The sequence below is a fragment of the Cricetulus griseus genome, chromosome 7, assembly GCF_003668045.3.
Source record: "Cricetulus griseus strain 17A/GY chromosome 7, alternate assembly CriGri-PICRH-1.0, whole genome shotgun sequence".
Taxonomy (NCBI): domain Eukaryota; kingdom Metazoa; phylum Chordata; class Mammalia; order Rodentia; family Cricetidae; genus Cricetulus; species Cricetulus griseus.
This window is the reverse complement of record NC_048600.1, coordinates 3,408,840-3,553,018: the sequence shown is the minus strand read 5'-3', so window position 1 is coordinate 3,553,018 and position 144,179 is coordinate 3,408,840. Positions and strand designations below refer to the sequence as shown.

The following is a 144,179-nucleotide window of genomic DNA, read 5'->3' as shown; positions in this document are numbered from 1 at the left end:
TTATCACCATTGGGTAGCTAGGAGTTCCCCAGTCCAGCACCCCCTGCCTCAGGGATGTCCCCAGGGCCATTCAGCTGGCTCTAATCTTGGCCCCAAAGACATCGGTCTGGAATAGACAGCCTCTGTAGCGTGGGAGTGACACAAGCCAGGGGCACTGGCAAAATGACACTCAACGTAGGGCTTGAGAATGGGAGAAGAAGTGGTGGACACTGCAGAGAAATGGACACTGCAAAGGAGTGGACACTGCAGAGAAATAGGCACCACAGGCGTACCAGTCTGAGAAGACACACTGGAAGAAAAAAGAAGTCAGGTGGTGGTGAGTGAACAGCATTAAGTCGGGAGTAAAACTGTGTATAATTGTAGAAATAGGAAACAGATAATTGTAATGTAAAACAGGAAGATATTAGTCAATTGACAAAGAAGTAAAGTAGGTTAGTTAACACTAAAAGAGAAAAGGTGCACAAGTGTAAATATGAGACAGAGAAATGTCAGTCAGATGACAGAAAAGTGAAAAGTAATGAGTTAGACTCTGGAATAAAATATGCAGATAATTGTAGATATGAAACAGAGGAATATTATCCAGATGATAAAAAGAAGTAAGTTAGCCTTGAGAGTAAAAATGTACATGGTTAGGGATATGAGACAGAGAATTAGTCGGATGATTGTATATTTACTAGGGTATACTTTAGAAGTCAGGAGAGCTGAAGCAAAGCAGAGCAAGTACAGAAGATTTTAGAGTTAAAGAGTTTTGAAAAGATCATTCCCTCTCACAGAAGCCACCGCCGTAACTGCATCAGAGTTGTGCTGGGGCTTGGTGAAACGAAGGTGCGACCTCATATATGTGCAGGACTGTGGGAAATTTCTACCCCTAAACTGGTTAGGAATGTAATGGAGAGCAGAAAGCTCTGCACCTGCTAAGGAGCAGCTGGATGAGAAAGAATATACAGGGCAGAACGATTGGAATGAATATAAAGAGAGACATACTAAGTATCAGGATGGAAAGTCTTCACTTCTCTCATTTTTGACTAGGAATGCGGAGACGCAAAAACCTAGTGGTAAAATTCAGCAAGAACCAAGAGGCTTAAAAAATTTAGCAAAATTGCTCTCATGGGAGATAAGAAATTTTCAGGTTTCCTCAGATCAGAGAAATGTTCCTTTGTCTATGATAGCAGCAATCATGGATCAGCCAAAGGTACAGTCGTGATAGACAGCCACAGCAGGTCAGCTGTCTCCAATGCAAGCTAGTATTAGAGAAGCATCAGATAGAAAAAGATGATCAGGGATTTCAGACATTTCCTATATTGGAACATAGGAATACTCAGAGAAACATAATCAGGATGCATGCACCGATACCATTAAAGCAGCTCAAGGAACTAAAAGTGGCTTATGTTGGTATAGACCAACAGCGGTTTTTACCCAGACACTGGTAGAGAATATTGCTATAGAAGCCTTACCCCTAGGAAATTGGAAGCAGGTAACCAAGGCCTGCCTGTCAGGGGGAGATTATTTGTTATAGAGAGCAGCCAGGGACCTAGGGTGTTATTTCGGAATTTTGTCTCTAGGCCAATGCGGACATTATCCAGAAAAGTTAGAGACCCAGGTGTTGAACTTTTGATTATGAAGCAACTAGCTTATGAGAATGCTAGTACAGCATGCTAGGCTGCGCTAAGACCTTATATAATCTGTTTGCAGCTCATAGGCTGCTACAGTTTGTGCTAGTACATCCTTTCACAATCCCCAAAACAGTAAGGAACAGTCCTGTGAAAAAAAAATGCTATGTTAGTTTTTACTGATGGTTCTTCTAAGGGAAGAGCAGCTTATGTTACAAATAATAAGACATATATGGAACAAATGGCTCCAACTACAGCTCAGATAATCAAGTTACGAGCTGTTACAATGGTTTTTCAGCTTCTAGTAAATTATTCATTTAATTTGTATACTGATAATCATTGTGTTGTTTAAGCTCTTAAAGTAATAGTGACAGTTCAGTACATAGGAACTAATAATGATCAGATAAAAATGTTACTTGAGCAAATTCAAACTGCTATTCACCTGAGAAAATTGCCATGTTGCGTGGGTCACATTGGGAGCTCATTCAGCCTTTTCCCTGCCTACTGGCTAAAGGGAACAAGTCAACAGATTGATTAACAAAACTGGGTGATTTGTCTCAGATAGAGAGAACTCTACAGTCTCATAACTTTCATCACCAACATAGCAAAAGTTTAAGAAAGCAATTTGGCTTAACTAGAGAAACTGCTCACCAAATTGTCAAACAATGTGAGGTGTACCCACAATATTTACCTGTGGCTAATTTAGGAGTGAACCCTCAAGGTTCACTTCCTAATCATCCATGGCAAATGGATGTTACTCATATTGCAAATTTGGCAAGTTAAAATATATGCACATGGCAGTTGATAGATATTCAGGTTGCTAAGCATGTGATAAGTCATTGTTTAAAATGTTTTGCTTACATGAGAGTTCCAAAAGTAATAAAAACAGACAACAGATCTGGATATTATAGTAAGGCATTTCAATTATTTTGTACTCAATGGAAAAGTGATTGAAAAACATATTCCTTATGATCCTCCAGGACAAGGAAATGTGGAGCATGCTCATAGCTCCTTGAAAACGCAGCTTCAAAGAGCTAAGAAGGGGGAGAAATGTTCCTAGTCTCTGTATGATGCATTAAATCATGCACTCTTCATTTTAAAATTTTTAAATGTGTATGCCAGTGAGCAATCTGCTGCAGACAGATTCTGGCACAATGGAAGTTGAGCGAATTTTGCTCAGGTCAAATGGAGAGATCAATGCACCAGACAATGGCAGGGACCAGACTCCGTAAAAATCTGGGGTGGAGGGCATGTTTGTGTTTTCTCAAAGGAGGAGAACGAGGCACGTTGGCTGCTGGAATAGTTGGTGAGATATGTGAAGCAGAGAAAAACCATACCTGAGTCTTCGGGAGACCGTTCAAACCAGCTCGAGTGAAACCTGCTGAACCGGTGTCCCTGATCCTTGATGTCATCGAATCTACAGTCTGTGGAAGAAAGGAAGTGGTGGGTTCCAGAGTTCCAGTTTCTCAACAGGCCAGCTACATGGATTTCCCAGACCCGTGAGTTCTCATCCCGGAACCAACAAAGAGCTGGAGGACTAACAGCTTATATTTTGCCACAACTTGAAACACAGAACTGTTTTTCCAGTTTTTCCCATTGGGGAAAAAGGACCATTTAGAACAATTGGGCACTAGCATAGTCCATGATGAGTGACAAAAGCCACTCCTCAGTGTTTGCATGAGACATGGACAAAAAGTTTTGCAGTTAACATTCAAGGATTGTGATATTGCAAACCTGATTTCAGAATTTTACAGCCAACAGAGCATTGGACTTTAGACAAGAGAAAAGAAAGATTCACAGAACCTTGGACTCTAGATAGGGAAAAGAAAAAGATTCATAGGGCATTGTACTCTAGATAGGGAAAAAAGTTTAGAATTGTGGAATTGTTTGCACTCCACACATCGTGAGAACATTTTATTGTCTTTTGGCAAGAGCATGGCTTGCCTTCTGTTGCCTTTTATTGCCTTGTGCATGCATGTCTTGCCTTGCTATATGCATTGTTACCTTGTGTAGCCTTGCTTTGCATCAGCATTGTTATGCATTGCCTTGCCTGGCCAGCTGGATGCCTTGAATAGCTTTCCTTGCCATGCATGTGTCTTGCACTGTTTGCTTTGCCTTGCCTTTTTTCATGTGCATGCCATGCCTTGCCTTACTTTTCTTTGCCATGACAATTCCATGTCTTGCCTTTCCATGCAGTGTGCTTTTCTTGTATTGCCTTGTCTTGCCATGTGGTTGGAGGCCTTACATGGCTTTCCTTACATATCACCCATCTTACCTTGCCATGCCATGTGCATGCCTTGCCTTACTTGACATTGCCTTGGAATGTCAAATCTTGCAAACGCTGTGCATAGATTGACTTGCCTTTCTTTGCCTTGCCTTGCCTTGCCTTGCTATGTGCATTCCTTGCACTGGTATGCCTAGCCTTCCCTTTTCTTGCTTTTTCATGCACATGCATTACCTTGTCTCACCTTTCATTGGCATTCTTTGTCATGTGCATGTCTTGCATTGCATTGCTTTCCCATGGGGATGCATTCCCTTGCCCTGCCTTTACTTTCCTTGGCATATGCATGCCTTGCCATGCCTTGTATCCTTTCCTTATCATGTGTATGACTTCCCTTACCATTCCTTTTTGCCCCCATGGGCATGCAATGCCTTGCCCAGCCTTGCCTTGCCCAGCCATGCACGTACTTTTCCTTCTCATATACATATATTGCCTTGCTGTTCCCTGCCTTCTCATGCGCATGTATTGCATTGCCTTGCCTTGCCCTGCCAGGCAAATGCCTTGCCTTGCCAAATCCATTCCTTGTCATGTGCATGCCTTGCCATGCCTTGCTTTGCCATACACATGCCTTTCCTTGCCATGCACATGCCTTCCCTTGGATACCCTTGCCATTTGCATTCCTTGCTTTGCCTTGCCTTGTCTTGCTATGGCATGTGTATGTATTGCCTTGCCTTGCCTTGCCTATACCTGCATTGCCTTGCCATATGCATGCCTTCTCTTGCCTTGCCTTGACATGTACATGCAATGCCTTGATTTTGCAATCCTTGTCATGCCATGCCTTGACTTGTCTTACCATTTGCATGTTTGACCTTTCCTTCCATTGCCTTTCCTTGCCATGTGCATGCTTTGCCTTTCCTTGCTATGTGTATGTCCTGCCTTGTCATGCCTTGCCCTGTTTTGCCTTGCAATGTGCCTCTTGTCCCTTGTCTTGCATTTCCTTTCCTCTTTTTTCATGCATATGGCCTGCCTTGCCATGCTTTGCATTGCCATGTGCATGCCTGGCCTTGTCATTCCTTGTCATGTGCATGCCTTACTTGCTTTGTCTTGCCTTGCTGATGCCTTTCCTTGCCATTCATATGCATTGCATTGCATTGCCCTGCCATGCCTAGCCATGCACATGCATTGCCCTGCCACATGGATTCTTTGCCATGCACTTGCCTTGCCATGAACATGGCTTGCCTTGATATGTACATGCTTTGCCTTGCCTTGCCTTGCTTTTACAAGTGAGTACCTTGACTTTCCTTACCTGTCTATGTGCATGTCTTGTCTTGCCTTTTCTTGCAATGCCCATGCCTTGCCTAGCCTTGCCTTGTCATTCACATGACTTGCTGTGACTTGTCTTGACTTGACTTGCCATATAGATGCCTTTTGTGGCTTGCCTTTCTTTGCCATGCACATGTTTTTCCTTGCCTTTGTTCACCATTTGCATGCCTTACCTTGCCATGCCTCGCCTCTTCTGCATTGCTATGCACATGCTTTCATTTGCCTTTATTTTTTTTCATTTCATTACCCTGCATGTGCCTTGCCTGGTACATACATGCCTTATTTTACCTTGCTTAGTGTGCCATGCACATGGCTTGCCTTTTTGCCTTGTTTTTCCTTGCAATGTGCACAGATTGACTTGCTTTGACTTACTGCCTTGCCTTCCGTCACTTAGCCTACCTTCCCTTGCCTTCCCTCGCTATGTGCACACTCTACCTTGCCTTGCTGTGCCAATCACGTGCCTCTCCCTGACTTGCCTCACTATTCACATGCATTGCCTTGCCATGCCTTGTCTTGCCCTCCCTTGCCATGTGCATGAATTGTGTTGACTTGTTTTACCTTGTTTTTTCATGCAGATGCCTAGTCTTGCCTTGCCATGAGCATGCATTGCTCTGACTCGCCTTGCTCTGGCAGGTACATTTGTTGGAGTGCCTTGCCATGCACACATTTGCCTTGCCTTGCCTTATGTTACCATGCTGATGCCTTCCATTGCCTTGTGTTGCCTCAGCATGGTGATGCCTTACATGGCTTCTCTTTCCTTTGCTTCCCTTGCCTAGCCACTCGCATCTTTTGACTTGTTTTGCCTTGCATTGATATGTGCATGCCTTGCCATGCCTCATTTGCCTTAACTTGCCTTGGCATGTGGATACCTTTCATGGGTTGCCTTGCCTTGTCATGCCTTGCCAAGCATATTCCTTGTATTGCCTAGCCTTATCATGCAATGTTTTGCTTTGCAATTCCTTGCTATGTGCATGCCTTGCCTTTTCATGTACTTGCCTTTCCTTGATTGCCTTGCCTTGCCTTGCCTTGCATTTTTATGCCAAGCACATGCCTTACCTTGCCTTGCCATCCCTTGCTATGCACAAGCCTTCCCTTGCCTTGTGATGCCATGTGAATGCATTGCCTTGCCATGCCTTCTTTGACTTGAGTTGCCACTCCACATGCACAAGTTGCATTGCCTTGCATTTCTTTGATATATCCATGCTGTCCCTTACCTTGCAGCACATTCACATGGGAATGCATTGTCTTGCTTTGTCTTCACATGGCATTCACACGACCTACCTTCCTTGGCTACATGCATGCCTTGCTTTCCCTGCTCTTTCCTTTCCATTTCCAATCCTTGCCTTACATTGCATAGCCATGCCATGCCTTGAATTGTCTTGCCTTGCAATACACATATCTCCCATTGCCTTGCCATGCCAAGCCTTGCATTGTCTTGACTTGTCTTGCCTTGCCACACACGTCTTGCCTTGCTTTATCTTGCCTTGTGAATGCCTTGACTCTCATTTCCTTTCTTTGCCTTGCCTTGCCTTTCTTTGTCATGTACATGTCTTGCAATGTGCATGCCATGCATTGACTTGCCTTGCCTTGCTTTGCCATGCACATTCCTTGTCTTGCCTTGCCTTGATATGGCATGTACATGCTTTCCCTTGCCTTGCCTTGTATTGCAATGTGCATGCCTTGCCTTGTTTTCCTTTTCCATACATATGCCTTGCCTTGCCATACCTTGCCTTGCTATGCATATTCTCTGCCTTTCATGTCTTGCCATGTGCATGCCTAGCCTCGCCATGCCTTCCTTTGCCAAGTTCATATCTTGCCTAGCTTTCCTTGCCTTGCCAAACCCACTTTTGCCTTCTTTCCTTGCCTTTTATTGCCTTCCTCTGGCATTGCCTCATCTTGCCTTGTGTGCACATACTTGCCTTGTCTTGCCATGCTCATACCATGCCATGCCTTCTCATGTGTGTGCATTGCCACCCCAAGCACATGCCTTGCCTTTCTGTCTCAAGCTTTCCCTTTCCCTGTCATGTGCATACTTGCCTTGCCTTCCCTTACCATGTGCGTGCCTTCCCTTGAATCACCTTGCATTGCATGGGGATGCTTTGTATCCCTTGGCTTCCCTTGCCTGCCCACATGCCTGTTTTTGCCTTGCCTTACTCTGTGCATGCCTTGCCTTACTCTGTGCATTCCTTGCCTTACTATGTGCATGCTTTGCCTTGCCTTGCCTTACCATGAGCCCCTTGCCTCGCTATGAATCTGCCTTTCATGGCTTGCCTTTCCTTTCCTTGCCCTTCCTTGCCAAGCACATGCCTTGACTTGCACTGCCTTCCAATGCACATGCATTGCCTTGACTTGCCTTGCCTTGCCTTGTCATGCCATTTTTTACCTTGCCTTGCCATGCACGTGCCATGCCTTATCATGCCTTGCCATGCACATTTCTTACCTTGCATTTCCTTTCCTTTCCTTGCCTTGTTATATGCATGCAATGCCTTGACATGCCAGGCCTTGAATTGTCTTGTATTTTCAAGTGCATGTCTTGCCTTGTCTTGAAATTCTTTGTCTTGTGCATGTCTTCCCTTTCCTCCCCTTGACTTGCTTTGCATTCCCATGGGAATCCATTGCCTTGCTTTGCTTTGCCCTGACATACACATGCCTTGCCTTCCATTCCTTTTCCTCTCTGTGCACGTGCCTTGCCTTTCTTTCTCATGTGCATGCCTTGCCTTGCATTGCTTTGCCATGTGCATGCCTTGCCTTGCCCTCCCTTTTCTCACCAATAACTGCCTTGAATTACCTCTCTTGACATGCCTTCCCATTCACATGCCTTAGCTTCCCTTGCTATGTGCGTGGCTTATTGTACCTTTCTTTTATTGTATTGCCATGCACAGCTTTGTGTTGCATTGCTTGCCGTCCCCTGCAACTACCCAAATACCTTGTCTTGCCTTATCTTGCCTTCCCATGTACGTGCCTTTTCTTGACTTTCCCTGAGCTGTGCATACTTGCCTAGCTTTTTCCTGTCATGCTCATGCATTGATGTGACTTTGCTTGCCTTGTCATGCTTGCCTTGCCATACACATATCTTTCCTTGCCATGCTTTGCCTTCCCTTGCTTTGCTTTGTGAATGATGTGGTTGACTTTCCTTTCCTTCCCTTTTCTGCCCTGCCATGTCTAGCCTTGCCTTTCTTTTTCATGCACTGCCTTATCTTTCTTTGCAATGTGCATGCCTTGCTTTGTTTTGTCTTGCCTTTCTTTGCGCATGCCTTACCTTCCTTATGTGTGCCTTACCTTCCTTGTGCATGCCTTACCTTCCTTGTGCATGCCTTACCTTCCTGGCTTTTCTTTGTCATGCACAAGCTTCCCTTGTACTTCCTTGCTATGCTCATTGCTTGCCTTTGCCTTGCCTTGCATATGCATGCCTTGCCTTCCTTGCCAACTGCATTACTTGCTTTGCTTTGTTTGCTTTGCCTTGCCTTCCCAAATCCATGGCTTGAATTGCCTCACCTTTCCCTCCCATGCCCTGCCTCTCCTTTTGGTGTCTTTCCTTGCCATATGCTGGGTCCTCTGGCAGGTAGGGCTGTGGAAGGGCTGAGCAGGATGGAGCATATGGAAGACCCAGACCCCCCTCCTAGTCCCTGGAAAGAGCCACACTGAGTCTTGTGGCAGCAGGATCTCGTTTTATTGCATCAGGCAGGTACTTATTTATATAGGGCTGAGGGAGGGGCGGGAGACTAAGGATGGGACGAGGTGGTGTGAGGTGTAGGGGCCACTGGTATTTCACCACACAGCCATAGCTAGGCAGAGGCAGTTCTGGGTCAGGTTGTGCTGAGTCACTCATATGCGAAAGTTACAGGCCAAAGACAGGTGGTCAAACTCATCAGGCTCAGGAAGTTACACTGAGCCTCACATCTGGGCCTCTTTAGGCTCAACATCTCCCCATTTTGTTTTTGTCAGCATGGTGGAATCCACGGTCCCTGTCTTAGGGTGTCTTCCATTGGGGATTTTTACCTGTCACTGGGTACCATGTGTCTATCATGTCGAGAATCCACTCCATGATCTGTCTTAGGTTGTCTCAACCTGTCTGAGATCTTACCATCACTGGTCAGATGGAGGGTGGGGAAGGGATGCTCATAGGAGGACAGCCAATCATAAGAGGAGCTAGACTCCTGGGTGGCAAGCCTGTGATAGTGAACTTGGACCTGATAGAGTTTTACTGCCTCTAACTGTTGGTGGATGAATTGTATGATCTTATTGAAAACACAGGGCCCAACAGTAAGGAGAAGGAGAAGGAGAAGGTCCAAGAGTGGGAAGGAGGTAAGGCAGGAAGCCATGTAGGCCCATCCACAGTGGGTTGTTCTGGAGGTCCCGCCATCTCCTCTCCAAGCCCTTCCGAAGCCTTTTGATTTTGTTCTACCCTGGCAGTTGCAGGGTTTCCCCATCTGATGGGCCAGGATATCGCTGACATCCTGTGGGTTTCCAAACCCTCCATCACTGGGCAAGATGAGCATCACCGGTTCCAGCAAAGGCAGTATCACCCTCATCTCCAATCGTTCCTGGGGGAGAAACAGAGACACAGTCCTCAGGGGTGGAACACTCCCTGGAGAAGTGATTGTCATTGTCCCCTTGTTGGGGTAAATATTCTAGGTTTCTTGCTGGTACCCAGATGGGTCTTTTTTCATTTTGAGGAAAGACAGATACAAATTCTCTCCCCTCTGTGAGGAGTGGGTCTCCAGGACCCAGTTAATGGGTCCCACCCCCTGACCCAGATGGAGCTGTAGGGGACAGGCGAGGACCAATGTTTCTGAAAGGGGACAAATGCATAGCTTTAGAAAAATTTAAAATATTTAAAGTAAATAATGCCTCTTTTTAGTTGGTCATCTGGGGGTAGGGATTCCCCCTTTTGTTTTTGTAATTGACTTGAGGGTTTGATTGTATCTTTCAATGATTGCTCGGTCTCTGGGGTTATACAGGATGCCTGTAGAATGTGAGATTTTCCAGGTCTGGAGAAAATCTGTAAAGGCCCTGCTTACAAAGCAGGGGCCATTATCAGTTTTAACTTGATGAGACAATCCAAGAGTGGCAAAGCATTGAAGCATATGGCTAATAGCATGTTTAGATTTCTCCCCGGCATGTGCCAATGCCTAGCAGGCATGGGAAAAGGTATCATCAGAAAGAAAAATGTATTTAAGTTTTCCAAATGGAGAATAGTGTGTAACTCAGTTTGCCAAAGATGATTGGAATGGAGTCATTGGGGATTGCTTCCAGTAGTTTGAAGGGGAGGTACCTGGAGGAAAGGCTGGCAGGACTTGCAAGTCCAGACGGTCTTTTAATATCTTTAATAGGCACATGTGTTATAGCTATGTTTAAGTCCCCTCCAGTTGACATGGGTTAGCAGGTGGAAGCGTGTAGCTTCTGAAACAGTATTACATTGAGGCAGTTGATTGGCCAGGGCATTTCCCTTAGAGAAGAATCCTGGCAGATTTTGATGACCTCAGATGTTGAAGAAAAATGGTCCTTTGTTTGAGTAACAATTGAGCTTGAATCATCAGAGGAGATATAGGGTTGGAATCTAGCCTAATGCAGGCTTTAACTAAATTAGGTAACAGATTAACAACATAAAGCCTGTCAGAAAACAAGTTAAGTGATTCTTGCATGGCATCTAATGCCATAACAACAGCAAATAGTTCCTTGAATTGAGCTGATCCCTTGACCTTTTGGGAGACTGATTTTATGGGCACTGGCTCTTCACCCTGTCTTAAGTGACCAAGGGCATAAGTGACCAAGGAAGCCCCCCAGGCACCCTCAATCAGTGAATACCCTTAGGGACTCAGGGTTGGGTGGAGATAGAAAAAGTCTGGGGGCATCCACTCTAACCTGGAAAAAGAGCTCATCCATTTGTGAGGGACATAGTGACAATCATTTTACCTAGAAACCCCTCCAGAGCCATAGCAACCCTGTTATTGTTTCTCTGAAGCCAAGTGAAGTCTGTCATTTTAAAGAGGACAACAAGAAGATGAGGTTCCATACGAAACAGAAGTATCTCTGCCCTTGATAAGTCTGCAATCTGGATGGTCATTGAATAGACCCTGGGCACCCCACCTATTGAATGTGCTCAGCTTCTTGAGCCAGCAGGGCTGTACACAATGTTTCCCCAGGGAAGATGTAGAGGGAGATACGGAGATTAGGATGGAACCTCTTTAGGATTGTGGTGTCTATGGACCACTGTACCTGTGTAATATTTGTTGATGACAAGAAGGCACAGCTACTTGAGAGGAAAGGTCGAGACCCTTTAAAGTGTCGAACAAAAGAGATAGTTCCTCAGTGGTAATTGATATCCATGGCCTCATCCCATTTGTCTCCCCCAACACCTTTTGGAGCTGGGGTAAAGTATAAGAATCTTGGATTTGTAATTGGGGTTTAACAGGAGAAACGGCATCAAGGGATAATATGAAACCCAAAGTCTTAAAGGGAGGAATAGTTTGTTTGAATCTTTTCGAGATCCACCTTAAATTACTTGTATATAGGCAATGAGGCCTTGAAGATCCGATGGGCTAGAGTAACCCAAAATTATGACATCCATATAAATATAGAACAAGATATCAGAACTATTAGTCAAAGTATAATACTGGTAGATGGGATGGCTATTGGCCATGCCCTGGGGTAGGACAGTTCACTTGAATCTTAAGTCTGGCCTGTGAAAATTTGTGGAGGGTATGGAAAATGCAAATTTCTCTATATTATCTGGATATAATGGAATGAAGAAAAAGCAGTCCTTAACATCAATAATAGGTAATAAGTGTTAGGGGTGGCCGGGATCCAGGGGAGCCCCCTTTGGGGGGAGGGGAGGTCCCGGAGCATATCATCCTCCTACTTATCTTTCTTAGATCATGTAAAAACCTCCAGGAACCATTAGACTTTTTTATCACAAAGATGGGGGAATTCCACAGGTTTGTTGAGGGCTGTACATACCCCAGAGTTAATTGTTGTGTAACCTAGATGTGAAGTTCTTGTAGTTTAAGGATAGGTAGAGGCCACTGCTTGACCCATACGAGGTCCCTAGGTACCCATCAAATCTTTGGTATGAGTGGGGAGCAGTGGTCCTTAGAATTGGGGGTTGACCAGGGAGTGTTTTTGTCTAATTTTGTCAAAGTGAGGATCATCCCTATAGTTAGGGTGACTGGCCCATCCTTCCTCAAACTGTTGTTCATACTCTTCCTGTTCTAATATGTCATCATAAAATGCCTCATGGTCAGTTGGCCATTAGGCCAGAAACCACCAGAGGGCGCATCTCCCCATCAGGATCAGTTGCCATCAGGATCAGTCCTGGGCTGCCAGTTGGCAGTCTCCTATGAAGTGGACTGTCCGCCCACACACCAAGTAGGGCAGACCCGGGACAACTGCCAAGAGGAAGAAACTTCCTCTTTCCTTATTACAGTGCGGTCTGCCCCAGCGACAATCAGAAACTTTTTTCCTCCAACTGTTAGAGTCATTATTGGCACGGTCCAGTGTACCCTGACCACCTTCTTCCCCTTATTTTACAGGGCTGGGGGTAGCCCCTGAGGGAGTTTAAAAGCTCTACTTGGAGGTTGAACTTAGATCCCTCCCCTCCCTTTTTTTGTTTTGTTTTTGTTTTTGTTTTTTTGAGACAGGGTTTCTCTGTGGCTTTGGAGGCTGTCCTGGAACTAGCTCTTGGAGACCAGGCTGGTCTCAAACTCACAGAGATCGGCCTGCCTCTGCCTCTGCCTCCCGAGTGCTGGGATTAAAGGCATGTGCCACTACTGCCTGGCTGAAACCCTTTCTTACACTGTGGCCACACTGGAAGCCATAGGGACTATTGGGGGATTCCTGGTCTTGTTAGGGCACTCTCTTTTAAAATGGCTCTCCATTCCATGCCTGAAACAAGATCGCCCTTTTCCTCCTGAGGCCTGTGGAAGGGCACAGACAGAGCAGCTGTGTCCTCCCAGCCAGCAGTCTGTAAGGCTGATGCCATGAACCCTAGCCTGATGAGAGGTGGACCCCACGTCCTTACTGGCTCTAATCCATCTACTCATGGAGTGGTCCCTCAGCCCAGTGCAAGCCAACTTGTGATCATGCTTCATGCCATCTCAGATCAACATTTTAATAAGTTGGTCCCTTAGGGCACCAGGAGGGAACTTTCTCTGTAGACTTTTTTCAACTCTCTCTATGAAGAAGGCCAGGTCCTCATCAGTCTTTTGTGTGATCCCTGTAAGGGGGGTTCGGAGGGGCCCTCCTCTAGCTTCCTCCATGAGGTCAGCCCTATTCCTCGCATCTCATCCCAATATGGATCAAGAATGGCAGCCTTTGAAGGCCTGTAGAGAATTGGTCAGTGGTGCCCGAGAGCGAAAGAGATGGGAACCGGTGGATTTGTGGCCTGGTTGCATTTGTCCTGGGTACGGCACAAAATGTGAAATATGGATTATAGATAATGAATTATGAAACATGAAATGAGATGAATTATGAAATATGGACAAAGATATATGACATGAAAATGAAATATGATATCTGAAATATGAAATGTGAATTTTGAATTGCAAATGATGAAATATTAAATATGAAATATTTGTTGTGAAATATCAAGTATTGTAGTGTCCAGCACTACTACTTTTTACGGGTTCAAGCGAGGGATCTGTGGATTAATAAAGACAAAACAGTTCGTCACTCTTGAAAGAAGAATGCCAATTTTATTTAGAGGGGAGTTGACTTATATACCATCAGCAGCGCCTAGGAAGTAACTCAGATCAAAGTCCAAGCTCTTGAGCCCCTGGCAATATGCAGATAATCTGCATATTTGTAAACAGGCCTTGTCCACAGGAGGGAAAATGAGGAAATAGCACCTAGCCATGAGGCAGCCGGTAGCTCCCCAAGGGTACTGTGGATCAACCCTAGATAAGAGAAGAAAAGCAGACTCCCAGGGGGTCCCCACAAAATATGAATAATAAATTATGACATATGAATTATGATTTATGAATCATGAAATATGAATTATGAAGTATGACATGTGAAGTATGGATCATGAAATATGAATTATGAAATGTAACATGAATGAGGAATTATGAATAACAAAGTTTGAAAATAAGATGAAATATGAATCATGAAATATGAAATATTAAATATGATATATGAAGTAAGAAATGAAATTCGGAATGTGGAATATTAAATATGTTTTATGGATTATGAATTATGGAATATGAAATATTAAGTATGATATATGAAGTAAGAAATGAAATTTGGAATGTGGAATATTAAATATGTTTTATGGATTATGAATTATGAAATATGAATAATGGATTGAGAATCATGAATCATTAAAAATGAAATATGAAAAAAGAAATGAGTCATGAATGATGAAATATAAACCGTGAAAAATGATGTACAAAATAGTAAATATGGAATGAGAATTATGAATTGTTAATTATGAGTTATGGAAAATGAAATATGAATTAGGAATTATGAAATATGAAATGAATTATAAATTTGGAATACTAAATGCAAATCATGAAATATGAATTATGAAATATTAGTAGTAAAGTATGAAATGTGAATTATGGATCATTAAATATGAAACAGGAGATATGAAAACAAAATATGAAATATGAAACATGAAGAAGGAACTATGAATTATGATCTCTGAATTATTAAATATGAAACATGAATCATGAAATAAGAATTGCTAAATATGAAACATGAAATATGAATCATGAAATATAAATCACATAATATGAAAGATGGATTATGGATTATGAATTATGAATCACAAAATATGAAATACAAAACATGAATTATGAAGTATAAGATATAAATTTATAATGAAGCATCATAAATGTGAAATATGAATCAAGAATCATGAAATCTGAAATATTTATCATAAAATGTGAATGATGAAACATGAATTATGAAATGTGAAATACAAAATGTGAATCATTAATTATGAAATATGAAATATGGATTGTGAAAAATTGATTACTAATTATGTAACATGAATTATTAAATATGGATCATTAAATAAGAATTATGAAACATGAAATGTGAATTATGAATTATGAAACATTATGAGTTATGGACCATCAAACATGAATTATGACCCCTGAAACATGAAACTGAAATATGTATCACAATATGTGAAATAAGAAATGTAATTATGAAGTATGTAATATGAAATATGAATCACGAAATACAAAAAATGAAATATGAATCACAAAGTATGAAATATGGATATTGATTATGAATTAATGAAATATGAGATATAAATTTTGAAATATGAGTTATGAAATATGAATTATGAGTCGTTAATATGAAATATGAGTTATATATTATGAAACATTTATGAAATATAAAATATGACATGAATTATGGATTATGAATCATCAAATATGAAATAAGAAATATAAAATATGAATCTTGAATGATGAAATATTAAATATGAATCACGAATTATGAAATATGAAATGTGAATGAGGAAATATGAATAACAAAATTTGAAATTTGGACTATGAATTATGAAGTATGAACTATGAAATATAAATTGTGAAATAAGAATTATGTAATATGAAATATGAATCATGATTTATGAGTCATAGTATGGGTTATGACAGAAATATGAAATATGGATCTTGAAATATAAACTAAGGAATGTGAAATATGAATTACAAATAATGAAATATGAATTATGAAACATTAATTATGAAATGTGAATTAAGGCATATGAAATATGAGTGATCATAGAATATGAATCACGAATCATGAGTTATGAAACAGGAAATATTTATCATGAAATATGAATGATGAAGCATGAATTATGAAATACAAAGCATGAATATTAAATTATGAAATATCTAACATATGAATTATGAAATATAAATTATTATTTATGAAATGTGATTCACATTATGATACATGAGTCATGAAATATTGATTATGAGATGAACCATTGGGGACAGTGGGAATGGACACTGTGGATGGAGGTGTGAACACTGGGAGCAGTGGGGTGGACACCGGTGACACTGGTGTGGACCCTGGGGTAGACATTGTGGACAGTGGGGTGGACACAGGGTGCAGTGGCGTGGACCCTGTGGGCAGTGGAGGGACACCGTGGACACTGGGGTGGAATCTGGAGCCAATGTGATGAGACTCTGAGCAACAGTGTGGTCAACAGTAATGATAGTGTGGAGGACACTGTGGACAGTGGGCTGGTCACTGGGGACAGTAAGGTGGACACGGGGGCAGTGGGTGAACACTGCAGACACTGTGGTGGACACTGCAAGCAGTGAGATGGACCTTTGGGCACAGCGGGAATGGACATTTGGACAGAAGGGTAGACACTGGGAGCAGTGGGTGGACACTGGAGAAAGTGGGGTGGATATTGGGGCAGTGGGCTGGACCCTGTGTGCAGTGGGTTTGACACTGCTGACACTGTGGTGGACAGTAGAAAGTGGGATGGACCATGGGTACAGTGAGGTGGACACTGTACTGTGGAGTGGGTGAGTGTGGTTGACACTGGACAGTGGGGTAGACACTGGGGATACTGGTGTGGACACTGGGGACAGAAGGCTGGACACTGGGGATATTGGGATGGGACACTGAGGGACAGTGTGGTTGACACTACAGACAGAGGGTAGACACTGGGGGTAGTGTGGTGGACACTGGGGACTCTGGGATAAACAGTGGGGTGACACTGAGGGCAGTGGTGTGGACACTGGTGACAGTGTTGTGGGCATTGGTAAGACAGGGGTAGACACTAGGGACAGTGGGGTAGACACTTGGGGCAGTGGGGTGGACATGGGGGGAAGAGGAGTGGACATTTGGGCAGTGGGGTGGACAATGGGGGCAGTGGACTGGACATGGCAGACACTTTGGACACTGAGAACAGTGTGTTGGATACTAGGGACAAATGGACATTCACTGGGACATTGAGAGACAGTGTGCTGACACTAAAAGCAGTGGGGTGGACACTAGCAACAGTGGGGAGGACGTTGCGGGCAGTGGGTGGATGGTGTGGACACTATGCAAGACACTGGGGACAGTGGTGTGAACACTGCACACTGGGGGGACACTGGGGACACTGGGGTAGATACTATGAAAGGTGGGGTGTACACTGGGGGCAGTAGGGTGGACCCTAGGAGCAGTGGGGTGGACACTGCAGACACTGTGGTGGACACTGGGGAGAGTGGGGAGGTCACTGGAGACACTGGGGTGGACAGTGGTGACAATGGGGTGGGAAACTGAGGGACAGTGGGGTCGACACTAATGACATTACAGAGGACTCTGGGAACAGTAGGGTGGACACTATGGACTGGGTGAACACTGGTGGCTGTGGGGTGGACACTGCAGAAACTGTAGTGGACACAGATGGCAGTAGTTTGGACACTGGGAAGAGTAGGGTGGACACTGGGAAGAGTAGGGTGGACATTGGGGGCAGTGGGCTGGACACTGGGGGCAATGGAATTGAAAAAGCAGACACTGTGTTGGACACAACAGTGGGATGGACCCTGGGTACAGTGGGTTGGACACTTTGGACAGTGAGGTGGGACACTGAGGGACAATAAGGTTGACACTAAGGACAGTGAGGTGGACACTGGGGGCAGTGGGGTGGACACTTCAGGTACTGTGATGGACTATGGGCACAGTGGGGTAGACACTTCAGATACTGTGATGGACAGTGGGCACAGTGGGGTGGACACTGGGGACACAATGGTGGACCCTGAGGGACAGTGTGGTTGATACTAAGGACAGTGGGGTGGAAACTGGGGCAGTGGGATGGACAGTAGTGACACTGAGTTGGATACTGTGGTGGACACTTTGGACAGTGCAATGGACCCTGGGTACAGTGGGGTGGCCAATGTGGACAGTGAAGTGGACATGGAGCACAGTGGGGTAGACACTGGGGACACTGGAGTGGACACTGGAGACAGTGAGCTGGACACTGGGGGCTGTGAATTGCACATTCAGTGCAGTGAGGTGGACACTGCAGACACTATCGTGGACCCTGGGAAAACTGGGGTGGACATTGTGGATACTGGAGTAGACACTGGAGACAATGGGGTGGACACTGGAGGCATTGCTGTAGACACTGGGGGCAGTGGGTTGACACTGCTTATACTTTTGTGGACACTGGGGACACTGGTGTGGACACCGGGGACAGTGGGTTGAGCACTAGGGGCAGTGGGGTGAACACTGGGGCAGTGTGGTGGACACTGCATACATTGGGCTGGACACTGAAGACAGATGGTTGGACCATGGAGACAGTGGGGTGGACACTGGGGACAGTGGGGTGGGACACTGAGAAACTGTGTTCAACACTAAGGACAGATGAGTGGGCACTGGGGACAGTGGGGTAGACATTGCAGGCAGTGGGTGGTGGACATTGCAGACACTGTGGTGGCCACTGGGGACAGTAGGCACTGGGGGCAGTGGGGTGGACACTGGCACACATAGGGGTAGTGGGGACACTGTGGTGGACACTGGGGACAGAGGGGTGTACAATGGGGGCATTGAGGTAGACACCGGGGTCGACATTATGCACATTGGGGAGGACACACGGGACAGTGGAGTGGGACAGAGTGTTCAGCAATAAAGACAGTGGAGTGGACACGGGGCAGTGGGGTGAACACTGGGGGCAATGGGGTGGACACTGGGGGTAGTGGGGTGGATACTGGGGGCAGTGGGGTGGACACTGGGGACATTGGTTTGGACACTGGGAACACTGTGGTGGAAAATCTGGATCACTGGGATAGACACTGGGACAGTGGGTGGACACTGTGTACACTGTGGAGGACACTAACAACAGTAGATTTGACACTTAGGACACTGGTGTGTATATTGGGGACATTGGGGTGGACACTGGGGGAGTGTGTTGGACACTGCAGACACTATGGTTGACACTGTGGACAGTGGGATGGACCCTGGGGACAGTAGTGTGGACACAGAACACAGTGGGATAGACAATTGGGACATTGGAGTGGACACTGGGGATACTGTGGTGGACACTGAGGACAGTGGGGTGGGCACTAGGGGCAGTGAGGTGCACACTGGTGGCAGTGGGGTGACACTGCGTGCACTGTGGTAGAAAGAGTAGAGAGTGGGATGGACTCTGGAGACAGTTATTTGGACACTGGGGACAGTGGATTGGGACACTGAAGGACTATGTTCCACACTAAGTACAGTGTGTTGGATACTGGGGACTGTGGAGTATACACTGGGTACAGTGGGGTGGACACTGGGGACAGTGATGTGGACACTGGGGACACTTGGGTGGACACTAATGGCAGTGGGGTGGACAATGGCGTCAGTGGGGTGGACACTGGTAGACACTGGTGACACTGGGGTGGACAATTGGGGACATTGACTTGGAAACTGTAGACCACTGGGATGGACACTGGGGCAGTTGGGTAGACAGTGGGTGAAGTGGCATGCACTGTGGATACTGTGGTGGACACTGGGACAGTGGAGTGGACACTGGTGACACCTGTGTGGACACTGGCGACAGTGGGATGGACCCTGGGGATTATCATGTGGACACTGAGGACAGTGTGGTAGATACTCTGGGCAGCATGGTGGACTCTGCAGACACTGTGGTGAACACTCTGGACCGTGGCATGGATCCAAGGGACAGTGTGGAGGATGCTGGAGACAGTGACATGGACGGAGAGCACAGTGGTGTAGACACTGTAGACATTTGGGTGGACAATGGGAACACTTGGGTAGACACTGGGGAGAGTAGGTGCACACTGGGGGCAGTGAGGAGTCCTCTGCAGACACTGTGGTGCACACTGGGGACAGTCGAGTAGACAATGGGGACACTGGAGTGGACAGTGTATACAGTGGGGTGGACATTGGGGGCAGTGCGTTTGAACACTGCAAACACTGTGGTGGACACTGTGAACAGTGGAATGGACCCTGGGGCTAGTCATGTGGACACTGAGGACAATGTGGTGGACACTGCCCAGTGGCATGGACCAAGGGGACAGAGGGGTAGACACAGCATAGTAGGGTGGACACTGGAGACAGTGGGGTGGACACTGCGTACACTGTGGTGGAAACAGTGGACAGTGGGTTGGACACTATGGACAGTGGGTTGGGACACTGAGGGACAGTATGTTAGACACTAAGGACAGTGGGTTGGACTCTAGGGAAAGTGGAGCATACACTGGGGAAAGTGGGGTGGACACTGTGATTGGACACTGGGGAACTGGGTGAATTATGGATCATGAATTATGGATCATGAAATGTGAATTATGAAATATAAATTATGAAATATGAATTATGAAGAGGCAATATAAATAGCAAAATATGAAATATGAATCATGAATTATGAAATGTCAATTATGATACAAATCATGAAATATGAATTATGGATCATGAAATATGAATTACGGAATATGAATTAACAATGAACTATGAATGACAAAATATGAAATATCAAATATGAAATATGAATCATGAATTATGAATCATGTAAAATGAATTATGGAATGAAAAATATGAAATATTAAGTATGACATATGAAGTATGAAATATGAAATATGTGTTATGGAATATGATGAGATATGAAATATGACATGTTAAATATGAAATATGCTATACTAAATATGAATCATGAAATAGGAAATATTAAGTATGATATATGAAGTATGAAATATGTAATATGGATTATGAAATACATTTTATGGATTATGAATTATGAAATATGCAATGATTCATGAAAAATGAAATTTAAAATGAGTCATGAATCATAAAATATGAATCAGGAATTATGAAATATGAACCATGCAATATGAACTATGAAATAGTAAATATGGAATGAGAATTATGAATTAATAATTATGAAATATAGAAAATAGAGTAAAATTATGAATTATGAATTATGAAATATGGCATAAAAATTATGAAATATGAATAATGAAGTATGAAGTATGAATTATGGATCAAGACATGAATTATGAAACATGAATGAGAAAATATGGATAATATGTAATATGCAATATGTAATGTTTCTAGTGAAATATGAAATATGAATTATAGATTATGATATATGAATCACTAAATATGAAATGTGGATTATGGATCATGAAATATGAATTATGAATGAATAAGAAAATTTGAAATATCAAATATGAAATATATATTATGGATCATGAAATATAAATTCTGAATAGTGAAATATGAAACATGAAATATGAAATGAGAATTATGAAATATGGAAAATGATATATGAAAATGAAATATGAAATGAGAATTTTGAATTACAAATTATGAAATATGAATAAGGAAATATGACCCGGGTGGTGGTGGCACACACCTTTAATCCCAGCACTCGGGAGAAAGAGAAAGGTGGATCTCTGAGTTCGAGACCAGCATGGTTACTAAGAGCTAGTTCCAGGACAGCCTCCAAAGCCACAGAGAAACCCTGTCTCAATAAACAAAAACAAAAAAAGAAAATATGAAATATGAAATATTTCTTATGAAATATGAAATATGTATCATGATAATGAAGTATGAAATGTGAATTGTGGGTCATGAAATATGAATAACAAATATGTAATATGCAACATTCAATATGCAATATGGAATATTTCTTATGAAATATGAAGTATGAATCATAAGTTATGAACTAAGAATTATGATATATGAATCACAAAATATTAATCATGAAATATGGATTGTGAATTATGGATCAAGAAATATGAACTATTAAATATGAATTCTGAATGAGGCATTATGAATAACAAAATACAAAATATCAAATGTGAAATATGTATTATGGAACATGAAACATGAATTCTGAATAATGAAAGGTGAATCTTGAAATATAAATCACAAAACGTGAAATATGGATTATGGATAATGAATTATGAAACATGAAATATTAAATATGAATTATGAAATATCAAAAATTATATATGAAATATCAAATACTATATGTGAAATATGAAATGAAAATTATGAGTCTCAAATGATGAAGCATGAATATGAATCATGAATAATGAAATATCAATTACAAAATATGAATCCTGAAATATGAAATATGAAATAGATATGAAATATGAAATGTGTATTATGGATCATGAAATATGAATTAAGAAATATGAGATGTGTTTGAGGAAATATGAATAACATAATATGAAATAAATATGAAATATTTCTAATATGACAAGTGAATCTTGAATTATGCAATATGAATTATGATATATTGATCATGAAATATGAATTATGAAATATGAAATGTGAATTACAGATCATGAAATATGAATGGCAAAATTTGAAATATCAAATATGAAATATGAATCATGTATTATGAATTATGTAAAATGAATTCTGGAATGTGAAGTATGAATCATTTATATTCAAAATATGAATCAAAATATGAAAGATCAAATATGAATTATGAATTGCAAAAAATGAATTATGAAGTATGAGTCACAAATAACTATTATTAAATATGAAATATGAATAATGAAACATGAAATATTACATATGATATATAAAGTATGAAATATAGAATATGAAATATGAAATATGTGTTATGGATTATGAAATATGAAATGTGAAATATGACATATTAAATATGGAATATCATAAAAGAAATATGAAATATGAATCATGAAATATGAAATATGAATCATGAAATATGAAATATGAACCATGAAATATCAATTGCAATATAGTAAATATGGAATGAGAAATATGAATTATTAATTATGAATTATGGAAAATGAATTATGAATTTTGAAATATGAAAGGAAAATTATGAAATATGAAACATGAATCATGAATTACAAAATATGACATACAAATTATGAAATATTAGTAATGAAGTATGAAATATAAAAAGTGGATCGTGAAATATGAATTATGAAATAAGAATAACAAAATATGAAATATATCTCATGTAATATGAAGTAGGACACATGAATTATATATGAATCATGAAATATGAATTATGAAAAATAAAATTAGAAATATTAATAATAAAGTATGACATGTAAATTATTGATGATGAAATATGAGTTATGAATGAGGAAATATGAATGACAAAATGTGAAATATGAAATATTTCTTATGAAATCGGAATAATGAATCATGAAATATGAATCATGGAATATGAATCATGAAATATGAATTATGAAATTGAATTGTGAATAATGAATCATAAAATTTGAATTATGGAATATGAATTATGAATGGGGATGCATGAATAACAAAATTTGAAAAGGGCATATGAAACATGAAATATGAATTATGAACTATGAAAAATGAATTATGAAATTATGACTCATAAATAAGAAATATGAAATATGAATCAGGAAATATGGAATAGATGAACTATGGAATACAAAAGATGTGTTATGTATTATGATCTATAAAATATTCAATATATGTTAATTATTGAATATGCTATATTGAATATGAATCATGAAACATGAAATATGAATCATGAATTATGAAATGTGACCCATGAAATATGAATTACAAAATAGTAAATATGGAATGAAAGCTATGAACTATGGAAAATGAAATATGAATAATGAGTTATGAATTATGAAATGTGAAATATGAAATGCAAAACAGATTATGAAATATGAAACACAAATTATGAAATATTAAATATAAAGTATAGTATATGAATCATGAATTATGAAATATTAATAATGAAGTATGAAATGTGAATAATAGATCATGAAATATGAATTCTGAAATATGAAATATAAATGAGGAAATATGAAAAACAAAATATGAAATATGTTATATGGATCCCATGAAATATATATTCTGAAAAATTATATATGAATCATGAAATATGAATAACAAAATGTGAAATATGGGTTATGGATAATGAATTATGAAACTTGAGATTGTGATATTAATTATGAAATATGAAAAATGCTTTATAAGAAAAGTGAAATATGATACTTGAAATATGATTTGTGAATGATGAAATGTGAAATATGAATAATGAAATATCAATTATGATATATGAATAATGAAGTATGAGATGTGAATTATGGATCATGAAATATTAATTATGGAATATGCAGCATGAATTCTAAATTATGAATTATGAAATATGAGTTATAAAGTATGAAGTATGAAACAAGAATTGTGAATTATGACATATGTAACATAAATAATGAAATAAGAATTTTGAAACATGAATTACAAAATGTGAATTATGAATCATAAAATATGAATTATGGCATGAAAAATATGAATTATGGATTTGGAAATATGAAATATGAATAATGTAAAAATGGATTGTAAGTCATGAATTGTGAAATCTTCATTATGAAATTTGAAATATTCATTATAAAATAATATTGAATTATAAATAATATTGAAATATGAAATGTGAATTATGATTATTGAACTATGAATCCTGATTTATTAAATATGGATCATGAATTATGAATCATGTGAAATGAATTATGAATCATGAAATATTCAATATGCAATATGAATTACTTATGAAATATGAATTATAAAATATGAAATATGAAATGTGAATAACGAATTAGGACATGAAAATCATGATATATGAAATAAGAAATATATAATATGAATTGTGAATTATGTATTATGAAATATGATTTAGGACATATGAATTATGGATTATGAAATATTAATTATGACTAAACATATGAATTATGAATCTAATTATGAAATGTGAATTATAAATTATAAAATATGAATCACAAATTATTAAATATGAAATATTAAATGTGAATTAAGAAATATGAATTATGAAATAGGAAATTTGAATTATGGATCAATGAAGAATAGATTATGAAATAAATATGAATTATGTTATAGGAACTATGACATATGAAATATAAATTATGTATTATGAAATATGAGTTATGGCTTGTGAGATGAATAATGAAATAAAAATATGAATGAGGAAATATGAGTAGCCAAATATGAAATATGAAACAGGAAATAGCAAATAGGAAATATGAAGCAAAAATTATGAAATATTTAATATGAAAATGAAATATGAATCAGGAATTACTAATTATGAAACATGGATTATGAAGTATTAAATATGAATCATAAAATCATAATTATTAATATAAAAAATGTAAACGGAAATATAAATTATGAATTATGAAAATAAATCATGAAATATGAATGATAGAATATGAAATATGAAGAATGAAATAAGAATCATGAAATGTGAATCATGAAATATAACTGATAAATTATAAAGCATGAGACATGTAATATGAATTATGAAACATGAAATATGAATCACAACTTTGAAATATGAAATATGAATTATGAAATGTGAATTATGAAACATGAAATATGAATTGTGCATAATTAATAATGAAATATGAAATATGAATAAGGAAATATAAAACTTGAATCATGAAATATGAAAAACTATATAATATAAAATATGAATAATAAACTATGAAATGTGAAATATGAAATAAGAAATATGCATAATGAAGTATGGAATATGAAATACTAAATATGAATGATGAACTATGACCTATGAATAGTGAGATATAAAATATGAAATATGGATGATGTATGGAATATGAAATATGGATAATGAAATATCAAATATGAATCATGAGTCATGAAATATGAATTTTAAAATATGAATTATGATTTGCATCATGAAACTTCAAATATGAAATGTGACTTATGAATCATGAATAATGAAATGAAATGTGAATCATGAATAATGAAATATGAATTAAGGTATATGAATCATGAAATATGAATTATGAAATATGAATGTGAATTATGGAACATAAATTATGAATTAAGAAATATGAATTAAAATATGAAATATGGAATATGAATTATGGACTATGAAACATGAAATATGAATTGTGCAATGTATATTATGAAATATGAATCATAAGTATGAATTATTAAATCAGAAATATGAATTCTGGATCATGAATCATTTCTGAATTTAGTGCATATGAGTGCCACAGAACACTGCCCCAGAGTGAGTTTTCTAAAATTCCTGCAGCTGAGTGCAGGGACACTACCCAAGAATGATTTTTCTGAAATTCTTGCATGTGAGTGCCCGGATATTGCTGGGGAATGAGTTTTCTGAAATTGGTTCATGTGAGTGTCCAGACACTGCCTGGGAGTGAGTTTCCTTAAATATGAGCGTGTGAGTGCTGGGACACTAACCAGGGGTCAGTCTTGTTAAAATGAGGCATGTGAGTGCTGGGACACTGCCTAAGAGTGAGTTTTCTGAAATTCATACCTGTGAATGTTGGGACACTGCCCAGGGGTGAGTATTCTGAAAATCATGTATTTGAGTGTCCAGACACTGCCCTGGAGTGACTCTTCTGAAATTCGTGCATGTAAGTGCTAGGACACTGCCCAGGAGTAAGTTTTGTGAAATTCCTGCATGTGAGTTCTGGGGAATTGCTAGGGAGTTACTTTGTACATATGAGTGCTGGGACACTGATCTTGAGTGACTTTTTTGAAATTCATGCCTGTGAGTGCTGGGACACTAACCTTGAGTGACTTTTCTGAAATTCCAGCATGTGAGGGCTGGAACACTGCCTGGGATTGAGTTTTCTGAAATTTGTGCACGTGAGTGCCTGGGATTGACATTTCTGAAATTGGATCATGTGAGTTCCCAGGATACTGCCTGGTAGTGACTTTTCTGAAATTCGTACATGTGAGTGCCAGCACACTGCCCAGGAGTGAGTATTTTGAAATTCTGGCATGTGAGGTGACAGGACACTGCCCCTGAGTGACTTTTCTGAAATTTGTTCATGGGAGTTCTGGGACACTGCCTAGGAGTGGGTTTTCTGTAAGTGTGGGAGCACTGATGGAAGTGAGTTTCTGAAATTCGGTCATATGAGTGCAGAAACACTGCTAGGGGGTGAGTTTTCTAAAATTCATGCAAGTGAGTGCATGGTCACTGCCCAGGAGTGAGTTTTCTGAAATTCGTGCGAGTGAGTGCCAGGACACTTCCCTGGAGTGAGTATTCTGAAATTTGGGCATCGGAGTTTCAGGACACTAAGCAGGAAAGAGTATTCTGAAATCTGGCATGTGTGTGACAGGACACTGCCCTGGCGTGACTTTTCTAAAATTCGTGCATATGAATAGGGAGACATTCCCTGGGGATGAGTTTTCTGAAATTTGTGCAGGTGAGTTCTCCACAATGCCTGGGAGTGAGTTTTCAAAACTTCATGGATGTGATTTCTGAGACAAAGCATGGGAGTGGCTTTGCTGAAATTAGTACATTTGAGTGCTGTGACAATGCCAGGGAGTGAGTTTTGTAAATTTTGGCCATCAGAGTTCTGATACACTGCCCAGGAGTGACTTTTCTGATATTCTTGCTTGTGAGTGCCAGGACTCTGCCTTGGATTTTCTGAAATTCTTGCAAGTGAGTGCAGGGACACTTCCTGGGCGTGATGTTTCTTAAATTCGGTCATGGGAGTGCCAGGACACTGCCTAGGAGTGACTTTTCTGAAATTCGGTCATGTGAGTGCCTGGATACTGCCCGGGAGTGAGATTTCTGAAATTCATGCATGTGATTGCCAGGAATCTGCCCTGAAGTGAGTTTTCTTAAATTCGGCCATATGAGTACCCGCACACTGACTGGGAGTGAGTTTTCTGATATTCTCACCTGTGAGTGTCAGGACACTGCCCTGGAGTGAGTATTCTGATATTTGGGAGGGCTGGCAGTGGTGACTCTGGATGAGTCACCATGGGGAGGGGGCGTCGCAGCCGCACCCAGGGAGCCTGGTGGGCACCGGCGTGTCCAGTCCTCCTCCCCTTCCAGTTCGAGAAGGCCTCTTCCCCAGTTCGAGAAGGCCTGCAGTGGGTGTTGACTCTGTGATTTCTGCCCAGTGCTCTGAATGTCAGAGTGAAGAAATTCAATGAAGCAAGGGTAAACGTCAGGACGAACTAGATTCCCACTGTCCCTACCTGTTATCCAGCGAAACCACACCCAAGGGAATCCCCAAGAGAAATCGGGGCGGGTACCAGACTCGCTGGTGAAATACCACTACTCTCATCACTTTTTCACTGACCTGGTGAGGCGCGGGCAGTGGGTCTACCAAATGTCCGGACCTTCCCCGCTTTGGTCATCCTGAGAGCGGGTCGACCAGAAGTCCCATTGGACTCTTTATATGGAGGTAGACCAGTTGGCCTTTGGAATTTTATTGATTGAATGGGCGCGACCATGGGGAAGTATCCCCTCCTCTCTCTCTCTCTCTCTCTCTCTCTCTCTCTATCTATCTATCTATCTATATATATATATATATATATATTCTACCAGTTTTTTTTTTTTTTTTGGAGATCGACTAGTTGGCCTTTTCAACTTTATTGATTGAATGTTAGCAATCATGGGAAATACAGATAGATCAGGGTTTTTGGGTTTTTAGGCTTTTTTTTGGAGGGGGGGTCTTTCATTGGTTGTCCTGAACCCCACACTTTATTTATTTATTAGTCATTCATTCTTTCATTTCATATATATATATATATATATATATATAATATATATATAATATAGAGAGAGAGAGAGAGAGAGAGAGAGGTCGACCGGTTGTGTCTGTGGATTTTTTTAAAATGGAGATCGGCCAGTTGGCCTTTGGAACTTGATTGATCATTCAGAATGGTGGAATCACGGGAAGTATGGACACCTCACCTTTTTTGAGGGGGGTGTTCTTTCATTGGTTGTCCTGAACCCCACACTTATTTATTTATTTATTTATTTATTTATAATGTAGATTGACCAGTTGGCCTTTGGAACTTTATTGATTGAATGGGTGCAACACGGGGAAGTACCTTGCGTTTTTTTTGGTTTATTTTTTGTGGGCGGAGTGTGGTCTTGAACCCCGCACCCATCTATCTACTATCTATCTATCTATCTATCTATCTATCTATCTATCCATTGCGTTCATCTATTTCTTTTCCTGTCTTGTCTATCTGCCTGTCCGTTCATTTTGTTCATCCATCTGTCTTTATGGGTTGGTTGATTTTTTTTATTTGATGTGCATGTACACCTTTATAACAGAAGAGGGCAGAAGATCCTAGGGAATTGAAGTCAGGAAAGGAACTGAACTGCCTTTTCTCTCCATTTCCTCAGTTTCTCATTCTTTGTTTCTTTCTCTCTCTCCTTCCTTCCTTCTGTTAATTTTTATTTTATTATTTTTTGTTCACTTCTTCCAGACAGGTTTCCTCTAACACTAACACCGTGGTTTTGTTTTGTTTCTTTGTTTTTCTATAAGAATTGTTTTTGAATATTAGGATCAATTTTCTTGTTTCCTGTGATGTGGTCAGATGAATTATGAGGTGAGATAAGACCATACCAGCTCTGTTTCTGAATCTTTCTATTTATCTATCTATCCATCTATCTATCTATCTATCCATCCTCCGGTGGTGGATTTCTTTCTTTCTTTCTTTCTTTCTTTCTTTCTTTCTTTCTTTCTTTCTGTTATTGTTGTTTTAATTTTGGTTTCTTGAAGACAGGGCTTTTCTAGTCCTGAACCTGTGCATAGCTTATTTATAAATTTATTTATTTGTAATATGGGTTGATTATTTTCATTTTTCCTATCTGTCTAGCCCTGCCTGGCTATCCTGGAAACATGTCTGGCTGTGAACCCTGAGAGAGTGCCTAGCACCTTTAAAAGTCAGAAGGAGGGGGTGAGTGGGTCTGATGAAATTAGAATTATGGATGGCTGTCAGCTGCTTGTTGGTTGCCTTGTGGGTGGTGGACCGTGAACCAACAAAAGACCAGAGACACAACAGACAGGAGGGACCGAAAACAGGCCATATTCCATGTTAAGTGTTTCAGAGTTATGTCTGAGGAGCCTCCTACTTACATGAAACAAAAACAAATCCTTCCAAATGTTCAGATATCCTCTCAGGGGAAAGGGAAAACAAAGAGGCAGGAGCCCCCTCTCCAGGAGTGGAAAGGGACAAGATCTCCTGAGTAAATTAGGAGTATGTCAGGGAGTGGAGGGGGAGGACATGAGGGATCAGGAAGGTTGAGTTGGGAGAAGAACAGAGAAGGAGAGAAAGGAAACAGATACCTTAATAGAGGGAGCCATTATGGGTTTAAGGAGAAAATCGGCACTAGGGAAATCTCCAGGGATCCACAAGGATGACCCCAACTAAGAATCCAAGTGGCAGTGGAGAGGCTACCTTAAATGCCCTTCCCCTATCATGAGATTGATAACTACCTTAAATGCCATTGCCATCATAGATAGAGCTGTAGCTGATGGAAGCAGAAGCAAGCATAGATTCACAGCTAAGCACTGAGTCAAACTCCTGGAGTCCAGTTGTAGAGAGGGAAGGAAGAGTGATGAGCAAAGGGGTCAGTCAGGACCATTCTGGGGAAACCCACAGAAACAGCTGACCTACATGGAAGGGAGCTCACAGACCACCCCAGTCTGATAGCTGGGGAACCAGTATAAGACTGAACCAGATCCCCTGAACATGGGCGCCATTTGGGGGACACGAGCAATCTATGTGGCCTCTGGCAGTGGAACCAGTATTTATCACCAGTACATGAATGGGCATCAGGAGTCTATTCCAAATGGAGGGATACTCTCTCACCCTAGATACACTGGGGTGGGTGTGGGGGTTGAGTGTTGAGAGAAAGAAGCCTAGGCTCCTGCCACAAGTGATGTGACAGAATTTGATGATTCCCCCTCCATGGGAGGCCTCACCCTCCCTGAGGAGTGATTGGCAAGGGGGGTGGGCTGGGGGGATTTGGTGGGAGTAATGGGAGGACATCAGGAAGAGGAACCTGGGATCCATATGTAAAATAAGATTGTTTTTAATAAAAAATAATTAAAAATAAAAAAAACACCTGTCCTCAGGGACAGACAAAATTTACCCTTAGATGGGGCTGGAGAAAAGGGAGGGTACACTGGGAAGCTGTCCATCTGCTGCTTAATTGCTTCAAGCTTTTCTCAATGTTAATGCTGGCTGTAAGATTCTCATCTTTTATGATGATTTGGGATTCTAGCTTTTATTCAATAGACTCTTGTTCCCTCTAGTCCTAATAACTGTACAACTTTCATCACAAAGGCATGTTGGATTTCATCAAAGAATTTCTCTGCTATTTGTATTTCAGCTTCGATAATTATTAAGTGCCATCTAGTTGGTTTGGGTTTGGCTTCTTTATATTTTTCCTCATTCTTCCCCAAACCCCATCCCTCCCTCCCTCTCCCCAGGCAGGGTTTCTCTGGCTGTCCTGGAATTCTCTTGATAGATAGATCAGGCTGGCCTCAAACTTGCTGGCTGAGATAGATCCTCCTGCTTGCTAGGATTAAAGGAGTACACTGAAGATGGCAGTTGGTTTCTGTTCCACCGCCTGTATTAGCAGTTTGTCAGTCATTTTTCTCTGGGCCATGCACAATGTCTGGCAGACTCTTCCACGAAGCAGGAACCCTGCTGCAGGACCATTCCATCTTGTTTTGACAGTTTTGGCAATCGCTTTCCTGTGGGTCCTTCCTGCGTGTCCAGGAGCGGTTTTGTCTTGATGTCCTGAAAACCTAATAAACCATTTTAAATGCCATATTCTGTAGGTTTTTGGAAAGGCTTGAAGAATATCTGTCTGTCTCAAATGTATATCTCTGTATATCCAGGAAACCTCACTAACATCACTCTAAGTTTTTACTATTATAGGTGACGATCTATAATCTGTATTTAATTATGAAAGGGGTAAACTAAACTTAACGGCTTCACTTCTAGGAATAAAGGGACCAGACCCTCACTCACCTCCTGCTTTAGCAGCCATGAGAGGATACAGAAAAGACACAGTAGGCCTGTGACACAAGGAAACTCCAGATCCTCTGGCCTCCCGGAGCCTAGGGCCAAAACTGAACACAAAGAAACTCCAGACCCCCTCCCCTCCCCCAGCCTCCTAGATACTTGGTTCCTGGGAACTGTTTGGCCACAAAAGAAACTCCAGGGGAGACCAAAACCTCCCCTATAGTCTCCAGGATACAGTTCTGAAAACTATTGGTATCTATGAACAACAGGCCACCTGCAAGTAACAAGACAAAGCCATAGAAACCACAGAATGTTCCCTCTCAGCACTGACCAATGAGAATACCTGGTACAGAGGTATTTCATGCCAAAATATGACTTTGAGAAATTTTCCCAAATGTCAACCAATCAGAAACCAACCTGTACCTACTGATGTAATCCTGTAACTTTTGTCTTTAAAACCTAGCAGTAGACAGGGAACTTCACCCCCTCTGGAGGCTGCTGTGTCAGCTTGCTAGACAGGGTCCCTCCTGTGGTAGGATAGACAATTTAATAAACATCGTACATTTGCATCAGTGGTCTGGCTCCCTGGTCTCTTTGGGGATCCTTGTGACTCAGGCACAACAAATTATACATTACATTTTTAAAAGAGCTTTATAAACACAATACCTGAACAAGAGGAGAAATATACCCATAACAAAATGAGATTGACCTTACGTTTGTATTGATAAATCAAAATTCACACCAATGCAAAGTATTCATTTCTGTATCAGTGCACCACCATCTCTACTACGCTTTTCCTAATTCTTGAATGGTGGCAGGAATGCATTTCTACTGTGTTTGTGTTTAATTTATTTATATTTTTATTTTTTATTTTATTTGAGCTCTTAGACTTTTTTTAAAGGTGGGCAATCAGAGTTATAAATTTCCTTATACGACTGATTTTACTGTGTGCCAGGGGTTGTGTAGTGTTTTCATTTTCTTGAGGGAATCTCTCTCTCTCTCTCTCTCTCTCTCTCTCTCTCTCTCTCTCTCTCTCTTGTTCTTTTTTTCTTCCACCCCTCCACTGTCTCTCTCTCTCTGAAACACACTGTTTGTTTGTTTGTTTGTTTGTTTGTTTAGCCCTGCCTGCCTGTCCTGGAAACATAACTTGCTAAGAACAGGCTGGCCTCCAACTCACTTGTGCTGGGATTAAAGGTTAAGTGTCACCACTCCCAGCTCCTGGCATTCTATTTGAAGATGAAGATGTTTGTTCATATCCTTCAGTGGACAGACAAATGGAGGGATGGGATTCAGACCCACCCCCCCACACACACACACACGAAGAGAGAGAGAGAGAGAGAGAGAGAGAGAGAGAGAGAGAGAGAGAGAGATGGCTAGGGGGAGCATTATAGTGTGGAAAGTGTTGGCAATAGGGATGGAAATGAGTGACTATTAAACTGTTGTATTCCCTAAAACTGTTCAAAACAAAGAAATTCATTTAATGTATTTCCTTCTGTTTGCTCTGTAGACCAGTATGGACTAGAACTCAGAGATCCCAGGTCCTAAAAAGGATGTGTGGACTCTCTGGATGGACATGATCTGAGGGTGAATCCGGCAGGTTGCCCGCCAGCAGCATTTTATGGAGAAAAGATGATACCTTTTAAGACTGGCTGGGGGTTGGTGGTGCATGCCTTTAATCCGAGCACTTGGGAGGCAAGGACAGGTAGATCCCTGTGAGATCGAGGCCAACCTGGTCTAAGCAGTAAGTGAAAAAAAAAAGACCCAATACTTTTTAAGACTGTACAGTTGCAATAGGATTCAACGGGAGATGCTAAACCTCATCCTAACCCCAACCCTAAACCTAAACCAAACCCAAAGCCTAACCCTAACCCTAACTATGAACTTAACCCTAACACTAAAAATAACACTACCCCAAATGCTAACCATATCCCTTACCCTAACCCACACTATAAACTTAAATCTAATACTAAAAATAACATTATGCCAAGCCCTTACCCTAAACCTAACCCTAATATAAAACTCAACACTTACCCTAGCACTAACAATAACACTGAGGCCTCCCCAAACCCTAACTCTAACTCTAACACTAACCCAAACTCTAACCCTAAAGCCAACCCTAACCCTAACCCCTAACCCTAACCCTAACCCTAAGACAACACTAACCCTAACCCTAATCCTAACCCTAACCCAAACCCTAGCCCTAACATTAACCCTAAACCTAACTCTAATCCTAATCCTATCCCTAACCCTAACCCTAACTCTAACCCTCACCCTAACCCCAACCCTAAATCTAACCCTAAACCTAACCCTAACCTTAACCTAACATTAACCCTAGCACTAATCCCTAACCCTAACACTGATGCCTCCAATAAGCCTCACCATAACACTAACCTTACCCTAAGCCTAACCATACCCATAATCCTAACCCTAAACCTAACCCAAATCCTAAACCTAAACCAAACCCAAACCCTAACCCTGATTCTAAACTTAACCCCAACACTAAAAATAACACTACCCCAAAAGCTAACCATAACCCTAACTATAAACTTTAATCTACCACTAAAAATAATGCTACACCAAACCCTTAGCTTAACCCTAACCCTAACCCTACTACAAACTCTAACACTTACCCTAACCCTAACAATGACATTAATGCCTCCCCTAACCCTAACCCTAACACTAAGACTAAACCTAAGCCTAACCCTAGCCAAAACCCTAACCCTAAACCTAACTTTAAACCATACCCTAACCTTAACAATAACTATTATCCCTAACCCTAACTTTAATTCCTCCCATAACCTTAACCCTAACCCTAACACTAAACCTAACCCTAACGTTAACCCTATCCATAACCCTAACCCTAATCCTAACCCAAACCCTAATCATAAACCTAACCCTAGCACTAATCCAAACCCTAACCCAACCCTAGCTCTAAACCATAACCTAACCCTAACAATAAATACTATGCCTAAGTCTAACACTAATGCCTCCTCTACCCTAACCCTAACCCCTAACCCTGACCCTAGCCCTAACTCTAACCCTAACCCTAACCTTAAAACTAACTCTAAACCTTGACCCTACACTTAACCCTAACTGGAACCATACTCTAATCCTAACAATAACTACTATGCCTAAACCTAACACTAAGCCTATCCCAAACACTAAGCCTAAATCTATCCCTAATGCAAACCCTATCCCTAACCCTAACATTAATGCCTCCCCTAACCCTAACCCTAACAATTACACAAACCCAAACCATAACCCTAACCCTAACCTATACACTAACCATAACCCTAACAATAATGCCTCCCCTAATCATAACCCTAACTCTAACCCAAACATTCACCTATAACACTAACATATACCCTAACTCTAACCCTAATCCTAACCCTAACTTGATCCCCAACCCTATACCCTAACCCTAAACCTAATCTTAATCCTGACCCTCACCCTAACTCTAACAGTAACAAAAATCCTTAACCTAAACTAACCTACCTCAAAACCATCCTAAGCCTAACAATAACTACTATCACTAACCCTAACACTAATTCCTCCTCTAACCCAAACACTAAGCCTAACACTAGTGCCTCCCCTAACCCTAAACCTAACCCTAAGGATAACCCTATCCCTAACACTAACACTGATGCCTCCCCTAACCATAACCATAACCCTAACCCTAATCCTAAACCTAAACCTAACCTTAACACTAATCCTAATACTAACCAAACCCTAACTTAAAACCACACCCTAACCCTAACGATAACTGCTATCCCTAACCCTAACATTAATACCTCCTCTAACCCTACCCCTAACCATAACCATAACCCTAAAACTAATCCTAAACCTAACCCCTAACTCTAACCCTAACTTATACCCTAACCCTAAAACTAATCCTAAACCCTAACACTAAACCTAATCAAATCCCTGAACCTAACCCTGACCCTAACTCGAAGCCATACCCTAACCTTAACAATAACTACTAACACTAACCCTAACTCAAAGCCTAAGCCTAACCCTAAACATAACACAAATGCTTACCCTAAATCTATCCCTAACAATAACCATATCTCTAACCCTAACACTAATGCTTCTCCTAACCCTAACCATAAGGCAAAACCTAATCCTAAACCTAACCCTAATCCTAGCCCTACCCTAACACTAATGCCTCAACTAACCCTAACCCTAACCCTAACCCTGTAGCCTAACCCTAAACCTAATCATAATCTTAACCCTAACCCTAAATCTGACATTAACACAAACCCTAACCCTAACTCGAAACCATAACCTAATGCTTAAAATAACTACTATCCCTAACCCTAACATTAATGCCTCCACTAACCCTAATGCTAACCCTAAATCCTAAAAATAACCCTGACCCTAACACTAACACTAACCCTAAAGTTAACCAGAACCCTAACTCCAACCAATACTCTAACACTAACAATAACCCTAACACTTTTGGCTACACTAACCTGTACCCTATCCCTAACCCAAATCTTATCCCTATTCTGATTCCTATACACTAAGCCTAACCCTATCACTCACCCTAACCCAAACTCAAAACCATACCATTACCCTAACAATAACTACTATCCCTAACCCTAACACTAATGCCTCCCCTCACCCTGACCCTAACCCTAACCCTAAGCCTAAGCTTAAGCCTAACCTTAACAGTAACACAAACCTAACCCAAACCCTGACCCTAAACCTAACAGTAAATTGAAAACATGCCCTAACCCTAACAGTAACTAGTATACCTAACCCTAACACTAATGCCTCCGCTAAACCTAAACTTAACCCAAACCCTAAATTTAACCCTAACCCTAACCCCAACCATAACCCTAACACTAAATTGAAACCATACCCTAACACTAACAATAATTACTAACCCTAACCCTAACACTAATGCCTCCCTGAACCAAACCTTAACCTTAACCCTAAGCCTAACCCTAAACCTAAGCCAAATGCTAACCCTAAATCTAATCCTAATGCTAACCCTATGCCTAACCCTAACATTAATGCCTCCCTTAACCCTAAACCTAACCCTAACCCTAAACCTAACCCTGATACCCTAAACTTAAGTCTAACCATAACCATAATCCTATCCCTAACCCAAAAACCTAACCCTAATCCTAACACTAACATTAACTTTACCCCTAAACCTAACCCTAACTCAAAACCATACCCTAACATTAAAAATAACTACTATCCCTAAACCTAAAAGTAATGTCCCCCTTACCTTAACCCTAACTTAATGCCTCCCCTAACCATAACCATAACCATAACCCTACCTCTAACCCTAACCCAAATACTCACCCTAAGCCTAACCCTAACCTCTAAGCAACCCTAACCCTAACCTTAACCCTAACTCTAACCCTAACATATATCCTAACCCTAAACCTTTATGTTAACAAAACCCTAACTCTAACCCTAACTATAACCATAACATTACCCTAATCTCTAACCTAACCATAAAGTTAACCCTAATCTTACCCTAGCCTATATCCTAACCCTAACTCTAACCCTAAACCCTTAAACTAACAAACCCTAACCCTAACCCTAACCCTAACCCTAACCCTAACCCTAATGCCTCCCTAAACTTATCCCTAACCCTTTACCCAAACCCTAACACTAAACCTATAGTCTAACACTAAACCTAACCCTAATTCTAACCCTAATCCCAAACCTAACCCTAAAACTTACCCTAACTCTAACTCAAAACCATACCCTAACCCTAACAATAACTACTATCCCTAAGCCTAACCCTAAACGTAACCTTAACCCTAACCCTAATCTATACCCTAATCCTAACACAAACCCTAACTTGCAACCATACCGTAACACTCACAATAACTGCTATACCTAACCCTAACACTAATGCCTCTCCTAACACTAACCCTAACCCTAAACTTAACACTAATGCCTCCCCTAAACCTAACCCTAACCAAACCCTAAACCTAACCCTAATCTTAAACCTAAACCTAACCCTGACCCTAAACCTAACCCTAACCCTAACACTAACTGAAACCCAAACCCTAACACTAACCCTAACCCTAAACCTAACTCTAAACATAACCTAACCCTAATCCCTAACCCTGAAACTAATGCCTCTCCTAACCCTAAACCTAACCATAAACCTAAATCTAAACCTAACATTAACACTAACCCTAACCCTAACCCTAATGCCCCCACTAACCCTAAACTTAACCCTAACCCAACCCTATATACTAACCCTAACCCTACCATTAATTCTAACTCTAACCCTAACCCTAACCCTAACAATAACTACTATCCCTAACCCTAACATTAATACATCCCCTAACCCTAACACTAACCCTAACCCTAACCCTAATGGTAAACCTAACTGTAAACCTAACCTTAACTCAACACCATACCCTAAACCTAGCAATAGCTACTATCCCTAACGCTAACCCTAACCCTAATACTAACCCTAAACCTTATCCTTACCCTAACCTGAACACTAATATCATACCCTACCACTACCCCTTACCCTAAACATAACACTTCCCCTACCCAAGCCCTAATCCCTATCCCTAAACACTAATGCCTCCCCTAACCCTAACCTTAACCCTAACCATAACACTAACCCTATACTTAATCCTATCTCTAACTCTAACTCCAAACCTAACCCTGACCCTAACACTAATGCCTTCTGTAACAATAGCCATAACTCTAACCCTAACCCAAACACTCACCCCAACCCTAATCTTAACCCTAACTCTAACCCTAACATAAAAACCTAACCCTAACCCAAACACTAACCCTACCCTTAACCTTACCCTATACCCAACTCTAAAAGTAACCATAATCTAACTCTAAACATAATCCAAACCCTAACCCTAACCCCAATTTATATCCTACCCCTAACCCTCACATATACCCTAACCCTAAACTTAACCCTAATCCTAACCCAAAACCTAACCCTAACACCCTATCCCAAACTCCAAACCCTAACCCTAACATTAAATACTATCCCCAACCTTAACACTAATTCCTCCCCTAACTTGACACTAACACTAACCCTAACCCTAACACTAACACTAATGCCTCCTCTAACCCTAACCCTAATCCTAGCCCTAACCCAAATGCTAACCCTAAAACTAGCCCTAACTCTAACCCTATCCCTAACCATAACACTAATGCCTCCCCTAACCATAACGCTAACCCTAAACTTAACCCAAACCCTAACCCTAAACCTACCCATAACAGTCACCCAAACTATATGCCTAACCATAACACTTAGGCCTCCCCTAACCCTAAGCTTAACCCTAAGCTAAAACCAAACCCTAAACCTAACCCTATACACTAACCCTAACCCTAACCCAAATGCTAACCCTAAACCTAACCTTAACCCTAACGTTAACACTCACACTAACACTATCCCTAAACATAACACTAATGCCTCCTTTAACCCTAACCTTAACCCTAACTGAGATACAAACCATAACCCTACACTAGTGCTATACCCTAACCCTAATCCTAACCATAATCTTAACCCTAATCCTAAACCTAACACTAACCACAACCCTACTAGAAACCATACTCTAACTCTAACAATAACTACTAACCCTAAACCAAACATCAATACCTCCCCTAACAATAATCCTAACCCTAACCCTAACCCTAACCCTAACCCTAACCCACACCATTTGTGTAACCTTGTCTTTTTGGCTTCACTTCTCTTCATGGCTGAGGTCTTTGAAGAGGTCACTGCAGGTGAAGGTTCAGGGTACTCTCCCTGTCTTGCAATCATTTTTCCTGGTTTGGACTTCTAGTTGCTCTCAAAAGTCAGCTATTTCCATCCTTCACTGCATGGGCAAGTTTTCTATGAAGAAAAACAAATTCAAATTACATAACTGAACAAAATTGAAATGCACAGGCAGCAGCCCAATCCCTTCTTTGAAGTCCGGAGCCTGACTTTATTTGGGGTGTCAGGTGGGACAAGTCGTACACTGGCTGCTGGTGCACTGGCATGCACATTTTTGGGGAAGACAACACAGGTAAAGATCTGAGCTCTGTGTTACCTGATCAAATGCTCCTGAGCAGAGGACTGAGAAGGGAGGGGCATGAGGAAGGGGAGGAGGCAAGGGAACAGAGGGAGGAGAGGAGTCAGGGGAAGCCTAGGAGGAAGGAAGAGACAGGGGAAGGGAGTAGGGGAGGAGGCGGGGGGAGAGGAGACAGGAGGAGTGAAGAGTTAGTGCCAGTTACAGATGGGGGAGGGGCAGGAAGTTGAAAATAGGAAAAGGCAAATTATCCACAAAAAGGCATCAGTACATATTAGTCCAACATACCAATGTCAAATGCCAGTCAGCCAGCCAATTAAGAGTTAGCTGGCACAGCCAACTTCGTCTTTCAAATTAACTTAATGATACAACTTACAAAAAAAGTACTGCTGAACCCCTTAGGAACAAGAGCGGTCTGGGGGTGGGTAGAGGACCTCTCAGCCCCCTTTACTCCTAGGATGCACCTGTGGTAAAGTACAAACAGCCTTGGTTCAGCCCAGAGTACTCGCCATCCCAGGAAGGGCAAGGGACAAAAAGCTGACTCCTATCCCTTCTGACCACAGGGATCAGGTCTGGTCAGCCTCTAGGAAAGTAAGTGCAGCCAAGGCCTTTCCCACATCCCCAAAGAGGTGGCAGGCACCAGCCATCTGCCTCCCTTGCTGCTGGGGCCTTGTCTTCAGTGAAGACCCTCTCTGTCACTCCATCAGCATTCCAGTGGAGAAAGGTGCAAACCTGCCACCAACCTCCTGTCACAAAAGACTTCAGAGGTGGACTGAGAGTGTGGTCCTTAGAGACCCCCCTCCAACAACAGTGACCAAGAAAACAGGTAATCCTTTCAGGCACTACCCACCTACAGCAGATGTGGTGGCTCGTCAATCATCCCTTGACTTGGCATTTCATCTCCCCATCTCCTGGGGACATCAGTGCTATTTAACACTCAGAATAAACTAACGAAATGCAAAATAAGATGGCAGTATAAACATATACCGTGTTTCTCTTTTCTTAAATGAGACTTACAATTTGAAGAGAAGACAATATTTTACCGATGTCATGTTTCTAAGCTTATTTGAGCTGCCTCAGAAGGAAAAATGTCTATGGTGTACAAGGCTGGCAACCTGACCTCGATCACCACATGAATAGAGATTAAAAAAAAAAAAAAACACAAAGTTTTCTTCCAGAAACAACACATCTGTTACCCATTCTAACCCATAATCACATTACACACATACACCAGATATGTTTTTAAAAAATAAATCTGTCTTTACATTACCTGACATCTCTAGATAATTCCTTTAGGAGGCAATACTTAAAGATGAGTGCCAAATGGATAAAAACTGCATCATGAAGAAGCAGGAATGTTAATAACTATGTACATATCCATAGTACATATATTATATCTCTATCAGAGAGATATAAATGGATAGACACATGAAGTACTTTCTTATTTTCTCTTCTATTAAGCATTTTAATATTAACATTGTTAAAACATGTCGACAAAGGAGCACACATCAGGCTACATCATCTATTCTTGGTCTGGAACTCAGGAGGATGAAACATGAGACTTACGAGTTCAAAGGTAGCCCTGACTAATTGCAGACAACCAAGCCAGGATTTATAACAAACAACAACATCTGAAGGGAATCTATGGAAATATAAAAAAATAAAACTAGGAATAAGAAGCACCCTTTCACAGACACTTTTATATGAAAAGTATAACACTGCCTAATATTAATTATACAATTAACTACTTAGAATGGGTCAACCCATTCTATACATTTCAGCAAAACAAATGCCTATCACTAAGTAAAAGCACAACAGAAGATGGACAGAGTCAAACAAGGAATATATGAATCAGCAAATAAACTTCAGTAAGTGGATTTGCCACATTTACAGGACACGTCAATACCTACTACAAAACGTTCAAAATACAAACCACTATATGGTGATCTCAGCCACCATACTTGAATGAATATGTTAAACAATTTACTTGCTTCAAGGCTATCATGAAAGAGATGTAACAGATTTTTTTCATGAAAACTGCATTCATTTGTGATTTGTAAAATCTTTAACATATTGTTTACATGAACAGGATTTTTCTCATTCCTCTCTATTTCCTAATGTCAAGATGACATATACAGGTTTAAAATATCGTAGGGAGCCGGGAGTTGGTGGTGCACACCTTTAATCCCAGCACTCGGGAGGCAGAGGCAGGCAGATCTCTGTGAGTTCGAGATCAGCCTGGTCTACAAGAGCTAGTTCCAGGATAGCCTCCAAAGCCACAGAGAAACTTGTCTCAAAAAACCAAATATATATATCTCGTAGGGCTAGAGATATGGCCAAGCAGTTAAAAGTTCATTCCTAGAACCAAGGTCAGGTTTTTGACCTCCTAGTACAGAGGAACCAATGGTCTAAAATATTGAGAGGGATAAAGACAGGGCCAAGCAGTTAACAGAAGTCCCTGCCCAGAATCCAGGTGAGGTTTTTGACAACATTCTGTAATTCCTGTTAGAAACAAATACAGGAAGACTAAAAGATTTACTGTTCTAAGCACATGCAGATATCTAAAGACACACTGACATAACAAAATAAAAATTAACAAAAATCATTAAACCTTTTCAATCATGACTATTTTTCTTTTGTAAACATTCATTCTCATAACCCAGATGTTGAGGCATATAAAGGCTTACCTACAGTTTTTTTCTGTATCATGAACTGCTTCATATAACAGAAAGCAAGCATGTAGGCTTGAAGTCCAAGAAATCAATACTTCTCAGTTGGTGGTATCATTTGGGACGATTTAGGAAATGATCCCTACTGGAGGAAATATGTCACTGGGTGTATGCTTTCATAATTTACATCGGCACACCATTTCCAGCTCCCAATTCTGGTTCATGATGCAGGTTAAGGATGTGAGATCTTAACATCCTGCTAAAACTGCCATGTCTGACACCTGTTGCCATGTCACTTTCATGGAGATCCTGTATCCCTCTGGAACCAAGAGTCATATTAAACTCTTTCAAGAGTTGATGTAGACATTATGTTTTATCACAACAGAAAAGGCACGAATAAACATCCATAAAGTTCTATACCTGAATTAGTTATTTATGTCATTGAAGAAGAAATCTAAAAGGGTTACTTTATCATTTAAATTTGTAGGGCTTTGTCCATATGAGTTTGCAAGTGCAAACAAAATAAAGACGGGCATTATACTGCTTGAACAGATTGTTGACATTGTCAGATTATTTTCTCTGGAATACTCTTGTGTACCTAAAATGTGTGGGCTAAAGATCTTATAAAATCCTTTATAGCCAGACTTTCTTCTGTATGAGGTTTTTCAGGTCCTCAAAGACTATTGTGATATGAATTGGTTTTAACAGAATGACCGAACACTAAAAGTTTTAATCTTATATAAAGACACCACAAAGTGTAAAACCTTACCACACCAACTACATTTATAGTTTCTATGCAGTATGATTTTTTCTCATAATTTCAAAGACTACAATGATGTACTGAAGGGACCAGCTTCCCTTTTGGCAGCCATAACGGCCAAACACGTGCTTCTATGATCTTGTCCCAGACACTAGAAAGTCAGATGCCTGCCTCGTGACAAGGAAACAATCCGAAGTTAGTCACTAGAAAGTCAGATGCCTGTCTCGTGACAAGGAACCAATCGGAAGTTAGCTGGTAGAAGTTAGCTGGTGGCGCTATGCTTTATGACTCTGGGTGTGCTTTACGGACAAGCACACAGCAATGACGTAGAGAGCATAGCAACCACCCTGGGAGGGCCTATGGGCCATAACAACCAGTTGACCAATCAACACAGGGCAAGCCCTCCAAGCCTGGAGGCACACCAATCATGAGCCTGTGCGTACCCCTAGACACTCCCCTTAGGCTGCCCTATAAAGATATGTGCGCAGCGGCTTCAAACTGTCTTTTCTAGCCATCCGCCATGGTGGGTGGGTGAAAGACCCGAGCTAACATGGGGTTAGCTCGTTAAATTACAATAAAGCCTCGTGCAGTTTGCAGCAAGCTCTCGAATCCGCCTGGTGATTGGGGTGACCGCGAACGTGGCCTGGGACCCCGGATACTTGAGTTTTCAGGGGTCTAACAGTACAAAGGCTTTACCACATTACTTTCATAGAGTTTCTCTCCAATATGTGTTGTTTTCTGCGTTAAAAGATTACTGTGACAATGATGTACAAGGCTTTACTGTCAGGAGCCAGCTCTGGTCAGATATAAAAAGTCCTTCTTTACAGAGGCTGGCGACCTCCATGCTAAACCGCCAATTAGTCAAGCACCCCACCCCTTAGGTTAGTGTTTGAGATAACCACAGGAGGTTCTGGACACCTGTCCTGGCCTGAGAGCAATTAACATTCATTCCTCCCCCCACTTCCTCTTTCTCTGCTTCCTCCTTTCTCTTTAAAAACCCCTTGTTATCAATAAAATTGAGACCTTGACAAGAAAACTGCTTGGTCTGGCTTCTCTTTCTCACCCATTATTTTCAGGCTTAAGTCCACCTTGAACCCACGAGCCCTGCTGGCCAGGGCAGGTGGTGCCCAAATGTGTGGCTCGAGGTACGGATTCTTAGCTGAACGGAGACCCCCCCCCCCCAGGGAAACCTTGGCAGTGCACGCTGTTAAGGAAGACTCTCTTGCCGGATTGCGACAGACGTTGGTCTGGGAAAAGTTCTCACCGCTCATGGGTGACTGATTCCCTGGTAAGTCCCCCCTCATTCTATTCCATAATAATGGGCCAAATTGTCTAAGGAAGTCAAACACTTCCTTTCAGGAAAGAGGAGTTTGAGTAAAATGTAAGGACTTGATTCAGTCTTTTGCCTTTTTGTCAAGAACATGTCCTGGGTCATTTTAGAAAGCCCAGACATTCATCCCCTAACTTGGAAAAAAGACCTTAATAGATTGCTCATAGAAAAGGGACCTGAGGCAGTTCCCTTACAGACTTTTAGTTACCAGGCCTTGAGCCTCATTCCCCTAAAAACCTTAAAAATTACCCCGTCTTTAGTTCAAACTCCAAACCAGAAACCGATCACCTAAGTCCCTCAGATGAGGAGGACCAAGAAACGGCGGCTGTTTATCACACTGACTGGCCTCCCTTCGAGGGCTTTACTGCCCCTACAGGTCTCCGCCCTATCCCTCGGCCTCCTCTGCCCAGATAGTAGAAGCCTAGACTGCTCCCTATATCTGCCCATCTACAGGTGTGGCTCCATTCTTTTCCACGCTTCAGCGCCTGATTTTAACCCGAACCTCTCCTTTGTTGGTCACATTCGCGCACATTCCGGGTTGCTGGAGATGACATGGCCTGGCCACGTCCCTGCCTGGCTTGCCTCCTGAGACCCGTGCTACCTGAACAGCCCGTGGTCTAGTCCCGCCCAGCGCGTGCGTGGACCTGCCTGCTGAGCCAGGGCTAGTGGTGGGACGGCTGCTGACTTGGGGGAGTGAAGTGCAGCTGGGCTCTTGAGCAGGCATAGAGAAGTATGGCGGGGACGCGCGGGCCGGGCGGTGGCGCACGCCTGTAGTCCCAGCTACTCGGGAGGCTGAGACAGGAGGATCCCTTGAGTCCAGGAGTTCTGGGCTGTAGTGCGCTATGCCGATCAGGTGTCCACACTAAGTTCGGCATCAATATGGTGACCTCCCGGGAGGTGGGGGCACCAGGTTGCCTAAGGAGGCAGAGTTCTATACCCCACTAAAGGCAATCATAAGAACCTACTCAATCATGCATTGTTTGTGCTAAATTTTCTCACATAAGATGCTACAGGAAAATCAGCCTCGGATCGCCTCTGGCATCCATCAACGACTCAAAATTGTGCTCAGGCCTTATGGAAAGATCCCCTAACTCACAAATGGTACGGACCAGATCCGGTCCTCATTTGGGGAAAAGGACATGCATGTATTTTTGATACTCAGGCCAATAATGCTAGATGGTTGCCTGAATGTTTTTAAAAACTATATAATCCACCCAGGGAAGCCCCTGAGACGCCTTCTAATTCTGCTTAATTTTAGATAAAAGATGCTGTCTTTTTGGCTACTTGTGTATTCTCATCTTCAATTGCTGTTGCAGCTGCAAGCCCTTATCAGATCTACAACTACACCTGGATGATCGTCAACCAAGCCGGTGATGCTGCCAACGCCTCCACAACTATTGCGACCACCCCCTTCTATTCTCCCCTGATAGTTGACTTATATGCTTAGCCTTAGGGGCCATTCCAGACTGGGGAACCACTGACCATTTTCCCCCCAGGACCTCCCTCCCTCTGCTAACCTCATTCTCTGCTTAATTAACCCTACTGTTCAGGCCCTTCATCAAGCCAACCACTCCCTCATAGAGGACTGTTGGGTATGCTATTCTTCCACCCCTCCCTTTTATCAGGGAATTGCAGGCACTTACTAATTCCTACCTTGCCTGTTCTACTGGATTGACTACTTATTGTGTTTCAGTTCAGCTGCTACCCCGACAATCCTCCCAAAGGACTAGATTTTTCGGGCCTTGAACATCGAACCTCTCGGTTCCCTTGGCCTTGGAGACGTCGATGACGGGATGATCGTGATGCCGCAGGTCAGATGCTGACCCATCTCACCGGCTGTAGCACCCTCCATGACGGGATTAGTGTGAGGCTGACCCCAGATGCCCAGTCCAAAGCACTCTTGAGCTGCTAGCCTCATGAAAGGTCCCCTGAGTGCTGGGGGCTGATTCACCTCATGTAGCCTAAGACAGAGGCTCTACCCCTCACTGTCATATAAATGACAATATCATAGACGTAGGGTCCTGGCTGCGGGTGCCCATCACGTAGCCTAAGGCAAACGCTCCATTCTATTATGCTTAGAAGGGGGAGATGTCAGGAGCCAGCTCTGGTTAGATATAAAAAGTCCTTTACAGAGGCTGGCGACCTCCATGCTAAACCGCCAATTAGTCAAGCACCCCACCCCTTAGGTTAGTGTTTGAGATAACCACAGGAGGTTCTGGACACCTGCCCTGGCCTGAGAGCAATTAACATTCATTCCTCCCCCAACTTCCTCTTTCTCTGCTTCCTCCTTTCTCTTTAAAAATCCCTTGTTATCAATAAAATTGAGACCTTGACAAGAAAACTGCTTGGTCTGGCTTCTCTTTCTCACCCATTATTTTCAGGCCTGGTCCACCTCTGATCCACGAATTACTGGAGCCCCGCTGGCCGGGGCACTTTACCACATTGACTACATTCATGGGGTTTCTTTCTATCCTGTATGTGTTCTTTTATGTGTTTGGAGACTACTGTCCTGTCAAAAGGCTTCTCTCTAGTATGGGTCCTATTATGAATTTGGAGGACTCTTGTGAAAAGGCTTTCACACTGATTACATTCATAGGGTTTCTCTCCAGTATGGGTTATTATAGGCATTACAAGATTTATTTTATGCATAGGCTTTACCACATTGATTACATTCATAGGGTTTCTCTATGGTGTGGGTTATTTTATGACTTAGAAGATGACTCTGATATGCAAAGGCTTTCCCACATTGATTGCAATCATAGGGTTTCCCTCCAGTATGTGTGAAAGGTTCAGGCATTATGCTGGCCTGCCCCTGTTACCTGGTGGAATCCACTCAGGCAATACCCTGATCAGCCCAAGGTTCCATGGGAAAGAAGTCTGCACGCAGGTGCAGAGGACCCCTTAAAAAGATAGGCCCCTGCCCCTTTACGCTCTCTCTCCATCTCTCTCTCCCCTGTCTCTCTCTCTCTCTCTCTCTCTCTCTCTGTGTGCTCTCTGTTTCCCCGCTCTGTCTCTCTATGGCGACCGGCCATGGCGGTCAGCCATTACCCTGTTCCTCTTCTTAGTCTACCCATTCTGCTGGGCCTTATAATAAACTTATAGTCAATATATATGTCTCAGCAATTTCTCTTTTCTTCTTTTTAAACAAAACAATAACAATGTGTTCTTTTATGTGTTAAGAGGCTGAAGGCCTGTGCAAAGGCTTTACCATATTGATACATTTATAGGGTTTCTCTACAGTGTGGGTTCTTTTATGAATTTGGAGATGACTTGTGAAATGCCTTACCACACTGATTGCATTCATAGTGTTTCTCTGCAGTATGGGTTATAATATGCATTAGAAGACATATTTTGCATAGGCTTTCCCATATTGATTACATTCATAGGGTTTCTCTCAAGTATGTGTTCGTTTATGCCTTAGAAGATGACTATGATATGGAAAGGCTTTCTCAGATTGATTACATTCATAGAGTTTCTCTCCAGTATAGATTCTTTCATGCCTGAAATGATAATTGGCACAGTTAAAACTTTTAACAGATACATTACACTGTTGAATATATCTGTATGAGGTAATTTTACAATTTGATCTAATTGTAAAGAGGAATCAGATCTTAAGGTTTTATCATAGTTTATACACATGTTGTTTCCCTTCATTAAGGGTGGTGTTGGATCTTTGAATATACCTGTGATGGTTCACATTTATAGCATCTTTTTTCTATGTCAGATTTCTCACATATTTGAAGAAAACTGATAAAAACTCATAAATTTTCCTATAGTGTGAGTCATACTATATTTGTCAAGCAAACCAAGACAAACACACACACACACACACACACACACACACACACACACACACACACACACACACACAGGGTTTTTCTGAAGTGTGAATTTGTTGATATTTCTGTTGAAGTTGGAAAAGCAGCTACTTGCAAACTTGCATCACCACATTCAACAAATCTATTCAAAGTGAGGGCTGCTACATATCTTACAGTTGTTTTGATGGGGGTATGCTGCTTCTTTCGATATCCCATGTCCATATGGCTTGTATCAAGAGTGACATATGATATACCTAATAAAGGAAGAATAACAAATAAGAGGTGTCCACATTGCATACACACCATGTAACTTTCTGTTCCTCATAGACATATGGTATGGAGAATAAGGTTTCTCCACAACAGTTGCCCTTGACTCTTGACTCAAACAACACAATCTTTACTATGAACTATTTTATTTGCTTATTAGAAGGTTTTGGACATTTATTTATCATGTATGCAATGTGCATACCTACCTTTTGTAATATGAGTGATATGAAACTAAATGGATTGCAGTTCTACAGCAGAGCTATCATGAGGCTATGATTGAAATGGTGATATCAGTTAAGGCATGGTTTCCTTCTCTGCTTTCTTAAAATAATGCCTTGCAAGCATAATTTAACTACTTGACACTGATGTATATGGTTTTATGAGAATTTAATAACCAATGCATTTAAGCACTTTAATTACACTGTTGTTTTCTTTAAAACTTACAGACACCTTAAATTTTCTTCTGAGGAATATTTGTGTTAGCTTGCACACTAAAATTACCTTCTGTGTAGCTTAAAATATAGTACCAGAAAATGTCTGATGTATTATTGGAAGTTGTGCAACATTGAAGTTATTACCTTCAGTGAACCTTAGAAACATGCCTGACTCATTCACATCATCCTTGCTCAGTTTCAATTGTAATTACAGAACAGTATCAATAACCAAGAAACAGTTGCCCCCTTATTTTAAAATGTGAAGGAAAATTCATAGTCTAACTATAGCAGTGAGGTTCCTGTAGTCTCCAGCATCATATCTTTGTAGAGATTCTTCTGAGAAGGATCCAGCAAAGCCCACTCTTCCTGAGTGAAGTCAATATACACATCTCCATAGGTCACATACTGTAAATGTATAAAAAGAAAGTTATACAGACAACACTATAAATGCAAACATCTTTGAAAATGTAGTAATATAATTCCCATGCTTCCCACATTTATTCCATGACACTGCTAATGTAATCACCAAGTCACTTAAGAAGAAAATTGAATAGGAGGGTCACCTCTTCATTTCTGCACCCTTTGAATGGGATATCGCCATGATTAAGAAATGCCTATTAACAGTCATAGAGAGACAAGCAAACATATCAATAGCACTCAGTACACATCAGAGAAATTTCATGAACAATTACTGACTACATACAAGAAAGATGGGCAAACTGGGTGTACCAGCTCATACCTTTAATTGGTTCAGGAAACAGGGAAAACTGTGGTACCTGATGAATCAAGAATTTGCAGTTGGCATTGTATTTTTGGAAGCCTCATTCAAGTTGTTCTGAGCAAATGGAAACCAACTTGATAAAGTGTAAATATTGAGAAAAATAAAATGCCCTGGGCATAGGGAAAATGCGTCAGTCCACTAAGGCTAGAGACCTCTGCAACTATGAAAGGCTAAGTTCATTATTAAAAGTGTATCAGAGTCTTCTTTCCACAGACCCAAGTGAACTCACACCCAAGTCTCAACATCCTCGACAGACTACTATCACACTATATGGAATAAACCAACTATGCATGATTCCTGATGCTTTATATTTATCATATGTTCACAATGTTAACATACCAAAAAACCTTAGAAGAAACATTGGATGCTAATTATAATTAGTGGACTCAGTTCTTTTCTTTAATAAAAGAAGAAAAACCTCTCCCTTGGCCAAGAACCAAATTCTTCTACTTGACACTGACCAGGTTAGGAACATGCTATACAATGATTGGCTTAGCTCAGAGTCCTACAGCTCCAACCCTACTATGATCCCCCTTAACAACATTTTTGTTTGAAATTGACTGTATTTCCTTTTATTTCCGAATGTGTTTTCAACTTGATACATACCAAACCAGGAGAAAATGTAAATATCCTGTCATCTATATTGTTACAACCATTTTGCTTAATAATTGTATGTTTTAGTGCCTGAGATTTATTTCCTTCATTTATTTATTATTAATTTTAATATACATTGAATTATATATTGTATGATTTCTCTTTTTCTTGTTGTGGCCCAAAGTTGAAAATTGCTATGAAATTGTGAATAATTCTTATGTATGGATCCCATTGGCACTGTATATGCCTCAAGGACTAAAGAGCCTTCCCCTAATAAAACTTCCTGTAAGTTCTGTCTGCATGGAGTGTTTGTCCCTTACCTGTCATGGTTTGGACCCACCTGCCAAGGTGCCTCTAACACAGTATTATAACTTTGATGCCTTTTCATTTTGTTCTTTAATTTTTATTAAACTTTTTCATTTATTTTATATACTAGCCAGTTTCCCCTCCTTCCTCTTCTCCTACCCCCTCCTCTCACCTCATATCTAGTCCCCATCCACTCCTCCTCCATCTCCCTAAAGAATGGGGCAGGCCTCCCATGGGTGTCAACAAAGCATGGCATCAAGTTGAGGCAGGACCAAGATCCTCCTCAAGGCTGGAGGAGGCAAACCAGCATGGTTCCTGATCCCACTGCATGGAGTCCCACAAACAGGCCAAGCTACACAATTGACACACACTTGCAGAGGGCCTAGGTCAGTCCCATGCAGGCTCCCTAGCTCTCACTCTAGAGTCAATAAATTCCCACAAGCTCAGGTCAGCTGTTTCCTTGGGTTCCCCTGTTGTGACCTTGATTTTCCTGGATCCTCCTCCATGTCTTCAGCAGGACTCCCAGAGCTCAACCCAGTGCTTGGCAGTGGATCTCTGCATCTGCTTTCATCAGCTATTGGATAAAGGCTCTCTGATAACAACTAGGGTAGTCACCAATCTGATTATAGGAGATGGTCAGTTCAGGCTACATATCCACTATTGCTAGGAGTCTTAGCTGGGTAAACCTTTTGGATTCGTGGGAGTTTCCCTGGCACCTGGTTCCTCCCTAATTCCAAAATGCCCACATAAAGATATCTCTCTAATTACTCTGCCCTTACTTCCATCCCCAACCCAGCCAACCAGATCCCCCTTGTTCCAATCTTTGCCAACCACCCCCAGTACCCCCAGTTTACCCAGGAGTCTCCTCTACTATACCCAGCAAAACTTTCAATTACCATAGAAAGAGAAAATAAGATATTTCATGACAAAACAAGATTTAAACAATATCTATTCATAAATCCAGCACTATAGAAAGTACTTAAAGGAGAACTCCAACCCAAGGAAGTTAGCTGAACCCACAAAAGCAAGGCAATAAATAATCTCACACTAGCAAAACCTAAACAAAAGAAACACACACATACACCCACCATCACAACCACAAACAAAACAAAAAACCAACAAGAATTAACAATCACTTGTGAGTATTATCTCTTAATATCAATTCACCAATAAAAAGATACAGACAAACAGAATGGATATGAAAACAGGATCCATTCTTTTGCTGCATACAAGAAACACATGTGTACTTGAAAAACAGACATTATCTCAGAAAAAGATTTTACCATCAAATGAACCTGAGAAGCAAGCCAGTGTAGCTACCTGAATAGCTAACAAAATAGGCTTCTAACTACAACTAACCAAAAGAGATGGAGAAGGACATTTCATATTCAAAGGAAAAATCCATCAAGATGAAGTAGCAATTCTTAACATTTAAGCCACAAATACCAGTACACCCACATTTGTAAAAGAAATATTACTAAAGATTAACTCACACATCAAACCCCATATATTAATAGTGGGACACTTCAACATCCCACCCTCACCAGTGGACAGGTCTGCTAGACAGAAATTTAACAGAGAAATAAGGGAAATAATAGATGTTATGACTCATATTGACTTAACAGATATCTACCGAACATTTCACCAAAAACAAAAGAATATACATTTCTCAGCACATATGGAACCTTCTCTAAAACTGACCACATACTTGGTCACAAAACAAATCTCAACAGTTAAAAAAATTGGAATAACATCACTAATCTTACCAGATCACCAAAGGGTAAAAGTTAGAGTTCAAAAACAACACAAACTACAGAAAGCCTACAAACTCATGGAAAATGAACAACTCTCAACTGAATTACCACTGAGCCAAGGAAAAAAATTAAGATTAGAAATTAAACACTTCCTAAAATTCAATGAAAATAAATCCATGGCACATCCAAACTTAAGGGACACTAGGAAAGCAGTGCTAAGAGGAAAGTCCATAGCACTAAGTTCTTAGAAAAGAATTTGAAGAAATTTCACACTAGTGACTAAACAACACACCTATAAACTCTAGAAAAAAAGAAACAAACTCACCTGGGAGGAGTAGACAGCAGGAAATAATCAAACTCCAGGCTGAAATCAGTAAAACAGAAACAAAGAGTAATACCAAGAATCAGTGATATCAACAAGATATCAAAACCAACTAAAAGCAGGGAGAATATTCAAATTAACAAAACTAGAAATAAAAAGGGGGACATAAAAACAGACACTGAGAAAATCCAGGCAATCTTTAGGTCATGCTTCAAAAACCTGTACTCCAGAAAATTGGAAAATCTAAAAGAAATAGACAATTATCTTGATAGGTACCACATATCAAAATTATCAAGACTAGATAAACAATTTCAATAGACCTATAATCCCTAAAGAAATAAAAGAAGTCATTAAACGTCTCCCAAACGGATTTCATCCCCAAATGGTTTAAGTGCAGAATTCTACCAGAATTTCAAAGAAGACCTAATGCCAATAATCCTCAAATTGATCTACCCAATAGAAACAGAAGGAACATCGCCAAATTCTTTTTATGATGCTGCAGTTACCATGATACCCAAACAACACAAAGACTCAACTGAGAAAGAGAATTACAGACCTGTCTCCCTCATGAACATTGATGGAAAAGTACTCAATAAAATACTGGCAAACAAAATACAAGAACACATGAAAAACCCATCCACCCTGATAAAGTAGTTTTCATTACAGAGATGCAAGGGATGAAATCTGTCAATGCAATCCACCATATGAACAAACTGAAAGAAATAAATCACATGATCATCTCATTAGATCCTGAAAAACACATTTTAGACATGTAAAAACAGTGTAGTCATGAACCCCACTACACCCAAGGCTGTATCTGATAACCAGGACTCATTGATATTACTCACTCCAGATAACCAGACACAGTCCTAGAACAACATGACGTCTACTGGACAGTACATAAACAAAGACCGAGAGCAACGCTCTGCTCTAGACATGCCAAGAGACATCACCTTAATCAGCCCTGGGTATAGAGCATCTCCCCCAGGATCATGACCCATGAATCAGACACTTCTGTTACACACTGGACCTGAATATCAGCTAAGATACACTGCACAGATGAGCAGCCCTAGCAGGATTGGCTTAGGACCATAAATGGGAATTCAGAGTGTGAACCTTGTGTGATGACCCTTGGCATACTCAAATGTTATACTAAGTATAACATTTATACTTATAAATGTTATACTAAGTATGCATATCTACCTTCTTGCTCACAAAAGTTAGAATCACTTTCCTATGACTGATGATTGCCTTAAGTCTGCAGCAGGATGAGGAAAGGAAAACTTTTCCAAACAAAATGCAAGAGAACAGATTTTTTAAAGAAACAGTGTTTGATTTCTATTACACATCTAAAACAACTTGTTTTGCTCTAATTGCTTTATTAGTCTAAAGAACTTTTGAAAACAAATTAATCCCTGTATGTTTGTATGTTTGAGAGAATGTCTTCCATGTGTGTACAGGTGACACACCAAAAAAATGCCTATCAGATTCCCTGAACCTAGAGTAGCAGGTAGTTATGAGCCTCCTGATTTGGATGCTGGGATATGAACTCAGGTCATCACCAAGAAAAAAATGTGTTGAGCCACCTGCCAAGCCTAATAATACTTTTTATCCAATAATCTAAAAGTCTTACACAGATTAACAACAACACATAAATAAATAAAGTATATAAATGATCCTAGGGGACATAATGCATCAATATTAAGATGTTGTTTGTGGTCAATTTGCACCATAAATTGAATACAATCCAAAGACAATGCCCAACAATTTATAAGAAAAAAGCTGATTACAAAGCTACATGCAAAGTGGAAACACTCGGAATGCTCAATGCAGTTATATATATATAAAAAAAACAGTACACACATTGATATAATATGACTTCTATATTTACCAGGGAAGTTACAATAATCAAGAACGTGTACAATATTTGTAAAAGAATAGAGGGTAGAGAGAAAGTCAAGAACAAAAGCAGGAAAATCAACTTTTAACCAAAAGACCAAAGGAAACTCAGCCAAACACAGCTACCTGTGATTCTATGTGTACAAAAAAGAAAGAAACACAGATTGCACAATTCCAAAAACTTAAAAGTGACCCTTAAACTGTTAATTTTCTGACCCTCCAGATATTGATATTTCTTCCAGAGAGGCCCCATGGTCTGGAGCCATCCCAGCAAATGTAAGTGATCTCCTCCCGAGCCTTCTATGACTCTACAGTCCCTCGTGCCCCCTTGTGGTTTCAGGAAAACCCAGCCCCAATGATGCCCAATCAAAAAACAATGTGAATAATTTAATGTCTGTTTCCTGCCACATGGATTATGTCACAATATGTGGCATCTTCTCTATTCACCTGCAAAATACTATGCTAACCTGAAATACCTCTACAGCTCAGAAACTCCTTTTGTGCCCTGGAACTGAACTTCACTGAATCCCGTCATGGTAGCTGTCAGTAGCGTAAAGCTGAAAGCATTCTAATTCTGTATTGCTGAAGGGTGATTCCCCATCACCTCCTTTCTATCAGTTTCTAAACTATCTGTAACATTTGTAAGACAAACTTGAAAGTAGAAGGTAACATCCAGAACTTCTAGAAACTAGACCTTGAGTTTTGCAATCTGCCTTCCCACTGCACAACAAAAGCAATGCCTGTGTGTGAACACTGAACAGTGATATTACTAGCTCATAATCTCCCATGCCAGGATTGCAGAGCCTCCCTGTCCCCAAAGAATCCACACTCAACAAAAGCTCAGAGGCCAAGGGCCCCTGCCCAGGACAACACAGGCACCAACATAACCTCAGTCTGCCTCATGGTCCATCCCAGTCCAAGCAGTCCAGATTCTGATAGCTCAGCCAACCTGCTCTTCCTGGTCTGGGGACGGTGGCCCTCATACTCACTATGGCATGGCTTGTGGTCTTCCTTACAGCTCCCCATAGCAGAACAGGAGGAGAATCCTGGAAAGAACCTGTAAACTACCTCCCACTGGTGTTCCTGATGGCTAAGCCTTCCTAAAGTTCATCATTAGTTAAGATGACCCTGCTGGGCTTCAGGGCATTAGCAGTCACCCTACTGCATGAGCAGAGATCAAATGACTCAGACCACACAGGCCCTCCCAGATTTGCCCTTCCACACTACAGTCAGAGACTCCTAATCTGGGAAATTCGTAGTTTAGCAAAATCCTCCAATCTCAAAGAGCACTTCCTGTTTCTATTCCAAGGCACAGGATCCTATGTGTGCACATTCAATTACACACTCAATGTCTAGCACAGACGACCCTTTGCTTCATAGCTGGGAGGTCCTGCAACCAAACACAGGTCACATTCAAACAGGATCTGTTGTTAAACAAAAAGAGGCCATGGATGAGAACACAAGGAAGGGGCTATGGGAGGCCTTGGAGGCAGGAAAGAGACAGTGGAAATAATGTAATTATAATCCCCAAAAAATATGTTAAAAAGTCGAAACAGGCTTTATGGCCATGTGCTCCAGAGACTAGGGATTTGTATTAGAACACACCAAGTACTACTCACACCATTTCTCTCAGGGTAACACCACTTTAGTCAGTTCTATTTAGGTTGAAATGGTGGACTGGGGAGATGTCTCAGCAGTTAAGAGTACTTACTGCTCTTCCAGAGGTCCTGAGTTCAATTCCCAGCAACCACATGGTGGCTCCCAACCACCTTGAATGAGATCTGGTACCCTCTGCTGGCATGCAGGCAGAAGACTGTATACATAATAAATAAATAAAATCTTTAAAAAAAAGAAATGGTGTAACTACAGTAATTTGGTTTCATTATAAGTTCTATTCTTTATCTAGATTCTTGGGTTTTTTTGTTGTTTTTTTGTTTTTGTTTTTGTTTTTTGTTTTTTGTTTTTTTTTTGCTTTTTGAGACAGGGTTTCTCTGTGTAGCTATGAAGCCTATCCTGGCAGTCGCTCTGGAGACCAGGCTGGCCTCAAACTCACAGAGATCCGCCTGCCTCTGCCTCCCGAGTGCTGGGATTGAGCCAACGCCCGGCTCTTTATCTAGATTCTTGATTGCCTGACTTGTATAACTGATAAATGGACAGTCAGGACATTTATGGAACATCTAAAATTGATTACCTGACTCCACATGGCTAATGTCAACTACTGCCATGGCAGGAAATCTTTTTTCCTTCTTCTTGCCCCTCCCTTTCTGTTCTGTGACTACACCTGCTTTGCACTTGGTGAATGAAATTCTTACACAGGTTCCTCCTTCATTTGTAAATTCACATCAAAATCTAAAGAACTTGGAGAATACTCATTTACTGGTTATTTTTCCTTCCCAGAGACCAGTCAAGGCCCAGCCTGGAAGGAGTTGCATGACTGCCATTGCAACACTGGGCAGCAGAGGCAGGATTAGGTGTTGAAAGCAATTCCCAATTACATAGTGTGAGGTGAGCCTGAGCTACAGGAGACATTGATCAAAACCAGTGGTTCTCAACTTTTCTAATGCTGTGACCCTTTAGTACAGTTCCTCATGATGTGGAGACTACCAACCATAAATAAAGTTATTTTCAGTGCTACTTCAAAACTATAATTATGCTGTTATGAATTGTAATATAAACATCTGTGTTTTCCGGTGGTCTTAGGCCAGTCCTGTGATAGGGTCATTTGAGCCCCCCATAGGGAGCTGTGACCTCATAGGTTGAGAACTACTGCTCTAAACTGATACATATAAGTAAATAAATAAATAGATAAATAAATAAATAAATAAACAGCACTTAAGAAAAAAATGAAGTGAAATTCTTAAACCAGGAAACAATGGAAAATAGAAACAAAGGGATTGTGGCAGTAATGCATTTAAAGAAGATGAAATTTTAAAAAATTTTATCAATAATTGATTTTTAAAGGAGATAAAAATAACTGAAAGAACACTTAGCTGTACTGACTATGAAACAGAGTAGGCCCTTCTCTAGTAGGGAGAATGCCATTAATAAGACACTGTGTGACTTTGTCCCATGTAAAATGTTAGCTACTGAGTGCTGTAAGCTGACACATGGAGTTACAGCTAATGGCCTATGCCTCAAACCTCTGAGCCGACTTAAAGGATTGCACATACATATCTGCATAGGATAGTTGCCTAATTGCAAATTCAATATTCATTGGCTCAAGATAACCTTTCCAAGTTTTACACCCACACTGGTCTGTGTTCATTCACATGACATGAATTAAAACATGCTGGGAAATTACAAAAATATCACTGATACTACAATCAGGTCCCTTTTCCTGATGGTGACTCCAGTAGCTGATTGTCTGCCCTGTTTCCCTGCAGTGTACACAAAAAACTATGCCTCCTATTTTGTTCTGAAGACAGAAGCAATGCTCCACATGCAAATCCATTTCCTGTGACTGCTTTGGATAGTTGACTTCATGACTCAAATGGACAATTTTAAATCTCTGAGGTGATACTGTCACTTAATTTAAGAATTTTGGAGGTGCAAATAGAGTGTCTCGGAGAGCAACAGAGTGGAATCAAAGCCACCTAAGTCAACGTAAGAGAGTTTGTCTCAGAAACATTTTTTTTCTAACAAGACGGAAATGCAGCTGTCCTAGAATTAATATGTCTTTCCAGGGAGAAATTGCTTCACACACTTGGGAGATTAATAAAGAAAAATCTCTTTATTGATGGTATGCATCCATCTCTAGCTAATACTCAAAGAGCCAGCTTAGACACACTTGCATTCCAAATATGCCATCCTCCTTAAGTGTCTTTTAGGTTCATGCTTCAGGTTACACTTTGAACAAATTAAATAGAGACAGGCATCCTGTGGGTCTAGCCACAGGCATATGGGAGGATTACACAGCAAAGATATATCCTAGAATAAATTCTTAGGTACACCAGTGACCTGGCCATGAACTCACAGAGATCTGCCTGCCTCTGCCTCTGCCTCTGCCTCCGGAATGGTGGAATTTAAGCTTCTTAAGAATAGTATCTTGCAGCCGGGCGTTGGTGGCGCACACCTTTAATCCCAGCACTCGGGAGGCAGAGGCAGGTGGATTTCTGTGAGTTCGAGACCAGCCTGGTCTACAAGGGCTAGTTCCAGGTCAACCTCCAAAGCCACAGAGAAACCTTGTCTTGAAAAACAAAAAAAAAAAAAAAAACAAGAATAGCATCTTGTATACTACTCCCGGTGCAGGGGGGTGGGGGGGGATGGAAGGAATAGGAGACTTCTGAAGTAGCAGGAAGCATCATATGATGGGAAAAATTTAGGAGGGGCTACTCAAATGACTCGACACAAGGGGAACATAGAGTATAATAAGATCTGGTGCCCTCTTCCAGTGTGTAGACACGCATGCAGGCAAAACACTATACATAATAAATAAACTTTTTTAATAAATAAATATTTTAAGAAAGACACAGCACAATGGTTCCTGTGTTACTCACCCTGCCTTACTTCCACCAGAGACAAAGACTTTTTCTAGATCAACAAATATAAGTATGTGCTTTTCTGTGGGCATAGGAAGTAAGCCTGATAGCACTCAAGCTAAATTCCCACTTTAAAAGATGGCTTTCTCATAGGTGCACATGTAGAATCCACCTCCTCCCAAGTCTTTCCCAGGTTATATACTCTAGCTCCTCCCTAAACCACAAGGTCACATGTCACTAGGACTGAACTGCATACAGTTGCCTGTGAAAGGGTATGTATACCAGAAGGAGAGGATGCCTTCTTCTATGATGGAATACCAACAGTCAGCAAACCCAGTGGTGGTCATCCTTTGTAAGAAGGCACAGCTGATCATAGGACAATGGCAGTTATTTGTCTTAAGATAGTGCTGAGCAACAATAATTAAAGAAAAAAAGCTGAATAAAAACTGTGAATAAGATAATATAATAAATTAATATTTCCTAGGTACAATCTATTAAACTAAACCACAGAGAAAACACAAGGCAGTCAGTCTTCATATAATACTTGGCATCATTAGTATAACTATGCTTTTGGTTTTTAATAGGTATATGTAGCCAATACAAAAAAATAACAAATATATAACAAAACATCATCAAATCGATGTGTACAGCACCCTGTACAACACAACTAAGTAATCAATCTTACTCCAGCTTACCACAGAGATATCTATACACAGAGGGTCTTTCTATCCTCTCCATGGATGAGCTTCTCATTAGCTGTTTTAACCACAGATGTATGATCAACCACAGTATTCATAAAAGGTGAACAAACATTTATATCATAACATCCTAATCTCTAACAGGACTGGTTAACATACTGCTTATCTTTGGGGTATTTTAGAGGCCACCGCTCCCTTAGCTAAATTCTCCATTGTGTGACTTACAATCTCCTAAGCACTGGTAAATCATTTATATCAACAATTCTATTCTTCTGCATCATAGTTTATTAGTGGAGTTCTACTCAACACATGAGATGCTATGTACAACCTCCACAAATGAATTCCAAATGTATCTTACACCCAAATGTCAAATGCAAAGTGCAGAACTTCCAGAAGATGTTTGAGAAACTCGGCCTCTCCAAGTCTGGCCTCGGGAGCTTTCTCTAAGGCCCTGATGCAAAACAAACTCCTTCTCTAAAACCAGAAATATGCTTGGGAGAGCTTGTAAAGGTCTGGGGCCAGGGCCTTTGGGAAGGGTTATTCAGATACTGATAACCCAACTCCACACATTGGTCTGTGGTTATTAGTACCAATGCCATTGTGGACCTTGATAATAATGTTGTTGAGTTACCCTGTGTTCCTCTTGTGCAACATTGTCTGATTAGCCTCCTTCTGAATTTGTATACTTCCTTTTAAAACGGTATCCATTAGTTTACATTAGCCAGAGACTTGCTGTTAAATTTGGCACAAATCTCCAGCCAGGGTAGAAGCCGCGGGGGGGGGGGGACGGGGACGGGGGACGGGACGGGGGGACGGGGACGGGGGGACGGGGACGGGGGGACGGGGACGGGGGGACGGGGACGGGGACGGGGACGGACGACCCTGCATTGTTGTCCTTCAGCTCACTGGGTCCTGCCAGTCATATCTCACTAGCCAATCAGAGCCTCCCATGGGCTCTCCAGTCAACTGGGAGGATTTCTTCCGGGTGCCAGGCTCTGCTCCTTTGCTGAGGAAGACGGAAGTTGCTGCTGCGACTTTGGCTGTCCTGTGGGAAGAGTCCAGGCAAACGCGGCAGTCGCACCATGGTGAGTGAGCGGCCGCTGTCCCCAGACTGGGTGGAGCGGTTGGCTGAGCCACAGGAGCAGGTGTGGTGGGTCCTCCCCCGCCTGGGTGGGAGCCAGCGGCCAGACGCAGAGTTCCGCATGTTCCTGCCTGATCCTGAGAAGTCCTGCTTGGTTCATCCCAGGGACTGGCCGCCAGCCTCTGAGTAACTTCGTTCCACAGGCTGCATCTGCGCAGGGCATTAGGAGCGGAACTGTGCATAAAAAATATCCTTGTAGACGTCACTGTGAAATGTCGGTGCCTGTGGTGCCTGTAACGTCACTATGTAAGGCAGATTTGCCAAACTCGGAGAAGTTCTGCACTTTTAACATTTTAGGTGGAGGATCCGTTTGGAGTTAATTCTGTGGAGCTTGTAAACAGTACCTCCTTGTAGAGTAGCACTCCACTGCTAAACTGTGATGTGGAAGAGTAGAATTGATGGTATAAGGATTTACCAATTCTTAGGAGACACTGAGTAAAAAAGTAGGATTAACCTGGGGAGGGCTGCCTCTCAAATGCCCCAATACTCTGTTAGAGATTAGCATGATAAGGTGTAAATGTTTGTTCAGTAATGGAGACAAGCCTGATTTACAACCAGCAAAAAGACCCATCCGTCCATTAAAAAACTGGCCTCTAATGTGTTGCTCAAGGAGCCATTACAGGGTCACAACCAACAGTAAGTCCTGGTGTGCATGAAGATATGGTAATTCAGAACAGCTACATCTCCAGCGTTTTTGAAAAGTGGTTTTGAATCAAGGTCTCCTATACAGATTTAGGTGGACTTGAACCCTGTCTGTAGTGCATTGCCCTTGTTATCCTCCTGACTAGTCATCTTAAATTCTTGGATTACAGGTCTGCAGCACCACAGAGTTCTAAAATTATCAGTCACATAGTGGACTGTCGATTTCAGTAACAGGAAAAGGATTTGGGTGTGGAGCACGGCTTCTCCTTTCAGACCAGAAGAGGAAGAACAGTGTACTGGGTACACTGCATCGGGAAACAGACTAGACAATAGCTAGATCAGAGACTGAAAGTTTAAGGGAGTGAGCTTTAGGGATCTCCATCCTAAAGAAGGACCTGTTAGGGCAGAGTGAGTGACAGTGTAATTTAATCCTTTGTATTAATTCCTTCCATATGAAGACAGAATTGGTGGGTGTACAATTTAGGGAGAGTAACTTGAACTATTCAATTTTCAGTTAGGGAACTCTCCTATGCAGATAATGTAATCCTGGTTGACACAATTAAGTCAGCTCAGAGGTTTGAGACACAGGCCATTGGCTATAACTCCATGTGTCAGCTTACAACACTTAATAGCTAACATTTTACATGTGACAAAGTGATACAGTGTCTTGTTAATGTCATTCTTCCTACTAGGAAAGTGCCTACTGTTTCAAAGTCAGTATAGCTAAGTGTTCTTCCAATTATTTTTAATCATTTTAAAAAGTCAGTTATTGGTGTCAGTTTTAACATTTCATTTTCTTTTGGTTTTTCAAGACAGCATTTCTTAGTGTAGCCCTGGCTGTCCTGGAATGAGCGCTGTAGAGCAGGCTGGCCTCGAACTCACAGATCTGCCTGCCTCTGCCTCCCAAGTGTTGGGATTAAAGGTGTATGCCACCACCACCCAGCCAAATTTCATTTTCTTTAAATGTATTACTGCTCTAATCTCTCTTTCTGTTTCCCGATATTTTGCTGTCATTAAGAATTTCATTAAATTTTTTTCTTAATTGCTATGTATGTATGCATTTATTTATTTATTTATTTATTTATATCAGTTTAGAGCAATGGTTCCCAACCTGGGGGTTGAGGCTGCATTTAAGGGATCTAATAACCCTATCAAAGGAGTGACTTAAGGCCATTGGAAAACAGATATCGATATAAAAGGTCATGGCATTAGGAAGGTTGAGATCCACTGGTTTAGATCAATGTCTCCTATAGCTCAGGCTTGCCTCACACTATGTAATTGAGAATTGCTTTGAACACTTACTCCTGCCTCTACTGCAAATAGATGGGAAGACAGTCCTGCAGCTCCTACCAGGCTGGACCTTGACTGTTCTGTGAGAAGGAAAAATAGACCAGTGAATGAGTGTTCTCCAACTCCTTTGACTTTGGGGGGGGGACTTACAAATGAAGAGGGACCTGTGTAAGAATTGAGTTCCCTGAACAACTGTAAAGCAGATGTAGTTACAGCACAGAAAGGGAGAGGCAAGAAGGAGGGTAAAAGCTTTCCTTCTTTGACAGTAGTTGACATTAGAAATAAGCTGTGAGATGATCAATTTTAGATGATCAATAAGTGTCCTGACTGGCCGTTTCTCTGGTTCACAGACCAGACAATAAAAATCTGGATAAACTGAACTTTTGTGAATACAAATAACTGTAGTTACACTAGTTCCACCAAAATGGAACTGGATAAAATATGTGGCCCTGCCTAAAATGACTGTTTTCCAGGTTTAAGATGATAACCTGAGAGGAAATTGTGTGAGTAGTACTTGGTGTGCTCTGATATAAATCCCTAGTCTTCATGGCCATGAAGCCTGATTCAACTTTCTAATGTGATTTTTTAGAATTATAATAATATCATTTCTACTACCTTTCTTGTATCCAAGCCCTCCCATAGACACTTGATTGTTTTCTAATCCATCTCCTATTTTTGCTTTAACAACAGTTACTGTTTGAATGTGACCTGTGTTTGGCTGCAGGACCTCTGAGCTATGAAGGAAAGGGTTCACTGCACTGGACATTGAATGTGTATTGGAATGTGCACACCAAGGACTCTGTGCCTTGGAAGAGGAACAGGAAGTGTTCTGGGAGAATAGAAGATTCTACTAAACTACACATTTCTCATACTAGGTCCCTGTGTGATCTTAGGGTAGAAGGGTAGAGCTGTGATTGCCTGTGCTGTCTGAGTCATTTGATCTCTGTTTACCCAGTGAGGTTACTGCTAATGTCTGGAGCCCCAGCTGGGAGGTCCTAACTCTGGGAAGGCTTAGCAATCAGGAGCACCATTGGGAGGTAGCTTACGGGTTCTTTCCAGGATTCTCCTCTGTTCTGCTGTAGGGAACTTTAAGGAAGACCACAAGCCATGACATGGGGAGTGTGGAGGCCTCCGGGCCAGGTGGAGCAATCTGCTGAGCTGTCATAGCTGCTGGGACTAGGATGGACCATGAGCCAGACTATGGTTCTCTTGGTCCATATGATGACTTGGGCAGTGGCCTTTGTCCTCTGAGCCGCAATGAATGTAAATTCCGTGGGGGCGCAAGAGGCTCTTGCCCTGGCTAAGATGCTGGTAATATCACTGTCCAGTGTGTACACCCAGGCACTGTTTTTGGTATGCAGTGGGAAGACAGATTGGAAAATTGAAGGTCTGGTTTCCAGAAGTTTTGAATGTTGTATTCCACTTTCATTTGTCCTATAAATGTTACAGATAGTTTAGAAACTGGAAGTAAGGAGGTCATAATCCTTCAGCAATATATGATTAGAATGCTTTCAACTTTATACTACCACCAGCCACAATGATGTGATTCAGGGAAGTTCAGTTCCATTGCACAAAAGGGATTTCTGAGCTGCAGAGGTTTCTCAGGTTTACATTGTTGGGCAGATGCCATATTTTGTGCCATAATCCATGCAGCAGGGAGAAGACATTGAATTATTTTTCTACATTGTTTTGTGATTGGACATCCTTGGTTCTGGGTTTGCATGAACTACAGGGAGCATGAAGGGCTGTAGAGCCATAGTAGGTTCTAGAGGAAATCACCTACATTTGCAGAGAGGGCTCTAGAGCATGTGGCCTTTCTGTTGGAAGAAATATCAATAGCTGGAGGATAAGAAACATACTAGTTTAAGGGTCACTTTGAGTTAATTTTGTGAGAGCTGTGAAGTCTGTGTTTATTAAATTTCTATACACATGGAATCATAGGTAGCTGGATAGCATTGGTCAAGATCACAGTTTTCCTAGCTGGGTTTTCTTTGGTCTTTTGATTAAAAGTTGACTATATTTTCCTGATTTTGTTTTTGGCTTATTCTCTCCATCCCCTTTATTATTTTGCAAATACTATATATATTCGTAATTATTGTAGCTTATGTGGTAAATGCAGAAATCACAAATTTGTCAATGTGTGTACTATTTTTTTAACAATCCCCTTGAACATTATGAGTGTTTCTGAATTATTCTGCCTGGTCAGGATATGTCTGGTTGTTGTTCTGTATCTAAGTCTGATTTAATAGCTTCTTCTAAGGGAGAAGCTCTATTCAATCTTTGTCTGGTATTTAACTCCTAACATGCAATTTCAATAGCCTTTTTCAAGGGTGTCTTTGAGTTGTAATAACTTGGTTATAAGCAGTCCATTCCATCTTTTTGTATTGCCAGCTGCAGTTGGGTTATATGTTAAATGGAAGACCTACTGTATGTTCATAGTCTAGAACCAGCTCTGGACTTTAGAACCTGTAAAGTGTGTTCCTTAATGTGATTCAGTAATTTTTTAGGCAGCTGTATCTGGTTATCTAACACCAGAATGTGTATTTCATTGTCAACTAGTCCTAGTCTATGACTTTCTAGCTACCAAAACCTCAGGCTTATTAAATATACAAGAGTGCAGGCATATAGGGCCCTATAAGTATTCAAGGGTCCAATGAAATCTGCTTGTAGTTCATAATTACATTGTGTAGGAGGCCATGTTACAGCTGGTACTTGCTGTCTGAATCTAGTTTTAAGTACTAAACAGAGGTGGCAAGCAGTCTCTAATGGCTTGCTTACAGGCCTGCCAGTTTCCTTTTATTAAACCATTAGAACACAGCATGTGTGCCTATATGGCCTAATGTTTTCTGTAGTCTTAGGATTTCTTCTTTACTGATTATGCTAACATTCTCAGGTTCTTAATTTTCCAGTCTGGGTTCCTTTTAATAGTCATTCTCATAAGGTTGCCCTGATTTAATCTGGTTCTCCAGTTCACCTCACTTGTTAGTGTTACCAACTGAGTGATCTATGATCCTTGATAATTCATTCTGAATTTGTTCCCTAGCAACTTTTAATACTCCAGTCTTAATTGAACACAATGCCAATTTGCCTGTTATTTCATTATTTTTAGATGTCTTGTCTGTTTTGCCAATCACTCCCCATTCTGCCTTTTTCTCCCAAACTGAGATCACCACAGGTTCCCAGGTCCTTTGAGTCAGGCTAAAAGAATGTCTGGAAGGGCATTTCCAGGGAGGGGGAAATGTCTGTGAGCATGCTGTGTGGGTGAGTCTGTGAGAGACTTGCCTGGGGTGCATCTGGAGATTGCCATGCTTGTGAGGAGGTGAGCAGAGGGATTTCTACTGGATTTGCTTTGGGGAGACAGGGTGTATTTAGTAGGAGATTGGCAGGCTTGGCCCAGGGAAGCAGGAAGGTAGGTTTGCACAAGCTCCCCACCAGTGTACCAACCCAGCTCTTACCTTGCCTATCTGGAATATTATGGAGCTGAAGGAGGTGTTTGTGGAGTGTCACCTTACCTGATCATGTGCAACCCTGGAATTATTCCCTGGAGATCCCCAGGACCTGAATCAAGTCAGGCAAGGAGTCAACCAGGACTGATGATGAAACCAGAGAGGTGGAGGTCTTAGTGCTGCTGCTGTAGCTGTTAGGAGTGGCAGGATGCCGGGAATAGCCCAGGAACAGCTTGACATGGTCATATAGGTGAGAATCTGATGCAAGGTTAGTACGGCAGGTGTCCACCTACCCTTTTTAAGGACCTTCCTGCAGCCAGGTTGCTTTCTGATTTTTTATTCTCTAAGACATTCTATAGACCCTTCTTTGAGCCCAGATGATTTCCAGATACTTTCTGGTGCCCAGGTGCTTTTCAGAACTTTCTGGGGTTGGGGCGGGCATTGCCTTCTGAGATTTCAGAATCTTAGAATGTTCCTGAGACAGCGTGGGTGATCCTCATAGGTGAGCTCCTTGGTAAATCTGGAAATGTTCTAAGGCAAACTGTAGTTTTGAGGCATTTGCTATTTTATATTTTAAAAACTAGTTATATTTGGTTATTATCAGAATTATGGAGCTTGTTGATACTATAAATGTTGTTGTTTCTACAGATTGTGGTTTTGGTCTGTTGGTATGAATTGTGGTAATTGCAGTCAGCACCAAACAACTGACAACAAATGCTGGAGAGGTGGTGGGGAAAGAGTAATGTCATGAGCAAACAGGTAGACGTGTGTAGTTAGTGTAACAAAAGTTGTATTTTATTATGCTAGTGATCATCACAGGAGGTTCACAGTCTCAGTTCCTAATTAAGATCCAAGCCTCTTTTCCCAAGGCTGCTCGCCTGTGCTAAGTATGTTAGCTGAAGGTCAGGTCCAGTCTATAACAGACATCTGTTTTGAGGGTCAGGATCCTCAGGGAGACTTTCTAGAGGCAGGATAGATCAAGGTGGTGTCTCTCCAGATGTATAGAGCAGAGCATTGCTCTTGATTTTTGCTTATAGACTGTCCAGTGGCTTTCATGGGGTTCTAGGTCCGTGTCTGCTTGTCTTGAGTGAGTGATGTCATTGAGTTCTGCTTATCAGGTATAGCCTTATATGTAGTGTTGTTACTGATGAGACATTTTTTACTATGCTCATTACAATTAGGATTCTGATTCACATATATGTTTGACCATGGAAAACAAATAATACACCTGGATACCTTAGAATTAATAATTGTATGGCTTTTCATTAGGCACCTGAAAAACATGGGAAAAATAAGTTTAACATGTACAAGTTTTTGGAATTAAAATTATTAAACAGGCATCTCAAAAAACATAATTGGTATTAAAGAAGTACCTCACTAGCCTCCCTGTCCAATTCAAGGACAAGGAGCAACCTTGTCATTGTTCCCACATTGGGTTAAATGTAAGCTGAATACTTCATGTAATCTATCATAGGGCATTATTTGGGCCCCACCAAAAATTTCATGGTGTAATAAATTATGGTGTGGAAACAAACATACTTTTTTAGTCTTCCTCAATAGTATGGGTTCATTGTTTCCTCACAGAGGAGGACATGTCATATTTCCTTGTGAACATTAATGCTTAGTACCTGTGGTAGTCTGAATGTAATTGGCCCCCATAAGCTCATAGAGAGTGGCACTATTAGGTAGTGTGGCTTTGTTGCAACAGGTATGGCCTTGTTGGAAAAAGTATGCCACGGGGGGGGGGGCTTTTAGGTCTTATATATGCTCAAGTCATGTCCAGTGTCCCAGACCACTTCCTGTTGCCTGTGGGTCAAAATATGCAATACCCAGCTCCTTCTCCAGCACCATGTCTGCCTGAACTGCACCATGATGATAATGGACTAAACTTCTGAAAATGTAAGCCACCCAAATTAAAAGTTTTCCTTTATAAGAGTTGCTATGGTCATGATGTCTCTTCACAGCAATAGAAACCCAAACTAAGGTAGTATATGACTTATTACCCTTTGGAAAGGAAGCATTATGAGAAACACTGCTAATTTTACTTTTGATTGAATCATATGATGCATAGGCTTATTGTAGTTGCTCCTCAAGTGTTATTAATAGAAAACCTAGTAATCCACTATAGTCATTAGTTCATGTAACATACAATAACAGCTATTTAACCTGTGTTAATTGCATGACAAGTAATAGTGTAATTGTGTATCAGCAACCACCTATAAAAGAAAAGTTAAATACAGTTCTTGGAAATTTCCTAACTTTTAGAAAAACATTCTTTAGAAAAACATCCATCTGATTTGGGGGTACAGACATAGCTTTGGGGGTGCAGCTGTAGGGTTGGAGGAAGATTGTGTCTATGGAAATGTAGGGAGAGTAGAGGTTTCATGGGCTGATGGCCTGCCTACCTGTTCCTCTGGTTGGTGTGACATAAACATGAGCAGGGGATGTCTGCCTGAGTTGGGGGCTGGAACACAGCCATATTCCTCTTTTTCTGAATGGGAATATATCCTGTGTCATTATATGTTGGAAATCCTTAATTTGTTTCTTGATTTTATAAGATGTGACAGTCAAGAGATTGTCTTGAGTGTCAGAAGAAACTTTGGACATTTGCACTGTTTGGGCTGTTACAGATTATGAGGATCATTGATTGAAGTTAGATAAATGCATTTTCATTTTTTCTTTTTTCTTTATATGTATTCCTCTCTCGTACAATACATCCTGACCACAGTCTCTCCTTCCTCCATTCCTTCCAGTCCCCCCTCCCCAAATCCTCATTTCCCCAGATCCACTGCTACTCTGTTTCCTTTCAGAAAAGAGCTTACCTCCCAGGGATATCAACCAAACACATCATATCAAGGTACAAACCTTCATATCAAGGTTGGACAAGGTAACCCAGTAGGAGGAAAAGGGTACAAGAGCAGGCAAAAGAGTCAGAGACACCATGACTCCTTTAGTTAGGAGTCCCACAAACACCCTAAGGTAAACAACTGTAGCATGAATGCAAAGAACCTGGCACACAAATATCCATGCTCTGTGATTCCTTCAGTTTCTCTGAGACTCTGTGAGCCCTGCTTAGTTGATACTGTGGACCATGTTTTCCTGGTTTCCTTAACCCCTCTGGCTTCTACAGTCATCACCCCCTCCTTCCACAGGATTCCTAGAGCTCAAGCTAATGTTTGAGTAGGGATCTCTGTATATGCTCCCATCAGCTGTCTGAAGAAGCCTCTTTGATGACAATTAGGATAGGCACTAATCTATGATTATAGCAGAATATAGTTATGAATCATTTCATTGTTTTTGTTTCTTCTTGATCACTTTTTTTTGGTTCTACCCTAGTTCTCTGAGCCATCCAAGTTTTGGTTCCTGGCTGTTCAGGCAGTGTCAGGCATGGGCTACCCCTCACAACTTGGGCTTCAAGTTAGACCAGTCATTGGTTGGCCATTACATAATCTCTGAGCCACCATTGCCCCAGAATGTCTTGCAGGCAGGACAAGTGTGAGCGGATGTTTTGTGGCTGGCTTGGTGTCCCAGTCCCATCACTGGGAGCCTTATGTGATTACGGAAGATGGCTGGTTCAGTCTCCCTATTCTTGATTACTAGGAGTCCTCATTAGGGTCACCCTTATAGGTTCCAGGAAGTTTGCATAGCACTATTTCTATATTCCTCACTAAAAGCTCTCCTATTCCAGTCATCTCTCTTTGTATTCTCCTCCTTTGTCCCTTACTTACTTACCCGATCTCTCCTATTGCCATCCATACCTGCCTCTGGTGCACACACAAAATCTTTTTATTTCCTCTACCCCAGGGAGATACATGCATCTCCCCTAGATGAGCCTCTCTGCATCTATGAATTGTACTGTGATTAACTATTATTACTGTGATTGTACTTTACTTAATTGCTAATATCCACTTATAAATTACTGTATACCATGTTTGTCATTGTGCTTCTGGGTTGTCTCACTTGGGATAATAAAGACCTCAAACTAGACAACAATGAAACAAATAATCCAATTATAATGGGGTACACCTCTAAACAAAATTCTCAGTACAGGAATCTAAAATGGCTGAGAAACACTTGAAGAAATGTTCAACATCCTTAGCCATCATGGTTATCAAAACTACCTGTCAGAATGATTAAGATCAATAACACAACAGACAGCTAATGTTGTCAAGGACATGGAGTAAGGGGATTCATTGCTGTTGCAAGTGCAAACTTGTACAGCCAATGTGGAAATCAATATGCAAATGTCAGAAAATTGACAATCAATTTATTTCAAAACCCAGCTTTACCACTCTTGGGCATGTACCTAAAAGATGCTCTTCCATCCTTCCACAAGAACACTTGATCTACTATATTCATAGCAGCTTTATTCATAATAGCCAGAAACTGCTATGTCTGTGAGAGATTATGTTGATTAATGATTGATGTCTCGAGGTTCCTCCACTGAGGGTGCCAACATCCCTCGGATGGAAAAGGGAGTTATCTGAGCATGAGACAGTGACTAGGCAACAGAGAAAGCTGGGAAACAATCTTTGCCCATCAATCTTACCTTCAGTTGCTAGTTTGAGTTTCCATCTAAGCTCTCAAAATGGTGGATTGTAACCTGACAGAATCAGTCAAATAATCCTGTTCTTTACCTGAGAATCTTTTGGTTAATGGATTAAATCACAGCAATAGAGAAGCATGTCAGAACAAAAACAGAACACCAAAAATTATTTTGTTGCTAAGTATAACCTGGGAGTGTTGTCTTTTGAAAGAATGTGAAAGTTATCAAGTCTTTATGTGGCAAAAACCATAGAAAGTTGTACACAGAACTTAATTGGTTGTCCTTGTACGACCTGGAAGATGGGGATGTTGAGAGTAATGGCAGAAAGTGGAGATTGAGATCATAGGATTTCAGTTATAAATAGACTTCATAAAAAAATTGATGCTGGCCCACAAGTGCTGGGATTAAGGTGGGCCAAATTCCTGGCTTATATATATTATTGTGCAATGGGCCTGGAATGTAGTTTTTTATCCATGTCTGGCATATGCTGTTGTACTGATCTTCACTCATAGCTTGAATTTTAAAATTCGGCAGAGGATATAATTCTGTTTGCCAGGATGACATGTATTCATGGTATTAATACTGCCTGAGCTTCCTGAGTCATTGGATTACAGGCACATCACCTTCTTCCTTCCTGTTAGGTATGCTTTGAATTTTTTTTAATGAAAATGTGTATTTTAACTGTTTTCATGGGTACCTGGTCTTCACAGTGATCAAAAGATGGTCTCAGGACCCCTGAACTTAGAATAATGGATAGTTGTGATCCCCCAAGAAAGTACTGGCAATGGAGCCCACCTACATGCAATACCAGCAAGAGCACTTGCTGCCTTGTGTTGATTATTTATGATCAACATTTATATTGCCAATGTTTTCATCTGTCCATTTGTAACTAAACATGCAGTGCCTTTTAGTAAAATCGTATTGATGTTAAAGTTTAAATTGAAGCACTTCAGGTAGAAATGGAAGATGAATACAGAACTGGAGTGAATGCGTAACTCTTTGTAGAAATGTCAGTAAAAACCTCTGAGTTCTCTCCCCCCCTTCCCCTGGTTTTCCGGAGACAGGGTTTCTCTGTGGCTTTGGAGGCTGTCCTGGAACTAGCTTTTGTAGACCATGACAGTCTCAAACTCACAGAGATCTATCTTCCTCTGCCTCCCAAGTGCTGGGATTAAAGGCATGTGTCAACACCACCCGGATCCTCTGAGTTCTTTCTATCTTTTTTGTTTGTTTGATTTTTGTACAGGAGACAAGGTTTTAATATGTACTTCTGGCTGTCATAGATTAGGCTGGCATTCAACTCTGAGGCAGATACACCTGCCTCTGACTTCTGAGTGCAGGGTTTAAAGATGTGAACTAATACAACCAGCTTGTTCATCTTATTCTTCTTTTTTGTAGTTAGTAATTACCATACTTTTTTTTCTCATGTGTACTCTATATTGTTGATTTGTTTGCTTTTCTTTCTTTGGTTTTTAATGGGCATTTCTCTTGCAAGGTGATATCCCATTCACAGGGTACAAAAATGACAGAAGTGATCCTCCTATTCAGTTTCCTTTTAAAGTGCCTTGATGATTACATTATAATATCTATGTCATGGAATAAGTGTGGGAGCATCAGAATTATATGACCGTATTATCAAAGAAGTATACATTTGCAATGTTGTCCGTATCATATTTTCTCCTAAAGTACCTTGGTGATTACATTATAATGTCTATGTCATGAAATACATGTGGGAGCACCAGAATTATATGACTGTATTGGCAAAAGTATACATTTACAATGTTGTCAGTATCATGCTTTCTGTTATATACATGTATGGGATATTTTAGAATGCAGTGACCTATGACGATGTGCATGTTGACTTAAGTGGGGAAGAGTGGGCTTTGCTGGATCCTTCCCAGAAGAATCTCTACAAAAATGTGATGCTGGAGACCTACATGAACCTCACTGCTATAGGTAAGACTGAATTTTCTTTCACATTTTAAAATAAGGGGGTGACTGTTTCTTGGTTATTGATGCTCTTCTGTAATTATGACTGGGACTGAGGAAAGATGTTGTGACTAAATTAGGCAAGGTTCTAAGGTTCACTGAAGATAGTAACTTAAACTTTGCACCATTTTCAATAATATACCATACATTTTCTGGTACTATATTTTAGGATACTGTTGGGAAGACCATAATATTGAAGAACATTGTCAAAGTTCTAGAAGACATGAAAGGTAATTTTCATATGCAAGCTGATATAAATGTTCCTGTGAAGAAATTGTAATGTGTCCTGGAAGTTTTAAACAAAAGCATTAGCGTAAATAAGCACAGCTTAGTGTGCACTAATAATTATTAAATTCTCATAAAACCATATACCTCAGTTTCAGGTAGGTGAATACCAGGAAATGATACTTTAATGGATATCACCATTTGAATCATTACACCATCAAAACTATGCTGTAAAGCTGCAAATCTATTTATTTTTATACCATTCATATTACAAAAGATATACACATTGAAGAGGGGATAAGTATATTTCAGAAACATTCTAGTAAGCAAATAGTCCATAGCAACACTAGTGTTACTCATATACTTGTTGTGACTCTGCTAAGTTTAGTGAGAGGGTCATTTAGAGTGAAGAGTCAAGGGGCAGTTGTTATACAGAAACCTTAATCCCTATACCATTTCTTTGAGGAACAGAAAATCAAACTGTGTGAATTAGTGTGGAAACTTGTTATTTGTTATTCTTCCTTTACTAGGTATATCATGTGTCACTCAGGGTAAAAAGCCATATAAGCATAGGGATATGAAAAAATGTAACACAGTTCTCTCTAAAAACAATTAGAAGTTATGGAGCAGTACCCACATTGAGTATACTTGTTGAATTTGATGCCAGTGTAGAAGTTATTGGTGTTCCAGCTTCATTGTTAATACATCAACAAACTCATACTGCAGAACACCCCTGCATACTAGTATGCTAGGACTACGTAAATACTTCTGTTTGTCCTAGTTCACTTGGCAAATGTAGTATGAATAAAGGATAGAAAAATTTATAAATGCAATAAGGGTGGTAAAGCTGAATTTTTCCAGTTCTCGTCAAATATGTGAGAAATCTCATTTAGAAAAAAATATTATGTAAATGTGAACCATGTAATAAAGGATCTTACCATCACAGGTGTCTTCAAAGATGCAAAACAACCCTTAATGAAGAGGAACAACATGAGTGTAAACACAGTGATAAAACCTTAAGATCTGATTCCTCTTTATAATTGGACCAATTGGTAAAATTAATTCATACAGATATAAAAAGACAGCAGTGTATTGAATGTGGTAATGGTTTTACATGTGCCAATTATCCTTGCAGGCATGAAAGAAGTCATACTGGAGAGAAGCCTATATATATTCAATGTGTTAAAGCCTTTGCATGTGACAGCCATCTTCAAAGACATGGAAGAACACATACTGGAGAGAAACCCCATGAATGTAATCAGTATGGTACAGCCTTTGCAAATCACAGTCATCCTCAAAATCATGAAAGTACACATACTGGAGAGAAACCCTATGAATGTAATCAGTGTGATAAAACCTTTGCATGTCACAGTGATCTTCACATACATAAAAGAAAACATATAGGGGAGAAACTCTATGAATGTAATCAGTGTGGTAAAGCCTTTGCATGTCACAGTCATCTTCAAGTACATAAAAGAATGCATACTGGAGAGAAACCCTATGTATGTAATCAGTGTGGTAAAGCCTTTGCATATATCAATAGTCTTCAACGGCATGAAAGAACACATACTGGAGACAAACCCTATGAATGCATTCAGTGTGGTAAAACCTATGCACGGCAGAGTGCTCTTCATATACATAAAAGAACACACACTGGAGAGAAACCCTATGAATGTAATCAATGTGATAAAGCCTTTGGATATATCAGTAGTCTTCAAAGGCATGAAAGAACACACACTGGAGAGAAACCCTATGAATGTATTCAGTGTGGTAAAGCCTTTGCACGTCAGAGTGTTCTTCAAATACATAAAAGAACACACACAGGAGAGAAACCCTATGAATGTAATCAATGTGATAAATCGTTTGCATGTCACAGTCATCTTCAAAGGCATATAAGAACACATACTGGAGAGAAACCTTGTGAATGTAATCATTGTGGTAAAGCCTTTACACAACACAGTTATCTTCAAATGCATAAAAGAATGCATACTGGAGAGAAACCCTATGAATGTAGTCAGTGTGGTAAAGCCTTTGCACATATCAATAGTCTTCAAAGGCATGAAAGAACGCATACTGGAGAGAAACCCTATGAATGTAATCAGTGTGATAAAGCCTTTGCATGTCACTATACTCTTCAAATACATAAAAGAACACATACTGGAGAGAAACCATATGAATGTAATCAATGTGGTAAAGCCTTTGCATGTCACAGTCATCTTCAAAATCATGTAAGAACACATACTGGAGAGAAACCCTATGAATGTACTCAATGTGGTAGAGCCTTTGCACAACACAGTCATCTTCAAAGGCATAAAAGAACACATACCGGAGAAGAACCCTATGAATGTAATCAGTGTGATAAAGCCTTTGCACATATTATTAGTCTTTAACGCATAAAAGAAGACATACTGGAGAGAAACCCTGTGAATGTAATCAATGTGTTAAAACTTTTGTACATGTCACAGTCATCTTAAAATGCATAAAAGAAGACATACTGGAGAGAAACTTTATGAATGTAATCAATGTGGTAAAGCCTTTACACAATACGGTTAATCTTCAAATGCATAAAAGAACACATAAAGGGAGAAAGCCTTTGCATGTATCAGTAGTCTTCAAAATCATGAGAAAAGTCATAATGCAGAGAAACTCTATAATCCAGAGTCAAAAGGACAGTGAAAGAAACACTTTGGCCCTGAAACCAGAGGCAGAGAAACACACTCTACCCCTCACAAACTGAGCATGAAACCAACCAGTCCCTGTGGAGGAAAGATGGATCTAGGCACCCAAACCCCCACAAACCTCAACTGAGAGCCCTACATGACCTCACCACCAGAACTTGGCCATTCAGGCCAAATGTCAATAAAGGAACAAAAGACCCATCCAACAGAGAAATTATAAGGAGCAACAACTGTACCTGTAATTATCCCAAACACATATGGGTAAACAGTAATGTAGCAATACATTCAACAACATAAAAAGCAGTATGGTATCACCAGAACTTAGTAGTTCTATAACAGCAAGACCTTAACATCCCAACTTGGATGAAGCAGAAGAAAACAATCTTAAAAATAACTTTATGAAGATAATAGAGGCCCTTAAGTAGGAAATGAAAAATTACCTTAAAACAAGGAAAAAACATACAATTGGAAAGAATCAATAAATCCCTTAAAGATAGTTGAGAAAAAAACAAACCTGAAGGAAACAGTTCAAGACTTGAAAATATAAACAATTAAAAAAAAAAACACTGAGGGAATTCTGGAAATGGAAAATATGGGTAAACAAATAGGAACTACGGATGCAAGCATAACCAATAAAATACAAAAGATGGAAGGAGAATCTCAGTTATTGAAGATAGAATAGAAGAAATAGATTCATTGGTCAAAGAAAATGTTAACTTCAACATTTCTTAACACAAACATCCAGAAAATCTAGGACACCATGAAAAACCAAATCTAAGAATAATAGGGATAGAAGAATTCCAACTCAAAAGCAAAGAAAATGTATTCAACAACATCATAGGACATGCCTATGGAGATACAAGAAATTTACAGAACAACAAATAGAGTGAACCAAGAAAAAAAAAACTTACCTCTCCACATAATAATCAAAACACCAAACATACAGAATAAAGAATGAATATTAAAAGCAGAAAGGGAGAAGACCAAATAACATATTAAGGCAAACCTATCAGAATCACACACAACTTCTCCATAGAGACTCTGAGAGCCATAAGGTCTCTATGACTCAAATGGACTTAATAGACATCTATAGAATATTCCACCCAAACACAAAAGAATATACTTTCATGTCAGCACCTCATGGAAACTTCTCTAGATTGACCACATACTTGGTCACAAAGCAAACCTCAACAGATAACAACAACAAAAAATCGGAATAACCTCATGTATTTTATAGGATAAAGTTACAATTCAACAACAACATGAACTAGAGAAAGCCTACAAACTCATGGAAACTGAACAACTCTCAACTCAATTACCACTGGGTCAAGGAAGAAGTAAGGAAATTAAAGACTTCCTAGAATTCAATGGAAATGAATATGCAACATACCCGTACTCATGAGACACAGTGAAAGCACTGCTAAGAGAGAAGTTCATAGTACTATGTGCCTATATAAATAATTTTGAGAAATCTCCTAGTAGTAACTTAACAGCACATCTGGAAGCTCTAGAAAAAAAAGAAGCAGACAGTCCTAAGAGGAGTAGATGGCAGGAAATAATCAAACTCAGGGCTGAAATTAAAAAACAAAAAGCAATGCAAAGAATCAATGAAACAAAGAATTGGTTCTTTGAGAAAATCAGCAAGATAGACAAACCCTTATTCAAACTAACCAAAAGACAGAGAGAATATCCAAATTAACAAAATCACAAATGGAAAGAGTGATACAACAACAGACACAGAGAAAATCTAGAGAATCTTTGGGTCATACTTCAAAAACATATACTCCACAAAATTAGAAAATCTTAAAGAAATGGGCAATTTTCTTGATAGGCACCACATATGAAAATTAAATTAAAAAAATGGATAAACAGCATGAATAGACCTATTACCCCTAAGGAAATAGAAGTAGTCATTAAAAGTGTCCAGCCAAAAAGCACAGAATTCTACCACAATTTCCAAGAAGAGCTAATACTAATACTCTTCAAATTGTTCCACACAATAGAAACAGAAGGAACATTGCCAAATTATTTTGATGAGGCTACAGTTACCCTGTTGCCCAAACCATACAAAGGTGCAACAAAGAGAATTACAGATCAATCTCCCTTCTGAACATTGATGCAAAAATCCTCAATAAAGTACTGGCAAACTGAATCTAAGAACACATTAAAGAAAATCATCTACCATGACCAAGTAGGCTTCATCCCAGAGATGCTGGGATGGTTGAACATGCAAAAATCAGTCAATTTAATCCAGCATATAAACAAACTGAAAGAAAAGAACTATGTAACTATCTCATATGCTGAACAGGCCTTTGAGAAAATCCAACACTCCTTCATGATAAAGGTCTTGGAGAGATCAGGGATACAAGGAACATATCTAAACATAATAAAAGCAATATACAGTAAACCAACCGTCAACATCAAATTAAATGGAGATAAACTCAAAGGAATTCCACTAAAAGCAGGAACAAGACAAGGCTGTTCATCTTCTCCATATCTGTTCACTAGAGTACTATAGAGCAGTAAGACAACAAAAGAGGATTAAGGGAATTCAATTTGGAAAGGAAGAAGTCTAACTTTTGCTGTTGGCAAATGATGATAGTATAAATAAGTGACCAGAAAAACTGTATCAGGGAACTCCTGGGACAGGGAAATGGATAAGATCTACTGGGTAAATTGGGGTGGGGTAGAGGGGAGGGGATTGGGTATGGGAACATGATGGGATTGTGATGGCCGACTTGGGTGAGAGATAGAGGGGGAGAGCAATGAAAGAGATATTTTGATAGAGGGAGTCATTATGGGGTTAGAGAGAAACCTGATGCCAAGGAACCTCCCAGTGATCCACGAGGATGATCCCAGCTAAGGCTCCTAGCAGTAGTGGAGAGGGTTCTAACCTGGCTTTTTCCTGTAATCAGAATGTTGACTACCATAATTATTGTTATTATAGAACCTTCATCCATTAACTGGTGGAAGCAAATGCAGAGATCCACAGCCAAGCACTGGACTGAACCCCTGGTTTCAAGTCAAAGAGGAGGAGGAGGATTATATGAGCAAGAGGGCTCAAAGTCATGATGAGGAAACAGAGTAGACTCAAGCTTGTGGGAGTTCACAGATTCTAGACAGCTAGGACGCCTGCATGGGACCAACCTAAGCCTTCTGCATGTGGGTGATAGTTGTGTCTATTTGTGGCCCCTATCAGTAGTGCCAAGATCTGTCCCTCATGCATGAGCTTGCTATTTGGAACCTGTTCCCTATTGTGAAATGCCTTGCTCAGACTTGATGCAGGGGTGAGGAGCTTGGTCCTGTGTCAACTTGCTGTGTTGTGCTTTGTTGACTCCTGTGGGAGGCCTTACCCTTTATGTAGAGTGGATGCCAGTGTATAAAGGAGGTGGGGGAGGCACAAGATGAGAGGAGAGAGGGGAAACTGGTTGGTTTGTAAAATAAATTTTAAAATTTAATTAAAAATGATTTAAACTGAAATACTCACAGTTTCAAAATATATGTATGCTGGAGAAAGAAAAAAGAGTGAAGGTGGAGATCACTGCACTGTGGTTTCTATTTTGAAACATTTGAGGTAGATTCTATCAATTAAGTGAAGTTTATTTTGTTGGTCCTTCTGTGACTTTTGTTCATCTTCTGTTTTGCTTATACTTAGCGATACATAATTTTTCTGCTGTAATATATAGAGTGGGATCCCCATCATCTAAGTGGTCCATTGTTTATTTAAATATCAGTAGTGCATTTTCATACTTTACAAGTAAGGTTGTCTGTGAAAGGGTGGTGGGCTGTTGTTTGTGATTTTGGTTTTCATATTTTCACAAGTTCCCTTGAGATTTTGTTGTTTGTAATTCAGCCTGGCTTGGATATCAGTGACGATTCACTGATACATTTGAACTTAGGATCTTCATGTGTCCTCTTCCTGAATACAAGTCTAAGGGTAGATGATGTACTCCCAATGTGTGCTGTTTAGTCAATACTTTTAATAAAGTTGATGTGAAAATGCTTAGTAGAAGAGATTACAGGAAACATTAGACACCTTATGTGTATATTCAAAGTAGCATTTTCATTTATTTGGTAGAGATGTAATAATGCAGGATAATCAGCAATCAACTGTGTATCTCATACCATAGCTTGATGTTCTATGGTGAGTGTGAGTGTGTGTGTGTGTGTGTGTGTGTGTGTGTGTGTGTGTGTGTGTGTGGTGTGTGTGGTGTGTACATTTTCCATGCTTTTCCCTCTCCCCATTAGTTAACCATTTGGAATTTCATCTTGAAGCACTACCTTGTAAGGGAATTATCCAGAGATGCCAGATAATGTAGTGGCACTAAGATTTATCTTATTACAAACATTTATGGTGTGTGTGTGTGCATGTGTGTGTGTGTGTGTGTGTGTGTGTGTGTGTGTGTTGTGATGTGATTATGGGTTTGTAGGCCAAGGCAGATATGTGGAGACCAGAAGACAGCTTTGTGGTGATCAAGGTCAGGTTTCCATCCTTGTATACCACAGCCCTTCTCACTGAGCCATCTCACCGGTGCTCAAATAAGATTAGTAGAAATATTACATCAGTAAACTTTTGTCTTCTTTTCAGATTGTAAACATAATTTCATACAAGGATAGAGGAACACAGGACAATTTGAATAATAAAACCTCTTTGCATATGAAAATATGCTACCATTCATTTTTCTGAATTTCTTGATTCTGAAGACTTATCATTTGTAACATGTTCTCAGAACCACAATTGAATGACAGAGAATTGCTTCCTTCAGTAAAGATGGGTGCTGCTAAGTCTGATGAACTGAGTTCTATCTCTGGGTGACCCATATTATTCCTAGAAGTTTTCTACACTTGGGCATTAGCATATGCACACACCTACATGAGCACATGCATAAATAATTTTAAAATCTAAATAAGTAGCATTGAGGTCACTTGCAGCCAAATGACTCCCTGGGTTTCGTCACCAGAACTCACACAGGGGAGGTAGATAATAGACTCCTGTAAGTTTTCCTCTCACAGCATGGCACAGGTGTACACACAGTCACAGTGGGTGACTCATGGCACCACTGAAAAGCCTGCCTCTAGTTAATATTTCACCTAATATAAATTAGCATATCTAAGGTTGAGGGAGTTATTGGATGGAATCTCAGGGGATGGATAAACAAAGGTCTTATGGAAATCTTGTAATCCTCCTCTGTAAGATAGAATGTTGAGTCATATTACCATAGACCTAACTCTGTTGTATGGTTCTGTTTGTTTGCTGGACTGTGGCCTGAGATCTCCTATGGGTAACCACAGCTGTTCTGCTCCATGATAGCAATGGTGAAGTCAATCCCAGAGGGAAGAGATACTCTACATTCCACTCTTTCCTTCAGGTCTTACATTTTGTCTGCTTCTCTTCCATTATGTTACTTAAAACTTGGAGAGGGTGTTATATACATAAATATTTTCTTCTGCTTAGGGATGGAAAATTAGCCATTATTGCCACAGCAACATTGTAGACCATAGCAACAGACACTTGGTCCTAGACACAAGCTCCATTAAAAGTGCCTGACTCTAGTCATGAAATAATCCAGGGCAGTGAGCTACGGTATCATAGATTCTAAGTTGTCTGCATCCAACTTTAAATTGCTGAGGACTCTATTATTTAGCTTATCATATATACATGCACAGAATGATTTCCCAATGAATACATGTGTAACATTTCAGTAGTTGTATGTCTAATACATTCTGTTTTGTAGCACTGCCTTCTTCATTCATGAAGTTGCACAATTTAGAAAAGAATATTCTAGTGGTAAATTTAGTCAAAGCCTTCTTTGCAGAATGGTATCTCAACTCCAGCTTCAGGTAAGAAGACACTAAATAGCTTCTACAGGCAGGTGGTAGTGATCCACACCTTTAATCCCAGCAATTGGGAGGCAGAGGCAGGTAGGTGTGTTGCAGTATAGCCTAATCTACAGAGAGACTTACAGGATAGCCAGAGCTACAATGACAAACTGTCATTAAAAAAAAAAAAAAGAAGAAGGAAAAGGAGAAAAAGAAACTTCTATAGATAAGCACTTATCTTTTTATTACAATAAGTGCTCCACCTGTATCCATCATATATCTATCATCTGTCTGTCTTTCGATCATATTAAAACAGCTTTCTAGTGGCTGCCAATCCATATGCCAATGAGAGGGTGTTAGTTTCATTTTGTCTTTCTAGACATAATGGGCATAGGTAACATACTTGTACACATGCATGAGTGCAAGAACACATGAGTGTGTGTGTGTGTGTGTGTGTGTGTGTGTGTGTGTGTGTGTGTGTGTGTGTCTGCATCCATGGTTTGATACCATCTGTATTAATCCATCCTAGACAATGGGATTTACTTATATTCTTTTAAAATAGGCAAAGGCTTCCTTGTAGACTAGGCCTACAAATTAGTATGTTGTTCATCAATTATTTAGAGACCATTGCACTTCAGGTAGTCTCGCAAAACCACCTCACTTCTGAAAAAGATAGGAACGGTATGTTCTAGATCACACCTGCTTGATCTTGAGAGGGGCAACTATCAACATATTCAGCATTTGGATCAGTTATGGGTCTCTGAAGAAACCAACAGCCATTGCCAAAAGATACTGGTTTTTTATGGCCAACAACAGCAGTAATCTATAGGCATCATATTGGTGTGTCACCACCTCCTAGCTTCTGGCTGCTGGGATTAAACGTGTGTGCCTGGCTTCTATGGCTGTGGCTGACTTTGCTTTTCTGAATCCTCAGTCAAGTTTAATAAATCATAAATAAAGCAGGATTTTCTGAAGGACTGCCCTGCCTTGTCTTGGGAAGGTTTTGCAGTCACTCATTTTTTTTTTTTTGTTCTGTTTGTCCATTTTAGCATACTGTCAGCAGTCAAGGCAGGAGCACTTTCTTGCCCAGTGGCTTACCTTTACCACAGAGAATGGAAACTCCATTTGAGTTTCTTCAATGCCCATCTTCTTCTATTAAGTAGATTGATGCTGAAAGACCCTTAAAATGGCAGCACCCCAAATCACTCACAAGAAGCTGGCTTGATGCAAAAAGCAAGAGGAGTTTTTATTCCAGGTGCACTGGGGCCCACAGTCAAACATCACGCAGGGGTAGAGGACTGAGGGCCTCAAGTGCAGAATTGAGACAGTTGTTATAGGGTTTACAACAAAGCCAGTACATTTGAACCAATTATTCTAAAGTGTCAGAAGCTTACTCAGTGTGAGCCAATCAACTTAGCCCATTTTGCAGTTTCTAGGTTACTTAGAGCATTTTACTAAAATTAAGTATGCAGCTGCAGCTTGTTGGCTTATTTCCCATTATTTTTTTTTTTGGCCGGGGAGCAAGGATGTGGGACAGTTGGTGTTTTGGGGTGGTCATGACTTTCTGGAACCAAATAACTCATAATAACTTTTAGAAACCAGACTGTTATTGAAAATAACATTCCACAGGTGGTTATGAATAATAACAGTTTTCATATATCGGTCATTGTGACCGGGCCACTTTATACATTTCTTTTTCTGTGTTTTTCTATGTGGCTAGGGGGTGAATACTTTTAAACTTCTAGCTTTCTGTGGTCTTTGTGATTATAGGAGAATTTAGGCTATATTTTTTCAGCCTTTCAGTGCTTCCAAGAGCAGACATGTCTCATTGTTATAAAAAATAAGCTATGTTATTAAAACATTTTAAATGTCATATTCTGTAGATCTCTGAAGTGTTTGAAGACAACCTGTCTTTCTAAAATATATCTCTGTTTGTCTTTGAAAACATACCTAATGTGACTACAAGTTCAATTGTAATAGATGACTAATTACTCACCAACATTTCCTTATTATCTTATATAGCTGGTAATATTAACTTTCAAGAATTAGAAATTTGCATCACACTGATGAATAATATGTATAGGTACAATACCAATGATTCTCAAATTTGTATACAATATGCAGAAGCATAATCAAGTGTAAAATATTTAAAAGTAGTTGTTGTTTGTTAAATGTAGATTCAATAATTTACCTTTTATCTCATGTCTCTGTCCTTTCCTTTTTCTTTTCATAGTAGATTCAATAATCTACCCTTTATTCCTACCATATCTATATCCTCTTTTAAAAACAAAAGCCTTGAATCTAATCCCCTTTGTTCAACTTTCTTCCTGACAGTAACCAACAACATTTTGTAACCAGTCTCCCTAAACAATGACAAATAACACATTGAATGACAAAAAAAAAAAAAAAAAAAAAACCGCCCACCCCACCTCTTGGGAATATGGGCAACATATTCTTAAACTTACTTCCTATTGTCTGGGGGCAACAACATCTTTAGGGGATCTTGAAAAGAAAATTTGGGGTTAACTGTCAAGCTGTATTAATTTTGTTCAGTCTCTGCATAATGGAAAAGTACAGGGCTTGTACTTGGCTACAGTAGTATGTGAGGCTGGATCATCTCCTCGAAAATTGTTCTGAGCAGCATCTGTGAGGCTAGATCATCTCCACTGGCCACCTAAAAATTGTTCTGAGCAGTTTGTAGTCCAATGCCAATCTTTAGTTGATATTGTTCGGTTTAAATGGTGTTATCACAGTCCTGGTGAAGTTGTTGTGGATTTCCTTCTTTGACTGTTAGACCCCCGAAAACTCAAGTATCCGGGGTCTCAGGCCAGGTTCGCGGTCACCCCAATCACCAGGCGGATTCGAGAGCTTGCTGCAAACTGCACGAGGCTTTATTGTAATTTAACGAGCTAACCCCATGTTAGCTCGGGTCTTTCACCCACCCGCCATGGCGGACGGCTAGAAAAGACGGCTCCTTGGGTCTCCCAAAAGATCTTATAGGGCAGCGTAAGGGGAGTGTCTAGGGGTACGCACAGGCTTACGATTGGTGTGCTTCCAGGCTTGGAGGGCTTGCCCTGTGTTGATTGGTCAACTGGTTGTTATGGCTCATAGGCCCTCCCAGGGTGGTTGCTATGCTCTCTACGTCATTGCTGTGCGCTTGTCCGTAAAGCACACCCAGGGTCATAAAGCATAGCGCCACCAGCTAACTTCCGATTGGCTCCTTGTCACGAGACAGGCATCTGACCTCTACGTGACCAAGGTAGGTTTATGGCAAGCACGTGTTCGGCAGTTATGGCTGCCAAAAGGAAGCTGGTTCCTTCATACATAGTTTCTCTGTGTTAACAGTCCTGGCTGTCTTGAAATTCACTTTGTACATCAGGCTGGCTTCGAACTCAGTGAGATCTACATGCTTCTGCCTCCCAAGTGGTAGTATTAAAGTTGTGTGTCATCTCCACCCAGCTTGGATTCAGGTTTTTGTTGTTGTTGTTGTTGTTGTTGTTTTTGGAGACTTCAGAGATCACATTAGGTCATATTACTTCTTTTCTTTAATTTTTCCTGGTAGTTCTTCGTTCTTCTTTGGATATTTATTTATCCAAAGGTCTCAAACTCCTCAAGATGTTTGTTTTTATTTTCCTGAAAAGACAAAAAACAAAACCCTTCCCTAACCCTAACTTCAGGGAAGTTCCTAATCTAATCCTTACCAGTTTCGATCTATGGGTTCTCCTGAATTTTTTATTTGAGCTTCTAAAACTCTTCTATCATCCAAAACAATGTTTTCTTTCAATAGGCATTAGGTTATTTAATTGTTCTGGGAAGGAGTTTCATCCATGGTGGCAGGAAATGAATGAACCGGTTTTGCTATAGAGGCTTTTCAGAGGCCCCTCAAGGCATATCCTGAAGGCAAAGGATTACCTTGATAATCCCCTGGCAACCTACATTCCTTTGTCCAATGCCTTTGCCACACCTTTTGCCTAATCCAGGAGGGATAGGCATTCTGTTTGGATTTATTTATAAAAAGAATTATTTCTAGAAATGCCTTGTTTACAATCCCTTTTCAAATGGCCTTGTCTGCCACAAATAAAACATTTGACATTTTGATTTTTCTTTAAACCTCTTCAATTTAATCCCAGCACTCGGGAGGCAGAGGCAGGCAGATCTCTGTGACTTTGAAGCCAGCCTGGTATACAGAGCAAGTGCTAGGATAGGCTCTAAAGCTACACAGAGAAACCCTGTCTCAAAACAAAACAAACAAAAAACAAACAAACAAACAAAAAAAAACCTCTCTTCAAATCACCTCTCCTATCCATGTATCACTGTTATGGTCATGAGTTTCGATATTAATTATATTTGGAATCCAATCCTCTGAGGGTGCTGATTTTGCCTTTAAAGGCCTAATTATCCTTTTGCATTGGGCCTTATCATTTTCAAAAGCCATTGTTTCAATAATGAGTTTACTCTCCCCAGTCAGAATGGTTACCATTAAGAATACTAATAACTTTGTTAGCTTTAAAGAGAAGCTAGCTAACAAAGAGAACTCTAAGAGGGAAGCATGGTTCATCCTGGGAAGGGGAAATAGATGAGATCTCCTAGGTAAACTGGGGGTGGGGTTAGTAGAGGAGAGAGGATTGGGGGATGAGAACATGAGGGAACAGGAGGATGGTTGAGTTGAGTAGGATGGAGTGGGAGAGTAATGAAATAGATATCTTGATAGAGGGAGCCATTATGGGGTTAGGGAGAAAGCTAGGGAAATTCCCAGGAATCCACAAGAATGACACCAGCTAAGACTCCTAGCAATAGTGGAGAGGGTGCCTGAACTGGCCTTCCCCTGTCATCAGATTGGTGAATACCCTGTCATCATAGAACTATCCAGTAATTGATGGAAGCTGATACAGAGATTCACAGCCAAGCAACTGGCCAAGCTCTGGGAGTCCAGTCAAAGAGAGAGAGGATGGATTATATGAGCAAGGGGGTCAAGACCATGACAGAGAAATCCACAGAGACAGCTGACCCAAGTTCATGGGAGCTCATGAACTCTAAACTGACATGGGACTGAACTAGGCCCTCTGCATGTGGGTAACAGTTGTGTAGCTTATTTTTGAGGGTCCAGGATCTATCCCTAATGCATGAGCTGGCTGTTTGGAGCCCATTCTCCTTGGTAGGCCTTGCTCAATCATGATGCAAGGAGGAGGGTCTTGGTCTTGCCTCAACTGTGCCAGGCTTTGTTGACTCCCCAAGGGAGGTCTTATCCTTTCTGAGGAGTGATTGGGGGTAGGTTGGGGGAGGTGTGGGTAATAGGAGGAGGGGAGAGAGGGGGAACTGTGTTTGGCATGTAAAATGAATTAAAAATTTTAAATTAAAAAAAAAAGTACTAATAATATTGACAAACATTCCCATGTTAATCTCTGAATTGGATTGAGTTGTGTGGAATATTCCTTTACATTGTGTAAATATATGACTGCTTGTACAAATAAAATCTGTCTAAAGGTCAGAGAATGGAGCTTGGTACTAGCTAACCATAGAAGTCTGGAGGTCTGTACAGATAGGAAGTAAAGTAGCTGGGCAGAAACAGGTTATAACAGGAACTTGCTCTCTTTGTCTGCTAAGACTTAAAGGAGGTCTACAAAGTGAGTTCTATGACAACAGCCAGGGCTGTTGTACAGAGAAACCCTGTCTCAAAAAACAAAACACATGCATGCACGCACACACACACACAACTAGTCCAGCATAAGAATTCAGTGCCGCCGGGCGTTGGTGGCTCACGCCTTTAATCCCAGCACTTGGGAGGCCGAGGCAGGTGGATCGCTGTGAGTTCGAGGCCAGCCTGGTCTCCAGAGCGAGTGTCAGGATAGGCTCCAAAACTACACAGAGAAACCCTGTCTCGAAAAAACCAAAAAAAAAAAAAAAAAAAAAAGAATTTGGTGCCTAAAAACTCCTATGAATGATATATCCTGTGTATTCAATGTTGTTTATGTTAGTTTATTTACCAATGCTCCTTAACAATGAATTATAGATAGTTCTGTATGGAAAGAAGGTGAAGACATCCTTGAGATGCATATGGGTACTGGGGTTGTGAGAGATAAGAGGACAGAGGAAGGGAACTGGAGCTGCTAACCCAATGGCCTGCTAAGATTAGCTTTTCTTCCTTTGTTGTTGTTTTCATTCTCTGTGTATGTTGGGGTGGGGCCATAGATACACATGACTGTGGTTCCCTGCTGAGGCCAGAAGTTCTCAGATCTTAGAAACTGCAGTTACAGGCAGTTGAAAGACATCTGATATAGGTGCTGGGAACTAAACTCCTTTACTCAGGGTACTCTGGAAGAGCAAGCAAGAGCTCTTAACCCCTGACCCTTCTCTCTAGTCTCTTTGTTTTCATCCTTCCTTTCATTGTCAGAAAATGAGGCAGCTGGTCCCTTATAGCAAGGAAAGACCAGGAGACAAGAAGACATATTGGGAAGACTAGGGATCACACTGTGAAACAGAGTACTAAAGAAAAAATACTGCTGGATATGGAGAACTCACTTTCTTTGAAAGGGGTTATGAAGGGATCCTATCCCTCTGCATAAGTACAACTAGCTAGGCTTTTAAGTACAAGTCTTTTTACAGACCACAATTGGAGAAGAGTGGCATATTAAATAGATAATACCCAATTCCACTAGGACAAACCCCATTCAGGCCTCTGTCAGAGATCTCAATGCCCACAGCAGTACCCTGGGTTGTTGGGAGCTCTCTAATCAGCTCCTAATTCAATGATTCAAATATTAGTGTTTTGCCGAGGAAAAGCTCCCAGAAGGAAGGGGCGATGCTGAGGAACAAATTCAGATTCAATAAGACCCACGCCGAGTTCTGGGAGAGCAAAGGAACATGCAGTAACTATTGACATATGACCCAGAAATTCCACTCCTATAACCCAAAGAATTGAAAGCAGAATTGAAACAGAGCCTTGGGTGCCACTGTTTATAGCAGCTTTCAATCATCAAAAAGAAGATATGGAAATACATGGACAAAATGGATGAAAATATGAAGAATTTTAACTATTGGAATTAAAAAATATGTACATATGTTTATGAATATGTTTGAATATAGATATGAACTGGGAAATAATGATGTCTGAAACTAGGAACTCATGGAATGGATTCCGTAGAAGACAGCAAGAAGAGATTAGTAAAGGAGACTGTATTAACAAAATACAATAGGCCTCAACAGACAAGGAATGAAAGATCAGAAAAAAGTGAAAGCTGTAGGGGAAAGTGATTCTTTTACTCCATTTGTTTTGAAGCCCTTGCTAAGCTGTGAGCATAGCAGCAAAGCACCTTATCTTAGAGGTGAAGAAACTCTTAGAGGTGTGGAAACTGTCCCCATAGTGTTCACTCAGTCTGCTCTAATCCCTCCCATTAGCAATTCTTCTCTTCTGACATCTGCTGGCTGCACAGGACATGACACTTCCCTCCCTTATTCTGCCTGCCTGAGAAGTGGAGTGGAATGGCTTGTATTTAGGATTAGAGGAATTTGTACAAAAACAAGCAGAAATTACACTCCAGTTATTCTGCTAAATGCAATATTACTGAATACTGACATTTTAATGGGAGGGTCAAACTGGCATTTGCCAATTCAAAATCCCTCATTGAGCATATGCTTTGGGAGACACTCATTCGACAAATATTTCCTGAACCTCTACCATGTGGCTAAACACTGCTTTAGGCTTATTACACTATCTCTAGGCCTATTTTTAAAAAGAAATAAAGTGTCTCCTGCTCTATAGAGCATCAAAGAAAGTAGATGAATGCATACTTTGTTCACAAAGGGCATGCCAGAAAAAAAAAAAAAAAATTATATAATATATATATATATATATATATATATATATATAGAGAGAGAGAGAGAGAGAGAGAGAGAGAGAGACTAGACAGCTCCATGTGTGCTATTCTGGGAATCAAAATGGGAAAGTCCTATAAAAATAAGGTGTAGCCACTGAGAACAGTGACACTCTATCTATACAAGCAAGTGGCAGCCAGAAAGAGTAAACTGCAGCAGGGCAGTGATAGAAAAATGGAGACCCTGATTCTGTACCCAGCAAAGCACTGAAAGAGGCTCAACCAGAAGAATGCAGTATGAACCAGAAGTTTCCCGAGAATGACAAACAACAGATTTCTAGGTGGTCATGTATTTGGAAAGTTTTCTTCCCCATTCACTGTGAGCTCTTTCCCAGAATCATTCAACCATCTCATCAGAAATGCTTTTTCGCCTTTAGGGATACGATGCCTACATTGTCCCATGTTCCATATGTACAATGATCTCCAGATGTCAAGAGGGTCCATTGCTACAGCTCTGTGTCCTTGTTGACTCGCTGTCTGGTTATATGAAGTGCGCAGAGGACTTTAGAAGCATCAATAACATGGATTCTATTTTCTTCACCCCTGTGTTTGAAAGCTCTACCATTTGGTAAACTTATGTTATGTCTCTTCTACCTCTGTGATGTCTCTTAATCCTAGTAACTTTTTTGCTTTAATATCCACTTAATCTGAGCCACTCAAGTTTTTATTAATCGTGTGCTTTTTTAACATAATATTTGTATTGATTCTTTGGGAATTTCACATCATATACCCTAATCACACTTAGTCCTTCCATGTCTGCTCCCCTGCTCTTGTGACCACCAACCCCAACAAAATAATTTCTATAAAGTCCAATTTTTGTTATCTATATACTCATGGAGGCATGTTCAAACTCTCAGTGGCCTGCCCCTTAAACAGCTGAGTAGTTCCCCTACTGCACCCCTGGGAGAAGCCATCAACTTGGAGAGCTATTCTTCAGCATCCTTATCACACCTTTTAGGCATTCTCTTTGATGGCTTCCTGTTTATGCTGTGACTTTTCGTGGCGGGGGGGGGGGGAGGGATTGTCACATAAGTCTTCCATGTCCCTCTTCCTCAACTATGTGTCTGCAGTCCTCAATATCTCTGCAAAAAAAAAAAAAATAGCTTCCATGCTCCAGCAGGAGTATGAATTATGAGTTTCCACATGGTTTCTGGTTGAAAGCACAGACCAGGGACAAGGCACCAAGTTGCAGTAGGACTCCATACCCAAACATGACACTCAGCAGCAGCACAGACAGGGATATCACCATGGCCTCAGATGGCAGCACAGGCCACTCACCCGTGGCCTGCAGCACAGCCCTCAAGCATTAACATGACTTGAGGCTGCAGCACAGACCACAGATATCCACATGGCCTTGGGTGGTAAGATGGGCCACAGACACTAACATTGTTTTGTAGTACATGAGACTCTATTAAAATGCCATTCTCCATTATTCAGGCTTGATTGTTTTTATTAATCTAGTTTTGTCTGATTCTTTCCAGTCATCTTTGCTCCTTTATTGAGTCTACTGGGCAACGTGGAATTTTTCCAAATTTAAACACTGTATTTTTTTTCCTGTTTGAATGTGTTCATTTTGTTCTTTTCTTAACTTGTATTATTTTATGAGTGCTCATACTGCTGCTTAAAGAAATTTTATGACAAATGCTTTAAAGTTTTTGTCAGATTATTGCAACAACTGTGTTATCTTGGTACTGGTGTTAGGTAAATGTCTTCTCTCATTCCAGTTGAAATTTTCCTGGTTCTTCACAGAGCAAGAAACTCTGAATTATATTTTGGACATTTTAAGCATTATGCTATGACACTGGTTCCTATTTAACAACTTAGATTCAAAATATACATCCCATTTTAATGTATGGACTATTTTAATGTATGACCATGACCTAACACCCAGGTTGAATTTTTTCCTCCAGCTCTCTCCTCTTTGGACTCCTAGTTCTTTGTATAGAGGAAAGGTGTTCTATGTTGTTTATTCAGTGTAGGGTTGATATCTTGCTAGAATTCCATCCCATCCTCTCCATAGCTGAAGCTTCCAGTGTAAGGAATGCAATTTCTTTCAGATGATTCATCTGGACCAGGACATGTAGCATCAAAGGGTTTAACTCTTCAAAGATACATCTCCTTCCCTCCCTCCCTCCCTGTAAATTACAAGTTTTTCTTACATATGGACTAGAATATGTAAGATGGAGGAAAACAAACAGGTCATCACCTGTTGAGTTGTGCTGAGTCCTGAGGTCCTGAGCCAGTTTACTGTTTCTCTTTACATCTTAGTCTTCTGATGGTTGTTTCATACCCTTGCCTAGCATTTAGCTGTAGCTAACAAGAAGAGTAGGGTAGGAGGTATTCACTCTATCTTGTACAGAATCATCAATAATACTTTTTTAAGAATTAGTTGAAATGGGCCATTCTAAAGAGTCTGAGCATATATTAAATGTATGGCTAACAAACTTAAAGGAAGGATGGAGGGAAGCCAGTACTGTGGAGAAGCTTCCTAAGCCTAAAGACTTTGAAGCATAAGCAGGGACCAAGTGTAGGCTGCAGAGTTCTCATCGAGAGAGACTCTAATTCTGGTATTCCCAAAGGGAATTTCACTTTCCAGAAGGTGGAGATCTAGGATAAAATTTCTTTCTCCAGCCCTGATCCCACTTGCCACCCCATTACTGTCAGGGAATAGTCCCAGAATTAGACTGTCTCCATCCTAATTTCACTTATACAACATAGGAGCTATGTGACTTTGGGCTTTAACTTTACCTGAGACCCACTTACTGACCTATGAAATAGAACAGGAAGGGCAAAAACCACTGCCATGAGGACCAACCTCCAGTTGGTTAAGAGAGAAGGTCCTACATTTACCAAATATAGTATAAAGAAATATTTGTAATATTTATTCTTGTCTTAGTTAGGGTTTCTACTGCTGTGAAGAGACACTATGAGCACCGCAACTCTTATAAAGGAAAACATTTAATTGTGGCTGGCTTACAGTTTCAGAGGTTTAATCTGTTATCATCATGGTGAGACATGGTGGTGTGCAGGCAGACTCGGTGCTGGAGAAAGAGCTGAGAGCTCTACATCTTGGTCCACAGGCAGTAGAAGGAAAGTGTCCCTGGGTATGACCTGAGCATATATGAGACCTCAAAGTCACTTCCACAGTGACACACTTCTTCCAAGGAGGAAACACCTCCTAATAGTTCCACTTCCTATGGACCAAACATTCAAACACATGAGTCTATGGCTATACCTATTCAAGCCATCACAATACTTCTGCATTATAATATATTAAAAATTTAAACACATTAAAATTTTAAACATGGCATTCAGTCCTTATGTGTCAACCAAATCTGAGGAAGCCTTTTACATATATATGAATCCTCATGGTATCAACCCTAGGCCTGTAGGGACAATTTTGATGACTTTGTATATGATGAAACTAAAGCACACACAAAAAAAAGAACATAGCGAAGTTTACGTGGTCTACAGAGTCAATATTCAAACCCAGGCAATGCAGTTCCTTTTTCTTTCAGCCTTATGAAATGTGTATAATACTTGTGTCTTATTGTAAATATATTATATATATATATATATATATATATATATATATATATATATTATATCAGTCCTCAATTCCTTCAGGTCTGTTCTCTATTTCAGAGAAGATTCCCCTGAGTTCCCTATACTCCAGCATAACCATCCTTACTTTTACCCTCTCCTCTGGCACCCTCACCACCCTCCACATCACACATTTTCTTGTCCTCTGATTCTTTAAAAGTATACATTCAGTAATAATAAAATCAAAATATCCAACTCAAAACATGTAGGTGGGCTTTTCTTTCCCACCCACCAATTCACAAGTAACTGACACAGAGACTCAATATTAATTATAAATGCTTGATCAATAGCTTGGGCTTGTTATGAGCTCTTACATTTAAATTGACCCATATTTCTTATCTATGCTTTGCCACGTGGCTTGGTACCTTTTCTCAGTATGGCATGCCCATCTTGCTTCTCTCTGAATCTGTTCACAACGTCTCAGGCTCCGCCCCTCTTCTTCGCAGAGTCCTCCTGGTATGGGTCTCCTGCCCAATCTTTACCTGCCCAGCTATAAGCCAGTCAGCTCTTTATGCATCAATGAGAGAAATACACATTCAAAATGTGCAAAAGGATTATTCTACAGCCAAAATGCACTTGAGAATTGAATAGTATGATGCATGTTAAGAACTCAGCACAGTACTTGATACAAAATAAGAACTCAAATGTTAACTAGTTTTTCACTTCCATTAGTCATTTCAAGGACATAAAAAGGCATACTTTCCATGGACTGAAGGGAGAAAGTTGGAGGCTCTACAGTGGTACACTTGATATATACTCCTGGAGACAACACAGCCATACTTAAGCTTTATAAAGGAATTCTGCCAGAACTGTGTGGGGTTTAGTTATAAATGGCAAAGAACTGAAGGTACTGGACAGTTCAAAAATTACTGTGTCTTTAATGTTAGCTGAAATGGCTATTCTTTGTTGTCAACTTGACTACACATGGAATTAACTAAAACTCAAAAATGGAGGGTATACCTTGAGGGATTTTTGCTTAATTTTAAATAGGAAAATCTATTTCTAATCCAGATCTTTGAGGTAGGAAGATATGCCTTTAATGAAGATCATTTGACCTGGAAAAACACCTACCTGTCCTTAATCCGGATCTTGAGGTGGGAAGATATGTCTTTAACCCAGATCATTTGAGCTGGGGAAACCTACCTCTGATCTAGGCTACACCTTCTGCTGGAAGCCCATGTAAAGACTTGTGAAAAAGCTTTCACTCTTGGTTTGCTCTTGCCTCACTAGCAAGTCCATTCCTTCACTGGCATTAAAGTCTACTTCTTTAGGAGTGTAGCATATAAAGACCAGCTGACACATCCAGCAGGATTAAGAGGTAGGCAGATCTCTCTGAATTCTAATCTCTCTAATTCTATCCCTCGAAGGGATACACAAGATTGAATCAGTCTAAAAGAGTAACAGATCACAGGCCTTTAATCCCAGCACTAGAGGGGCATAAAAGATAGAAGCAGCGTCCTCAGTGTTCAGTATCAGGCATTCATTTTCCAGTCACACTGAGGAGAGGCAGCAGGATCAGCCCACTTAGCCTGAGGTAGTGGTAAGAGCTAATGGTCTGCTACTTTGCTTTTCTGTTCTTCAGCTTGAAGTTTGGACTCCAATATCAGTCAATCAGTCACTGGGTCTTTTAAATTTTGGGTTTGGGATTTGTTTTTGTTTTTCAAGACAGGGTTTCTTTGTAACTTTGGATGCTATCCTGGAACTCACTCAGTAGACAGGCTGGCCTTGAACTCACAGAGATCTGAAGTCACTGCGTCTTTTATTTATTTGTGTTACATGGACTCAAATCTACTCACTTTTTTCATCACCAACTCACAGTGGAAAAATAAGGATAATGCATGGTAATTCAATAAGGCAGTCAAGTGTGTAGTATGGAGCCCAATATAAAGATTTAATGATGAAAATCTATCACTATTAGGTAATACTCATTTTGCCTGATGGTATATAAAGAGATAAAGTAGATTGATGTCTTACACTTGGCAAATAATAAATTACAGCTTAGAAAATGATATTCAACTTTTTATATTAATTCGATATTAAATACCAAGAATACATACAGCAACCTTCCCCTCAAAAACCACACACAAAGCCCTTTAAGCTAAAGCTATTTATTTCTTTCCTGAATAGGACTGTGTGGAAATTTTCCGTATGACCAGTGAAGACACAAATAGAAATGTTTTATGGTGGGCTTTTGCACAAATATTAATCTTTTTCTCAGTTGGAATTTTTCAAATGAAGCATCCTAAAGATTTCTCCATAGCTAATAAGCTTGTTCAAAATATTCTAAGTTAAAGCAAATAATTCATACAGTGTTTGACTTAATAAATCAAAATATATGTATAAATGTGTCTTATTTTATGATTTCAAAGATAAAGAAGTTAATATTACAGAATGGCATTCCTGGTTAAAAAAATGATACTTTAATAATTTAATGAAGTAAGCACATCATTTTGTTTTAAGTGTGACATAAATCAGCAACAACCAATGAGCTATAGATGCAATTTTAAGTTATCTGGTCTCACCTTATTCAAACCATCACAAAGACCTTATCTCACAAACATGACAGTATAACACAAAGAAACAAAATTAGCTTAATTTTAATGTACATTCAATACAAAAGGATATCTTTTTATCCATACTAAGTTTGTAAACCTTGGTTCTGTATTATGCTAACAGCATAATTTGGACCAGCAATATTTTAAGGGCTTAGTGAAACAAATACAGTTCTGCACAGATCAAGTGCATCTTTTCCTATCTTTACTTTTTCCTAATTCCTTGAAAAACAGTAGACTTTTCTCCATACATGTAAACAGCCCAGGAACTTTCTCATATAGCCTCTACCAATCCTGTACACTTATGAAGAGGGAAGGATAGGTACCCAGAATTATGTGAAACACAACTATTAAAAAGTAATGTTTTTAATTCTGAAATAATTCTAATATCACCAGAAATTAGCCCCTTCCACCATCTATGGTCTCAAAGATGAAATGATCTTCCCTAAATTAAGCCCTTTCTTGTGTACATGTCGGTGGTGGCAAGCAGGGATCTCTATCCTGCCCTGATAAACTTTTGTCCGATGGCCCAGTGCAATCTCTCCCAACCATTGTTCCCTCAGTACTTCTGGCCCTGCTAGCCTGGTCCAAACCCCCAGCCCGCCCCCGAGGCTTCCCTCTTCCACCACCAAGAAGGCGGCCTTTGGATCAGCTCCCAGGTTGGGGAGGGCCGCCCCGCCCTAGTACGCATGCGCTGCAGTGAGCGCAGGCGCACAGCTGTCTCTGCAGTCCGCGCCTGGGCTGCGTCGCTCGCGTGGGCCTCGCGTGGACCTCGCGTGGACCTCGCGTCATGGCCAGCTGGGTGTTCTGTAACCGCTGTTTCCAGCCGCCGCACAGGAAGTCGTCCTTCAGCCTGACCAGCTGCGGGCACGTGTACTGCGACGCGTGCCTTGGCAAAGGTCCGCTGCGCGGGAAGACAAAGCGGGCTGAGGAGGGCCGGGGCCGGGGCTCGCAGCGTGCTGTGCGTTCCCTGCCCCGGGCCGGGCGGGCGGGGCCGGGTGGAGACCGCTGTGGGCCCCTGGGATCCCGAGCTGCCACCGCAGAAAGCTGGCTGCTGCTTACATAGACGTCTCTCTGGTGAGGAGCTGGTTGGCAGCAGTCAGTTGGTCAGACGGATTGCCGTTCTGTGGAAGCAAAGCTTCTGCGACGGTGGGGTGTCACAAAGTGACAGGCATGTTTAATTTGGCCAGGAAAGGGACAGGTACACAACCAGGCTTCGGACGATTCACGGCAACTCAAGTTCATTTTGTTTTCCACCCTTGCCTTAAATGACTAGGGATTCGCGCACAGTATTTCGTGTCAGCGTTGTACACATGGGTGCCAAAGTCATGGAACTCCGCTGTGTGGTCACGCCAGATTATTCATTAGTGGCACTAACATGGGTGGTTTCCAGATACTTAGTGACAGATGATGCTACTGTGAGAACTTTTGCTTATGTATGCAACCAGGGTAAAATTCCCGGGTTTCTGTTGTATGCTCTAAGAGGAAGCCTGGTGTGAAAAGTAATCTGTACTGAGAGAAACTCAGGAGAAGCTGTGTAACGGGGCTTGTGAGAAGCAGTCCCTGCGATCAGGAAAAATGATGGATTTGGGAAATGCTAAGTAGATTCAACAGACTTAATTCGAGGAAGCAAGGAGCTGAACTCGCTGGCGGATGCTAGAGTTCTAGGTCAGACTGATTTACAGAGAGAGTTCTAGGATAGCCAGGGCTACACAGAGAAACCATGTCTCAATAAAAACAACGCACGCGCGCTCGCGGTACAACAGGGTGAAGAGAAAAGTTGGTGGATCTCAACCTTCCTAATGCTGTGATCCATTAATGCAATTGAAGTTGTGGTGACCCCCCACCACCATAAAATTATGTTCATTGCTACTTTATAACTCTAATTTTTGCTCCTGTTATGAATTGCAATGTAAATATATTTTCCAATTGTCTTGGCAACCCCTGTGAAAGGTTGTGACCCACAGGTTGAGAGCTGCTGCCTTAGACACGATCTTGTGGGAGCTGTCTAGGGAGGAAACAGCAGGAAGTCTTGGGTTAGGGATCTGTAATTCAAAGTCAGGAATGTTAAATGGTGAGTCAGTAACATGGAAGTGTATGCCAAAGGATTGTATTGGAAAATACTGCCACTTTGGGAAGTATGTTTTATAGGTGGTAAGTAGAAACAGAAGAAAGATGTTGTGTAAAGAAGGCAGTAGAGGTGTTGATGTCCTAGATTTTCCCCTCAAAGAATCAATGTTTGAAAACATCTACTGGGTCAGTGATAAAAGTTACCAATGATGTGAAATAGTTAAAACAACTTAGCACATAACCTAAAGATATGTGCCTTCATTATATGGCAAATTACAAGGCCCCAACACGGTGTGGGTGACTACTTTAGGGTCTTGGGTGGGGGCACATCAAGTTTCTTCTGGGTCTTGAATCGTGAAGCCAACATAGGTTACAGTACCCTTAAGTTATCTTCCAAAAACCACAGGTACTGTATGTTGGAAGTATATCAACCCCAGGGACACACACACACACAAAAAAAAAAAGTTAGAGGAAAAGGATAGGGAGTTCTAGACAGAGTCTTAACCTAGCTAGTTCTAGTGACCCATGTTCATGCACTCTAATTAAAATCTGATGTATATCCTCCCAGGCTTTTTAAAAAGTTTTACTTATGTTTTGCCTTCATGTATGTCTGTGCACCACGTTTGTGCCTGGTATCTGTAAGGTCATTAGTCTCCTGGGACTAGAGTTAGAGCAGGTTGTGAGCCACCATGTGCTGAAAATTGAACTCAAGTCCTCTAGAAGATCAGCTAGTGTTATTAACTGCTGAGCCATCTCTCCATCTCTCCAGCCCTTGATGGAAATTTGACACACACACTGTGGGGTAGAAGTCAAAGAACTATCTGTAGCAGGTCCACTTTGTAGCAAGTGTTTTTATACAAGATGAACTAGTTTGTTGCCCATGATATTTTGGATTTTTTAAAACAAAAATGATATTTATATTATTTAGTAAACTGCTTTTTTGTTGTTGTTTTCCGAGACAGGGTTTCTCTGTGGCTTTGGAGCCTGTCCTGGAACTAGCTACATAGACCAGGCTGGTCTCTAACTCACAGAGATCCGTCTGCCTCTGCCTCCTGAGTGCTGGGACTAAAGGCTTATACTATCACCAACCAGCTGTGATTAAAGGTATGAACCACCAATGCCTGGCTGGTAAACTGCTTTTTTTGCTTACTAGGGCACTGATTGCCTTCACTGTTTCAGCCAGGCAATATTAGTCCGTTTCAGCCAAGTAGTGATGGGGCATGCCATTAATTAGTCACACACCTGAAAATAATATTCCCCAACACCAAAGTTTTGAAGGTTTTTTTTTATTTATTTATTTATTTTTGAGACAAGGTATCTATATAGGCTTGGCTATCCTGGAGTTCACTCTGTAGATCAGCATCTCACAGAGCTCCTTCTGTCTCTGCCTCCTGAGTGCTGGGATTAAAGTTATGTGCCATCATGCCCAGTCCTAAAAAGAAAAATTTAAAAGGGCTGGTGCTAAAATTTAATGGTAGATCACCTAGTATATGGGAGTGCCTGTCTTCCCCCACACACAAGTGCACTGGGTGTGGGGAAAGAGAAAGGATAACACTGTAAAATCTAATTTAAGTATTGTTGATATTTATGGTCACTGTTGGGGGGGGGACACATTTACAAAGCAGGAAAATAAATGATTGTATAAAATTGTTTCTCTGAATCCACAGCCCCATCATGTAAGAATGTAAAAACATTTAGACACTGTGTAATCCTGCATTCTAACTCTAAGTCTGTATCCACACATGTTTCACAGCACTGTTCAATATAATGTAATTAAACATTTGTTTTTCTTTGATAGGTAAAAAAGATGAATGCTTGATCTGTCAAGTTCCATGTAATACAGTTTTACTTTCGAAAAATGTAAGTTGAAATCTCTAGAATTTGAATATTCATTATAATAGTATTTCCTTTTAACTTAAGACTAGAATTTTAGTAACTATAATAGCTATAATTTTTGATTACAAAGTTTTTTTCTGCAGATTTTTTTTATTTGAATAGGAAACAAGATTTTTTTTTTTTTTTTTGGTTTTTCGAGACAGGGTTTCTCTGTGTAACTTTGGAACCTATCCTGGCACTCCCTCTGGAGACCAGGCTGGCCTCGAACTCACAGAGATCCACCTGCCTCTGCCTCCCTAGTGCTGGGATTAAAGTCGTGCGCCACCAACACCTGGCAGTAACTATAATTTTTATTCATTAATGAGACTTGTGAGTAATAAAACATAATTGGATTTGGTTTTGCTGTTTGTTCTGTGGCTTGATTTTACTGTTGATTGGTTTTGATTGATTGATGTTTGTAATTTTCTTTGTTTTTGTTTAGTTTTGCTAAGCAAAATTCATTTGTCACTCACTGTGCCATCCAGGGTGTCCTCAAACCCAAGATCCTTCTGCCTTAGCTTACAAACATGAGCCTCCATATCAATCAGGGTTTGGTTTACATTCATCATTATGCTTTCCTTCTTAGCCATAGGTTAGCCTTAATCACAGTGTATTGGGTTGTGCTATGTTCTTAGAAATGAAAATTGGTTAGTTTTCCTTAGTATAACACTGGCTTCCTAATTGGGTGAGTTTGATTTTTCATAAAAGTCATAATAAGTAAGTAAGAGCATTGTTCATAATGTAAGTTAAAGTCAATTATTTGCTCATTGCCTTAAACCAGTACCTTTATTCTATCTATAAAATATGTCAGATTAATGTATTCTTTGGCATAAACTTCTTCTTAAATGAGTTGTCTCTTCTGTGCCTGTTCTCCAAATGTATATTTGAACTGTTATTTTTAAACATCACAATTTTATAACAAAAATAGTTACCCAACAACTCAGACAATATAGAAAGTCCTAATAGATAATGTGGCCATCCCCAGATCCTGTTCCAAAGATGACAGCATTCAGGAGTTGGCACCTAGTCCATGTATCTTTTTTTATTTAAATTAGAAATAAGATTGTTTTACATGTCAATCCCAGTTCCCTCTCCCTCCCCTCCTCCCCTGCTTCCCAATAACACCCTACCTATCCCATACCATTTCTGCTCCCCAGGGAGAGTGAGGCCTTCCATGGGGGGGGGTTCTTCAGAGTCTGTCATATCCTTTGGGATAAGGCCTAGTGCCCCCCCCATGTGTGTCTAGGCTGAGGGAGTATCCCTCTATGTGAAATGGGATCCCAAAGTCCATTTCTACCCTAGGGATAAGTACTGATCTACTAAAAGAGTCCCCATATATTTCCGAGGCCTCCTCAATGACACATACATGTATGGGGTCTGGATCAGTTCCATGCTGGTTTCCCAGTGATCAGTCTGGGGGCCAAGAGCTCCCTCTTGTTAAGGTCAGCTGTTTCTGTGGGTTTCACCAGCATGGTCTTGACTACTTTGCTCATTATTCCTCCTTCTCTGCAACTGGATTCCAATTCAGTTCAGTTTTTACCTGTGGGGATCTGCTTCTACTTCCATCAGCTGCTGGATGAAGGCTCTAGGATGGTATATAAGTTAGTCATCAATCCATGTATCTTATGATTTCTCGTTTTACAGAATGTTCTCCAAATGATACTATGTTTGGGGTACATTCTTTTTATATGACTGCATAATATCTTACTGTTTTTTCCTGTTTATTTTTTGCTTTGCCTCACACTCATCAGTTTACCAATTTCTGTCCAAAATTGCAAGAGTGTTTATATGGCATAAATTCCTAGAAGTATAAAAAAGGGAAAATATTTAAATTTTGATACAAAGTATCTCTTTTTCTCCAAACACTTAACAGTTTGAATTCCTTGTAAATGACATATTTTACTGTTCACATAGCTCTGCAGCACCCCTTTTCTGCTATAAGGCCAGAATTAGTCTGGAAAGAGAGCCTCTGACCCTGACCCTTCTCCAGTTTCCTGGGTTGAATGTTTAGGCTGTTTGTTTCCCTTGTTGGTGCAGGATCCCGAAGGGTGGTCCTTGTAGGTAGGGGAAAGTAGGCACAACACCAGCAGCACAGGCATTGGGAACAAGTTGAAACAATAAACTCAGTTTATTTCAGGAAGGGGTAAGCCTTATATACTCCTCAACCCTGCCCTGGGTAGGAGATCCACTGAGCCGGTATCTGCTGAGGTGATGTGGTTGCTGTCCATAGCGCCATGTCATCTCTCATCAGACTCAACTGCTGTTGTCAAGGCCCTCTGGCAGACCCAGGCTGGCTGTCAGGAAATATCTACCCAATTCAAGGGAAACACCCACGAATCTACAAGGATAACCCCAATTAAGACTCCTAGCAATAGTAGATATGTAGCCTGAACTGGCCATGTCTTATGATCAGATTGGTGACTACCCCAATTATCATCAGAGAGCCTTCATCCAGTAATTCATGGACCAGATGCAGAGATCCACGGCAGCCAAACAAGCCGATGAACAGAGGGAGGGAGGGTCAAAGGGGCTAGAGAGGTCAAGCACTCCACCAGAAAACTCACAAAAGCAACTGACCTAGTTCACAGGAACTTAACGGTCTGAGCCAATAGCCAGGGGGACTGCATGAGACCAACGTAGGTCCTCTGTGTGACAGTTGTTTTGCTTGGTCTTCTTGTGGGACTCCTAACAATTGGAGCAGAGACTGTCCCTAATATTTTGGCTAGCTCCTGGAAACCTATTCCTCATACTGGGTTGCCTTGCCCAACCTTAAGACACGGGGAGGTGCTTACTCTTTCCACAACTTGATATGCCAATCTTTGTTGATACCCATGGGAGGCCTGCCAGTTTCTGAAAAGAAACAAAGGAGGAGTGGATTAGGAGGAGCAGGGGGAGGGTAGGGGAGAGAGAGGAGGGAGAGGAAAATGGTCGGTATGGAAAATAAATAATTAAAAAAAATAAGATGTTACACTTTGCTAAAGGTCCTATTCTTCTAGAATATTTGTATATGCAGTAGTGTCTGTAGTCATTGGCAGAAACTCCTGTGTGGTTCTGTGTAGAAATGCTGACTACAGCAGGCACCCTGGTCTCTGTCTTTACTTCATTGTCAGGGTTTTAGCATTTCACCAAGTATGTGTACACTAGTTTGCTAAACATATTTTTAATGGTATATAATCAATATAACTATAATTATTACTTTTCTGTAACTCTTGATAATATTCAATTTTACCACATTTTGTTTGTGGGATGGAGACTATTTACTTTTTTAAAAAGTATGTGTCTGTATTCAGTATATGCACACGAATGCTGAGTGCTATCCCTACAGAGGCCATAGATATTGAATTCCCTAGAGTTGGAGCTACAGATAGTTGTGAACTGCCCAACATGGGTTCTAGAAACCACTACGCCAACTTTCTGACCCCTTCATTTACTTTTAAAATTAAAAAGGACACATAATATTCCAGGAAGAGAGTCAACTTGTAATGACAGTCTTCAGCTTTTACAGATAGATTCAATTTGCTATTATTTCACTTGGGATTTCTTGCACCTATGTTCATATACAAGCTGAAACTGAAAGTTTCCTTTCCTGTATTACATACTCAAGTTTGAGGACTCACAGTTAATAACTTCATAAAAGTTCTTAAGTAGGGAGTAGTAGCATATGCCTGTAATTCCAGCACTTAGGAGGCAGAGACTGGAGTTCTGGGCTACTCAAATCCAGCCCCAAACTATACATCTCAATGAATTTCTGTACAGTTAAAATTCTGAAGCCATAGAGATTCACTTAGAGTTTTACACTTTCAGTATCAATTACATTTTTATGTTCTTACTTACCTCAAAACAGGTGTATAAGGTCTAGAATGATGTTCTTTTATTTTATTTTATTTGTTGTTTTTTGTTTGTTGTTTTAAAGATTTTTTTATTTATAGTATGTGTACCATGTTCTACCAGCTGTTGTCCTTGTAGGCCAACCAGCTGTTGTCCTTGTAGGCCAGAAGATGGCACCAGATCTCATCACAGGTATTTGTGAGCCACCATGTGGTTGGTGGGAATCGAACACAGGTCCTCTGGAAGATCAGTCAGTACTCTTAACCTCTGAGACACCTCTCCAGCTTGGTGTTCTTTTATTTTATTTTACTTATTTATTTTGGATTTTTGAGACAGAGTCTTTCTATGTAGTCTTGACTGTCCTGGAACCTGTTATGTAGACCAGGCTGGCTTCAAACTTAAAGAGGTCAGCTGTTTATGCCTCCCAGGTGCTGGGATTAAAGTCAAGTGCCTCCCTCCACACACAGCTGCTTTTTTTTTTCTAGTTTTGAATGACTATTATGAGTACTTTTTTCTTGAGTAACCTTGCCAAATATGTATTAAGTACTATGAACTCATTTCAACATTTTCAGAAAGAGAATTTTTGGCTCCATTGATCTCATGGGAACATACCTACATACAGACATGCATATTATACACATAATTAAAATAAAAATAAAGTCTTTTTTAAATATTCATCTAAGTTAGATTTTCCTGACCATGCAAGGATTTCAGGTGGTTTCAGTCTATTGATCTTTTCAACATCCTCTCCTTCTCAGATGGAAATTGGCTCTTACTTCATGCTAAATTGACAACACAGCACCTTTGCTGCCTCCCAAACTCTGTGGTCTGTTAATGATCATTTCCTACCCACAGGGAATTCCTTTATTTTTGCTTTTAGTATCAGTCTGTTGATCACAAATCCTCTTGGTTTTTTTGTTTGTTTGTTTGTTTGGAAAAAAGTCATCCCTTTCACCTTCATTTTGAAGCACATTTTCAATGGATATATTTCAATGGATACATGTGTCCAGAAAGGCTTAGTAGCTTCTAGTGGGTGTCACTGTCCTGCATTCTCCTTAAAGGTGTGATTACCTTCATGGGGTGAATTGCTGTTTGTGTTATGTATAGTTAATTGTAGATTTGAAAAACAATTTTATAACTAGTGGCCAGAAGTTTCTACATAGTCATTTGCTTTTTCTTCAGACTAACTCCAATATCCAGACATTCTTTCTGGGCATAGATGGTCTGTGTAAGAAGTATTCCCAGGAGACCTCTCAGGTGAGTTGCGACCTTGAGGCTTGACTTGGTGATACCCAGAGCACATTACCTCAGAGATCCTGTGATGTAAGTGTTCTGGAAGCCAGTCTCTTGCAGAGGTGAGTGTGAAAACATCTTCTGCTTCTCTGAGTTTTTTTTTAAGCATCTCACTTGTAAAATAGTTGAGCATAAAGGTTTCAGTGCTGATAGTATCTGTCTGATCTATGTTGTTGTTTATGCTTTTGTGTGCCATTGAGACACATGTGAGCTCAACTTAGCTTAGATATACCCCCCCTTTAGACATTATTTCCCTACAGATACCAGCTATATTTCTAATAATCTCATTTGGAAGACCGGTTTCTACTCAGATGGAGCTCTGTTAAGTTTAGCCAGTAGATTTCTTCTTGATACTATCCTTTGTGGGTGGTCACCCAGGGGTGCACATCACTGATTTGTTCCTGTTATAGTGGTATATAGCTCCATGCATCCTTTCCCTGGCTCTTTTGACACTTGCCTCTCTGTCTGTTCCTTCCTACCCTTCTCCTCATTGACACACTTGCTATATGCTACTTCCTGTAGTCAGTGACACTCTCACTTGACCTCTGTCCCTAACATTATGTATCAGTGTCTCCTATGCTAAACTCCATGTCATTTAGCTTGTTTTACTGAACAACCCATAGTGTACTAATCTTTAGAGGAAGCTGTCCTTCCCTGCCTCTCAACCCATCCTCCTGTCCTCTTTTTCTTAGCTGTGCTGTTCTTGTCTCTGAACAGGCCTGGTCCAATAGTCCATAGTAGGGCATTCTCAGCCTTACAGTTGTTGGCCTTTTCTACTGTCTCAATCCATATAATTCCTTTGTGTTCTCTCTCTCTCTCTCTCTCTCTCTCTCTCTCTCTCTCTCTCTCTCTCTCCCTGTATCATTAGTTATAAATTAGCATAGAAGTTGCTATACAGTCTAGGCTTGTTTTAAACTCCTAATTTTCTTAACTCATCCTCCAGATGCTGGGGTACAGTTGTGTACCACCATTCCCAGGGTTCACAGTCCTTTTTTACTAATGAAGTCTCCTTTGTGAGGCCACTGCTAGCACTGTAGTCTCTAGAACACAGCCCCTTCTTGGGCACAAGCCAGAACTCCCAGACTGAGATTACATACCTGGGAAAGTCCAGGCAGACAGAAGACCTAGTAACACAGATGCTTGGGGTCTTGTCCACTCCCATTATCACAAGAGGCTCTCTGGACTGGTCTCGTCTACAGTGAAAACCTGTTTCTCTAAGAAGCCTTAGCCCATCACCATGACAAAATTCTGGGTTCCAATGCTGCTTTCCATTTGGCTCTATCCTAGGGATAACTGTATCTGCCAAATCTGCAACAAGCTGCTATCCCAGGGTTGTTATATAAAACTCACCATTCCATGGTGAGGGGAGCATTCCCCATCAATAGGCCTTGCAGGTTCCAGTGTCCATGCCCCTGGGAGCCTACATACTGATTGGTGTTGACGCATGTTACAGAACTGTGGATCTCTGAGAAAGTGGCTTAGAAAATTAAGTTTTCTCTCTTGTTACCAGCGTGGAATATACTGAGGAAGAAGGCATAAAATAGGCAGCTGGCACATTTTGTAGAAACTGAAAACATCAGTCTGTTGCCAGAACAATTCCCAGCTCCACCTGGCCATAGGTCAAATCTAGAATATGGATAATGCCATATGCCTTACACAAGTATAAAGGGGAAATTTTAGGACAAGAAAATTCCCCAGACACAGCCTTACCCTGTTCAAACATCATACCAGCAGGCTTCCACAGTCAGGGAAGGGGGATCTGTCACTAAGTCTCTCCCATGAGTATTAAGAGCTAGAAGATCAGAGCTATCCCTGCAGGCAAGGAGAGGGTTCTTGAGAAGGCCCTTGGAGCTGGGCTTTGAGGGGCAAGAGTTGCTTGCGCAGTTGAGGAAGATGCTCAAGGAATTGACTATTACTCCAGTGAGGATTCCTACAGGGATGCCCTCAAAGAAGTCTATACTTACCTCTGTAACAGTCATTAGATTGTCTCTGTCTTGTCTCAAAAACTGTGATTCTTTTTGGATACATGTGGTGATATCTTGCTTGTACAAATAAAGCTTGTCTGAAGATCAGAGAATGGAACTTGCCTCTAGCTAACCATAGAGGTCAGTAAGTCTGTACAGATAGACGGGAAGTAAGATGGCTGAGCAGAAACAGGAAGCGAAATGGCTGGGTGGAGAGAGGATGTAAATGGGAAGAAACAGGAATTCACTCTCTTCTGCTAGGAAGCTAATGAGGTAAATGTGGCTTTGGCTTGCTCCTTCTTCTCTGATCTCTCAGAATTTTCCTCTATATCTGACTCTGGATTTTTATTATTTAGACCAATTAAGAACTCCATTTACAGAGACTCAAAGACTTAAGCCACATTAACAATGTAGAACCAGAGCTCAGTTATAGGGAGGATATTGTCCCTGCTGATCTGATGATGGTTCATGCCCTACATAGTCCCATCTCTAGGAATAGGCTCTTAAAGTGGATGAGTTGCATGCACTGTTGAGTTGTTGCTTTCCACACCAGAACTGTACTGGAAGGTATATAGAGATGGATGCTACTATGATCCAAGGGAAGCTGTGTGGTGAAGTCTACCCTTGTGTTTGTACTATTATTACCTAGAGGGAGGTATGAACCCTTAAAATACCAGGGTTGCATATAATCACCCTATACCTGTGGGCTCAGCACTGAGTGGTGACAGATTTAGGTGAAGGAGTGACAGGTTAGTGTCTCAGCTAAGTTGACACCATTTACTCAAACCATCAACCAGCTTTCTTTTGTTGAGTGAGCCTCAGATCACTGCTCACTTGTTCACACTGCCATTCTCAGAAGCCCAATTCAAGTCACATAGGGTACATGAAATTTCTTATGAGTGTGAAGACAGGGATGGTGCTGCCTTCAGATGTAGATGACTCTTAACAGTCCACACAAGGCATCTGACAGCTCTACCCACCATGCTGGGCTTCCTTGTTTCAACTCTTCCCACCTCTTTAACCCTGACCTAGTCCATGCATTAAGGTCATTCACTGGGCAGAAGGCCTTCCTCTGATAATCACTACCATCACAGTGGAACCGCGTGTTCTGTCTTCTTTACCATCACAGTGGAACCGCATGTTCTGTCTTATTTACCAAAAGAGTAAGCACATCACTGCAGCTTCTTAAACAGGAAGGCTGCTAGAGAGACAAAGAGCCTTATTGTTTAGAGGTCATATTGGATAAGCCTGCCTGCCTTTGCATTTGACAGCCTTCTTGTAGTCTGTCCCTCCTGATATATCTAAGCTATGTGTCTACTCTGGTCAGACATTAACCACAAGCAAATCCAGGCAATCTGTGACTGGCCCTGTGGGGGGAGATGCAGATCTACTGGGGGAGTACATGTAAAACAGAACATGCTACAACCCAAACTTAAAGTTCCTTCCAGCCTTCTACTTCTTCCGTAAGAGATATGCCATGACTTTGTACCCCCCAAAACTGAAATGTGTTGTCTTACCAGATTTCAGAATTTCAAGATAAACATAGGAGGAGACTGGTGGCCTTCTATCGAGAAAAGGTAAATGAAATCAAACTCTTGCTTCTTGTTTGATCTTGTCATTTTAATGCCATGTTGTTATAGCTCTCTCTCTCTCTCTCTCTCTCTCTCTCTCTCTCTCTCTCTCTCTCTCTCTCTCTCTCTCCCCCTCTCTCTGAGTCCATGATCTGAATACAGTTCCCCAGCACCTATGAGGTTTGTTTTCCTTTGTGTTTCCAGTTGAGGAGGTAGCTACTTCCTATGACCATCAGTCTGTTTGCCTGACCTGCCTAGGAGCTTCTCTGCTCTGGGCAGTCTACACAGAGCTACCTACTCTGCCCACCTGGGCTCCCTCAGTTAGACTGGCCAATACTAGGGCCTCAGGAGCATGAGAGAAGCACAGAGGCTTTTCTTCTCATTCCTCTTTTTTTTTTACATAAAAGTTCTTAAAAAAAAAAACTTCATAGGTTATATAATAAATGAAGTGAGAATCCTAGTTATAAAACCAGAATTCTGAGAACCTGTTATCAAGTCTAGAAGGCATTTGCCAGTCACTGCCTTGGGACACAGATGGGACAGACAGGCAGGTCCCTCGGGTTCTGTGCACTGTCCTCACTCTGTGATAACCCACGGCTTTGTCGACAGCACTCCACATCACTCCCGATCAGCTGCCGGGAATCTTCTGGTCTAGTCTTGGTTACTCATTTGATAAGTATTACCTTGTTAAATCTCCAGCAAATGAGAGTTTTTATACACCACTATAAATCTGGAGACTTTAAATCTTGACATTTCCTAGTGTCTTGTGATAAAGCCAGATCTAAAGTCTGACATGTTGTAGACTGTATTCTGAAATCACCTGTGTAAAGTAGGGCATGTCTCAGACTTGACATCAGAATCTCTAAGGCATACCTAGCAGAGAGAGCTTCGTGCTCTGGGCTGCTACTGGCTAGTTAAAATCCACTGCCTTGCGGAGACTGAGCTGGGTATTTCTAGAGCTCTGTACAAATGCCCTGATGAGCCAGGCTTGCTAAAATGTCACATTTGTCGACAAACCAAATGTGTTCTTTGAACTGCCTCTTGGAATAATCTGTCTAATAATGGGGTCATATTTATATTCAGATTTCTCAGTTGGAGGAGTCTCTCAGGAAGTCAGTGCTACAAATCAAGCGACTACAAAGGTAAGAGTCTCACAGGGACAGACATCGAGCTCCATATCACTGAGGTAGACAAAAACAGATGAAAGAGATGAAGGTCCCCATAGAGGCTTCCAAATGATTCCCAAGGTATTGGTAAGGGGGCAGGAATTACAGTGACCATAATGCAAATGGTGGCTGCCTGTAGATAGCTATGGAGGGAGAGCTTGGCATGGCATGGGTTCTTCACATGCCATTGAATAAGTCCATTGTATTACTTACTTTTCTCATTTCTGTGACAAGAGCAATGTGAGGGTGGAGGGGTTTATTTTGTCTTACAGTTTGAGGGTAGGTAGTACCTCATGTTGGGAAAGGCATGGCAGCAGTAGGAGGAGACAGCTGGTCACTCATATCTACATTCAGAAAGCAGAGAAAGATGTGTGCTGCTGCTCGACTCTCTTCCTCCTTTTTATTAAGTCCAAGACCTCAGCTCCTGGAGTAGTGCTACCCAAATTTACCTCATTTAACTTAACCTATAAATTCTACCATAGGTATGCCCAAAGTTTTCTTCCTATAAAATTTTCAATTCTATAAAGTTGATATTAGTCATCACCAGTCTACCCTTTGTCAACTATATACCTAAACATCATTTTAAAGCCATAACTTTCCACAATAACCATCTTATAATGAAAAAATGCTGTCCAATTTTAAAAGTCCACTTAATCTTAAAAGTTCCAAAACTGCTCAAAAGTATAAATGTAGAGTCTCTTATGAGATACAGTCTATACCTCAACTGTGAGATTCTATAAAAATAAAATAAAAAGTAAGTTATGTAATTCTAATGTACAGTGACACAAATTGAACATTTGTATTCTAGAAGGAAATAATGGGGGCAAAGCAAGGTAGACAAAACACAAGTAGAATGCAGCCACTTTTCTGCTAGAGCATAACACAAATGGTCTCTAGTCCACTACCTGACAGAAGCCTACTCCTCTAAAGCCTCATGAGCTAAGCCTCCACCACCTACATTTCTGTCAGCATTTTATTCTTCCAGACTCACACCACACTGGCACATTAAGCTCTGCTTGTGGTGTTCTAAGAATTTTCTAACCCAAAGTTACAAACTATTCCACATTGTCCCTGCAAACTGGTTTCCAGGGTCTAAGAACCAAGTGGTCAGCTTTGTCACAGCAACAGTCCCACTTCTCAGTACCAGTTTTCTATATTAGTTATTTTTCTCATGACTGTGACAAAAGCATATATTATTTAAGAAAATAGGTTTATTTTTTACCCACATTTTGAAGTGGCAGCCCTTTGTGGTAGGGAAGCATGGTAGTAGCAGTGCCGCACCTGGTCATATTACTTCAACAGTCAAGAAACAGATGAATCCTGGTGGCCAGCTTGCTTTCTCCTTTTTATTCCATCCAATACCCTCTTCACCCATGGGATGGTACCACACCCACATTCAGGGTGAATTGTCCCAACTCAATTAACTCAGTCTAGAAACTTGCTCACTGAAGGGTGATGTCTTGCTGTATATATGTTTCTCTTATTGATGAATAAAACACTGTGGCCAATAGAGGCAGGGAGATAGATGGGGCTAGAAGACAAGGAGAATTCTGGGAAAGGTAGGCAAAGAAAGCCCGCCAGGATAGACGACATGTAGCTGGCCAAAGGAGTAACAGGTCTGACCACGTGGAAATACATATATTAATGGAAATGGGTTAATAATTAAGACAGAGCTAACCAATAAGAAGCCCTAGCCATTGGCCAACAATATAGTGTCTGTGTGTTTATTTGAGGCCAAATGTTTTCGGGAAGCTACAGCAACAGCTCACTAACATGCCAAAGGTTTAGGCAATTCTAAATCCTATCAAGTTAGCAATTAATGTGAACCACATAGTCATGCATTATAATGAGACACATCTCAAAGTGCTACAAATAACCAAAAGTATATTTCCCTATCTGGAAAATAGCAAACATTGAAATTCTCATTTCTTGTCTGTGTTGGTCAATGCCTTAATCATACCGCAATTTTGAAACTCTTTTATTTGCACTTAATGTCCATGAAATATGGACTCCATAACACACCATAGTTTAGACAACACAAGACATGGTGCATATTTTGTCATGGTGGCTGTGTTTTTCTGAGATAATAGTACAATTTCCCATAAAGCTTTTATGTGTGGAATGGTCGGTTTGGTTTTTCTTACTGGTTGCCTGAGTGTGTGGACATCTACATTCCCTAACCATCCAAGCATCTGAAGGTGTCATGGGCCTCGGAATGTGACTGAAAGGCAGATGTGAATACCTATTATAGCTTGTGACCAAGCTCTTCTTTTCCTCTATCTTGAAGAAAAGGACCTCTTTCCTCTATCCTTATTTTAAAAAAAGAAATGGGGAGCTGGAGAGATGGCTCAGCAGTTTAGAACATTTGCTGCTGTTGCAGTGGAGCATGATTTTGTTCCCAGCACCCACATCAGGTAGCTTAGAGCTGCCTACAACTGTAGTTCTAGGAAATCCAGCGCCCTCTTCAGGCTTCTGTGGGCACCTGAGAGGCACCATTCTTGACTTCAGACGTTCATGTGAACCAAGCATGTCAACTGCTTGTGTTCAGGTGCTTCTGTTTGATGGAGGGCAATAAATGAACTTATATCCAGACAGAAACATATGCTCTTATGAGAAATGGTACTGGGTGAGAGAAATGAATGCTATGGAGGACTCCAGAAAGTGACCTTATGACAGAGGTTCATGTCACAGTAATTGATGAATGCCAGTTCTTAACTTATTTGGTCTGACTGGACTGATTGCAAGCACAGACTATCTTAACATTCAGACCAGTGCCGAGGCTGCAGTATTTCATCTGCATTGTTCATACATGTCTTGTGAGTAACAGACATGCTTTGCCCTACATTCACATAAACATTCCTTATCTACTAGGCTAGACCAGAGGGGCCCAGGGTGCATGCTGCTGTGAACAGACAGCTTAGCATGCATCAGACATTGATTAGGGTTATTAGGTATCAGACCTCAGGCAAGCTTGTCTCTTCTGCCTTCTGTCACAGAAATCTAGGCTAGCTTTGCTGGGGACAATAAAACTGCAACCCTCATCTACTTGTCTCCATTTCTCCTATTGGCCATTAAATCTGAATGGGTTAGTATCTCTTATTGTTGCATTTAAATTTCATACATTTAAAGCATAACTTATCATTGACCCATTATTACAATAGTTGCAACCACAAGTGCCAGTTATGTACATGGTGGCCAGGGTTGGTTTGCTTTGCTTACCAGTTGTGAAGGAATAAAGCAGTAGGCCAAGAGAATGTGTAGAAATTCATTCAGTTATTTCCAAGCCTTTTTATACTTTGGGATGAATGAAGGAGAAATCAATTTCATTAATTAATCTAATACCTTTACTTCATCTATTTAGTATGAGGTCATCACAGCAAGCAGCTTTCAACACAATCAAAACTTCTGTGACAAGTAAGTGAAGTAATATCATAAACGAGAATACAAAGATACCTGCTACTGAGCCACAAAAAGTAGACACTAATGTAAAGACTGTTTTTTTTTTTTAATTATTGTTCCTTCAGCAAAGCCAAATGGCTATCCCTTGCTGCCACCAAACTCTTCACTTCCTGACAGGTATGTGGGCCTGGTGGGATGGTGTAAGAATTTGTGAAAATTTAGTGACCTATTGTCATGTCTATGGACACGTCTACATTTTCTTCTTATCTGGTTCTCCTTTCAAGTCTCCAAATCCCACCCATTAACTATGAGCATGGGCAGTTCACTGGATGTCCAGCTACCCTAAGTGCTTAGCTGACATTAGTGTGAAGCTTGAACCCTGTAGTCAAAAGTTAGGTCCTCACTGGACAATCATAGTATTCCATTCCTATCACCACAGCAAGTCGTTGAGTATGATCAGGTGTCTGTGAGCCTCCCAGAAATCCTTGCCCTACCTAAAAGTGAAAATTGTGTCTATCCATATAATGGGATGGCCCTTCCACCTCATGTACCACTCTATAGCCCTATCTTGTGTCTCTGGGTGTCTTTGGAACAACCCAGCCTTGGGAAACTATGGCTATCCCTTGGAAAGTGCACATTCATTATACCATTATTGTCCTAAGACCTGATTTGGAAAGACAGTCTCCATCCTTGGTCCTCGTGATTCAGAAATAAGAGTTAAGCATAAGGAGGGAATTGCCATGGACATGTGCCTTGAACGGGCAGCAAGCATGTGTCGTTGGGAGGTTGTCACTGTAGTACATTTGTGCTTTCTTGTGGTGTGTGAAGTCATCAGTCCAATTAAGCAAATTATCTCTAGTTGCCCCAGAGGGAGTTGTCACCAAGAGACTATTATGTAGAACATATATCTGTATTTAAGACACTGGCAACAAAGAGGAAGGTAGGAATCTGGAAAATGTTTGAGGTGACATCACAGGAAAATTAAGTTTAAAATAGATGTTGGAGCAACTGCATATGTAGGATGAGTTAATGAGCCATCATGGGACTCCTGCTGAAGTAGTTAAGAAAGGGTGTCTTTGCTCTGAGGTCACTACCATCATGTGGCCAGGCTAGGGAGGGCCAGATTGAAAATAAACCCAGCTGATGTTTTTGACTAATGAATGCTGTAACATGTAGGCTAACTACATGTGTTAACAGCAGTAAGTGAATGTCCCTGATCATAGGGTCTAGTCAGTGGTCTAGTCAATGGTACTAGGTAGCAGGTTAATAACTAAGAGACAAATGGGGGAGGGGCTGTAGCTCAGGTCTGGAGAAGTTATGCCGCCAGACATTGTAGCACACACCTTTAATCCCTGCACTCAGGAGACAAAGGCAGGCAGATCTCTGTGAATTCAAGGCCAGCCTGCTCTACAGAGCAAGTTCCAGGACAGCCTCCAAAGCAATACAGAGAAACCCTGTCTTGGAAAACCAAAAGAAAAAAAAAGTTATGACTAATTTACAGTCAATGAACAGCCAGTAGAATACCCAGGAAGTAGCAGATCTATTCCTAACCACACCCTGAAAACCCCATGAAAGGGCTGGGAAATTCACTCTTTGACTTATTACATGCAAGGATATGGAAATTGATATTTTCAAATTATAGAAAATTTTCAGTCTCATTAGCCTGTTTCACTGTTTAACAGACTAGAATCAATGGAAATTGACCTGACTCCTCCAGCAAGAAAGGTAAGTATGCCTGGGCTGCCATTGCTCAAAGCACGTGGTGGTCTCTAGCAGAGCTCTTTATTGACACCAGAGTTAATGGGTGGGCTGTGATCAGAAAACAAGAACATTCCCTTCTGTCCTTATGGCCAGGTCTATGGTAAGGGCAACAGGGTCCCATGCATTATTAGTAAAAGTGACAGAGCTCATAGCCCTGTGTTTCACCTGCTCTTGACCATAATCTAAAAAGAAAGAAGTGCTTATTATAAACTGAACCCTATCAGCCCATAAAAATAAGTGGGCCAGAAATGTGAGGCCTCAAAAACAAAGCCACAACTGTAAGTTGGAGAGAAACAAAAACAGAGGAAAAGAAACCAAACCTAGGGATACACCGTGAAGGTCACCTTCCTAGTTCAGGCAGAACTGGATTATGTGCATGCCATATTGTTCAAACATAAGGCCCTCAGAGATGTTTCACAAGGCTGAGGATTCACCAGGTGGGATGTAACCAGTAGGATGAAGCAAAGGAGAGAGACTGTATACACTCTAATGGCACTATTTCTTTGGTGTGAATTTATTATTATGTGTTGCCTTTAATAGAGCTGCCTGTCTGCTAACACTATTTTAAGTGCTTTGTAAATGAGTATCATTCTCCTAATAGCCCTCCAAGGTAGATACCAGTGTGTGAATTTGTTAATCAGAAGTCATGTCCATTTCTAAAGAATCTCCTGAACATGCTTATGAAGGAATCTAGATTTCAGAGTAGATAGGTAGGACTTTAGCAGGAAATGAGACATTATTCGTGTCTTAAGATAACTTCAGATCCTTGGCAGTTAGCACAGACTGCCCCTCACTGCTCAGCTTACCTCTTGTACATTCTCACTTCTTCCAGTGTGTGCCCACTCTACCCTGGGCACCTCCCCACTCCCTTGCTCCCTATCTTAGACCTCCCAGAAGTTCAGATCCCTGTTACGTATCTCAGCTCCTCGGGAGGCTGACATCTACTTCCACATTTCCTCCTAGAGCCTTGTCTCAGGGTTGTACATGTACTTTGGTTCTCCAGATCTTCACATTAATAGTGAAGAGGGACCCTTATTTATAAGGGGTTCAGGTCAATCAGCTTCAGGTTTCCTTAGCACCCAAGTAGTTAGGGTGAGCTAAAGATACTGAAGGTAACAGGCATGGTTGGTACCTTGTGGCTGAAAAAAAAAAAAAAAACAGAATTCAGTGAGTGAAACTTGAAAGTGGAGTGTCAGACCACATATAGGCAGAAGTCTTCTCTGAGTCAGGCAAGGACAGTAACATTACCTATCCTCCTAGTGTCTTGGGGGAGAAGGAGGCCTAAGCAGGCTTCAGCAAGGAAGCTGCAACCAGACCATTTGTGGTCTTACTTGTCCTTACTCTCCTGATACTCCTAAAGGAATTGAGTGGGGTCCTGCATCGTTTACTATTGCAACCCTTTGCCCTGCCCTGCCCTGCCCCCTGCCCTGCCTGCCCTGCCTGCCCTGCCCTGCCCTGCCCTGTCTCAGCCTGTGAGGCTGTCATCTAGTGAATAGGTAGTTGTATCAGAGGTGACAAGATTGCAGAGCTAGGTTTTCAGAACAGAATTGGACCCTCACAAGTGGCAGTTTGGAAATTTCAATGGCTGTTTTCTTTTGCATATACAGCCTGAGATGGCAGCAGGCCCTTCAAGAATCTCTCTGATTAGTCCACCTCAGGATGGACGCATGGGTAAGTAAAATTTTCTGTGAACTTACTTCAAATCCATGCACAAACTAGGATATTTTCCCTGAAAGTCACATTTCACCAAAGTTGTCAGTACTTACCTACTTATGGGCTGTCCTCCACTAGCTGGCTGGGAAATTTTGTGTTCACCACAGCAGAGATACTGTGAACCATTGTAGGACAAGCTCTTGGGATAATGCACCATGGAAAAAAACTCATCTTGTTTTACTGTCTCCTTGTAGCTTAATCAAACATTGTTTTGCCTCTTTATTTGCTGGTAATTGACTTGGGTTGCTGGTTCATTGCCCTGGTAGCTCTTGTCCAATGATCCTTCCAGACTCTGATTCTTCTCATGTGAGCTCCCTAATATCCACAGCCCTCCTTGCGCACTGGGCACTGGGTGTGAGAGCTGTCATTACCTAACAGATAAAATTCCAAAATCCACAGCCTTTCCATCCTCATAGTTCTAGGAACCGCATGGCCATTCCCCCTGCTCTGACCTGGTCATGAGTAGAGAGAAAGCTCTGTGAATAAAATGCTTGCAGTGAAAGCATGAGGACCTGAGTTCAATTCCCCAGGTATCTACATGAAAAAACAGGTACCACAGTTTACATTCCAGTGCTAAGAGAGCAGAAAGAGATGGATCCCTGGAGTTCACTAGACAACCATTCCAGCTGAACTGGCAAGTTTCAGATTTGACTACTGGCAAGACTCATATATCTCAAAGACTAAAGTAGAGAATGATTGAGGAAGCTACCTAGCATTAACCCCTGGGCTCTAGGTGTGTGTATGTATACAAACACACACACACACACACACACACACACACACACAGAGAGAGAGAGAGAGAGAGAGAGAGAGACAGAGACAGAGAGACAGAGAGATAGACGACACAGACACAGACACAGACACAGACACAGACACAGACACAGACACAGACACAGAGAGAAACAGTTAACATGGTTCATAAAATGTTACCAGCCACTGTGTGGTGTCCTTGGTTCTGTCTGGTTGGGAATGGTGGGTAAGTGAGGAAGAGCTCTGTCAGTGCTGATGGTCTTGGCAGCTGTTATAAGCCTTGGCTTCTTCTGCCAGGCTGCAGGCAGGAGAAGGTGCCATTCTGTAGTGTTATGATTTATGTGCAGGCCTCACTGGTACCTCAGTATTAGGAAACTAGTGTTATAGTGATTATGTAGGCCTGGAAAATTAGGATTTCCCGACCCTTGACAGTGACTATCGTTAAAGCTTCAATATCTAAGAGGCCACGATTCCCCAGATTTCAGGCCTAGGATGTCTGAAACCTTGGCTTTGGAGCTTGGTCAATCTCCACAACACTTCAGTTGCCTCTCATTGCTGTTGCCACTAACACGGCCACCACTAGACACTGGGTGGAATAAGGCTGAGTTCTCAGACAACCATGTAACAAAAGTGGAATACATGTCAGACATGGACCACAGACATTATTAATGTTTCCTGTGTGAGAGATCTATGGTTCCAGATCAGCAACTGTGCATCAGTGATATACCAGGTAGAAGGGCCATCCCATGATGCCCACAGCACCAAGCCCTTTGCTTTTAAGTAGGCAGGACTTCCTGGAAGGCCCATAGTTGCTGACACTTCTGCTGCCTCTGCTATTGCTACTGTTTGTATTATAGTTAGTGATATGGCTTTTGCCACTGTCACCACTGTGACAGTCACTGTTTCCGTGCCTCAGCTGCTGCTGTGGTTCCCACTGAAACTACTTCTACAGTTATTGTTCCTACCGTTGCTTCAACTTTCTTCTTGATTTAACCAGCTCATCCTGTCATACTAATTATGAAAATCTGAAGTAGGCAAGAATACTTAAGAGAAGACTTTTATTGGGTCTAATGTTTCAATACCCAGATGCAGAGTAAGAAATATCTCCAGACTGGCTTCAAAAGTGAGTTAAACAACCTACTTATACAGCCACAGAGAGGTTTGCAACAATGACAGCCATTATCATGTAAATGGCCTGCTTCATTCACCAGTTATGGCATTGTCGATTTTATATAGTCACAATCCCTCTATCAGATCAGCAGAGGATATGCTTCCCTCTGTCTTGGTTGAAAACTTAACTGAAATTTGTGATAGCAGAGTCTAGCACAGCTGTTTGAAATCATTGTGGCAATGGCATGCATGCCTTTGAGAGCTGGATCTGTGCTTCAGCAGCAAGCAGCTCAGTCAATGCTGTCATAAGGGTAGTCCAACTGGCTTCTTGACTGACAGTCCTTAATTCAAGGCAGCCGTGATACCAGGAAGGAGTCTTTTATTATTATTATTATTATTATTATTATTATTATTTCATACATTACATCCTGACCATAGGTTCCCCTCCCTCCAAACCTCCCAGTTCCTCCCTTACCATTCCCCCCCCATCCAGTTCTCTCTTTCCCTTCAGAAAAAAGGAAAGATAAAAAGATCAGGCCTCCCAGGAATATCAACTGAACATGGCATAACAAGTTACAGTAATACGCACAAACCCTTAAGGCTGGACGAGGCAACCCAGTAGGAAGAAAGAGTTCTAACAACATGCAAAAAAGTCAGAGACACCCCCACTCCCACTGTTAGGAGAGTCCCACAAGAACACCCAGCTACACAACCATAATGCATATGCAGCTCAGATCCATACAGGTTCTGTGATTGTTGCTTCAATCTCTGTGTCCTCTGCTTAGTTGATATGGGGGTTGTGTTCTCACGGTGTCCTCAACCCCTTTGCCTACAATCCTTTGGCTGTGAATCTCTGCATCTGCTCCCATCGGTTGCTGGATGGTAGACACCCATCTGTGAGTATAGCAGAATATTGTTAGTAATCATTTCATTGTTTTTGTTTGTTTGTTTGTTTGTTGCCAGTCATCTTCTATCCTGGGTCTCTGAGTGGTCCAGCCTCTGGCTCTTGACCATCCAGGCAATATTAGGCATGAACTCCCTCTGGTGGTGTGGACCTCAAGTTGGATCAGTCATCGGTTGGCCACTCTCACAAGTTCTGCACCATTATTACTCCGGCTAATCTTGTACAGGCAGGACAGATTCTCCGTCAAAGGTTTTTTTGGCTGGGTTAGTGTTCCAGTGCCACTGCTGCAAACCTTGCCTAGTCATAGAAGATAGCTAGGTTAGGCTTCTTCTCCCACATTGCTAGGGTTACTGCAAGTTGCCACTGTGCTAGGTTTCCATATTACCCAGCAAATGCTTCCCTATTTCCACTTGTTTCTCCCAGTCCTCCCTGCCTGATCCCTCCCGTTTCCATCCCCACTCACCCCCAGTTCACAAAAAAAAAAAAAAAAAATTAATTTATTTCCCCTTCCCAGAGAGATCCATGTGTCCCCCCAGAGCCCTCCTTGTTACTCAGCCTTTCTGGATCTGTGGATTGTAGCAAGGTTATCCTTTATTTAACAGCTAATGTCCACTTATAAGTGAGTACATACCATGTTTGTCTTGCTGGGTCTGGGTTACTTCACTCAAAATAATTTGCTGCAGATTTCATGTCATTGTGGTACACTGTGTAAATATACCACATTTTCTTTATCCATTCTTTTATTGAGGTTGTTTCTAGGTTGTTTCCAGATTCTGGCTATTACGAATAAAGCTATTATGAACATAGTTGAGTTTGTGTCCTTGTGTTAGGATGGAGTGCCCTTTGGGTATATGCCAAAGAGTGGTGTAGCCAGGACTTGAGGTAGATGATTCCCAGTTATCTGAGGAATTATCATATTGATTTCCATAGTGGATGTACAACTTTGCCTTCCCATCAGCAATGGGGGAGTGTTCCCCTTGCATTACATCCTTGACAGCATGAGCTGGTTTTGAACTTAGGTATTCTGACAAGTATAAGATGGAGTCTCAAAGTAGTTTTAATTTGTATTTCCCTGACAGCTAAGGATGTTAAACATTTCTTTAAGTGTTTCTCAGACATTTGAGATACCTTTGTTGAGAATTCTCTGTTTAGATCTGTACCCCATTTTTAATTGGATTATTTGATTTGTTGATTTCTAGTTTCTTGAGTTCTTCATGTATTTTGGAAATTAGCCCTCTGTCAGCTTTGGAGTTAGTGAAAATCTTTTCCCATTATGTAGGCTGCTATTTGTCCTATTGACATTGTCCTTTGCTGTACATCAGTTTTTCTGTTTAATGATGTCCCATCTGTTGATTGTTGATCTTATTGCCTGCACTGTCAATGTTCTGTTCAGGAAGTTGTCTCCTGTGCCGATCCCCACTTTCTTTTCTATTAGGTTCAGTGTGTCTGATTTTATGTTGAGGTCTTTGATCCACTTGGACTTGAATTTTGTGCAGGGTGATAGATATGGATCTATTTGCATTTTCTTCATGCTGATACCCAGTTAGACCAGCACCATTTGTTGAAAATGGTTTCTTTTTTCTATTATGTATTTTTTGCTTCTTTATCAAAAATCGGGTGTCTATAGGTATGTGAATTCAAGTCTAGTCTTTGATTGGATTCCATTGATCAACCTGTCTGTTTTTAATGCCAATACCATGTAGTTTTTATTACTTTAGGACTGTAATACAGCTTGAAATCAGGGCTGGTGATACCTCTGGAAGTTCTTTTATTGTACAGGATTGTTTTAGCTATCCTGGGTTTTTTGTTTTTCCATATTAATCTGAGTGTTACCCTTTCAGGGTCTGTAATGAATTGTGTTGGAATTTTTATGGGGATAGCATTGAATCTGTAGATTGCCTTTGGTAGGATGGCCATTTTAACTGTTAATCCTATTGATCCATGAGCATGGGAAATCTTTCCATCTTCTGATATCTTCTTCTGTTTCTTTCTTAAAAGGCTTGAAGTTTTTGTTATACAAGCCTTTCATTGTTTGGTTAGAGTTACACCAAGATATATTATTTGTGGCTGTTATGAAGGGTGTTGTTTCTCTGATTTCTTTCTCAGCCCATTTGCCATTTGTGGATAAGAGGTGTACTGATTTTTTGTTGCAGTCAATCTTGTATCTAGCCACTTCACTGAAGATGTTTATCAGTTGTAGGAATTCCGTGATAGAATTTTTGGGGTCTTTCATATCATCTGCAAATAATGATGCTTTGACTTCTTCCTCTCCAGTTTGTATCTCCTTAATCTCCTTTGGTTGTTTTATTGCTCCAGCTACAACTTCAAATACTATATTGAATAGATATGGAGAGACTAGACAGCCTTATCTTGTTCCTGATTTTAGTAAAATTGCTTTGAGTTTCTCTCCATTTAATTTGATGTTGGCTATCAGCTTGCTGTAAATTGCCTTTATTATGTTTATGTATGTTCCTTTTATCCCTAATCTAACACATTTATCATAAAGAGGTGTTGGCCGGACATTGGTGGCACACAACTTTAGTCCCAGCACTCAGGAGACAGAGGCAGGTGGATCTCTGTGAGCTAGCCTGGTCTACAGAGTGAGTTCTAGGGCAGGCTCCAAAGCAATACAGAGAAACCCTGTCTCAAAAAAAAAAAAGGTGTTGGATTTTTGACAAGGGCATTTTCAGCATCTAACAAAATGATCATGGGGTTTTTTTCTTCCATTTGTTTATATAGTGGATTACATTGACTAATTTTCGTATGTTGAACTACCCTGCATCTCTGGGATGAAGCCCACTTGACAAGCTTCTTGATGTGTCCTTAGATTGGGTTTGCAAGTATTTTGCTGAGTATTTTTACATCTATGTTCATGAGAGAAATTGATCTATAATTCTTTCTTTGTTGAATCTTTGTGTGGTTTGGGTAGCAGGGTGACTGTGGCCTCATAAAATGAATTTAATAATGTTCCTTTTGTTTGTGTTTTGTGAAATAATCTGAGGAGTTTCAACATTAGCTCTTCTTTGAAAGTCTGGTAGAATTCTGTGCTAAAACCATCTGGCCTGGGCTTTTTTTGGTTAGAAGATTTTTAATGACTCCTTCTCTATTTCCTTGGCCATAATAGTTTATTTAAATTGTTTATCTGTTCTTGATTTAACTTTGGTAAGTGGTATCTATCAAAAAATTATTCACTTCTTTTTAGATTTTCCAGTTTTGTGGCTTACAGGTTTTTAAAGTATGACCTAAAGATTCCTTTGATTTCCTTGGTGTCTGATTTTATGTCAGCTTTTTGTTTCTGATTTTGTTGATTTGGATACTTTCTGTCTTTCTTTTAGTTAGTTTGGATAAGGGTTTGTTTATATTGTTGGTGTTCTCAAAGAACCAACTTTTGTTTCATTGATTCTTTGTATTGTTTTCTTTGTTTCTGTTTTGGATGGGCTTCCTTCTTTTTCTTCTACAGCTTTTAGGTGTGCAGTGAAGTTGTTAGTATCAGATCTCTTTAATTTCTTTTTTTGTTTTCTTTTTGGTTTTTCAAGACAGGTTTCTCTGTGTAACTTTGTAGCCTGTCCTGGAACTCGCTGTGTAGACCCGGCTGGCCTCAAACTCACAGAGATCTGCAGGGGTTATTTCAGTTTCCTGTGTCTGTTGAAACTTGCTTTGTAATCAGTTTTGGAGTATATCCCATGAGGTGCTGAGAAGAAAGTGTATTCTTTTTTCTTTTTTTTTTTTTTTTTTTTTTTGGCACTCGCTCTGGAGACCAGGCTGGCCTCGAACTCACAGAGATCCGCTTGCCTCTGTCTCCTGAGTGCTGGGATGAAAGGCGTGTGCCACCAATGCCCAGCGAAAGTGTATTCTTTTGTGTTTGAGTGAAATGTTCTGTAGATATCTGTTAGGTCCATTTGGTTCATAGCATCTGTTGGCTCCAGTATGCCTGTATTTATTTTTTGTGTGGATGATTCGTCCATTAGTGAGAGTGGGGTATTGAAGTCTCCCATTGTCAATGTATGAGGGTCGTCAACCCAGCAAAAAAGCAGAGATTGTCAGACTGGCATAAAAATTCTACCTACATTGTGTCTATAAGAAATATACTCAATTTAAAGGTACAAATAGGTGAAGGAAAACCTACAGAGCAGACATCATGCAAACAGCAACCAGAAAGGAACTAGAATGGTTTTTATTCATAGCAGAAAAAGTAAATTTTAAGATAACTATTGCTAGTAACAAAGGAACATTTTATGATGCTAAATGTTTACTATATTAGGAAACTAAAACAATTACTGTGTGTAGACAATAATCCAAATATATGGGGTCGAAACTCAGCTGGTCTGGTTGGCTCTGGGCCCGACTACTGGCATCAAGCTGCCAGTTTATTTGAATTGTTCACATTATCTTCAAGTTGAAAAGGGGCATAGGTGAAAAATAGAGCACATGACACATGTTCCTTCTGTGGCAGTGGGAAGGGTTTGGGGTGCATGGTGGCTAAGTAGTCACACTCAGAGCTGCCTCGAGTCAGAGATGATCTGTGGGTACACATGCCACCTGATACTGGTCACATAATGGAGCCATGACCACACCTGCAGAGAAGCAGCAGCAGGTATGATCCGGGACTGTGACACACTAAAACTATGCAATGTGTTTTATTCCCTCCACAGGCAGTGTCTCCTGCCGGGGAACCCAGCAACTCAGCTTGACACCCAGCCATGCAAGCATGACATCGGCTATCAGGTAGGTCCTCATTAGGGTAAAACATAAGCCAAACAAAACTTCCAGCCAGTGTTGAAGTTGAAAGGTTGCCTCTTAACCCTGTAACCATGTTTGGAGAATGCTATATATTTCACTTTATAGTTTGAGTTTTTTTAATCTGAAGTATTACTTAGATTCCTGAAAAAGAACTACTTAATGGCTGCACAATAACTCCTTAAAGAAGTAAGCTAGGGTCACAAATGTTTCCTGTAAAAGCCAAGAGGTAAATAATCTTGCTTCTCATACAGCTCCTCACTCTGCCTTTGTATGAGGAGTGTGGCTGGAGGAGTAGAAGCTAGCAGTCTGACTGTGCCCCACAAAGTACTTCACAGAAGCAGTGGCGTGGTCTATGGCTATGGTATACCAACTCTAAGGACATACCTTTCACTCAGCCACACCTTTCTCTGTGGACAGGTAGGTGGTTCCTAGTGTCTGTCACACATTCTGAGCACTCAAAGGCCAGTCTCCAGAAGGCAAGCCCTGCTCTTTCAGCTGCTTTCCTTGAACATCCTACAATGCCATATCAAGTCTGCATTTACCACCCACCTCTAGCTAACCCAGCTGCAGTAAGCACATGGCCTGGTCCATGTAGCCATGTCTGCTTCTTGGGCTCTGAGGTTATGTGCATTTGTCCATTGGTTGAAGTGCCTGACAAGAAGTTTTGCCCACCTTAAGGACTTTATCCACCTCCCCCCCTTCTTTGAAGCTGGCTCATGCTGAAGCACCAGCCTTACCCCATTCTCTGCTGGCTTTTGATTCCCCTGGTTGGTGCTGTATTGTGTTGTTACTGTAACCCAGTACCCATTTTTCTGCCTTCTCTAGACTACATAGTTATACACACAGGGCAAATATGTTGCTGAGTGCCCTGGCTCTGTTTGAATCATCTGTGGTAAAGATGGCAGCCGAGATGGCTACCTAGCGAGTATTGCAGAAAGGGCAGGGAAAAGTGAGCATAAACTTGTTCTGTGATTTCTGTGGAAGGCACGAAGTGTTGTTTGTTTGTTCTGTATAACTCTGTGGACCCTGGCCTCACTGGCAGTCCCTGCTCATCCAGAATGTACAGGTAAGAGAAAGGTTAGTATGTGTGGATTTAAAAAAGGAAGATAGGAATGTGGGCAAGTAGGTTTGCTTGTGAGCAGTGTGCCCACAAGCCAACTGTTCATGAGTTACAGAAGTTAGCTACCCCAGGATGAGCAGTGTCCCCAAGAACTACAAGGTTCCAGGGTGTCCAAAACCCATAAAATCTAGAAAAAGTAGAGATTAGCAAAGAAGAGGAATCCAAGGGGAATCCAGTCAGCTGAATGATAGCACCATGCTGAGTATAGCCTGTAAGGTGAGTCTGGGGAGCCTGGTCAGCACACGTGTCAAGACTCATCTTTCTGGAAGCAGTAGTCAAAAACATTGTCTGAACAAGCTTGCCAAGAAAGCTTCCATAACCTTAAGAATGCTGAGAATAAGCCAGGCATTGGTGGTGCACTCCTTTAATCCCAGCACTTGGGAGGCAGAGGCAGGTGGATCTCTGTGAGTTCAAGGCCACCCTGGTCTACAGAGCTAGTTCCAGGACAGCCTCCAAAGCTACACAGGGAAACCCTGTCTCAAAAAAAACAAAAAACAAAAAACAAAAGCAAAAGAGGATGCTGAGAATGAAACCTGGAGCCCTTGGTGTCTAAAGGATGAGTAGAAAGATATAGGATGGCCTGAGAAAGCAAGATGGTACCACATGGTGAAAAGGGCTTGGGGAAGGTAGAGTAAGGTGGCTTCTAGGAACAGGTAAATGCAGGCTGACGCTGGCTGTGCTGACAGAGCAGATGGTGAAGTTTTAAAGACCCTGGCTCCCTTTGTTCCTGTTGAGTAACTCATTTTCATGGACCCTAAGGAAAGTGAAAATGCCTCTTGACTGTGGTCCTAGGGTAGCTGACAGAATATGGACAGCCTCCTGAGTGGTCCTGTTTACCATCTTCTCAGGCTAGAGCAGGCCTTATTCATCTTGAGGACTCAGAGCGCGTTTTTTTCATCAAGAGATGACCTTAAAGGCCACACAGTAGTCAGAGCTCGGATGACCATATTACCATAAATAAGAAGAACATCTGTGACTGTTTTTGTTTAATTTGTTGTTAGAGTTCCACCATTGCAGATGCCCTACAAGGAACTATCGCCAGCTCCCGTGTCACAGCTATCCAGCAGAGCAGCAGGAGGGCCTTCTCCCAGTGTTAGTAGCTCATGGACTGGACTACCCCGGCCACCCATCAGCATTTCAGGCCTGCTGCAGAGGCAGTGTGCAGGCAAGTGCTCAGCTGGCTTATTGGCACCAAGGCTGCTCTCATAAGCGTGCATACATGAGGTGTTTATGTAGATAACATGTGGTGAGGACAAACACCAAACCTCACACTCCTCAGTTTCTTGGCAGTAGTTCAGAAACCCATTAGTGCTGGTTCCTGTCTCCATGAAAGAACTAACCTGATATGAAATTTTAAAAACACATGTTTAAGCCAATGAACTCCTTTTTTCAACTTTTTTTGAGTTTTTTGTTTGTTTGTTTTTTGTTTTTTGTTTTTTGGGGGTTGTTTTTTTTTGTTTGTTTGTTTTTGTTTTTGTTTCTCAAAACAGGGTTTCTCTGTATTGTTTTGGAGCCTGTCCTGGAACTTGCTCGGTAGACCAGGCTAGCCTCAAACTCACAGAGATCTACCTGCCTCTGCCTGCAGAGTGCTGGAATTAAAGCTGTGTGCCACCAACGCCTGGCTCAACTTATGTTTCTTATTTGATATTTGCATTCTTGTTTTCTTCAGCAGTATAGAATTAAGAAGTCATTTCAAAGCTCACAATTCCTTACATCTCTTAATACTTCCTATAGGGTCAACGTCCCCTAGGGGGATGGACACTGAGAAGATGAGCCCATTCTTGCCTTCCACACCTGCAAATCCACGCTCTACAGCCAGCCCCTGGCATGTGTGTGTTCCTAGGTAAATATCACTGTACAGTTCATTCTAGAGAGATGGTGTAACTAAATAAAGTAGCTTTCTGATAAAATAGCAGTCTGGATAGCCTTATAGAATTTTTTGGCACCTGTATTTGGCACCTGACACTGTAGAATTCTCATAAATGTGGCTATGGAGGCAAAGTGAGCAGCCACCTGGGGCTCATTGTCAGGGTTCTCCAGTTATAACTCTCTGGAATTCAGGATGTCAGGCTAGTGGCACACCATAACATATGTGCACAGAACAACCCCCCCCCATGGATGATTCCATTTCCTCCTTGTGTTGTGGGTTTGCAGTGGCATAGTTCTGTTATTTGGAGTGTGTGGTGCTATGTGCCATGGGCAGATCTCTGCAGAGACCTTGCAGGTAAGGCCTAAGGGCATAGAACCTGTGCTTTGTTGAACAGCAGACCCTTCCTGTGGAACACATCTGGCACTCATAGGTAAGTGGCATGTATCTCAGTCCCAATCCCTCTGTCTCTCATAATTCAACACCCTAAGGTCTCGGGAAGGGGCTAACCCTTTACTTTCTCTTTGCCTATAATTTTGTCAGAGAACATGTCTGGTTCTGGAGAGAACATCCACTCTGCAGATAGGCTGAGGTGCAGGCAAACTGCACACTGAATTATTCTGTGAGTGTTGTTGCCAGTGTTCACCTCCTCAGGAGGCTATGTGACCCAGCCATGGCTTTCCTCAAAGAGTGCACTTGATCCTAGAAGAATGTGATAGGTGTTCAGAAATCTTGTCGTAATGTACCTGTTCTAAGTTGATTCCATTCCCAGAATTTTTTTGTAAAAATATTTTTATAAATTCTTTGTAAATTTCATGCAATGTATTTTGATCATATTCACCACTTAGTCTTCTTTTTGTTTTGTTTTCTTGGTTTTTTGAGACAGGGTCTCTCTGTATTGCTTTGGAGCCTATCCTAGCACTCGCTCTGTAGACCAGACTGGCCTCAAACTCACAGAGATCTACCTGCCTCTGTCTCCGGAGTGCTGGGACTAAAAGTGTGCACCACCAACACCCAGCCACCACTTACTCTTACTCTTTAAAAATACTTACATTATTTTATTTCATTCTATGTTTATGTGTCTGTGTGAGTATCTCTACATATGGGAGAGCAGGACTCTGCTGAATCCAGAAGAGGATCCCTTAGGGCTCAAGCTAGAGACATTAGTGAGCCACCTAACAAGGGTGCTAGCATCTGAACTCTGGTCCTCAAGATTGAACAGCAAACATTCTTTTTCTTGTTATTTGGTGTAGCTTGGGCAGGGCTGAGTGTTGGCTTTTGTTTTTGTTTTTGTTTTTTTAAGATAGGTTCTCTCCCATAGTCCTGGCTATACTGGAATTCATTATATAGACCAAGCTGCTTGGAACTCACAGAGATCTGCCTGCCTCTTCCCCTCTGGTGCTGGGATTAAAGGCATGAGCCACTACACCTAGTTAGCAAGCACTCTTAATCCCTGAGCCAGCTCTACACCTCCAATTCCCAGAAATTTATAAAATCCATGTTTATGATATAAATATTTTCTGTCATATAATGAAAACATGATTACTTAATGCTAAGATGTCAAATAACTGTGAAATGTAAATGATCTGTGTTTATGATACCTCAGTGTGAACCTTGAGCCTAACCCTAACCCCAGGGGTAAGGTGCAGAGGGGCACAGTAGACCGAGCCCCACACTCGTGACTGTAGTGTTGCTCAGGGAAGCAGTGTTGAAAACAATGCTGAGGGACCCAGCATTGCATCACAGGAGCCCTGGGTCACAGGGACTCATTATTCTGACGTTATCTTAAATGTATACAGTTTCTTCCATTGCTTGAATTATATTCTACACATACATTTTTTAAAGTCTTTTTTAAGATTTATTTATTTATTATGTATACAGTGTTCTGTCTGTCTGAACGACAGAAGAGGGCACCGGATCTCATAACAGATGGTTGGGAGCTACCATGTGGTTGCTGGGAATTGAACTCAGGACCTCTGGAAGAGCAGCCAGTGCTCTTAACCTCTGAGCCATCTCTCCAGCCCCCTACACATACATTTTGATACCATGATTTTTAGCATTTTATACTATTTTATTTTGTTACAGTTGAGCTTTAGGGAGCCATTTAGTTCCGGGGCATATTTGGTGGAGTTGAGATGTTTACCTTGTTGGCCCTTTCATCAGCACTTATCACTAACACCAGTCCATCTGTTGTTCTTTTCCAGTAATCTTCACTTAAGGAAACATGTAGGTAGCTGCCCAAACCCTGCTACTTGCACAAGTGGTAGTACTCCAAGGTGGGACTCCTGGGAGTCTCTAATCAATACTGGAAGCCCACATTCATCCCCCAACAGCAGCATAGAAGTGTGAATTATTCAGAGACAAGGTGTCTGGAAGTCAAGGGCCAGCGGTGGGTGGTGGGGGCAGCAGAGAAGACTGTGGAGGGGAAGCACCCTGACCCTAGAAGAGCAGTATCTTCCCTGCTTGCCACAGTCCCGCCTGCAGTCCATCCATCCACAGCTGAGCTCTGCCTTGGCCTTGGCCTGTCATGATAACTCAGTGGCATGCTGTGTCAGATGGTCACTTTTATTTCCTAAAATCACAATGTAGCAGAGTTCAGAAGTCACCTTTGGCTCCTCCCTAACTGTATAGATGTATAGGCCTCCTTTCCCTGTGAGCATCCCTCTAAGCCAACAAGTGAAGCCCTTGCCAAGAGACCCAAGGGAGCATAGCTACAAGTGCTTCATAGTCTCAATATGTGTTACACATGACCAGGAAAATTAACACAGTTGTCAATATTTTTTGTTTGCTAAGTTTCTGAGTTTGAGGGGGGAGGAAAACTTTTAAGACTAAAGATAATATGTTTATAAACAGAAAATGTCATCACCACGTGAGATTCTGAGGGAATATTCTAGAAGAAAGTGACCAAGAGGAATTAAATCTGAAAGGTTTTTATTTTACATTTAAATATTTTTGTGTGTGTATGTATGCATACAGGTCAGAGTTAGTTTTCTCCTTCTACGTTGTGAGTTTTAGGCTTCAAACTCAAGTCATCGGGCTTGTCAGGGACCGTCTTTACCTGCTGAGCCATCTCACCATCACTAGGCTGTTCATTGGAGCCAGAATGAGTAAGCTAGTGCGATGTTCTTTAGGCCAATGTTACAATTCCAATTCAGATTGGACAAACCAATTCCTTTAAGATTTTTGCTGTTAATAGTGATATTTTATGAAAATGAATGAAAAGACAGTCATTTTAAGTGTGGTGTAAGAAAGTTTGGAACCAAACTATTGGTTACAGGTTAACAGTGGAATCTCAAAGCACAGATCCATTTATGTGGGGCAGTGCCTTCCTGGGGAGAACACAGCTCTGCCACTGCTCATTCTGGTACACTAGGGGGCGCTAGACCACACAAGCTGGAATTGCTCTGAGTCCCTGTCGGATTCATTTCACAGAAAAACAAGCCATCTATTCAGTGTAGCATTGTGAAAGGTTTAGGCAGCTGAAGAAACTCACAAAGGGAAGAATGGGATGATGAGGTCAGAGGCAGAGTTTCCCTGGTTCCTCTCCAGTGTATGTGCCTCAGGATCTAACTGAACCAAGTTTATCAGTGACACTAAGGGGACATACTGGGAGCAACTGTGTTTCCCTAAAAGCTAGGGTATCTTAGGAGTGTTCTGTATACAACAGCAGGACAATGAGCCCAAAAGTAAAGACTATCACTAAACTCTCAGGAATGGAGCAGAGTCCAGCAGCCTTAGGTTGCTCACACTGGATTCTTATTTAATAGGTAATCAGTCTTATAACATTGTTTCTCATAGCTAATCTCCTTAACTATAACACTGAGTGAATATTTTATGCTTACCCACTATAACTATCTATCTTCATTTCTTCATTGTCCTCCTTCTTGAGTGCTTGTTCCACATTGCCACCAACCCCAGCTGTTTGTTTTTTGAGACAGGGTCTTGCTGTGTAGCCCATGCTGAACCCCTCAAGTCACAGGCATAAGTCCTATTAAGAATCTTCCCAGAGGCTGGAGAGATGCGGCCACAGTTAAAAGCACTTTCTGTTCATGCAGAGGACCCAGGTTTGGTTCCCAGCACCAATATAGTGGATCACAACAGTCTGTAACTCTAGTTCCAAGGGATCCTGTAAATGAATAATAAATGACTCAGAGACAGATATTTGGGTTCAAGCTGAAATCAGAAAAGCAAAACATCCAGCCACTAGCTCTTACCTCTACCTCAGGCTGAAAGGGCTGTCCTGTCCTCAGTGTGGCTGGAGAATAAGTCTCTGAGACTGAATACTGAGTACCCCACTCCTATCTTATATACTTCTCTAGAACTGGCATTAAAGGCTTGGGATCCCAAGTCCTGAGATCTCCTTTGTGTGAGCTGTTTCTCTTTTAGACTGATTCACTCTAAAGTAACCCTGAGTGGCCTTGAACTCACAAGAGAGCCATCTGCCTTTGTTTCCTGAGTCCTGGGATAAAAGGTATCACCATTGCCTGGTTCTATGGCTGTGGCAACTTTGCATTTTGATCTCCAGTGGCTTTATTAAATCATAAATAATATATCACCATAGGATCCAACCCCCCTCTTCTGACCTCTGTTGGAACTACATGCATGTGGTACACAGACACTTGCAAACAAAACACCCATACACATAAAAATAAATAAATCCTTTTTTATCTGTTCCAATCAAGTTTGATGGCACTTGCCTTAATCCCAGCACTGAGGCAGAGAGATTTGGAGGTCTAGGCTACACACACACACACGCACGCACGCACGCACGCACAAGCACAGAGAGGCCCAGAAGATGGGAAGGGTTTCATAGGTATATAGGAAACAAGAGGGATCGGGGCTCTCACAATGGCCTTCTAACACAGGACAGGATGGGGTGGCCCAGCTGAGGTCTCCATAGAGATATAGATCTCTGTCACTTTGCTACATAGTGGGAACAGAGCCAATAGTAAGTGGCCAAAGAAGTCCTGAGTATGAAGGAGATGAGAGGTCCATACAAGTGCTGCTGACTGGGCTGGGAGGCTGTGATGGAGAACATCCCTAGGAGTGGGAAGAAACCCCAAGAGGAGCATGAGCAATGTCCCACCCAGATTAGAATGGCTCAGGAAGGCAAGGGTGGCCACAGAGCTGTGGGCTAAGTTCATGGCTCTAAGGGAGGCTCAGGGAAGGGTGGCAGACAGTGACATAATGGCAGTCTGCAGACCTCTCATGGCAGGGGACCATCTTGTTGAAAGCTGTGGCCAGGCTTAGTGATAAAAAGCCTTACTACAAATTGCTCCATATCTACATCAAGGAGTCAGCTTAGGGCCCAAGCCCAGTGAGTGGGTGACTGGTCACATCAGCTTTCTCTAGGTACCCTTGTAGGAGAACTTGTGTAAATATACCTTCAGATGAAAAAGCAGGCAGCACTATGCCTTTTGCTCATTTTAGGGATTGTTTTTCCATCTATGGAATCTTCTCACAATTCCATACATATGCATGGTTTTGAAGTCAGATCTACTTACTAAAAATTTCTAAGACCTCTAACCCCTACTTTGTTTGCTCTCTCTCTCTCTCCCTCTCTCTCTCTCTCTCCCTCCCTCCCCCTGTCACTTTTCTCCCATCTTTACCTGTTTTCTGTTCACACTCCCATCTCTGTCTCAGTGAAAGGCTCTTGAGAGGATGCAGCACTTGCCCACATTGGCCACAACTAGAACCCAAGTATGTCCATTGAAAACAGTAAGTACTGTGCCTCATTCACATTTCTCTGAGCAGTAAATACTTTTGACCTTCCATGATGTTATATTTCCTCTGCCCCTTCCCACTTTCTTCCACAAACATATCTCAACGATATCCTAGACACTGCTTGGAGAGACATTCTTTCCCTACATGAACTTCTTGGCTTCCCTAGTTTTCCAATGGTTTCAGCACTGTCCCTTCTTATGTGTTCTTGCTGAGCTGACCAGATCCTAAGTTCAACCTCAATTTCTGCCTTTCTTGACTTTCCATCTCTAGGACTCAAAATTCCCTGACTTCTGGCAGAGATTACATTTTTAGCTTTAAATTTTCCATAAAGACTAAAGTTAAGATATTACCTTACAATATATGCTTTTCAAAAATGAGTGGTACCTCTGAGTACTGTTTCCTAGTGGCAAACAGAATCTGCTACTAATGGCATGCTTCTGGAGAGACCAGAGTGCTTAGCCTCAGCTATACGTGTGCCTCTCCTGACCACAGCATCCAGACAGTTGCTGGTATAGGCCTATCATTGAGAACTAGAAGTCATAGGTTGGGACTGGGAAGAATAACAGTGTGGAGACCCCTGCATCCTCCCATCCGCCAGTACCAACAGAGTTTTTTATTAGAAAGGAAAACAGTTCAAAAGCCCCAAAACAGACAGGAAGACCTAGGACCCAGGCTCAGGAAGTGGACCAACATGCAGGAGATGGGTTTAGCCAAATGACCCAAAGCCCTCTGCTCCAGCCACCTCTGTGACCTGTCACCACAAGATACTCTCCCTTGAGCCTGAGTCACTCTTAGTTGGCCCTCCAAGCGGTAGTGTTCGTCCTGACCAGGCCCAGAGGAGCCCTGGGCTCCTAGCCAGCTTCCCAGGACAGCACCATGATACTGACCCAGCCTGAATACCAAATGGAGTGGAGCACAGCTAGACAGCCTGAAGTGTCAAACCTGTGCCTCACAAACACTTAAGAAGCCATGGCTTCTCAAAACAGGACAAAAATTCAAACACAAGCAATTGTAAATATGAAGGGATGTTTTGAACAAGTATTCAGACCAGGTGGAAATTCTTAAAATTCTTAGGTGATAAATTCAAGCCTTCACACTGACTTCACTGGTACTGAGAGCATTCTGTTGGGTAGAGATGGCACCAGAGGAAGGAGAGCCTGGGAGTAAGTGTGGCCTGCAGCATGATATCCTTTAAAGTTCTACCTTGCCCTGGCACATATTTTACCCCTACCAAGCCCCACTCCAGATCTTCCTGTATCAGTACAAATTGGTCTACAAAGCCCAAAAGAGACCCTACATTCCCACAGAGAAATGCCCACTGGGGAGCTGGGCAGAGAGATGCAAGCCATTCATCACTGCTATTCGAGTCTCCCAGGCCATCGTGTTCCAACTGCACTTGCCCTTTCATCAGAAGTGCCTATGGTTACCTTGCAGTTTCAGATTGATTTCACAAAGTCATAAAATTTGCAATATAGATGTGAATTAAAAAAAAAACAGCTTTTGACACCCCAGTGAGTATATATTTGCATGTGCACACGTGGTGTTTGTTGCACACACTCCTGCATGTACTCAGACATGCTTGCTCTTGTCTGCCCAAATTTATATTACACAGTTTTATTGTGAACTATTGGATAGTTGCAGGTTTTATGAACTAATGTGTGTTTCCTATAGTTAGCCTTGAGGTCCGCCACAGACTAGTTCCTTCCCAGGACTATGTTCCAGCCTGCTCAGTCTGGTATGTCTGGATCAAGTCTAGTCTGGAACTTGTGCTGCATTCAGTACCTCTTTGGTGAATTTGAATCTGGAACATTTCCACAATTTTTCTTTGTTTTTATGACATTGACTATTCTAGACAAAGGCCTACTTTTTTCATGAATGTCTTCCTTTGTGAACACAGAAATTCAGCCCCTGCTACCGATGATGTTTGTTTCTAAGTATAATGTTTACAAATACATGAATGGGGGTGTAATCCTAGAGGGACTCATGGAGCTTGATTCTGTTTCTTTAGGCTAGTTTCTGGGCTGCAACTTTAATGTAGGAATTATCACAGGTGTTAGCCAGTTAACCTAGAACACTCCTCAGGACCCACAGCAGCCACAGGAAGAATGCCCAAGGCTCTGACATCCATAGTCTCAACACTACAACCACCTGCTAGCTGCAGATGAAAGTGCACCAGCCTACATTCTGACAAAAGTCTTTGCTCTAGACTGTCACAAAGTGACACTTAGGTAAAATATAGTTGAAAACCTTCCTAAACAAATCTTTTAAGATACAAAGTGTGGGCCCATTCTTTGTAGTAATTGCTTATTTCACAGTTTCTTTACTGGATTCAGTTAAAGTAAAACTGTGGACAGGTTTGAGCCATCAGCAGAGCCTGTCTCTGCCATGCTAATTGGTGATTCTGGAAACACAAGTGTCTTGGGGACACTGGCAACAGAGCTGGAAAGGCAGAAGGTGGCATCTGCACCAAAGACAGAGAGACACTACATGGACAATCCAGAGTGTCGACAGAAAGGCACACCAGAGGCTGGCTTACAAATGCCAAAGTTATAAACGTCCTTGAGTTAGATGTAAATACACCAACAATACTAAGCCTCAAAGGTAGCACAGAGGAGAAAGACAAGTCTGCACTGTTTATATGAAATCCCATCAGCATATACACCTCTGCTGTCAAGATTCACTCTCATTGTTTGCCTCAGTTGGCAAACAAGTATTTCCCTATCAATTGGCACTTGCATAGTTCCCTTCGGTGAATACATGTGTAGTTCCCTGTCAATGGACACTTACGTGGCCCCTTTATTTGGCACACATGTGGTTCCTCTTCAGTGGGCACTCATATGGTTCTCCCTCAGGTAGCACACAAATGGTTCCCATCACTAGGCACACGTACAGCTCCCCATCAGTGGACACATACACAGGAGTCACCTGGCAAGACCTTGCTGTCCCCAAAATTCTTACATCTTCAAGAAAAATGCCAACTGTGCTGACAGGCGTGCCCAGAAAACACAGAATATACATATACAGAGCTTTGGTTTGGCTAACCCACCAGTCACCCAGCTACAAGGCCAAAGAAGGGACAGCTGGCAGCACAGTTGTACAGGTAGAGTGCACTGTGGATAGCTGTGGCCATGTGGGCTTCAGGGGGGTGTTGTTCAGCCTACACAAGAGACAGTGAAATGCATGATCTTTCTGAGCTTCTCAGAAGTGTGGCATAACTCAACTCCAGACACTGATGCCACGACCCATGATCATAACCTTGACTATATACACTGTCACTGATAGAGGTGTGTCCCTATGCAGTCACTTATGGGAAACACAGGGGAAGCTGTCTTGATGTGTCAAGGGATACTGTTAATGCTGCCTGCTTTGATGCATTTTCCCATAATTCCTCTGTCTCTCTTTTCAAAGATTAAACTATTGGGGAGATCTAGGGAGGTTGCTCAATGGGCAAAGTTCCTGCCACACAAGCATGAGGATCTGAGTTCAGATTCCCAACACCCATGTAAGACAGGACTGATGGTGCATAACTCTGGCTGTAGAGGCACTGGTGGGTTAGCTGAAGCTCATTGGCCAGCCAGCATAGCTGAATCAATGAACTTCAGGTTCAGTGAAAAACTCTATCTTTTTTGTCGGTGGTGGCCTTCGAGAGAGGGTTTCTCTGTATAGCCCTGACTGTCCTAGAACTCACTCTGTAGTCCAGAGAAACTCAGAAGTCTGCCTGCTTCTGCCTCCTGAATGCTGGGATTAAAGTTGTGTGCTACCACTGCCCAGCCTGAAAAGCCGTGTCTTAAAAACTAAAAGTGGAAACAGTGATAGTGGTAAGATACCTAATGTTGGCCTCTGACCTCTGTATGCAATGTGTGCACATCCATGTGCACCTGTACGCACATATACACATACACAAGTACCTATACCATACACACACTAAAGCATGTGCACCACATTCAACTTTCTTTTTCATTTTTATCACATTTTATTCATTATATGGGTTTATGAGTGCATTGCCACACACTGTGTTATAGAGGTCAGAGGACAACTTGCAGAAGTGGGTTCTTTCCTTCCATGACGTGAGTCCCAGGGGTCAAATTCAAGTCATCAGGCTTGGCAGCAAATGCCTTTACCTGCTGAACTGTTTTGCTGGTCTTCCAACTTTTTAAATCTGAAAAAAAAAAAAAATGAAATGTTTTACTAGGCACAGCAGTGGGCAATTTAGGCCAGAGCTTCAAGGCCCTTATCCCTAAGATCTGCTTTGTCCCTGGCCTGTCTATGGGCATGTCAGCCTCTATTGCTACTGTCAGGAGTATTATTGCCACAGATATGAGCATCTACCAATTTTCACCTTTTCTTCTCACCCAGGGTCAACTGGGCCCTGCCACGCAATTCAACCTCAAGGAGATTGACCTATGTGCAGAGAGCTTCAAAAGCAGACAGGAGTTTACCTGCACCAGGCCAGATATCAGAGGTTTCTAAGAATCTGGAGTTTCCCACAATCAGAGTATAAGAACTGATTAGACCAACAGAAAGGGGGTACAACTTTGATAACGGGAAGCAGAGGCCACCCTGATCTGTGCAGGCTCTTGGGAATGCCTGACTAGGTGAGCTTCAACCCCAAATCAATACTATGTGAGGGACATAGGCTTTGGGTAGCTGCTCAGATAGCTACCACCATGGGCAGTAGCTGCAGATTCAGCATGGTCAGGATGGGCATGAATTGGTGAACATCCATGAATAGGACTATGTAAATCCAAAGATTTCCTGAAAAGCTACTGATAAAATGGCTGGTCTGTGGGATAATGTCACCTCATTTTCTGAAGGCAATGGGACATTTGTTGTTACATTTATTCAGAAAGCTCCCTCCCAAAGAGCTCCTGTGACCACACAGCATAGAACACAGTGTAACAGGATTCTCCTTGAAGGGGTGCCACCTGAGCAGAGCATACCAGTCTCTGGGTCATGTCAGCCTACAGAGCACACTGGGACCTCAGAGCCTTGTGTGTCCAGCCAGGAACCCAAACTTTCCTCCCCAAGGGACATTCAGAGTACCTGGAAGAGACTCTAGCTGCCCAGGGGTATGGGCAGGAGACCCAGGACTCCAGTGCTACCCCTATATCTGCTGCCTGAGGCACATTCTCTATGACATAGGGCACTGTGTAGCTCTCAGAGGAGGAGGGGGAAAGAATTTGGTAATTGAAGTTAGGGAATTTTAGAAACCTCAGGAATCTGTTTTCAGGAAATATCTTTTCTCCCACCATAGAAACACTGAGAAATATGACCTTGAACTCCTCTGAGCCTTTCACGGCTCTTCCTGGGCTAAGCATGGGAAAGACCTAGACTTCAGGGTCCTGTTGAGGTGAGGTATTAGTGGGAATGTCCAGGGTATGAGGGTTATCAAGGGTGCCCAAGGGAATGCCAGACAACAGGAAGGGAAGGTCTAGGTTTGACCAAGCCTGACAGCCACTGGGGAGGACAACAGTGGAGGTGACATGGAGTAAGGCCTGGGAAGAACCAAAGGGCACAGGGCAAGACTCGGGCACTGTGGTGGGCTGCCTTCTCCCATCTACCTCTGCCCTCCCGTACCCTCTCCATGGCCTCTGCTGTTTCGCCTAACTGGGTGGGGTGGAGTGAGACAAGGCACTGCCCATACAGGTTTGCATCATTCCATAACCCGCACTCTTTTGTGAAGGGCTAGGGTGGACAGAAGCCATCCCCCAACCTGGTGTGGGGGCAAGAAAAAGGCATAAGTCATCCTTCGGAACCTAAATACAGATCTGAAGGTGTCAAGAGTTGGTGACCCAAAGGCACAAATGTGTCTGGGTTTGGGCTCCAGAGTTAGGGAAATTGAAGCTTTGCCCCATGAACAGCCTCTAGACTGTGCCCCATGGCCTATCTCTTCCAAGAAAGGCACTTTGGCTCCCTTTGCTGTTCATGTGCTGACCCCACAGAATGTGGCCTGGAATTTCTTTACACCACATACTTACACTGGGACCTGAAGCTGTGTGGAGGCAGCCTGCACACTGTGACTCTCTCCTAGCATCCAGTGTCCAGCGATGTGAAAAGAGGGGTGGACTCTGTCTTGGGGTCACTCTCATACCCAGTGTTTGAAAAAACAGGAGAATGTGAAAAAATGCAACCAGAGGCCACGGTTTTTGCTGCTTGGCTCTTGCTGGCCCTGGGAAATTTGGTCCTGACACCAAGTCCCAGGCTACAGGAAGTGAAGACACTGCAGTTCCCCTAGAGACTGGCTAAATGCTTCCAGTGAGGTACATGTGGGAAGGCTGCTGCTGGCCTGGCCACAGACACGTCTCAGACCTGCTTCCTGCTAAGACGACCCTCCCATCCTGCTTAGTTTTAATGCTTCTGGTTTCTCTGTTTTTACATCTCAGACTGACACTTGGCAGAAAACTGATTCGCCGCAGGATTTTTCTGAGCCAAGACCTCTGTGAGGACAGACTAGCTAATGATTTGAGTACACGGCCCTGGAGCACTGCAGAAGGCCCTTCTGTTAAAGTTTGTTTTCTCTGCAAAGTCGAGCTGCAGAATCCACCCAGGCCCTTTTTGTTGTCTGTGTTGAGGCAGTGGGAGTGGAGGTAGCCCTGGTGTGCATTTGCACACACTCACTACAGGAAACATGAGAAGAGGCATCAGGTTCTCCTGTTGTGAAGAAGCACAAAGGCTTTGCCCACAGGAGGCCCTGTTCACACGACCCCTGGGGCTGATGATCCAAGAGGCCCCTCACTTTCTTCCCCCTGCCCACTGTGGTAGAGAGAAGAGGGCAGGATACACTGTGACTTCTAGAATTCTCTGCATCACCACCTTTACCCTTCTCAAGCTTCTGCCTCCTGGACTGGCTTGCCCAGAGTTGCCAGACGTGTGTGAACTGAAGGGCCTGCTGGCCATCTGTCTGACCACTGGGTGGTAGGCAGGCAACCTCTATGCCTGGTTCTGAGCTACTCAGAAAGTCCTATTTGTGTATGTGTGTGTAAGTGTGTGTGTGTGTGTGCATGTGATTTCTGTACACTCATTCCTATGCAGGTACATATGAATGTGTGGTGTGTGTGTGTGCATGTGTGTTTCTGCACACTCATTCCTATGCAGGTCCATATGAATGTGTGTGGGTACGCATGCACAGCTGTGCATGTGCACATGGGGCACGACCTCAGGTGCTACTACTTTTGGGGAGGGAAGGAAACAGAGTCTCACAGGCCTAGAATTCACCCAATAGGTCAGGCCTCCCCAGCACTGGGACTGCAAGCTCATGCTGCCATGCCGTTTCTTTTATGTGGGTGTTGAGGTCAAATTCATCTCTTCATTCTTGCAGAGCAAGCATTTTACCAGGAACTCCTTCCACCTCAGCTCCCAGAGCTCTTTGCCTGTGGTCCTCCGTAGGTACAGAACTTTTGAGTAGGAAGTGCATGACTCTAACCATGTTTTGGATGTGGGCAGAATGATCCTCCTGTATACCTGAAGGTCCAGCCCACTCAGGGGTTGGGTCCTCCAGATTACCCAGTGGGTCCTTTTATAGCTTGTTGTATCAACCATACTGCACCAAAGAATATCCTCGCCTTCCAAAGAAAACAGGCCAGGGGCAGGAGGCTTGTGCTGGGTGAGTGGACACAGGCCCTGAGCCCTGGCAGAAAAGGGCCCTGGCTTGACAGCTAAGTACCTCGAGGCTCAACAAGCCTCAGCCCAGCCTGAAGCTGTGTGGCTCACCCTTGGGATCCTCCTTGCCAAGGACAAACAGGGAGTCTGCCCTTTGTTACCCAGTGCAGCCCATCCATGAGTCCTCATGGTACATGCTCTCAAGAACCCAGGTCTACCCATGATTGCAAAAGCACTGGAAGATCCTGAGCTCTGTTCTGACCCTGCACTGTGGAGTCAGTTCACACTGGGTGCACACTAACGCGTACACCACTTAGACACAGACTCATGTGCATGGACATGGCTGCCAGGGCACACACTATGATACCTGGGAGATTTGGGCCTGGTGAGGCTTCCTTTGGGGGTGACTCCTGACCTGACTTTGGGCTACTTCTGTTGCTGCCTACACTAGGACACATTGGCGAATTTCTAAGACGGAGGTCTCTGACTGACTGACTCTCTCGACCCTCACAAGCCAAAAGCGGACTCACCAGGTGGGGCAGGCATCCCCCCTGGGTCTGTCCAGCAGAAGAGGCCATATCTGCCTCGTGATTACTCACTGAGAGGCCAGTACAGTGGCAATTGTTGCATAGCTTGGAGGCAGCACTCCAGGGGGCTGTTTTCCAGTGGAAACTGAAGCAACAGCCCAGAGCAGTTTGTGCTGATTCACCAAGAGACGCCTCCAACACCTGAAGCTGGTGACCCTTACAGGGGCCAGGATAAGCCAGCTTTTTCCACCCAGACAGGGACACAGAGTTCATCTTCAGAGGGGGAGGTGGGATGCCTGCCAAGGAGAAGAAACTGAAGGCCCCTGTTGAGACTAACACCAGGAGCAATAGAGCTCCAAACGGCTAGGCTTCCAGACAGGCCAGGGAACAGTGGAGTCTGCTGGCCTCAGCAGCGCTACAACTTGGCCGGGACACACTTTTGTCCTGTGCACACTCCCTCGGCCTCTGAGATGTCCTGTGGGGGCAGAAGTCTGCATCCACCAGGCTGGCATACCTGTGGCCACTTGTCCTCCGGAAAGTAGCCACATGACCTTGCCATCCCTGACTGGATAAATAAAGCTCAAGACAAAAGCTGTTGAATCTGCAGCCCTCCTTCAGCCAAACTTCTGGAAGACAGAAGGCCTACAGAAGACAGAAGATGCTTGCCATGTTTGTGGAGGGAACTGAGTACATGCTGGCCCTTTGCAGCTTCAGCTGCTTGCATCCAGCAGAGTATCAGGGAGATTTTGGATGGTGCAGGGTGGTGGGATCAGCCTTCCTGCCTCCCAGCTTTCCCAGCTAAGCCCCACCTATCCTTACATAGGGCCCCTCATCTGGGCAATATTCACTTTAGGAACTTAAGCTCCAAAGAAAGTAAAAGTGATCCCTATCACTGTCAGCGGCTCCAGGGCAAGGGTCTGTTTTCACACCCAGATGTGAGCCCTGCCCAGATTGTGATGCGGTTTCTGGATATAAATGGTAACCTTCAGGACTGACATACCCACTGGCTACTGGCTACTGGCTACTGGCTACTGGCTACATGAGGTCTCTGAATCCCTAGAGTGACAGCCTTGGGAACATTTCTCTTTCCAAGCCAAGCCATGCTTGGATTCTGTGAGTGCAGCATCCACAAATAACTCAGAACCTAGAGCCATCCAGCCAAGCAGGCACCTAGTGTCCACTCTAGAGTCACTATGTGTATAGGGTCTTCTATAGGGGCTGGCAAGTAGACTTGTGTGGGGAAGCTACCCAAGCCACCCAGTAGGACCCTTTGCAAGAAGTTTTATGTCCCATGCCAAGACTGTTCTTGGAAAGAAAGCCAAGTATTCCCTGTCACATGTGGCCCTCTAGGAGATCCAGCTATTCTTCACAGCCTTGTCCACACCAGGAGCTATACAGGGGTTCCTGGTGCCTGCCTTGAAGCTCCCATACAATGTGGCATGTCCCTTTATCCTGACGGGAGCACCCTGAACCTTTCCACCATGCAGTGGCTGGGGGAATATCAGCCTTGGTGTCAAGTGGTCCTGGCCCTGTGTTACTGGCCATCAGAGCTTTGTTCTGGTAGGTTTCCTGAGTGAGCCTTAAGGTTCTTGGGCAGAGGATGGGCTAAGCCTCAATTAGTGACTTTCTGATTAGCAGAATTCAGGCTTTGGGCTAGTGATGTGTGAGATATTATAGGAATTCAGGGTGACCAGAGCTCCCAGGAACTTTTCCTTGTGCTGGCTACACCAAAAGTGGGGTGGATAATAGCCAGGAAGATGCTGGCCATTTGGGGAACCAGGAAAGGACCAGACACCCTTGGGATACCACCAAAAGTGAAGGAGGACCCCTTCTCCACAGAGAACTACTGCCCTATCCCACCCCTAGACTGGGTGTTTGCTTTCTTAGCAGTTGCTGGCACCACAGCCCAAGGCCACAGAGCTGTGGGTAAGTCTGAGAGGCCCCTGATGACTAATGACTGGCAGAATTAGCACATGCAAGTGCACAGATATGCCTGAGGGTTTCAGGTATTCAAGCCTGGTTACACTCTTCCTCTGCTGTAGATGCATTACAAGGCCCTAGGTAATAGAGAACCCATTCCCTACTCCTAACCTAGGCAACATGCTGGTTCAAAGGGCCAACCCCTGTCCTAGCTCCTAGATGGCCAAGACTGACACCTCACCAAGTGACTCCCCTAGTCACTGGCCACCCTCCTGCTCCCCTGGACAGGGCCCCATAGGGTACAGAAGCTCCACTCAAGCCCATATGGTGCAGTCCTGGGTGCAAACATGCAGCTGTATAGCTGAACCCAAGACTTCTGGGAAAGTGATGACCCCTGAGCTTTAAGAGTAGCTTTTCAGGCCCCTCACACCAAGCTTCAGGTCCCAGGACCTTCCAGAGGGTCTGTCACAAAGGTTGAGTGTAGGAGAAACTGTCGGCCAATCTACCCAAGCTATAGTCACTTTGCCCAAACCAGCCCTTGTAAGCATGCACGGCAGTACTTCCTTGAGCCAACCTAGGGCCTGCTGCTACACCTAGAGACTGCTGGCACAGAGAGAGTCCTGACCAGAGATGCCAATGAGGGAAGGACAATGCAACAGATTCGGCCGCCTGAGCCAATGAGACCTTGGGAAGGGGTGTATAGGCAAGCCTGATTTCCTCAATACACAAGTCAGCTTTTGCTACTCACCTGACTCCCCAAGTCTGTGTTCTTGACCCTGTGCCTTCTTGCCCCATCCCCCAAGAGGTGTCTGTGCAGGGTTGGCCCCAACAGTTGAGTTCCAAGTCCCCAGGGCTAACGACATGAGAAATTTGTATTTTAGATGACACCAGTTTCCTAGAGTTTCTGGGCCTTGATGGGATCAAAGGCAGCTGGATAAAGAGCTGAACCCAGGACATAAGCATGGAGCTGGGACAGGTCTTCAGAGCTCTTTTTTTCAGCAGAGCCAGCCAAGCTGGAGTATGCCACAAGATAGGAAATAGCAGGTGACATCTGACTGCCTAGCTGTTGTCTGAGACTCTGCTGGTGGGGGGTAAGAGGTTTCAGTGAACCCTAGGGCTATAGGGTCAGGGCACCATTATGTGAATTCAGCCTTGTTATTGTCCTCCTGACAAAGCCACATGTGGGTAGGGGGCTGCTGAGGAAGGAAGTGTGACAGAGGGGACAGCAGAGTCTCAGGAGTGTATGCACACACTCACACATGTACACTTCCATCAGTAGCTGTGGAGATGGGATTCTGAGGTGAGCCTGGGGCCAGAGGCCTCATGCTATATCAAAGATTGACTCTCCAGACTGGACTCCTCAGTGAGCATAAGAGCAGTAGCCAGATGTCCTGTGGAAGATCCACTTCAGTCCCTGGGTGGGAGATGGAGATGGCAGGAGTGAAACCTTTCTAGATAGCTGGGTAGGACAC

General features: G+C 41.6%; 1 protein-coding gene and 1 pseudogene across 3 annotated transcripts; both read left to right on the top strand.

The window, feature by feature from the left end:
* Positions 1 to 60,943: 60,943 nt before the first annotated feature.
* Positions 60,944 to 126,985, top strand: Rnf212 (ring finger protein 212). Of its 3 annotated transcripts, none has more exons than XM_035447474.1 (13): positions 60,944 to 61,091; positions 99,675 to 99,736; positions 104,762 to 104,836; positions 108,357 to 108,413; positions 109,491 to 109,549; positions 112,935 to 112,987; positions 113,098 to 113,149; positions 114,655 to 114,697; positions 116,341 to 116,404; positions 123,863 to 123,935; positions 124,202 to 124,367; positions 126,072 to 126,235; positions 126,805 to 126,958. In XM_035447474.1, exons 1-12 carry the CDS (start codon positions 60,956 to 60,958, stop codon positions 126,165 to 126,167), a joined length of 936 nt encoding a protein of 311 aa, XP_035303365.1. In that variant the 5' UTR covers positions 60,944 to 60,955; the 3' UTR covers positions 126,168 to 126,235; positions 126,805 to 126,958. The 3 variants fall into 3 exon arrangements, with proteins under 3 accessions (XP_035303365.1, XP_035303364.1, XP_035303366.1); XM_035447475.1 differs by lacking the exons at positions 60,944 to 61,091; positions 124,202 to 124,367 and adding exons at positions 72,957 to 73,024; positions 73,227 to 73,287 and having other exon boundaries at positions 126,805 to 126,985; XM_035447473.1 differs by lacking the exon at positions 124,202 to 124,367 and having other exon boundaries at positions 126,805 to 126,985.
* Positions 72,947 to 76,866, top strand: LOC100767949 (annotated as a pseudogene).
* Positions 126,986 to 144,179: the final 17,194 nt, after the last annotated feature.

Coding starts and splice junctions, on each gene's coding strand:
- Rnf212 (XM_035447473.1), top strand. CDS start 60,956: ATGGGCTCTCCAGTCAACTGGGAGGATTTCTTCCGGGTGCCAGGCTCT. Junction 114,698..116,340: donor TGACTCCTCCAGCAAGAAAG/GTAAGTATGCCT, acceptor TTGCATATACAG/CCTGAGATGGCAGCAGGCCC. Junction 116,405..123,862: donor ACCTCAGGATGGACGCATGG/GTAAGTAAAATT, acceptor TTCCCTCCACAG/GCAGTGTCTCCTGCCGGGGA.